The following is a 144,179-nucleotide window of genomic DNA, read 5'->3' as shown; positions in this document are numbered from 1 at the left end:
CCAGAATCTTTTTCTGTCTCCCAGGCCCAAAGTCCCCTCAGGCTAAACTTTACCCCTTCCCCAAGTCCCTACTTGAAGGAAGCGTCAGAACCAAATTACGGAGGTTTTGCCAAGTAGTGAAGAAGTAAGAACAAAGGAGAATGACTTAGGGGAGGAAGGGTAGGTAAAGGGGAAAGGGTTACCATCCCGCTTTTAGGGTCCTCCTCTCTAAATTGTTGGGATCGGAGGGATGGGGATCGCGATATGACTCTGGCTGGGATCTCAAGAGTGGCGAATGAGGTTATTCATTTCGCTGAAGCCATATAAAGATCTGATGCCCTCCTCTTCAAGCTATTTTATTTCCTCAAAATACAAATGTGTTTTAGACACCTCTCACATGTGACGAGAACTTCAGGTTAGACTTCAGGAAGGACTTTACCGACCTGAGGGAAAGGGACAAAGCACGAAGTCCTGGGGTGAGGGTGGGGTGGGGGTGACTCCTGCAAGGCCGTGATACCAGGGGTGGAGAATAACCAACGCTATCCATTTGTGAGTGGTGGTAGAGAGAAGGTGCTGGATAGGGCAGTCGAGTTACCTGGGTCTGGGTCAGAGTCCTGGATAGGAATGCTTTATGTATGAATATGAATTTAGATCTACTTATGTTACCCTACCTAGACTTGGAGTGAGAAGGGGTTAGGGAAGAGAGCAGAGGAAAAAAGCAGTGCACCCCTACACAATCCTCCCCCGCCTGGAAAAGTAAGAAGGGGAGGCGATTGTCACAGAAGACTGAAGAGTGGGTGGGAATGAGAGGGAATTCAGATGGATAAGTGACAAGAGGATACCCCCGAACAAGACTCCTAGGAGAGAGAAAAGGAGACTCACGACAGGGGACAGCCCAGGCTCCCCCCACCCATCCACCTCTTTTCCTGAAGCCGGGACTCCAGCCCTCTTCCCCCCTCCTCCCCTGCGCTGATTGGTCCGGGTCCCTATATCTGGCCCCTCCAGCTCGGCCGCAGCCCAAAGTCTGCCTTGCCGGCTGCCCCCTCGGATCCCTACGGGCTGTATAGTTCAGTCTCTCCACCCGCTGCCGTACGTGGCCTCGAGTTCTCCCCGTGGCTCAGTTCTGCCTCCAGGTCCCGTCCAGCTGGAATGCATAGATCGCCACCCGTCTACGGGGCAGAGGACGTTCCGCAGGCCCGGCGCGACTGTTCATGGGCCCCGGGGCCCGAGCCCGCAGCTGAGCCCTCCGGGCGCGCAGCCGCCGCAGCAACAACCTTCCGCGGTTCGAGTCCAGGGCTGACCGCAGCAGCAGCCGCGCCCGCCCGGACGCCCAGCCCGGCCCCCGGCCCCGGCTTCGCCTTCCGCCAGGGAGCTCCGGGGGCGCCCGCCTCCCCGCCAAGCCCCGAATCCAGTCCGGAGCCCCGCTATGGCTACAGCCCACCACCCGGCCGTGCTGAGAGCAAACAGGGTGACGATTCTCGCATCCGCCGGCCCATGAACGCCTTCATGGTCTGGGCCAAAGACGAGCGCAAGCGACTGGCGCAACAGAACCCCGATCTGCACAACGCAGTCCTCAGCAAAATGCTGGGTAAGCCGAAGCTGGGTGAAGGGGACAGAGACTGGGTAGAGTTTGGGGAAAGTGGACTGCTCCAGAGGGGAGCCAGGACAGAGGAAGAGGACCAGAAATTAGAGTAGTATCGGGGGGGGGTGGAAGAGAATGGGGAGGGGAGAAGAAAACAGGGTATCAGAAGAGGGAGGTTGGAATGGGGAAACGGAGTAGGGACCAAGGAAGAGAGAGGGAAGAGATCAGGAAAGTGGTAGATAGAATCCAAAGGCACTAAACCAAGCCAGACAAATAGGACTAGGAAAAAGACAGGACAAGAAAGGGTTGGGGGACGCGGGGGGGGGGCGGGGAATGAGGAAGGGGACAGAGAGGGAAGGCGGACAGAAAAGGGGTCTTGTAAACTGGGGACGGAGAGAGAAGACGTTAACTGAGAGGAAAGAGGTCTGAGCAAGGAGAGATTTCTACATTCTGGCCACCTATATACTTTGATCCAAGTCTTGGGCACCTCAGCCAGGAGCTCCCTGGTTCATGTTCCTTTACACTCGTTGAGTTCTAAGAAGGGCAGTGTACTACTCCTCAGTACAATCTCAGTGTACTGCCCCCACTCCTGGCCCCTGAGCTATCTCTGTGGGGGGTGTGGGGAGGAGGGTAGACTGGCGCCTCTCTCCCCCACGAGCCAGGACCCACCTCAGCCCTCTGCGTGTAGGAGTTCACCTACAGGAGCTAAGCTCCATCCCCTGACACAGGTCGTGTTACCCGGGAATCCTGGAGGGCCACGAAAACTGGATCGTGGAGATCTATCTAGTCCTCGGGAGCTGCTCCTTGCCCCTTATTGTCCCCTCTCCTCACTTTCCAACGCCCAGCCTTGGGCGCTAACCATCTTTCCCCCGGCCCCTAGGGCAGGCATGGAAAGCCCTGACCACGGCCGAGAAGCGACCCTTCGTGGAGGAGGCGGAGCGGCTGCGTATCCAGCACCTGCAGGATCACCCCAACTACAAATACCGCCCCCGGAGGAAGAAGCAGGCCAAGAAAAGTCGGCGGCTGGAGCCAAGTCTCCTGCTGCATGGCCTCTCACCGCCGCCTAACGGCTCCAGCTGCGGCGCTGGTGCTGGCGCGGAGGGCTTTGCCGCAACACACTCGGGGGTGCCGGGCCACCAGCAGCCACCCCCGCTCAATCATTTCAGGGAACTGCACCCGCTGGGCGCCGAGCTGGACAACTTCGGGCTGCCCACGCCCGAGATGTCCCCGCTAGACGTGCTGGAGCCCAGTGAGCCAGCATTCTTTCCGCCGCACATGCAGGACGACTGCGGTCTCCTAGGCTTCCGCTCGCCTTACCCGCCACAGCTGGACTACGCCCCTGACAAGGCGCTGGCTCGGGACCTGGGGGGCCCCTACGGGCAACCCCCGGCTCCAGCACACCTGGCCGAGGCCCTAAGGACCGCCCCCCCGCCCCCGCCGGGCCTCTACTATAGCCAGCTGTGCGGCCCCTCGGGTCCCACCGGCCCCCGGGCCAGTGGCCTGTCCCCGCACTTGGGCCAGCTCTCTCCCCCACCTGAGGTACACCACCTGGATGGAGTAGAACAGCTGAGTTCGGCTGAGCTGTGGACCGACGTGGACCGCAATGAGTTTGACCAATATCTAAACACGAGCCGGACTCGGCCAGAAGTGCCCGGGCTCGCGTACCATGTGTCTCTGGCGAAGCTAACCCCTAGGACTCTGTCCTGCGAGGAGAGCAGTTTGATATCTGCTCTATCTGACGCCAGTAGTGCGGTCTACTACAGCCCCTGCATTAGCGGCTAACTCCAAATTGGCAGCTGCGTCGGGCCTCTGCTGTCCTGAAGCCCCTCCTGCCTTCCTCTTGGAGACAGTGCCCCAATATAGTCAGGAGCCATCAATACTATTTAGAGTAATTCATTAAAACACATAACGCTTCTTCTTTTTTATATGTGCTCCAGTCACTGTTATACTACATACCTATATAGCACAAATGTATGTCTTCTTTCCAAAGCCAGGGATATAGACAACCCCTGTACACATAAATATTCATACTGTGTAACGGGCACCCACCTTGTAAAGAGCCAAGATACCCAGCCCAGATGTTTCAACTCTGTCTCCCAGCATCTTCTAGCCGAGGGAGAACAAGCCAGATAGGGACTCATGACAGCTGCCTTTCATTCACCGTTACTCACCTGCCCAGGTGGATAATCAGCTCTTTGCAAGGCCTGTTTTACATACAGGTTAGGCCTGTGGTTTTGGAAAATATTGGGTCGCTTTGTTTACAGAAGTTGTTTGATGCCTCATTCCAGGGTCACAGTTTTCTACCACATTTCTGAAACATTGTCTACTCCACCAGCGCTGTTTTCGTTGGATAAGACTATTTTTACTAAACTTTTTTATATATAATATGATATTTAATTTTTTATTATCAAACTTCTTAAAACTGTTTTTTTTTTCTTTCTGGAGACGTTCCCCCAGATCAGAAGCATTGATGTAGCAAGGTCAGTTTTATATTAAGAAAAACAAAGTTGTTTAAAAAAAAAAAGGAAAAGGAACCTAGGGCAAAAATCTGTTAGCACACTGAGAATGGAATAACCTCCAACTGTCCAGCCTTTATCCAGACCACCTTAGAGTATCTGTATTGCAAAATTAGGCAGGTTATGTTCCAGCACCCCCAAAGCATTGGAGGCAATTTCTCTAGAGCATCTGGAGGATCTTTCCTCCCTTACTCTCAACAACATTCACTAGGGGCCTGGGCTCCTAAGTTATTAGGGTCAAAGTCATGACAGTGTCCTGAATAAACCACCTCAGCCTTTTCTGTATGGTTTATGTGTCTGTGTGTTTATTGCAAGCTTGTGGGGCTCCCACTAATTGAGACTACAAAAATCCCTAGCAAAGTGTCACCTATAGGAGCAACCCCAGCCAACAATACCCCTTCTGCCCACTCATAGCCTGTCCATCTTGAGCTGTCAGGGCTAGGACAATGGGGTTGGGGTTGGCCACCTGAGGTAAGAGGTAATTTTTCCTAGTATCACAGATCCAACACTGAGACAGCAAAGTCCACTGGGGACCCGAGGATGGCAGCTTCCTCCCTGTCTTTCATGTTAATCTTATATCCTGATCTTAACTCCTCTCTACCCCTGTGTCCTTATCTTTCTATTGCTTGGGTGATGAGTGACACACAGTAATTTTGTGTTTCTGCCTCTAAAACATAGTATGTCTTTCTCTTGTCCACAGTATGTTTCCCAGGCTCTGTGTCTGTTTTTCACAGATTCACAAAGTTGGAAGGGTGGGGGGACCTCAGAGGACGTCTAACCCTTTAACGGATACGTGAAACTGATCCATACAAGGTTGTCTGGCCTGGGGATTCACATCACACAATATGCCAAGGATCACCTTGGGAGCAATTGGAGGCTCAATGGCAAAGCCAACACAAGCCAGCCACTGTCTGATTCACTCCCATGTAAACTGAACCCTAGACCTTTCCAGTTCCTATCTCCTGCCCTTTGAAACCCTACTCTTAACAAACCCTCTCTCTCTCTCTCTCTCTCTCTCTCTCTCTCTCTCTCTTTCTCTCTCTCTCTCTCTCTCTCTCTCTCTCTCTCTCTCTCTCTCTCTCTCTCTTTCTCTCTCTCTCTCTCTCTCTCTCTCTCTCTCTCTCTCTCTATATATATATATATATATATATATGTGCGTACACATGTGTGTATACATATATATTTAAAATACTTATCTTCCTCTCACATTCCTTCCAACCTTGGTTGCTAACTCAAACCTTTCTTTTGAAGACACCACTTCTTCTGAAACCTTCTCCAAGACTAACTTGTTCCTTCTCTCATACCCCAAAACGCACAAAGCCAAAAGAAGGATTTGGTGGATCCCCTGGTCTCCAGTACCAGGTACTTCCCTTGAAGCTCTCAGTAACCATCTTCCCACTTTTGAAATTTACTTGATCCTGACCACATTCTTGTTGCTGTCATCTATAGACCTCCAGGTTCCTCTCCCTCTTCCCCAGTAAGCTCAGTATATGACATGGTATTCTTCTGTTCCCTTCAAAGTGCCTGACCTACAAGTTCTTCATCCTCCTCAATGCCTATGACCTTTGTCTCTAGACTATCTCAACCATGCCTAGGAATGGTCATACCATTGGTTTCTTCTCCTACTGTCCTGCTCACTCAACTTGGCCCCAGATGCTATAATTCCTCATATTATGGCTCTGCCTTTACAAAACCTTCCATGAGTGCTCATCTAGCTTCCTGTTGGCAGGAAGTTCACTATCTCTTGAGGCAGCATATTTCCAGTTGTTAGGAAATTTTCCCTTACAATCAACTGAAATTTGCTTCCATGAAATTTCTTCCCATCACTCCTGGTTCTATATTTTGAGGCCAAGCAAAATAAGTCCAATCCCTTTCTACACAGCAGCTGTTAAAACGCTTAAAGGGATCAATTATGTCCCCACTAAGTTTTCTCCATACTAAACACCTTTATGGTTCCTTTTCCATATTTATTGCTCTCTTCTTATGTACTTCCTAAAATGTGGCTCCAATAACAGGGCAAAATACTTTAGATAAGTGGTGTCAAACTCAAATAGAAATGGATCTCTGCAGGATACATGTTGATTTAGGAAACCATGAATTAACATTATCTGTATTATAGCACATGCTTATTTGTTTTGTTAAACATTTCCCAATTTCATTTTAATCTGGCTCAGGACACTAAGGAGTTTTGCTGCACCATGCACCCAAGGGCCCTGAATTTGATCCCCTCTGTCCTAGATATTGTCCAACTAGGCAGAGAATGGCTGGACTATCACCTCCTTTGGTATGGTCACTATGACTAGAAATGCTGCCTAAGATCACCTTGGTTACTTTGGCTATTACTTGGTGCTGCTGACTAATACTGAGCTTTCAGTTCACCCAAGACTCCACATGTTTTCCAACCTGACCATCATACCCCCAATCTGTATATGTACAATTGATTTTTTGAACCCAAGTATGGGACTTTACATTTGTCCCTATTAAATTTCATTTTGTTAGATTTGGTCCCTTATTCCAACCCATCAAGATCTGTCTCAGTTAGCCAACATATTAGCTGTGCCCTCTAAAAACAGTTTCATATAACAATCTAATAAATCTAATCTTCATCTAAATCATTGATAAAAAAAAATTGATGAGAACAGAGCTAAAGAGATCCTGGGGTACATGAGTAGAAACCTTTCTCTAAGATGATGAATCCATTAATCAACATTCTTTGGATCTCTCCAGCCTACCAGTTCCAATCCTCATCTACCTGTACTATCATCTAAACCATATTTAGTGTGTGTGTTTATGTGAATGTATGCATATATGTATATGTATACACACTTTTATATGTGTATAATATCTACAACATTCACCTGATCTAATAGCCTAACAGTTTGTTCTAAAAAAGGAAATGTAGTTAGTTTGGCATGATTTGTCTGGGTGTCTTTTTATTTAATTTAATTTTATTTTTAGTTCCAAATTGTCTTTCTCCCACTTCCCCTCCCCCATTCATTGAGAAAGCAAGGAAAAAAAAACTGGTTACAAATATGTATAGTCAAGCAGAGCAAATCCCCACATTAGCCATATATGCATACATATATGCACATACATATATATACATATATATGCATGTGTTTGTATATGTATATATATATATATATATATATATGTATATATATATAAAATAGGACAAATCTGCACAACTTGGCAGTAAGGTAGGGGCCAAAATTAAAATAGGCTAAACTTCTTTGGGCTGCAGATAGGTTTTTAACGTCTCACTTTCCAATTAAAGGTATAATTAATGATTAAACTATTTTGCATTCATTTTGTCCCTGTTCAACACCAGTAATAACTGAAAACACAGCAAAAAGACATGGCTCTCACTCCTCTCAGACCAGAAACAGACTGACAATGGTTAGTTGCTGCAGGTCTTGTGATAAACAGGAGAGAGTGGACAGTGGCAACCCATCAACTAGTCAATAGTGACTAATGGAGGGGCAGCTAGGTGGTGCAGTGGATAGAGCACCGGCCCTGGATTCAGGAGGACCTGAGTTTAAATCTGGCCTCAGACATATAACATTTACTAGCTGTGTGACCCTGGGCAAGTCACTTAACCCTATTGTCTAGCCAAAAATAAGAAAAAGTAAAGATGTAATGAGGGCTTTGTCCATGCCCTGATTAACCTATCTTCCACTAGTTACTATTTTTTAATTTATTTTTTCTAAATTTTTATAATAATTATTATTATTTTTGGCTAGGCAATGGGGTTAAGTGACTTGCCCAGGGTCACACAGCTAGTAAATGTTATGTGTCTGAGGTCAAATTTAAACTCAGGTCTTCCTGAATCCAGGGCCGGTGCTCTATCCACTGCACCACCTGGCCGCCCCTCCACTAGTCCCTATTGACTAGTTGATGAGTTGCCACTGTCCATTCTCTCCTGTTTATCACATGACCTGCGGCAACTAACCATTGTCAATCTGTTTCTGGTCTGAGAGGAGTGAGAGCCACGTCTTTTTGCTGTGTTTTCAGTCATTACACCATGAAAAGAGCTGTTATAAATAATTTAGTACATACGGGTCCTTTTCCTCTTTCTTTGATCTCCCTAGGGTATAGAACTACTACTGCTAGGTCAAAGTATGTATACATGGTTTAATAGCTTTTTGAATATAGTTCCAAATAGTTTTCCAGAATGACTGGACCAGTTCAAAGCCCCATAACAGTGGATTAATATACCTGTTTTCACATAGTTCATCCAGCAATTTGTCATTTTCCCTTTTTGTCAACTTTGCCAACCTGATGGGTATGAGTTTGTGGCTCTGAATTATTTTCATTTGCATTTCTCTAATTATTAGCAACTTTTAACCTTTTTTTTAAAGAAAATATGACTATCAATAGCTTGGATTTGCCTGCTTACATCCTTTAACCATTTGTCAATTAGGAAAATGAGTATTATTCTCATAAATTTGAATCAGTTCTTTATGTATCTTAGAAATGAGATCTTTATCAGAGAAACTTGTGGCAAAGATTTTCCCCCAAAATTTCTCACTTCTTTTCTAACTTTACCTGCATTGGTTTTGTTTGTACAAAAACATTTTAATTTTATATAATCAAAATTGTCCATTTTACCTACCACAAACCTCTGTTTCCTTTTTGGTTACAGTATAGTTTCTGTTAATTAAATCATATTGGTTCATAGTGACAATATTTTATTTTTGAATGTTTTATAAACTATCCTTTTAATAATATATTCTAGAATTTTATAAGGAGTTAAAGTTCAAAGGCTCAATGCAACCAAGATTAGAAGGGAAGCAGAAAGCTGGGAGACAATTTTTACAGCTAGTGTCTCTGATAAAGGCCTCATTTCTAAAACATATAGAGAACTGAGTCAAATTCATAAGAATACAAGTCATTCCCCAATTGATAGATGGTCAAAGAATATGAACAGGCAGTTTTCAGAGGAAGGAATTAAAGCTATTTGTAGTCATATGAAAGTGTTCTAAATCACTGTTGATTAGAGAAATGCAAATTAAAACAACTCTGAAGTACCATATCACACCTATCAGACTGGCTTACATGACAAAACAGGAAAATGATAAATGTTAGAGAAGATGTGGGAAAATTGGAACACTAATGCACTATTGGTGGAGTTGTGAACTGATCTAACCATTCTGGAGAGCAATTTGGAACTCTGCCCTAAGGGCTATAAAACTGTGCCTATCATTTGATCCAGCAATACCACTTCTAGGTCTGTTTGCCAAAGAGATCATAAAAAATAAAAAAAGACACATATGTACAAAAATATTTATAGCAGCTCTTTTTGTGGTGACAAAGAATTAGACATTAAGGGGATGCCCATCAGTCAGGGAATGGCTGAACAAGTTGTGGTATATGAATGTAATGGAATATTATTGTTCCATAAGAAATGATGAGCAGGCAGATTTCAGAAAAACCTGCAAAGACTTACATGAGCTGATGCTGAGTGAAGCGAGCAGAACCAAGAGAACATTGTACACAGTAACAGCAATATTGTACAATGACCAACTCTGGTAGGCTTAGCTCTTCTCAACAATGCAATGATCTAAGACATCTCCAAAAGTGTTGTGACAGAAAATGCTATCCACATCCGGAGAAAGAACTATTGAGTCTGAATGCAGATCAAAGCATACTATTTGCTCTCTCTCTCTCTCTCGCTCTCTCTCTTTTTTGTTTTGTTTCTTCTTCCTCATGTTTCCTCCCATTTGTTCTAATTTTTCTTTACAACATGACTAATCTGAAAATATGTTTAATAAGAATGTATATGTAGAGCCTATGTCAGATTGCATGCCATCTTGGGGAGGGGAGAGGGGAGGAAAGTGGAGAAAATTTAAAATTCAAAGCTGGGGCAGCTAGGTTGCACAGTGGATAGAGCATCAACCTTGGATTCAAAAGAACTTGAGTTCAAATCCGGCCTCAGACACATAACACTTGCTAACTGTGTGACCCTGGGCAAGTCACTTAACCTCATTGCCTACCCCCTCAAAAAAAACCCTCAAAAGCTGATGGAAGTGAATGTTGAAAACTAAAAATAAATTAATTAATTTAAAAATTAAAAAAGCAAAAGAAAAACCTGGAAAGATTTACATGCACTGATGCTGAGTAAAGCAAACAGAACCAGGAGAATAGTGTACACAGTAACAGCAACACTGTGCAATGACCGACTCTGGTAGACTTAGCTCTTCTCAACAATGCAATGATCTAAGACAATTGTAAAAGACTCATAATGGAAAATGCTATCCACATCCAGAGAAAGAACTATGGAGTCTGAATGCAGATCGAAGCATGCTATTTTCTTTCTTTTTTCTTTCTTGTGGTTTTCCCCTTTTGTTCTGTTTCTTCTTTCACAACATGACTAATGTGGAAATATGTGTAATATGATTGTACATGTATAACCTAATCAGATTGCATTCTGTCTTGGGGAGGGGAAAATTTAGAACTCAAATTCTTATAAAAGTGAATGTTGAAGACTAAAAATAAATAAAATTTGTTAAAAAAATTTTTAAAGCAGAGAAAATTTAAAACTCAAAAGCTTATTGAAGTGATTGTTGATAAATCAAAATAAATTAATAAAAAAACAAAATTTAAAATAAGAATTGGCTTATGAAAAAAAATTTACTCTTACTCAGCCTGTTGTCACTTCCCCATTCTCCATGATTTTTCAAAAATCATGATTTTGTGGTTTTGTAATAGTTTCCTGTAAAAGAGCCAGCCTTGGAACTCACTGATACTTGTTAGCTTCACCATGGATTTCAGCTTCTTGGAGCTAGTCCAGAGGACCTTGCTATCAGCTTCTGAGGTTTTTTCTTTTACTATTTCGCTATTTGCTAAACCATAGATGGAAGACTCAAGCTTCCTACCACCAGCCTCTCAATCTACACAGTTCTGGGCTCAGAGATCTGCTACACTACTACCTTGTTACTTTCCTTGATGTTCCTACCACTGCCACAATCACTTAAACCTTCTGGCAGTCCTTCCCACTTTCCCTCATCACATTTTGCACAGACTAAACACCATGACAGTGAAGTTTTTACCATTTATTTACAAGGGGAAAAAATAGTATACTTTTGGCAATATTATAATAGGCCGGGACATTTAAATAATATGTATATGTATTATTGTATCACTGTTGTTATATAGCATTTTAAAGTTTAGAAAGCACTTTACATAAATTATCTCATCCAGGACATTTACAACCCTGTGAAATAGATGCTGGCTTTATCCTCTATTTTGTGGATGAGGAGACTTAGACTGGGAAAGGTTAAGGGACTTGCCCAGAGTCACACAGCTAGTAGGTGTTTGAAACGGGATGAGAGAACAGGTCTTTCTGACTCCCTATCCAATGCTGTATGCCCTATACCACCAAGTAAATCAAAAACCTGGTCCAATTCTGGTCTCTGATATATACCAACTATGTGATCATGGGAAAGTCACTTAAATTCTCAGTGGCCTGGATAGCCCTCTAACACTCTAAGTTGCAGAGTAGTTATATATTGCCAACAAAACCCAGCAGGAAGAGATTGAAAGAGAAATTCCATTTTAAATAACTGCAGACAATATAAAATATTTGGGAGTCTACCTGCCAAGACACATATCATAAGCGAATTAGGGAAGTAAGGAAAAACTATTTGTCAGATCTATGGAAAAGGGAAGAGTTCACGACCAAATAAGAGATAGAGAAGATCACAGGAGGTAAAATATATAATTGCAATTACATTAAATTAAAAAGGTTTTACACAAACAAAACCAATGCAACCAAAATTAGAAGGAAAGCAGGAGATGGGGGGGGGAGATTTTTATAGTAAGTTTCTCAGATAAAGGGTTCATTTCTCAGATACATGGGGAACTGAGCCAAATTTATAAAAATAAGGGCCATTCCCCAATTGATAAATGGGGAAAGGATATAAACAGGCAGTTTTCAAAAGAAGAAGTCAAAGCTATCAATGGTCAAATGAAAAAAATCTAAATCACTAATAATTAAAGAAATGCAAATTAAAACAACTCTGAGGTACCACCCTATACCCATCAGATTGTTTAACATGACAGAGAAGGAAAATTACAAATTGCTAGACAGGCTGTGGGAAAGCAGGTATATTAATGCTCTATTCATAAGAGCAGTGAACTGGTCAAGCTATTTTGGAAAGCTATTTGGAACTATGTCCAAAAAGCTATTAAACTGTGTATATGCTTTGACCTAGCAATACCAGGACTAGGTCTATACTCCAAAAGAGATCAAAGAAAGATGAAAAGGATCCATATGTACAAAAATATTTATAGTAGCTCTTTTCATGGTGGCAAAGAATTGGAAACTGAGGGGATGCCCATCAATTAGGTAATAGCTGAATAAGTTGTGGGATATGATTGTGATGAAATATTATGGTGTTCTAAGAAATGAAGAAGTGGGTAGTTTCAGAAAAACCTGGGAAGACATATATGAGCTGATGCAAAGTGAATTGAGCAGAACTAGGAGAACACCATACACAATCACAGCAGTATTGTAATGACAATCAGCTATGAAAGACATACTCACTCTGATCAATGCAATGATCCATGACAGTTTCAAAAGACTTACGATGAAAAAGCTACCCACCTCCAGAGAGAGAACTGATGAACTCTGAGTTCAGATTGAAACATATTTTCTTTCATTTTCTTGCATTTTTTTTCTCTTGTGACATGGCTAATGTGGAAATACGTTTTGCATGACTTCTTATGTATAATGGGTATCATATTTCTTGTATTCTCAATGGGTGGGAGAGGGGGTAGGAGGGAGAGAGAGAATTCAGAACTGAAAATAAAAACAAATTACAGAGTGACGGATCAGTATCTGTGGAAGGAACTTCTACATTGAGAATTCCCTACACTGATGAAATCATAAGTCTGGACCAAATATCACACCCAATCACAAACATATAATATGTGTGCATATAATTTTTTCTTTACAAATTATATATAATGTACACATTTCTATATGAACTAAATATTTGCATACATGTAATCATTTGAGTTTAAGACTGTCTCTATATACATATGTATATATGTACTTGTGTGCATACCGTATTCTGGTATCTCACGCATATAATGTATGTATATATATATATATATATATATATATAAAATTAGAGATAATTATATATATATATATATATATATATATATATATATATATATATATATATATATATATATATATAAAATTAGAGATAATTATATACAGGGGAAAGGAGTCTGGATCTAGAATCAGAGGACCTGAGTTTAAATCTGCCATTACTTAGGTACTACTTGTATAGCCTTGGTTGTCATATACTTTTTCTTGACCTCAATTTCCCATATGTAAAATAAAAGCAGAATATATTACACTAAAGTTCTCTTCCAGCTCTAACTAAATATATTATCCCAGTACCCATACTGTTCAATCCAATGCCTCCTTAAATTTCAGTCACCCAGGTCCTCTAAATCAAGCTAATTTATCTTTTTACAGTCCCAATTCCCTTTCAGCCAATCAATGAATCTCCAAAAGGTTTGTTGCGCCCTACCCATAATTCTGAGTAATGGCTTGTAACTTAACTGGACATCCTCAGTTTCTCCACTCAGATGTGGGAGGCTATATTAAAAAAAAAAAAAACCACCAAACCCCATAACACCTAGTTAACATTTCTTTCATCACCTCAAAAGTAGAGTAAACCATGACCCAAAAGGCATACATTTCCATTTAGCTCATGTGGGCCTAGTTTGGGGGTTTTTTGGTTTGTTTTAATTAAAGACATTGTGGTGCTCTCTTATTATCTCCCCAGCTGTCACAGATTTCAATTGTCTTGTAAACTTTCTTTGTTCTATCCTTTACAGTCTGAAATTGTGCTTGGGAGGGAAAAGAAAAATAACCGAGTAGTTCTTAGTTATCTTCGAATCCAAACTCAACCAATTCCACAAACAATTATTGAATACTAACTACATGCAAGGCACCATGGTAGATACCAGGGATTTAGAGACCAAAACCAAAAAATATAGTTTCTGCCCTCAAGGAGCTTATATTCTGTTGAAGAAGCTTACTTTTTACTTACATCCCCATCTCACATACATTCCTCTGAACCTAACAGTCACAGTATTCCTGTCCCTGACATAAATAATGTCTCTGTCACATATAGACACATACACATACATCCACACACCACAGAATTGTCACACACCCAGAGTATCTCTGTTATAGACACAATGTGTCTTTATCCTAATCACATATACAAGCACACACACACACACACACACACATACACACAATTTCTGGTCCTAACACAGATACAATATCTGTTACCTTTATTCACAGTAGCTCTATCCCTGGCATATACACACAGAATCTCTCTTATACACAGAGTGTCTCTCTCCCTGATACACACATAAAATTTTTGTCCCTTATTCATATGCAATACCTGTCCCTGATACATAAACATTATCTTTGTAACACATATAAGCCCAAAGGATCTGTGTTCCCAACATATACATGTAGTACCTTTGTTGCTGGCACAGACACAGAGTGTCTGCCACAAACACACATACATTTGGTATCTTTGTCTCACACACAAATTATCTGTATCATGTGCACTAAATACTATATTTGCACATTGAATAGAGACTATCTCCCAGATTTTGCAAACAATAGAAAGCTTCATGTCTCTGTTATATGAATATTTCAGGCGAAAGTGTATGTGTGTGTCTGTGTGTCTGTGTCTGTGGGGAGGGGGTCGTTTGGGGCAGAGATCTAGGCATATTTTCTTTTTTTTTCTTTTTTCGGATGGGCAATGGGGTTAAGTGACTTGCCCAAGGTCACACAGCTAGTAAGTATTATGTGTCTGAGGACTGATTTGAACTCAGGTCCTCCTGAATCCAGGGCCAGTGCTCTATCCACTGCGCCACCTGGCTGCCCCCATATTTTCTTTAAAGGAGAAGCCAACAGCACGTTTTTCTTACTCCAAGCTGGCCTCACCTGCCCACCAATAAAAGTTCTCTCCCCTCAGTGTTTAGGTTTCATCTAATTTACACAATTCCCCTGGAGTCCTCTGACTATAGCTTCCCCCTCCCCACCCCCAGCCCCACTCCTGACATCCTGATTTCAGTGTAATAGATAGTAGGGGCCAAAGAACTGAGGCCTCCTTTGCCATTCCTGACTATAAAATCTATTGTCCTCCTCCAATGTCTCACCATGTAGTGATGATCTTGATTCCTTTTTTAAAATTAATTTATTTTGATTTATCAACAATCACTTCCATACGCTTTTGAGTTTAAAATTTTTCTCTCCCCCCCTCCCCACCACCCTCCCCAAGACGGTGCACAATCTGATATAGGCTATACATTTACATTCCTATTAAACATATTTTCACATTAGTGATGTTGTAAAGGAGAATTTGAACCAATAGGAGGAACCATCAGAAAGAAGAAACTAAACTCAACAGAAGAAAAAAAAATAGCAAATAGTATGCTTCGATCTGCATTCAAATTCCATAGTTCTTTCTTTGGATGTAGATAGCATTTTCCATCACAAGGCCTTTGGAGATGTCTTAGATCCTTGCATTGCTGGGAATGGTTAAGTTTATCAATATTAGTCATCACACAACATGGCTGTTATTGTGTACAACATTCTCTTGGTTCTGCTCACTTCACTCAGCATCAGATCATACAAGTCTTTCCAGGTTTTTCTGAAGTCAGCCTGTTCCTCATTTCTTATAGCACAATAGTATTCCATTACATTCATATACCACAACTTGTTCAGCCATTCCCCAATTGATGGCCATCCTCTCAATTTCCAATTCTTTGCCACCACAAAAAGAGCTGTTATAAATATTTTTGTACATGTGGGTCCTTTTCCCATTTGCATGATCTCTTTGGGATATAGCCCTAGAAGTGCTATTACTGGGTGAAAGGTATGCACATTTTTATAGCCCTTTGGGCATAGTTCCAAGTTGCTGTCCAAAATGGTTGGATCATTTCACAGCTCCACCAACAATGCATTAGTGTTCCAATTTTCCCACATCTTCTCCAACATTTATCATTTTCTTGTTTTGTCATCTTGGCCAATCTGATAGGTGTGATGTGGTACTTCAGAGTTGTTTTGATTTTCATTTTTCTAATCAATAGCGATTTAGAGCATTTTTTCATATGACTATAGATTGCTTTAATTTCTTCATCTGAGAATTGCCTGTTCATATCCTTTGACCATTTATCAATTGGGGAATGATTTGTATTCTTATAAATTTGACTTATTTTTCTGTATGTTTTAGAAATGAGGCCCTTATCAGAGAGACTGGCTGTAAAAAATCTTTCCCAATTTTCTACCTTCCTTTCTAATCTTGGTTACATTGGCTTTGTTTGTGCAAAAACTTTTCAATTTAATGTAATCAAAGTTATCCATTTTGCTTTTTGTAATGTTCTGTATCTCCTGTTTGAATTCTTCTGTTCTCCATAAATCTATAGGTAAACTATTCTTTGCTCTCCCAGTTTGCTTACAGTATCAGCCTTTATTTCTAAATCATTAACCCATTTTGACTTTATTTTTTGGTATATGGTGTGAGATTTTGATCTATGCCTAGTTTCTGCCATACTCTTTTCCAGTTTTCCCAGCAGTTTTTGTCAAAGAGTGTATTCTTATCCCAGAAGCTGGGGTCTTTAGGTTTATCAAATAATAGATTACTATAGTCATTGACTTCTGTGTCTTGCATACTTAACCTTTTCCACTGATCCACCACTCTATTTCTTAGCCAGTACCAAGCAGTTTCGATGATTGCTGCTTTATAATACAATTTAAGATCTGGAATGGCTAGGCTGCCTTCCCCTGCATTTCTTTTCATTAGTTCCCTTGATATTCTGGACCTTTTGTTCTTCCAAATGAATCTTGTTATTATCTTTTCTAACTCTATAAAATAATTTTTGGTAGTTTGATTTGTATGGCACTGAATAAGTAAGTTGGCTTAGGAAGAATTGTCATTTTAATTATATTTGCTCAGACTACCCATGAGCAACTGATGTTTTTCAATTACTTAGATCTGATTTTATTTATGTGAAAAGTGTTTTGTAATTGTGTTCATATAGTTCCTGAGTTTGTTTCAAAAGGTACACTCCTAAATATTTTATAATGTCTGCAGTAACTTTAAATGGAATTTCTGTTTCTATCTCTTGCTGTTGGGATTTGTTGGTAATATATAGAAATGCCAATGATTTATGTGGGTCTATTTTATAGCCTGAAACTTTGCTAATGTTGTTTATTATTTCAAGTAGTTTTTTACTTGATTCTCTAGGATTCTGTAAGTATATCACCAAGTCATCTGCAAAGAGTGATAGCTTTGTTTCTTCTTTGCCTATTCTTTTTTTTTTTTTTTGGCAACTGGGGTTAAGTGACTTGCCCCGGGTCACATAGCTAGTAAGTGTCAACTGTTTGAACTGAGGCCAGATTTGAACTCAGGTACTCCTGACTTCAGGGCCAGTGCTCTATCCACTGTGCCACCTAGCTGCCCCTTCTTTGCCTATTCTAATACCTTCAATTTCTTTTTCTTCTCTTATTGCTAAAACTACATTTCCAGTACCATATTGAACAACCGTGGAGATAATGGACATCGTTGTTTCATCTCCGATCTTATTGGAGATGCTTCTAGCTTGTCCCCATTACATATAATGCTTGCTGAAGGTTTTAGGTAGATGCTATTTATTATTTTAAGGAAGACTCCATTTATACCTATGCTTTCTAGTGTTTTTAATAGGAATGGGTGTTGTATTTTGTCAAAAGCTTTTTCTGCATCTATTGAGATGATCATGTGGTTTCTGTTGGTTTTGGTGTTGATATGTTCAATTATGCTGATAGTTTTCCTAATATTGAACCAACCCTGCATTCCTGGTATAAATCCTACCGGTCGTAGTATATTATTCTTGTGATAAGCTGCTATAATCTATTTGCTAATATTTTATTTAAGATTTTTGCATCTATATTCATCAAAGAAATTGGTCTATAATTTTTTTTTCTCTGTTTTGACTCTTCCTGGTTTAGGTATCAGCACCATATTTGTATCATAAAAAGAATTTGGTAAGACTCCTTCTTCACCTGTTTTCCCAAATAGTCTATTTAGTATTGGAATTAATTGTTCTTTAAATGTTTGATAGAATTCACCTGTAAATCCATCTGGCCCTGGAGATTTTTTCCTAGGGAGTTCATCAATGGCTTGTTCAATTTCTTTTTCTGAGATGGGGTTATTTAGGTATTTTACTTCCTCTTCTGTTAATCTGGGAAATTTTATTTTTGTAAATATGTATCCATTTCACTAAGATTGTCAAATTTGTTGGCATATAGTTGGGCAAAATAATTCCTAATTATTGTTTAATTTCCTCTTCCTTGGTGGTAGCTTCACCCTTTTCATTCTTGATACTAGTAATTTGGTTTTCTTCTTTCTTTTTTTAATTAAATTAACCAAAGGTTATCTATTTTATTGGTTTTTTCATAAAACCAGCTCTTAGTTTTATTTATTAGATCAATAGTTTTCTTCATTTCAACTTTATTAATCTTTCCTTTGGTTTTCAATATTTCTAATTTGGTGTTTAGAGGATTTTTAATTTGTTCTTTTTCTAGTTTTTTAGTTGTATGCCCAATTCATTGATCTCCTCTTTTCTATTTTATTTATGTAAGCATTTAGAGATATAAAACTTCCCCTAAGAACTGCTTTGCTGCATCCCATAAGTTTTGGTATGTTGTCTCATTATTGTCATTCTCTTGAATGAAATTATTGATTGTTTCTATGTTGTTGTTTGACCCAATCATTTTTTAGGATTAGATTATTTAGTTTCCAATTATTTTTTAGTCTATCTTTCCATGGCCCTTTATTACATATAATTTTTATTGCATCATGATCTGAAAAGGATGCATTTAATATTTCTGCCTTTCTGCATTGGATTGTGAGGTTTTTATGCCCTAGTACATGGTCAATTTTTGTGTATGTGCCATGTACCACCGAGAAAAAAGTATATTCCTTTCTATCCCCATTCAGTTTTCTCCAGAGGTCTATCATACCTAACTTTTCTAATATTTTATTCGCCTCCTTAACTTCTTTTTATTTTAGATTTATCTAGTCAGAGAGGGGAGGTTGAGGTCCCCCACTAGTATAGTTTTGCTGTGTACTTCTTCCTGTAACTCCCTGAACTTCTCTAAGAATTTGGATGCTATACCATTTGGTGCATATATGTTTAGTAATGATATTACTTCATTGTCTATGGTGCCTTTTAGCAGGATGTAGTTTCCTTCCTTATCTCTTTTGATAAGATCTATTTTTGCTTTTGCTTTGTCTGAGATCAGGATTGCTACCCCTGCTTTTTTTACTTCAGCTGAAGCATAATATATTCTGCTCCAGCCTTTTACCTTTACCCTGTGTGTGTCACTCTTTTTCAAATGTGTTTCCTGTAAACAACATATTGTAGGATTATGGTTTTTAATCCATTCTGCAATCTCCTTCCTTTTATGGGAGAGTTCATCCCATTCACATTCACAGTTATGATTACTATCTTGTCTTTTTCTCCATCCTTTTCCCCCTATTTATGCTTTCTCCTTTCTCCTTTCCCCTCCTCACTAGTGTTTTGCTTTTGACCACTTCAGCCTTTATTTCATCCCTCCTCCCTTCTATTACCCTTTCTTCCCTTTTCTTCCCTTTACCCTTATGCTCTTCCTCCCTTCTTCCCCCTCCCTTTTCTTTCCCCTTTTCCCTCCTACTGCCTATAGGGCAAGTTAGATTTCTATACCTAACTGATTATGTTATCCCTTCTTGAGCCAAATCTGATGAGAGTAAGGTTCAAACAATGCATCCCCTCCCTTCTTTCCCTCTGCTGTAATAGGATTTTGTGTCTTTTCCTGTAATTAATTTACCCTTGTCTGCCTCCTCCTTTCTCAGTACATTTTCTAAGATCAGATTAATCCACTTATTTGGATCCATTTAACCCACTTGATTAGATTTTTTTTATTTACATCAAAGTCAACTAATATCCACCCCTTTATGTATACTCCTTTAACATGGTGTAATAACAATACAGTTCTCAAGTTGCAAGTGTCATCTTCCCTTGTAGGGATTAAACAGGCCCTTATTAACAACATATTGTATCTTTCTGTCCCATTTACCTTTTTATGTCTCTTCTTGAGTCTGTACTTGAAGATCAAATTTTTGTTGAGCTCTGGTCTTTTTATCAGGAAAGTTTGGAAGTCCCTATTTCATTGAATCCATCTCCTCCCTTGAAAAATGATGCTCATTTTTGCTGGGTAGTTGATCCTTGGCTGCATCCAAGCTCCTTTGCCTTATGGAATATCATGTTCCATGCCCTGGTCTTTTAATGTAGAAGCTGCAAGGTCCTGTGTAATCCTGACTGTGGTTCCATGATATTTAAATTGTTTCTTTCTGGCTGCTTGCAGCATTTCTCTTTCATCTGGTAATTTTGGAATTTTGCTTATATTCCTTGGCGTTTCAATTTGGGATCTCTTTCAGGAGGTGATGGTGGATTCTTTCTATGGTTTTTTCCCTTCTGGTTCTAGGACTTCAGGCAGTTTTCCTTTATGATTTCCTGAAAGATACTGTCCAGGCTCTTTTTTTCATCATGATTTTCAGGTAGTCCAATAATTTTTAAATTGTCTCTCCTGATCGATTTTCCAGGTCAGTTGTTTTACAATGAGGTATTTTACATTTTCATCTATTTTTTCATTTTTTTGTTTCTGTTTGACTGATTCTTGCTCTCTCATAGAGTCATTAGTTTCCATTTGTCCAATTCTAGTTTTTAACAGATTGTTTTCTTCTGTTAGTTTTTGTACTTCCTTCTTTGGCCAATTGTTTTTTTAGGGACTTGTTTTCTTCAGTGTACTTTTTTTCCAATTGGCCAATTGTATTTTTAAGGACTCTTCTACCTCTCTCATTTGACTTTAAAATCCTTCTTGAGCTCTTCTAAGAAGGCTTTTTGGGCTTCAGACCAGTTCATATTCCCTTTTGAGGTTCCAAATGTGGGTTTGTTGACAATGTTGTCCTCTTCAGAATTTCTGCCTTGATCTTCACTGTTCTCATAATATGAATCTGTGGTACATTTCTTTTTACTCATGGTGTTTGATTATTTCCTGGCCTTTAAAGAGACTGAGCTCTGCTGCTGGGGAACAGAGGGCACTGACCCAAGCTTCTTGTGTTGGGAGCTTTGGGCCTGGTCACTGTCTTTGTGTGCTGGGGCCCCTGATGTTGGCAGTTGGAGGCTGTAGGATTCTGGCAGCTTACCTGGTGTTGGGCTGGAATCAGCAACACTGGAACTCTAGGGGTAGGATTGAGTAGTCTGGCTCCTGGATGTTGTTGCCTCCTTTTCCTTTCCTTTTGCTTTCTTCAGCTCCTTTCAGATGGATGTTGCAGGATGTTTATTTGCCTGGGGCCCCTTGGAGTGCTTCACAGATTTTTGCTGAGGTACTGGGAGACTGATCTGGAATGCTGTAGAGGCACTCGTGGTTGTCTGAGATGGTTTGCACTGGTTCCCTCACCCTCACTGAGGCACTCAGAGGTCCAGGCCACCTGGGTTTTGGGATCTCCCCCTGGTATGCTAAAGTGGGGCTTTCCACTAGCTTGCTGCAATGTCTCCCATTCAGTACTGTTCCCCATTCCCCCTGGGCAAGGGGGACCTTTCCCATTAATCCCTCATGCTACCTGGGCTACTGGACTGCTGCTCCCCATCTTCCTTCTGGTTCAGTTGTTCCAGGGTTTTTCCTGGAGCAATATTTTCTGGACTTTCAGAGGTTGATACAGGAGGGTGAGAGCAACTACCTTTTTACTCCACCATCTTGGCTCCCAGAAGCATGATCTTGATTTCTTAAAGACTATGTAAGTAAGACACAAGCTCCTTCCAGTATTGGAAAGACTTGGATTAGAAGTTGGCAACAAGGCTCTCAAGGACCAATCCAGCAAGCATAGAGAGGCATCACCATGAGGCTTGACCAACATATTGTGCATGAGTTTGTTCAAACACAGCAGCTGACAAAACCATCAACAGTGCCATAGAGGCTAAGTCACCTGGTTGGCAGGATCTCAAGTATGAATGAAATCATGGCCCCTTGAAGTATTGAGGAAGGAAAATGATGTCTATATCCTTGGATTTTACAAGACTTATGCCCATCTCCCACTCACCCACAGACTAAGCTTCACAGGACATGGCAGGACAGGACAAGGCCCTTCTCTAATTGAAAGAATCTACCCATAAATATAACCAGGAACTTATACTACCTGCTAAGCCCCCTTACCCTAAAACTAAGCTGATTCCTTCTCCATAGGTCAGAAACCAATGTATCTAATGCCATCACTATGAGATGCCTATAGACTCCAGCACTCTACTTCTTTCCTGTAACCCAGCTGGGCCACTTTGGGTTCAAACAGTGTTTCTAAAGAAAAATAGAGTAATAATCCAGAAATCAGCCCTAGAGTCTGTACAGAAAATATTTCTACCCAGGTCAGGCTGGGTTCTGAATTTACTAATCTATCCTAAGTTAGAATTGCCTTTTATAAATCTAGAAGATATTTTTTTTAATCTCTTCTGGTTAGATGCACCAAAACTTAAAAGTGTTGCCCTGGGTCTTATACCTCAATAAAACCTAGTCAACTCCCTAGGGATCTCAGATCCTCTTTGAAACTAGTCCAAGGGATATGTGCCCTGGAGCAAGAGTTCTCATCTTTTACTACTCTCTAAATTTCCCTGATTAATGAACCCCAAATCAAGGAATGAACTCTCAGGACCTTCCTTGATCCCATAAGCCAGATTTGCTCCTTGGTCTCAGAGAGCTACCCCAATCCCTCCCTACTTTGTCCTGCTGATACCTCCTGTATCATGGCACCACTTTCCAGCTCCCATTTCAATCTCTACCCCACATTAATCTTGTTTCAATACATTCCAGAACACAAAAGTATGTTTTCTAAGGTTTATTTCCAAGAGAAAATCAAATATCCAAATTCAGAAATGATGCACCAAGGGCAGGCTATGAGAAGTGCATATAATAGAAAGCCCACCCAGTCCCACACTGGAAGTCACTTAAGATTTGTAACCTAATGCTTGATTTAAAGCACAATTGATTAAATTTTGATTGATTAATGATACATTAAAGTTTCTGGAACATAATATAGTCCATATTCATTGATTATTCGCTTTAGATACGGGTCTCTCTCAGATCCCAAGCAAGGACATCATCTTCCCCATCAGAACACCACTTTGATAATTTGGGATTCACCAATCTCTGGATTAAACTCATACAACCATTCTACAATCTCAAGATCACTGTCAGCCAATCATAAAACCTCTTGATGACATGAATGAGTCTCAGATACATCATTCATATTGCTAAAGAATCACTCAACTAAGTAAACATAATTTCTCCACCACCTACCCTCAAGTCAAGGGAAGGAAGGAATGAAACAAGCATTTATTAAGCACCTACTATGCACCAGCATTTTACAAATGTTATCTCATTTTACTCTCATAACAACTCTGGGAGGCAGCTAGGTGGCACAGTAGATAGAGCACCAGCCTTGGAGTCAGGAGGACCTGAGTTTGAATGTGGCCTCTAACACTTAACACTTACTAGCTGTGTGACTCTGAGCAAGTCACTTAACCCCACTGCCTAGCCAAAAAACAAAACAAACAAAACAAAACAAAAAAAAAACCAACACTGGGAGGTAAGTACAATTATTATCTCATTTTACAGATAAAAAAACTGAGGTAAACAGAAGTTAAGTGACTAGCCAAGGGTCACACAGCTAATGTTTGTGACTAGATTTGAACTTGGGACTTCCTGAATACACCTATTTACTGAATCTGAATACTCTATTTACTGTGCCACCTAACTGCCTTTAGCAAGATGCCAGAGCATTTACTCATGCTTAAGGGATGAAAGAAGATATGAGTAGTTAAGCTTGACCCTGAATCCTGAGAGTTAAAGAACCCCAACTTTCACACCCTATACCAGAGATGATGGGACACCAACTCTAGCAAGCCCAGATGCTTCTTTTTATTTCTTCATTTTTTGCCATTACCCTGAAGTACTATCACCAGATGCCCCAGCCCCTTTTCTCCCATATCAAAGCAGACAGTAGGTTGGGGATACTCTGTAATGACCACAGAGCTCTGGATCCAATCCTACCAACAATATGGGGAGGGATGGAGAAAGCACTACATCCCTCAAGCCCTACCTGGGCACCAGAATACCAGGGGCTCATGTGTACCTGCAAGTCTTCACTCCCTCTCTTTGGCTAGTTACAAGTGTAGGAGTGGATAGGGTAGGGGGAGGAAAGTGAAGGGGGGCATATATATTACTTTGATGCTTTAAGCTTGTGTGTATGTGGGGGAGGGGTGGAGCACAGAGAGAGAGAGAGGCAGAAAGAGGTTATGATGGTCTGAGGCAGTGTGTGCATGAGTCTGTATGTGTGAGTATAAAGGACAATAGGGAGGTAAAGCAGGGTCTATAACACTGATGATGTGAATCTGTTTGTATGTGTGTGTGTGTGTGTGTGTGTGTGTGTGTGTGTGAGAGAGAGAGAGAGAGAGAGACAGAGACAGAGAGAGACAGAGACAAAGAGACAGAGAGAGACAGAGACAGAGAGAGACAGAGAGAGACAGAGAATCTGTACATGTGAATTTGGGTCTGTGTGCTTGTAGTGGTATGTTTATGATTGTGGCTTTATGATCCAGATGGGGGGTGTGTGTGTGTGTGTGTGTGTGGAGTCTCTGTGTGAGTGTGGCTCTGATAGTTAAGTCCAAATATGCAAATGTGAATATGTGTGCGTGTATTCATTTGTATATGACTGTGATACTTGTGTGATGGTGTTCACCTATGTATGATTGTGACTTATTACCATGATGGAATGAGCCTGAACATAAGCATGACTCCTTGTGATTGTGATGGTATGAATGTATATGTGTGTGACTATGATGATGGGGGTCTGTGTATTTGTGTGTGTCTGATTATTTTTAAATGTATGTCAGACTATGTTTTTATAGATGTTCTGTTTTTTTATGGCATTATGGAGAACATGATGACATCACCCCATATTAAAACAGTATGTCTCACACAAACCCCAGCTGGATTGGGGCGGGGTATGGCATTGATGGGTTGGGGAAGAGCAGTCCTACAACATGACTGCACCTGAAGCCCTCTCCTGTCTCCTGAAAACCCAAAGAGAAACAGGGACAGAGACAGAAAGAAGCAGAGAGAGACACACAGATTATAGAGAGAAGAAGAATTAGAAAGTGAAAGAAATAGAGTGAAATCAAGGTAGAAAGAGGGAAAAGGAAAGACAGGCAGACAGGCAGACAGGCAGGTGGAGAGACAGATGGACACATTCCTAAGTCTAGGAAATGGACTGATATCCCTTGTTACCACTGATAGATGGTACAGCTGTCCTAGGTTTTTCTCAGCCATCACTCACAAGCTAGGTCCAGGAGTGAGTTAGCCTGAGGGGCTGGGGTGGAAGTAGGGTGGGGAATCTGGACTTAGGAAAGTGGGATTGGAGAACATGTAAACCCCATTCATATTTGGAGGCTCAGGAAAGCTGAACAACTCCTTCATTTTGCTGAGAATAACCTAAGAACTGGGGGGACAGCTAATTAGAGAGACTGCTGAATTTCTTTCACAAGTAGACAAAATTCAACCAGGGGAGTCCCAAGGATCTCTAGGGACTGTGGCTCTAATTCCCATAGACTGTGGGTTTGACCAGAGGAACCATGGAAGGAGTAAAAGAATCTGGGAGGGAAAAGGGGCATCGGCCATATAGTTGGATGATTCCCCAGTTGTTGGGAGGCAAGGGGGAGGCTGGAGCACATTAAGTTATGATCCTCCACCCAAAGCCCTCCTCCCAATGATAGACCAAGACAAACATCAAAATCCCTCCAGAAAGTGTCTGTCTGAGACCTCCCCTTAGGACTCAGGGAAGATGTATGAAAGATGTGGGCTGAATAATTGAAATTCACAGAAAACCTCCAAACTTCCCTTTAGAGAAACAGACAAGGACAGAGAAATGATACTATAATGGAGCAGGGTGAGTCCAGTGTTCTGTCCCTGGCATTGGCAGCTCTCAGACTAAGAGAACAAGGAACATTGTATATAGTAACAGCAATATTGTTTTAAGAACAATTTTGAGTAATTTTGACTAGTATAAATACCCAAATTAACTACAAAGAACTTATGAAGGAAGACTCTATCTGCATCCAGAGAAAGAAGTGACAAATAGAAGTATGTATAGAATGATTTTATACACACACACACACACACACACACACACACATTTGTGTCTAGCAGTAGCCATCTCTAAGGAGGGGGGAAGAGAGAAGAAAAAAAAAAGAAATTTACATGATAACATTATTAAATATTTAAAAGGAATAGCAAGTCATACCTAATATATTTGCAGTTTCATGTACAATCACCTTTTAAAAAATTCTACTATGCTAAGGAAATGCTTGTTTTATTTAATAAATTAAAAACAAAATAAATAAAATTTTAAAAGAAAAGGGAAGAGACCTTGGAAGGGGGAGGGGAAGTTAAAAGGCTCCTCCCCAGCAACAGTAGCCAGATGTGGACAGATGTTTAGTAGCATCAATCCAGCTTCCTTTCTGGCCCACAGCAGACTGTGTCCCTCCCTCATGTGGGGCTGGGAAAGGAGATTTACATACTCCCAAAATAAAATCCAATCCTGCCTCTAATTGAGCAAGGTCTATTTTATCACCTTTCACCACAACTACTACACACCTATACGGGGAACAGATATGTTAAAACACATACTTGAAGTCACACACACACACACACACACACACACACACACACACACGCACGATGTCATATATTCTCTTGGTATCCATGTCACACAATCCATTACTCTTACAGTCATACAGTATCAGACTATCACATTCTTATAGCCAAATATAATCATTTCAAATATTCATACACTCACAAGCAAACATATAGACATCAAGAAATACAATCACACACTCTCACAGTAAATCACACATGCATGTCAGAAAAAGTCACATACTCTCACAGTCAGACACACATAGTCACTTGCTCCTACCCAGCTGGAGCTGGCTTGGGTCCTTTGTCTGGGCATTGAGCCATGCTGCTGGGGCCAGGGCTAGGAAAAAGGCAGTTTCACCATGCCAGAGCAGACAGTTCAGACCCTGCCTGGCCCCTAGACCATCCCATTTCCCTCCTCCTCCATTGCCTTCAGACCTCCCCTCACAGTGTTTCAGGCTGCCCTCCCCACCCCCAGACAGCAAAATCATCCCATTTGGAGATTCTGTGATTCTGTGGCTAAAGAACTCTTCTGTGCATGTTTCACTTACTTCTATTTTGGGAGGTGATGGGAAGCTTTCTTTACCTGTTTATGTTTCCTCTGGGGAGCTAAATAGTTAGAAATTAGAAAGGAATGCAAAGGAGCATCTAAAAAAAAAATGAGCCATGCCATCCAGAAAATTCCCTGATTGGCTGAGATTGAGAGACAAGGATTATAGAATGAACCAATAAGTTCTATCTAGAGCATCTAACTGGACCAATCCCAGATTGGCAAAGAATGCTCTGGGGTGGAAGTTGTCATTCTCTTGGGGGCCAAGAGACACCAGGACTCCATGGTATGGGACCAAATTAGGTTTAGGGCATGGAAGAAAGAATAATTTTGAAAGTTTAAGGGGCACCTAGTCTACAATTGCGTACTTTTGTTTTAGTTATATACTTAATTACTTTCCCTTGGTGTGATATTTCTGAATTTATATATTCTCTTTGTTCAAGAGATGCCCTTTTCTGGTACAGAATGGGGAGAGATGGGGGCGGGGGGGAGAGAGTGGGTGACAGCATTGGGCACCCAATGACACTGGCAATAGCAGAAGAGGAAAATGGAATGTGGCATCAGGAAAGGAAAATCTTAGAATTCAGGGAACCAAGCAGGCTGTGGGGTACAGGGTGGCAGCTGTTTTGTGCCTCAGACTGGGGGTTATAGGAATCTGGGAAGATTTAGAAAGCAGAGGAAGGTAAAAAACTTGAGGGTAAAAGGTGAATTCCCTGGGCCAGGCTCTCAGGAGTGGCTGGAATCCCCCATGGAAGCTGATTTGGATCTGTAGAACCCAAGGCTCTGGATTGGATTGTTCACTGATTCCCTGCTAATATAACAGAGCAAGGAGAGAACAATTCTCACTCCATTCCCTCAGGGGTCACCCGTGCCCCGCCCCCAACTTGGCCCAAAAAAAGTGTCTTTGTTCCTGAAGAAATTAAGCTCCCCATCCCCAGATTTGTTGGGGCTAGAGGGAAAACAGAGAGCAAGAAGTTGGGGGTTGGGAGTGGAGCTGAAGAACTATGGGTCAGAATCCTCCATGGAGTTAAGCCCATCAGAAAGGTCTTTAGCATCCTGTAATTTGGTGTCTGTCACCTGGCAGGGTCTGAGAGCCCAGAAGCACTCCCTAGACAAACTAGAATGGATGTAGCTACACCATGCCAGAGAAGACAATTCAGTGAAAAGAGCCATCTTGAGGATACATTTGGGTCCGGGAAGAAAGACCATACCAGGCCCCCTCCCACTTTTCTCCCAGCCTGTCTGTGTAACCTTTTGCATCACTTCAGAATTCCTTAAAGCTGAAGTGCGATCAGAGAAGGGACATGAAAGCAGTCCTGGCTTTCTCCTAGCTTACTCGCTGGCTCCCATTGAGAAACTATTAACGAATGGAGGGGGTGGGGAGAGCGAAGGGGAGGCAGATGGTTTTAATATCAGTCTCTTCCAATTGCCTCTCCTTCCCCCTCTAAGTGACATAGTTACATGTATTTGATTAATTCTGTAAGAATGTTTTGCTGTAAAGAACTGCTTAAAGGGACAGTGGTGATTTGGTGATAGAAGGGAGTCTCCTAGGGCTTAACTCTTAGAAGAGTGAGCTAGGGATAGGGGGAGTGAGGGGCTAGACATGGGGGACAGATATCCCCAAAACTTATCCCTAGAAATTTTTTGAATCTCAGCAAAGATCATCTCCTCCCTCCCTTTGTCTCCTGAGCCTTTTCTTGACAGCTCCCTTTATTGCTACACCCTCCAATCTAACCAGTATCCAATGCACTGCCCGCCACCCTAAAGGATCAGGGCTCTGCATTCCACCAGGAATTAGAGAGCAGCACAACTCTTAGGCCAGGGACAGGAAAGGCCAGAGGCTCCTACCCCCTTTCCTGGCTGTGTCCAGCCTCCAGGCCTGCCTCCACTCTGGCTCCAGCCCCAGCTCCCCCGAAGGTTGGCTGTTTCTCTCCTATCTCTGAAGCAAGGCCAGGAGGCCCAGGGAAGGGAAGTCATGGCCTTAACATTAGCTATGAGTCAGGGCCTAGTCAGGAATACAATCCAGGTGTTCTGGCTCCCTATATAAAACATTTATCTCCTTCTCCTGAAACCTAGTCACTCCTTCCAAGTACTGATTCCATTTTGCCCACACTGACCTCTTCCTGCTGGAATCACCCCACACAATTGGTGGGCCACAAGAATGAGTCCAAGTCACTGACCTTTCCTAGGCAAACAACCTAGTCCCCCAGCAGTGAGAGGACAGAATTTAAAGGGAAAAAAGCACCAAGGACTCCCTCCTGCCCCTTAAGAACATCATGGCACCTTAAGAACCAAACCCAACCAATCTCTCAACCCCCACTTTATGGGTAAAGCAATAGCCTTATACCCTTGGGGTGGAATTCCCCTGGCTAGGGATCAGGTCATAATGGGATCTGTCCAAAGTGGGAAATCTGCTGAGGTTTTTCCCATAACTCTAATTATATTCAGGATCTTTTTTAAAATTGAAGTTTATTCCCAGTTCCAAATACTCTCTCTCCCACATCCCCCTGCTCCCAATCACTCAATATGTTTTAAACCCAACTCACTTCACCCCTGAGCAATATAACAATTACCATTTCACCTGCACTTTGATTACTGGCCCCCAGTTGTGATCTCCAGAGGGGATAGCTATAGCCTCTCCTCCTATCTTTTCTTCCTCCCTCTGCTGCATGCTTCCAAAAGCCCAGCCTTTCTGTAACTTATTTATAAAGAAAAACAGGAGTTAACAACAACAACCAACTCATTTTAAGTACTTTCCCTATAATAATCTTGTGGGCAAAGTAATTCCACATTTTTACAGATGAGGAAATTGAGATTCAAAGAGGTGAATCAACTTGGCCAGAGCAAGATAATCAATCAAAAAGCACTTATTAAGCACCTACTGTGTTCCAGGCACTGTGCTAAGTGCTGGGAATAAAAATATGAGCAGAAAGAAAGCCAATCCATGGGGCAGCCAGGTGGCACAGTGAGTAGAGTTCCAGCCCTGAAGTCAGAAGGACCTGAGTTCAAATCCAGTCTCAGACACTTGACACGTATTAGCTGTATGACCCTGGGCAAGTCACTTAACCCTGATTACTTCACCAAAAAGCAAAAAAAAAAAGTCAATCCTTGCCCTCCAAGGAACTTACATTCTGACATAGGAAGATGCATTGTAAAGGGAAGTAGGGAGAGATGAAAGTACCCAGAGCCAATCATTGTAGAGAAAGTCCAGGAGAGTCAGAATTGCAGATGAAAGGAGAATGAAAACATGGATTGACTAAGTATGCTCTTTAAAATGGAGGTTCTAGGAGGAACCAGCCAATCATAGAGGGAGGCTGCAAAGAAAGGTAAAAAAAATTCCTGCTCCTTAAGGAGCTCATAGTCTGAAAGGGGAAACAATATGCAAGCAACTTTGTACAAACAAGATACAGATAGAATACAATTGGAGATAGTCTCAGAAGAAAGGCACAAAGATTGAGTAAAACTAGGAAAGGCTTCTAGTAGAATGTGAGACAATTGTTGAGACTTGAAGGAACTAGCAGTAGGGGATCAGAAAAGCCTTGATGTAGCAAAGGATGCTTGAGTTGCATCTTGAAGAAAGAGAGGGATTCTATGAGACAAAGATGAGGAAAGCATACATTCAAGGTATGGGGGAGAGCCAGTACAAAGTCACGGATACTGGAGATGAAGTATCATCTATAAGGAACACAGAGAAGGCTGCTGAGTCATTTTTCAGTGGTGTCCAACTCTTCATAACCCCATTTGGGGTTTTCTTGGCAAAGACACTAAAGTGGTTTGCCATTTCCTTCTCTAGCTCATTTTACAGATGAGGAAACTGAGGCAAACAGGGTTAAGTGACTTGACCAGGGTCACATAGCTAGAAAGTATCTGAGGCAAGATTTGATCTCAGGAAGATGAATCTTCCTGACTCGAGGCCTGACACCCTATTCATCACACCATCTAGCTGTCCAGAGCGTGATAGGGGAGTAATATCCAGTGAGGCTAGAAAGATTTGATGAAGCCAGGGGAAGGGCTTTAAAAGCAGAGTAGTTTATATTTTATCCTAGGAGCAATAGGCAACCCATGGAACTTAATAGGGGAGTGACATTGTCAGGTGGACACTTAAAGAAAAATCCTTTGGCAGCATTGAGAAGGATGGGACACTATTATATTGAAGAGAATTGAGGCTGGGACACTAATTAGGAGGCTATTGCAATACATCCAGACATGATGTGATGGGGCTTGGACTAAAGTAGTAGCCATGTGAATAGAAAGAAGGGGTAGAATTCAAGAGGCATCACAGAGGTAAAAACAGCAATATTTGACAATTGATTGCATATGTGGAATGAAGGAGACTGAGAAATAAACAATAATACCAAGCTTACAAATATGGTAGGCTAGAAAACTGGTGTCACCTTTAACAAAAATAGGGAAGTTGAGAAGTGAGGTTTTGGGAGCAAAAAAAAAATGAGTTTCGTTTTGGACATATTGTATTTGAGATGTTTCTGGGATATCGAGTTTGAAATGTTCAGGAGACAACACGTCATGCAGGATTGAAGCTAAGAGAGAAACTGGGACTAGATATATGGATTTGTGAGTCATCTGCAGAGAAATGGAGGCTGGTGAAGTTATAAAGTTAATAATTGTAAGATCCAGGATTTAAACCTAGAAACCCTAGTGTCTAGCCCAGTGCTCTCTATCTGCTAGAATATACCACATCTCCAGAAATACTGCTATATGGTATTGCAAAAGATCAATGTTAAAGAAATTAATGCAAAAGCTAGGAGTGGCTCCCAGTATATTAATGCTATCAGCTTATTCCCAAACACAAACCTTGCAATGTGGGCTTCATATGATGAGAGACTCTCCAGATGTCTGCCACATTCCCTCAAGTTCTACCTTCTACACGAATTCTTTCCTGGTCCCCCCAGCTTCTGGTTCTCGCCTTGCAAAAACTTATTTTTTATTTATTTTGTATATTTATGTAGCACCCCATTTTAAAGCTACATACCCAATTCAAAGTCTGTGTTCCCAAAGGGCTTGCATGCAGCCTGCATGACTGCAACTCTTCTCTAGGAACTAAAGGTAACTTTGAAGGGCTGGGCTTCCGGTACTGTCTCATTCATTAGCTCCTACCAGTGCATTCTCCACTGACAATTGCTAGACAGACTTAATTAGCTTTCAGGAAAGGCATTTACTCTGAAGGGTATAGCAAAAAGTCATTACAAAACCATTCCCCCCACCCCCAAACAAGGGGTGCACTCTCCTCTTGCACAAACAAGGTCCATGGAGAGAGTGTGCTCAAACGTAAAATATTATGACACATACATGTAGAAAACATGGGTCCAAAGGGAAAACACACACAACTGTGCTAGTTAATGGAAATCAGTTGCTAAGCATTCTTCTTTGGTGTAAGAGGTCATACTCCTTGATGCTGCTTTCTCCCTCCAGTAAGTGGCTAGCCTGATATATTCATGTTTGTCCTAGATGTCTGTCACGGCTCCAGGACATAGTCTCCCCTGTTTCAGATGACTGTCCTCATAATATCTCTTGGCTTTCAACTAGATGCCTTCTCTCTAACAACATGATCAATGGACGGAAGGAGAAGAAATAAAAACTCTTTTTTTCCTCTTCTCCCCCCCATACAAAGAGTAATTCCCTCAGAACTTGGAGTCCACTACCACTGAGATGGTTGATCCTTTCTCTTAGCTCATGTTTGAACTTTTTTCTTATGTAACCCGAGAGGAAACTAGATCTTCTTAACCATTCACAAGATGGTGCCATCTACATTTAATCCAATGGCCATAATCCTTTCAAATTGATTCACACATTGTCCACACATTGTACTAAGGATATGAAAATTCCTTATTACCTCACTTACTCTGTTAATTGAATAATTGCGGAGGTGGTAGAACTCCAGCCTCACAGTCATATATGCACTAGGTACATGTTTCCCCCTAATATACTGCAAGCTCCTTAAGGGCAAGGACTGTCCCATTTTTATCTCTGTATTCTCAGATCCTAGTACCATGCCTGGCACACAATAAATACTTGATAAATGTTTGGTGATTGATTGGTTCCTACAAGGCTTTCAGACCATAGAGACTTTCTATGTCCTAGGAAAGCATGAGTTGATCACACATATTTACAACACTTCTAAGTGAGAGGGCTGGTTTTTGGTTGCTGTTGTTTTTGTTTTTGTATTAAGGTGAGAGTTTTAAAAAAGAGTGCTGGGAAACCCTGGAATAGCAGGAAACAAAAGGGAGAAGGGCTTCCAAGTTCATGGATTCCCTCTATACAGAAATTTTCAGGCACCAAAGTCCTTCTCTCCTGTTCTAAGATAACAGACTTCTGATCACTGAGATACCACCACTGCTATAGTCATTAACGTTTTGGGTTTTTTTGTTTTTTCCATTCCCATCAATGGCAAACTTCAGAACTTGATTCAATTGCATCCTGCTAATCCTAGATACTTTCATCCATGCTTGCTGACTATGTAGTCAGTACTAGACTGGAATCAAAACCCTTCATCCCCAGGAGACTGGGGGGAGGGGAAATAGTTTGGTTTGGGTCATGGGAATTTGGGGAGGGAGGGTATGGGTGTTGAGTGTTTACAATTAATGCATTTTCCTGGTTTTACCTTTTGTTTCTATTGTAATGGGGGCTTTGTTTTGTGCATGCCCAGATCACCTAACATGGAGGCATCTATGTGAGAGATGCCTGGGATCTGCTTGTGAGAGAAGATATTCTTCATATTACTCTACCACTTGGGTGGTAACATGCTCTTTTCCATTGATTATATGGCCAGAACAGGCTACATCTTTAAAAAGAGACCAGGACAGTCTCTTTTCTTTTCTGGTGGTATCAAGGGTCTTGTTTATCCACAACACAGGCACTATGAAATGAGATGCAAAGGGGAAGAATTACACCCCATCTCCTCCTCTTGTAGGCCCTATTACCCCAAGAAACGGGCTTAGGGTTTTGTTCTGTTTTATTTGTTCTTTTCAGTTCTAGGCACAAGAGGTGGTATCCCCAGTGTAGACTCAAGACATGGCAACCTTGGAGGCAGTATTCCAGGCCAGATATTGCTGTTCACCCATCACAGAAGCTCTGATAAGCCAGGGTGCCCAGAACTCAGCCCCAAAGTGATCTTTGGACTTGGAACTCAACAGGACTAAGCTATATCGGAACTGAGTTAAGCTATGAATCTTATTCTTCTTTCCTCCTCAAAGACTGAGGTGGGGGTCAGGGGAAGACTATGCCCCTAAATGTTGGGAGGGAATATTTGCATGTTAGTTTTTGCTGTGCCTTTGAGGTAAATATTCCTTTGTAAAAGCTAATCTGACTAGTAAGTGGTCAAATAGAACTGGGATTTAGGGGACCCCAAAGTTTTGGAGGAAAAGAATCAGTAGGGTCTTGAGCCAAAGGCAAAGAGACTGCCAACCTCTCTAGGCAGTAGGGGCCAGGGTAGTAACTGTAAAATAAAATTTTAAGTAAATTGTCCTTTTTCACCATTGCAATGTGATATCAATGATTAACACAGCAGTTGGTCATGGGGAAGGCATTTAGAGGGAATAGAGACTCAAAGCATTAATTCAAGTCAATATGAACCCCAAACCACATATTAGGGACTTGAATGAGTATTGAGATAATACATTTACACCACATGGTTTGGTTGCTGTTTGCTTTCAGAGACAACCCAAGCATGGATCTTCTCATGTCCCACTAAACTCCATCTTATTTTCATCCTGAAGACTTGGCTCTGCCCAACTGCTTAAGCTTTCCATGATTCTCTTATTGGCAAGTTTTACAATCTACACCAAGGCCTCAGGCAGTCAGAAGTAGTCCCACCTCTGCTTGGCTGACCTTTTTTCCAACTACATAGTACCATGTGTCCTGGTTAATAGTGCTACCTCCCTCCCAAAGCTAAGGGGGAGGAACTAGAAAGTATCAAAAGTAGTATTGAAGGAGCCACGGCTACCAATGCCAGTGGGAAGTTCAAATCTCCTGACCTTTTGAAATTCAAGGCCATCCTCTAGTCAAGGGGTGGAAGAATAGAAATTCCTCTGGAAAAAATGTTTCCTTCTCAGGGTTTGGGGTAGAGTTGCTCCACTATGAGGCTGGACTACTATTAGAATGCAGGATTCTGAACTGGCTTGAAGTTTGATCCATGCCCCAAGGAGTGTAACTGATTCTCTTCAACCAACCCCATGATATTGCCTATGTGCTATAACCTATTTTAATTTACTTGTACCTTTGGTGCCTGGCTTTAATAGCAGCATGGCAGCCCTTGACAAGAAAACTGCAGAATAGGGGAAAAGGGCAGGACATGTGTGTGTTTATGTTAGAGAGGGAAGAGTACTGTGTGGTATTTCACCAAGCCTAAGAGAAAGTGCCTAGTATTCAGCTAGGGTCAGTTCTGTCACCCTCAAAGTCACTTGGGGCAGAGACCAAGGCTGGAGATTCAGCCTCCAGGGAAACCACCATCAAAGGGGAGGGAGTCAGAAAATGAGTAATAAGGGGAAAAAAAGACTAAAATGACCAAAGATTTCAAGAGGAAGAAAACTTAATTAAATGCCTTAAGTATAAGCAAATAAATGAACAGGGAATCTATTACTAGCAGAAGGAAATTTGCCCTCCCCAGTCAGGTAAAAGAATTCAGTTATCTATAAATAAGCAAAGGAAAATGAAATGTTACCTGATTTGGAAGTAGACCCTATAGATTCCCAAGACAGCATAGAACCATAACAGGATGCTCCTGGATTCTTTAAAAGAGAAATAAGTTGGGAAAGCAGAACGTGTGATCTGTACAGCAAAAATAATTGGAAGAATAGAAAAAAAATTTTTTTTTTGCTTTTTGGTGAGGCAATTGGGGTGAAGTGACTTGCCCAGGGCCACACAGCCAGTGCGTATCAAATGTCTGAGGCCAGATTTGAACTCAGGTCCTCCTGACTCCAAGGCCGGAGCTCTACCCACTGTGCCACCTAGCTGCCCCCAAGAATAGAAAAATTTTAACCCATAGTAGCAAATCTCACCAAAGAAACAAAAGAGAGGATGACAGATTGAGAAAGCAAATACATGGAAATGAAGGAAAATATGGAAGAAAAGAAGCAAAAAACAATACTATTAGAAGAAAGTGTGATCTCCATAGAAGCAAAATAGGATACAGAGACAACTTAAGGAAGAACACAAGTCAAAAAACCTGAACACCACAATATAAGAAATAATACAATAAACTTCCCAGCACTTCTGAATACAGAAAACAAAGTACCAACTGAATAGCTCACTTCCAGAAACAAAACAAAACCCTATTCTGTGAACTGCAAAATACATAATGGTTAAATTTAACTATTGCATTGACAAACAATAAATTCTGTAAGTGATCAGAAGAAAGACAGTCAAATATAAAAGAAAGCAAATTTGAATGCCACGAGACTATTCTTCACCCACCAGAAACCACAGGAGGAAATGGAACAATGTGTTCTAATGGGCAAAGAAGCATAAGATGCAGCCTAAGATGACATAGCCTGCAAATCTAAGCCTAACTGGTAATGGTGGGAAAAAGACATTCGAAGCATTTCTAGAAATAAAACCAGACCTGAACAAATTCTTTGCTTTGCAAACACCCTAGACAACATAAATCCAAGAAAGGTAAATGCATATATCAACCATGATAACAACAGAGAAAATATTAAGACATTTCTTTTTAAATGTACAGCAAGAACAAAGGTGAAAGCAGAAGTCAGATAAAAATGATGGTGCAGAAAGAGGCTTGATGCATCATGGACCAAACATCACACCCACTTACAGGTGAGTCAATGTTTGTTTGTTTTTATGGGACTAAATTACAGAATGGGAAGGTGAATAAAAGGGATGAGGGGAAGAAGTTAGAAGGCAATATGTAATGTACCCTAATCAAGCCAAAGGCTAAGAATGAAAGAAAAATACTTCCTCTAGCCCTTCAGGGAAAAGAAAGCTTATGGGGAATGGGCAAGAAAGCAAAGGGAGGGATTTAAAGAGGCAAAAGAAATGGGGAAATCTTGTTTCAGTAGTGAAAAGGGGTGCCACCAAATAACATTCCTATGACAGAAGAGAAATATTTTATAAAGAGAGATATGGACCTTACAATGGGTATAATCTACAGGTATTTGATGCTTATTAATAGATACCACTCATCCTGACTCAGGAGAGGGGAATCAGAGTTCCTAGAGGCAACTGACAACCTGAAGACTGGAAGGGCATGAACCCAAGGAAGAGATTTCAAGACTTATGGGGAAAATATGACCAAATGGGAGGGCAATGGTCAATAATGAACTGAATGATCAGGGACATAGGAAGATTCCTGCCATGAAATAATATCTTCTCTATCACCTGCAGGAACTGGTATTTCTAAGAGTGAGACACAACAGAAAAAAGAGGCCAAGGGGCAAGATCTACAATGCAATAACTGGAAGAAAGAACCCAAAATAGTCCCTCAAAAGTTTTAATTCCATGACGAATACAGAAAATAAAAAAGGGCTAAATATGTGTAAGGAATCAAAGAACAAAGTATAGATTACACAGAAAGGGAAGATAAATAATGAAGAAAATGAAGGAAAGAAATTCTAGTCTTCTAGTCTTCTATGAAATACAAAGAATGGGGGAAATACCATTTGGATTCTATTTGACTACTTAACTGAGAGGAGAAAAAAAGAGGGAAAATATTAAATAATTAGATAATATCAATTTTAAAAAGGAACTAATAAGCAAAATTGCAAAATTAGGGAAAGGGGTTTACAAAAGGGGGAGAGACTTGTGAGTGAGGGGAAACAAGCTGGTAAGCATAGGATTACCTTAAAGTAGCTAAGCTCAAATACCTGAAGAGAGATAGTACTATGTTTGCAGAGGAAGAAATCCCAAATTAGAAAAAAAAAATCAATATTAAAGACAAATGTAGAAAAATATAAACCTAACTCTCATAATTTCAAATATAAATGGATTAAATAATCCAATAAAATGGAAAAGGATGGCAGATTGGATAAGAAAACAAAAGCCCGGAATCTATTGCTTACACATTTTAAAAAACACTTACACAGAACAAAAATGGGGAGGCTAGAAAAAGTTTACTATGTTTCAAGTAAATCCAAAAAAGCAGATATTGCAATCATGCTATTAGACAAAGCAAAACAAACAAACAAACAAACAAACAAAAAGGAACCTTTGAAGCATAAAAAAAGATAAACAAGGAAACTACCTTGTGCTAGGTGGGCAGCTAGGTGGCTCAGTGGATAAAGTGCCAGGCCTGGAGTCAGAAACTTGTATCTTCCTGAATTCAAATCTGGTTTTAGTTACTAACTATGTGACTCTGGGCAAATCACTTAGCCCTGTTTGCCTCAGTTTCTCATCTGTAAAAAATGACCTGAAGAAGGAAATGGTAAACCACTCCAGTATCTTTGCCAAAAAAAAAAAAAACCCTAAATGGTCAAGAAGAGTCAGACATGACTGAACAACAACACCTTGTACTGAAAGGAACCACTGATTACAAATCTATATCAATTTCAAATAAATATGATCCAAATACCTTAGAATCTAAATTCATAAAGTAAGCATTAGCAAAATTAATTGAAAGGTACTAGTCATGTTAAACACCAAACAAAATGAGAAGTTAATCAAAATAACTATTTTAACAGACAGGAAACAAACGTTTACTGCTGTGGTAGTCATTTTCAGAATCTACATTTTCAGTCTGGTCACCAACTGGTTAAAGTAAATCAACACTAAATTAGAAGACAAAATAAAGATGAAAAGATTTACATGCAAACACAATTGCCTCACTGCTACATATCTAAATAAGATAGGTTCTGAAAAATTAAAAATGGATAAAAATAGAGACATTGACTCTGATCATCACTACTTCTAAGATAAATTGGAAAAATTACTAAACAATTGCCACAACACAGAGGCCAAAAGATCCCAGAAACCACTTCATTCAGAAAACGTGACTTCTTACCAAGCAGAGAGACATGGCAGCCAAGGGCAACAGTAATTTAGAGGACAAGTAAATTGACAAAACACTACAAATACTAACGATGACAGAAGATTATGAGGAACATCACTTCACAAAACACTGAAAAGTGAAAAAGGAGAAAATAAACCTATTGAAAGCATAAGACTCAACTAAGCCTATTTATTCCAAGAGCATTTACAGATAAAACTGGGAGGGTAACGTATAGATGCAAAATAGAGCAGATTGGCGTTGATCTATTCTTATTATTTATGGCAGGGCAACCACCACATTTATTGACGAACATCTCAGCATACAGTGTATTATAATGAGGAAGTAGGAATGACACTCAATAAAAGAAATTCAGGAAAAGCAGATGGACCTTGTCAAATACATAAGCAGAAGAAATCCATGGGAGAAGTGACACAATTCTAAATTAACTCAGATATCTCAAAAAAGTAGAAAATTCCAAAAGAATGGAAAGGATCATACATCATATTATCCTCCCCAAAAAAGGCAACAGTGAAAAAGTATTGGACTATAAGTCAGAGGACCTGGGTTAAAATCCGTGCTCTGCCATTGACCTTGAACAAGTGGCTTTTTCATTCTGGGCCTCAGATTCCTCATTTGTCAAAGGAAGGAGTAGATCTAGATGATGTCTAAGATTCCTTCTAGCTCTAAAACCTATGAACTATGAGTTTATCAATGGAGAAGATTTAGGATACCTCTCTCACCATATCTTCCTACTTCCTTCCCCTGGTCCTACAAGCATCAGTTTTCCATTTTCTAGGGTGATTATTCACTATGGTCTACATTTCATCTAGGTTCCTTCCCCTCCCCCCATACATAGGCAATGCTACCTCCTTTCAACATAAATCTAAGCCAAACAGAACTCAGAAAGAAAGATCTGGAGGAAAAATAAATGACTTTATTCTGCATTCCAATGGCAAAGAGAATGGAATTGATATAATAAAATCTATTGCTTTTGGATTACCCACCATTTTGGATTACCTGAGTGAATGCCCCTTAGCAGCACCAATAACTGAAAGTAGACCCTATAGGAGGGAGGTGTCCCAGGGGTCTCTGATTTACGAGCCCAGTTTCCTTCTCATTGTTGTTTCAGTTGCTGCTTTGACTTCCTCTCCCCCTGACCACTCTCCCCTCAACCCCAGCAGGGAGGCTCTGGACAAACAGTGGGCTCCATTATGGAATCTTGGCCCCAGAGTATAGTACAAAACACCGGGATTTTGCACCTCCTCCTTTACATCCCCTCCCCCATGCTCCTCTTGCTCTCTCTCCCACCCCCCCCTTCCTCCTTCCCTCAAGCTTATGCAAAAGTCTCTTCTACACCTGTTTCCCTTTGGCCAGTTCTATGCTATCCCAACCTTGAAAAACACCTGGTTGGACTCCCTATGAGGGCTTTAGCCCTCTTGACCTAATAACACCTTATTCACTTCCGTTGGCCAGAAGGCTCGGTGCTGGGATGAGGCCTGGGGGCCTGAGAGAGGCTGGGCTCAGCACAGCATTAAATCTCAGTCGCTAGGATCTCAGTACCATTACTTGCTTAGTCATTAAGCCTGAGGTCCCAGACAGAACAGGAGGGGCATGTTGCAGGGTGGGTCAGACACGATCCATTTCTGGGACCCAGACCACTGTGTAACCCTCATTCCCAACTTCAGCTGCTCTACAATCAGCAGGGTAGGGCAGGTGCTCTGTTCCCAATGGCTCCCACTCCCTCCAATTCCCATCCGCCCCACCAGCCAGCCAGGCCAGCCAGCCCAACCCCCATCAAGAAAACAGGAAGCGGCCTAGGCTGCAGAGGGAGGAAATTAGACGACCAGGAGCAGGCGCCCGAGGAGGGGGCGGAAGCAGCAGGAAGCCGGCCTAAGCGCCGGGCATTCTTGGGCTTATCTCAGCCACGCACTCCGCTCTGAGTTCCTTGACAAACACCCCACAGCTGGCTCCCACCCACTCTAACTCCCCTCCCCTCCCACAGCCACCCCCAGCGCCAGCCTCCCTCCTCCTCCCCCCACACAACCAGGCCCAGCCCTGCCCAGCCTGGCACAACCCAGACTGACCCAGAGCAGGAGGGAATCTCGGACAGCGGTGAAGCAGAAAGCTCAGGCTCATAGCTCACAGCCACAGCACTCAGAGATTATGAACATATATGGCTGGAGCCTAGAAGAGGCATCAGGCTGAGCTGACCTTTTCCTGGACTGCCTGAATGACTCAACGACACAGCCTCAGGTCTAACATGCACGCCTCCTGCCCTAAACCTGACTTTGAATCTCACCCTGGTCCATCTATCTCCATTTATCCAGGGCTCTTGATGGATCGAGTGGGGTCAACAGGGAAACTGATGCACAAAAAGCCAAGAAAGTGAGTGAGTTCACAAAACCCTGATTAGAAATGGACATGACAGAGGCAGCTAGGTGGTACAGTGGATAGACCTCAGGCCTCGGAATCAGGAGGACCTGAGTTTAAACCTAGCCTCAGACACATAGTACTCACTAGCAGTGTGACTCTGGGCAAGAGAAAGAAAGAAAGAAAGAAAGAAAGAAAGAAAGAAAGAAAGAAAGAAAGAAAGAAAGAAAGAAAGAAAGAAAGAAAGAAAGAAAGAAAGAAAGAAAGAAAGAAAGAAAGAAAAAAAGAAAGAAAGAAAGAAAGAAGGAAAGAAGAAGAAGGAAGAAAGAAAGAAAGAAAGAAAGAAAGAAAGAAAGAAAGAAAGAAAGAAAGAAAGAAAGAAAGAAAGAACCAGCTACAGTCACCTAGGGAGAGTATACAAAGAGCTCTCAAATTTCTGGGGATAATAACCAGAAACAATGAAAGAAATAATCCCCAATATCAGATAATCTAGTCACCAGGCCTACACTTTAATGGGGACATATTTATACTTTTTCTCTCTTATTTCAGACCCTGATGTTGAGTATGATACAGTCAACCTTTGCTCAGAAGACCCACAAACAGATCACTAAGAGCTGAGGGTGCTAGTAAGTTAGCTAGGGAGGTAGACCTACTGTGGTCTGATCAGCACTGGTGTAATTGGTGATGTCTCTGCAAACCAAGGGGCTGACATGTTGGCACCTGGGCCTGGGAATTCTCTCGGAGTGTGCAAGCAAGGGGACAAAGCAAGGAAGGACCTGGGTAGCAGGGCTGGGCCTCCAGACTGGTGCGGAAACTCACTGAACCTGCCGCTGGCAAGAGGCCCAGCAGCTACAAAGGGGAATATAAGAGCTTGAGTGAAGGCAGTCCTAGGAGGGGAGAGGGAGAGGCCTACAACAACATGGGCCCATAGAAGGAGGGGACAGGAGGAGCTGGCCTGCCTTCTGCTCCTCAGATATGGAAACTGATGGGCCTAAAGTAATTGCAAAGGGACCAGGTCTCCATCAATCAGGGTCAAAACAAAAGAAAGGGACTAGGCCTAAAGCAGAAAGAACATAGGTTAGCCACAAGACAGAACTCATCAAAGGTTGCAGTGGTTGTATAAGGGAAAGCCAAAGAAATGTCTTTCAATCCATTTGGATAATTAAGATCAGACTGTGGGTTTCCTTAGACACAAAAGACTGGGTCCTATAAGCAGTGGGGAAGCTAGGTTGCTCAATGTCTTATTTGTCACCCTTGGAATCAGGAAAAGCTGAATCCAAATCTTATCTTACTAGCTGTGTGACCCTGGACAAGTCATTTTACTTCTATTTCTTAGTATCCTCATTTGTAAAAATGGGGATAATAACACCTACCTCCCAAGATTATTGTGAGGATTAGATGAGATAATATTTGTAAAATATTTTGCAACCCTTAAAGGACTATATAAATACAAACCATTGTTATTATTATTGTTCCTACTGTCCCCTACCCCTAGAAGCCTGTCCAATGAAAGGGGGTTGGGGGGAAGGGACATGTCTGACTTTAGTCCATTGTCTTTATGGATGCACCTGGGGATACAAATATCCCTGCCCCCAACCCCTGAAACAAAGCCCATCTCCTCCCCCACCAGTGGAAGACATGGCAAATATTCCCTTAGGACCTTCTCCTAGGGTTCCACAGGCTTAGGGAGCTAAGCATCTCCAAACACTCTCCTCAGCCTTGACCTCAGAGGGCAGAGCAGCTGCTTCCTCTCTACATGAGAGATAAGAGACAGACTGACTGCTTCCCTGAGCAGGTGGCCCTGGTGGCAGGTTTTTCCAAGGACCCAGGGACCCAGGTCCCTGTTGTTTGTTTCTATACTTACAAAGTTCAACTTTTTCCTGCAGGAGGGAGGAAGGAGGGACTTAGCTGAGGCAGGATGCAGGACTGTCCTCTGGAGGACAGAATCTGCCTAGCTACCTCTCTCTCACATACACACTTAGACAATGTCACCTAGTTCTATTGAGCGGCACCTGCCTCCCTGTCAGGATATTTACTGCCTCCCTTATCAAGAGTGTGGAGGATGGGGGGAAGTATGTCTCCATTTGGTCCTGGAACAGCAACACCCTTGCTTCAATCTGGGACTTCTGACTTACTGTATTTACTGTAACATGGCTTTCCACAAGGACAACTCCAAGCCTGAACATATATGTCACGTTAGCTGAATCATCCTCCATTCCAACCCATTCTCTGGCCTGCAGCCAGGACTCTTAGAAAAGGAGACACCTAGCCGATCACCTCCACCACAGTCTAGTGGAAAGGCAGGAGTAGGAGTACCTGTTCCTAAGCCATGCCACAGATGATAAGGCCTCTAGAGGAGAGAGCAAACCTTAAGTATATATCTGTCAGTAATGATGGCTGGACATGAGCATCCCATACCATTTAGGCAGAGCACAGAGAGGTCACCCTGAGCCCACCTCGTGGCTCAGGCAGTCTGGCCTAAGCACTGTTCAGCTCTGATGACCAGCAATAAGATCCTATCCCCAGTGACCCAGAGCCTGGTGACCAAAAATCCAGATGCCTCTGACAACACCAGACAGATGAGGGTAGGTGCCCGTCCAGACTGTTTCCTCCTGCATCCATTCACCTTGGCCAACTGGGAAGACCCTAGAGCCCAGGTTCAACGTAAGGCCAGAAAACATCTGGGTCTAGGGGCAAGCCTGGACCAAGAATTAGAACAGAGAAGCAGGACATAGCATATGGTCCAAAGGTCACGATAATCAGGTCAGAATCAGCATAGCTAAAAAGAGAAATAGGAGTAGTATGACTACAGAAGGTGAAAAAAAAAAGTATCAGGCTGATTTCAAAGTAAGCAGGCAAACTTCAGCCACTGTCTAAAAGTCCAGATGGAGGCAAAGGGCACAGATAAAAAGGGCACAGTTTGAGGTCCATGGTGCAAACTGCACAAGGGACAGGAGAAGAACAGAACCAGGACAGGGAGACTGGGAATAGCATCTCAAGATTCAGAACAGACAAATCCCCATATAATGGCCAAGGAGGGCAAGACTATTTTTTCCAAAATATCCCCAGACACGTTATGCCCAAGTTTATAGCATCTCTGGTTATGAGTAGAAAAAAGTTTCCAGGTTTGGAAAGATGCCAGAAGAAAAGCATGGTTCTATGGGGTGCTGGTGATTACTGATCTAGCAGAATGCCCTAAGGGTTCTTATAGATCCAGTAGCTTGGCCTTACAGATCTGTTGTTGTTTAGTTTTTTTTTCAGTCATATCCAACTCTCCGTGACCCCACCTGGGGTTTTCTTGGCAAAGATACTGCAGTGGTTTACCATTTCCTCCTCCAGCTCATTTTACAGATGAGGAAACTGAGGCAAAGAGGGGCCAGATGTGAACTCAGAAAGAGGAGTCTTCCTGACTCCAGGCCCAGCACTATATCTACTGAGCCACCTAGCTGCCTGCCTTGCAGATCTAACCCTGACTAATCCTTGCCTGACCCTTATTTCTCCACAGTTGACCCTGGACAAATCTTGACTTAACCCTGACCAACCATAGCCACAGTACTAACAGACCTTGACCTGACTTTCGCCCCACAGCAAACAGACCCTGACCTTGGTATTTTCAGACTGATCAGTTAATGTCCTATTAATCAATCAATCAATAAGCATTTATTAAATGCTTACTATATGCCAGGTACTGTGCTAAGTTCTAGTTTATGCAGTGATACTCAGAGTCAACCAGTTAGCCCCAATGCAAGATTCATGTGTTATATTTTTCCAGAGTCAGCCACAGAGATACCGTTGTCACCATCCATTGCACTAACAACCTATTGTTTGCCACCTTAATCTCTACATTGTCTCCTCATCACTGACCGCCTTCTTCTCATCTCTTCCCTAACTTAATCATATCTTCATCCTGCCCCTATATAAACTACAACCACATCATCACTCCCTATAAGCCCACAAGACTTCCCACCATTTCCCCTCTATTCTTCTCCCCTCCATCACCTCTATTATCTCCCTCCCCATTGCCTTAGGCACCCTTCAACTGACATTGGCAATAAACATTCCTGTTAAACCAAAAAGAGTCATGTAAAGTGTGGAAGGTGAATAGAAACCCAGAGCCAGAAGGATAAGGTAAGAGAAGCCCTGGAGAAAAGGAAGTCACAGAAGACCCACACCAATGCTATCAAGCCAACTGCATAGGGGCAGCTGGTCTCCAAGTCGAGAGGGAATGGCCCTCCTCTGAGCCCCTCATTATGGGCACCCCTCCCTTCTCTGCCACCCTGGGAACTCGGCTGAGGCAGGAAGGAATGGGACCCCAGGGGGTGGGTGAGGGATGAAGATGAAACCCTAGTCAGGGAGGCAGCTGGTTGGGGAGCAGCAGGGTGGGGGAACACACAAGTGGCAAAATCAGGATTAACTTTTTTGTTTCTTGAGCCCAGGGAATTGTGTTTGCCTAAGTCCTCCTCTTTCCAGATGTTCCTGCCTCATCCCATCAAAGGCTCAGTGGCTACAAAGCTAGAGGCCATGAGAATGGGAGTGGGGAAGAACAGCCTTCAAAGCCTCCGGCTTCCCTCTCCCTCGGCTCAGCACATGGGGGGTCCCAGAGCCTCAACATGCGGAAAGTTGCACAACTGGGCCCAACCAAGAACCCCTCCAGGCTTGCCCTCCCTCTCCCCCATGTCTCCGTTGCTGTCTGTCATACTGCCTGTCTCCATCTCTCCACTAGATTGCTTTTGTCTCTGGCTTAGTATCTCTCTATCTATCCATTTCTCTATTTCTCTGTATATCTAGTTCTCTATCTCTCCATGTTTCTGCCTTTGGTATTTTTGTAGGTTGCAAACAAAGGGTTTCGTTTCCTTTGGCTCTCTGCTGTGCCTAGTCCAGGCAAACACTCTGAGTGGGCCCATTAAAATCCCAAAACCACTTTTTAAATGGGGCTCTGGGATCTCCTCCCATCCCCCCTTCCACTGCCATATTTGTTGAACCTTTACTCAGCAGCTCCCTATGGATACGGATGGCATAAGGATGAGGATGTTCAGGGAGGGGTTGGGAGTTAATTCTGTTGTGTGTTTCTCTCTTGAGTTATCAAGGAAGTGTAATTCAGAGTTGCCTAAAATTATGAGGTTCTTACTCAAATTTCCAAATTTTCAGGTCTGCATCTGCTCCTTGGAATTTGGGAACTGACACAGTTCTGACCAGCTTCAATTTCAGAGCCAGACAAGGGCTCCCTGAGGCCTCCAGATATCCAGGGACAGGCAGAAAGGACCCTGTACCAGAGGTTAGGCCATTGCTGCTTCCTCCTCACTGGGGAAAACCTCAAGTAAGGGTCTCCATTACCAAATACAGCACTCTATAGCTAATTTGCTGTGTCACAGGCTGGGATATGGGGCCTTGGTTCTGCCTGGGGAGGGAGAGGGATGGAATTCCAGAAACAAGAGCATATGGGACACTGGATCTCATTATGGCCTTGGGGACTCCTCAGATAAGCCCTAGCTAGGCCTGTAGCCTTAGAGGAAAGAATCAGCCACTTTTAGGTAAATTAGTCAACCCTTCATAGAACCCATCCCTAGGCTTAAGTTTAAACATTAGTTCAAGTTGTAGCAAGGAGGTAGCAGGCATCATTGACCCTATAGAGCTTATCTCAATGCCCCCATGGCTCTGGGTCTCCCCTTTCCATGCTCAGCCTGGAGAGACACTCTTTTTTTAAAAATGTTATTATTATTATTATTATTATTTTGGTGAACCAGGGTCACACAGCCAATAAGTGTTATGTGTCTGAGGTCAAATTTGAACTCAGGTCCTCCTGACTTCAGGGCCAGTGCTCTATCCACTGCACCATCTAGCTGCCTATAGAAAGACACTCTTAATATTCATGTGCTTTGCCCCATGGAGAGCCCAAATCTCTGGACATTTATCCTGGACCTAGCATACCTCTGAGTGGGTGCTATCCCATAGGCACCAGGCCCAGGACTCAGGATTGCTAGTTCCTTTGCATGGACTCCTCCCGGAAATGGTTAGTGGGCCAGAGATACTCTCGGTCTTCCCCCATAATCCTTAACAGGCATGTGGTCTTAGGAGTTATTAGAAGCAGGAGTCCCCTTGAATCATTTCATCTGCTGCAGCTCTAACCTCTCCTACAGGAATCTTCAGCCACGTACCTGACATGTGTGCCCATCTAAAATAAAGGGGTCAGGAATGGGTCATTTGGGGAATGGCTTGCTTCCTGAGCTTAGGGGTTTCCCCAAAAACCAGTCTGGGAAAAGAGAAAGTCCACAGACATTCTAGAATGTAATGAAATGTTTTTTGTGAACTTTGAGAGGGACTTGTGTCCTGAATTTTCCTAGGGGTTGAAGAGGAATCTAGATAGCAAGTGATTAAATGGGAATTTATAAGGAACGTCCCCAAATCCATCAAGCAATGAGGAAACTTCCTGAATGGCTAAAGAGTTAAATGGAATTGTGCAATAGACCAATGGATGTAAGCTATCTTTGGGGTGGGAGACACCGCTATCTGTAGTGGATAGTGAAACCTAGAGACAGGCTAAACCAATCTAGAGAATTATATCTAGTTTAGAATGTTTAAGTACCAACTAACCTGGGACTGGGTATTTTTCTGGCACATGGTAGGTTCTTAATAAATATTTCATTGAGTAATTGATTCAAACATTTAAATGGCATTTCCCCAGACTATTTCTGAATTCACATGTTCTGTTTGCCCTTGTGAATAAACTCTAAAAATACACTCTTTTGTGAAGAGTATAGAGACAGAAGTAGCAGCAAAAAGTATTTAGAGTGGCAGAGTTGGGGGGGGGGGGGCAGGTAATCAGGCTTAGTGTGTAGCAGATCTCTCAACCCAGGAAGTCAAATAGACTTGGGAGCCAAGAAAGTCAGGGGTCTCCACTGCCTAGATTGGGTGGAGAGTGTGGGGTTCAATGATCAGATGTTTAGAAAGGAGTGTAGGTGAAAGGCCTGGACTGAAGTAAAAAGTTCCCTGGGTAGGCTCCAAGGAGAAGCTGGAATCCCTGGAAAGTTGTCCATGAGATCTAATTTTTCACAAGGTCCTCTCTCCATCCACATGAGGTCAAGACAGAAGGAAGGAGCTGAAATTGCAGCTAGAGAAAGGACATTGCTGTAACATGGTAGTAAAGACTTCCCAACCAGGAGGAGCTTAATTGAGCTAAGAGATCCAGAAAGGCTTCCCTTAGGCCCTTGTCTTTAATACATACCTAGAAGCATTAAATATACATACACCTGAAGTAGAATATAAACATACCTAGAAGCAAGTTTTGGGAAAATAACCTCTGGGGGACCTGTCCTGAGATAACTGAGGGTTTGAGGATCAGTATCAGGGATCTGTTGAAGTTAGTATATATGTGTATGCTAATAGATAAAAATTAAGCATCCCTAGATTAAAAAGGACGTGAGAATCTGGTAACAAAGAACAATGCTAGAGTCCCCAGCTCAAGGAACCACCCCCACTACATCGCCCCCCCCCCCACACAACTATTGGGTCAAAAAAAGCAGGAAAAGGCTAGGTAGAAAACCCTATTCCCTCATACCAGGAGTTTGGGGACTCATGCTCATATATTCCTCTTTCCCCTCAAAGGATCCATAGGACATGCCTTCTTATACCACTATTACCCCCTCACTAGTCAGAGGCCCTGTTCCACCCCTACCAAGGATAGGAACAAAGTGGAGTAAGGAATCACTTGAGCTACTACAAGAAGTAACTCAAGAGATTCGGGGAAGGAGAATATGAAAGGGGACATCTCAATAGCCAGTTCGTCCCCCTAATTTCCCCCTTCACTCCAGTTACCACCACCTCATCTCCAGGATCATAAGGGTTCAGGGGCTCAATCACATGTGGTACATGGTTTCATCTCTGTGCCTCCCCCCAAAGTGCCCTAGCCCCCATTCCTACCAACATCTGTCCAATACAACACAAAGACTCTGATCTTGAGGCCTCCTCAGGGCTCCCCTGAGACCCTGTGGTTTCTGTTTGAACCTTTTAGAAGTGTGGGGAGGGGTGGTAACCCCCACTCAGCCTTTGATCTCAGCCAGGAGCTGGGAGGGAAGTGAGGGTCCCTGGCAGAACAGGGTCTGGCCAGATGTGAGGGCAGTCTTGGGGGGAGGGTTGCAGCTGCCGACAGCTGTTAAGCAGCTTCAGGCCAAGTTCAGGGGCACAAACCTGAGGTCTAAAAGAAATCCAGCAGTGGTTCCTGAAGGAGACATGCTGAGATTGACCTATTCTCTCCCCATCACTGCATTCACCTCATGGGATTGGGAGGGGATAACATTCTCTTAATCTGTATAAAGTAGGAATATATCCTCCCAACCCATACACACAATTATTTGAGCTCTGTCACACACATACGAACAAACACACATCTGAATGACAGGGGAAATATTCAAGGCTCTTCTTTGACTTCATCCCAAGTAGAATCTGCTCCATGGGAGAAACTGAGGCATGAGGACTGTAGGGGAGGGAAGACACTCATGGGATGAGCCAATGTTGAGATCATTTCCCATCCTCCCCTAACCCCTGATCCAACAGAGTAACAGGAGGGGGTACCGTAAGAGAATCCCCAGCCTTCGGCTCACTGAAGCACTCCATCTTCTGAAGGGAAGAGCTTGTCCTTTCCTAAAGAAAACTATTCCTGGGCCAAGCCTTTCATCTGTATAATCACTACTTTTTAGAACTGGGTACCAGCTCCTGAGTACCAGTTTTTCTTCCTAGCCAGCCACTTGGCCCCTTGAGCTCTCTGGGCTTAGAGATCTGCCATTCCTCATCCTTGGCTGCCTTGTAATGAGTTTGTGCTACTGCCATCATCCTAGGACACACTCTCTCCAAAAGCACTTCACTTTTCTCTTTCAGCAGCCCCTTCTTCACACAATTCAGGCTACATGTATTTTACAGTGGATTTAACCACAAGGGAAAGCGTAGTGTACAAAAGTATCAGTCAGTGTTTCTGATCTTCAAGTATATATGATAATAACCATAAAATAACTCATTTAGGCTTTTCTGGGGGGAAGGGGGGAAGGATGAGACTGAGTCTATCTCTCCCAAGCTGGAAATACTGCAGCTAACCCCACTGCTGTTTGGCATGAAAGCTTGGACTTGTTCCATTATGACCTGGCCTGGTTGACCCCACCTGAGGCAGCCTGGTGCCCTAACCCATTCTTGCTCCCAGGACTCACTGTATTGGTGTCAGACTTAGCAAGGATACCCAGTCAGCTTTAATTCTACCATAAATCAGATTGCTTGGTTCAAGCAATCTACCAGTCTCAGCCTCAGCCTCAGCAGTATTAGAGACTATAGGCATGTACCACCACGTCCAATTTCTTTAAGGTTTATAAAGCATCTCTCTCACCTCAACCCTGTAAGGTAGGCCTTAAAGAATGGATCAGCAACCTCACTGATATGGGCATTCGCTTTATCAATGCAGATGGCAACTCATTTCCTTTCCACTGCTCTGAACCATGCTGCTTCTCCTCCAGCCTTCATCTCTAACACTTCTTCACCATAAATTTGGACTATGATCAGTGAACCCTACGGGGCTCTGACAGATAAGCTATTGCTTTATCTTGCCCAGGACCCTCTACCTCACTGCTCCAACACTAGCTGCAAATCATGCAGACTCAAGAATAGCACCATGCCCCCTGCTCTCTATCTCTCCTTTATAGGCTGTCTTCTCCCACTAAAATATAAACCCCCTGAAGTCAGGGGCTGTATTGTTTGCTTGTATTTGTATGAATATAACAGCACAGTGCCTGGCACATAGTAAGAACTTAATAAATACTTTGTCTGTCTATTCATTCTTCTCATCCTGCACAATCCTCACTCATGTCTTCCTAGAAATCCTCCATAGAGGATTCACCTAATGAATGGAGATCTTCCTCTGGGCTTTTTAATATTTTCTAGATACCTAATATACGCCTGTGAATCATTCATTTATTAAACCAAGCTCTTGACACATGACCAGCTTGCCTCCTTTTCTCATCACATACAGATGCCTTTGATGACATCTTTCGTGCCACTTCTTATTAATAAGTCATTGTTGGTAGTATGCTTTGTCCTATTAGCACTCTTCAGGTCACCCATGGTTGTGGTCCTTCAGACATTGTAGCCCCCATATGGTGCTCCCCAGCCATCTAACATCACTCGGAGAGTATTAGTGCTTCTTAAAAAGCACATTGGAATCAGTGAGCAGTTTAAAGTCACTGAGAGCTGTATAACCTAATCCATTCTCTGCCTCCAACTCAGTTCAAGGTTCAAATGTTGTTGTTCAGTCATTTTTCAGTTGTGTCCAACTCTTTGTGACCCCTTTTTGGGGTTTTCTTAGCAGAGATACTGTTTGCCATTTCCTTCTCCAGCTCAGATGAGGAAACAAAGGCAAACAGGGTTAAGTGACTTGCCCAGGATTATATTGCTAGTGTCTGAGGCTGGATTTGAACTCAGGAATATGACTCCAGGCCCAGTGCTCTATCCACTGCACCACTGAGCTCATTAACCATCTTCAATACCTGTCCCACACGTTATACTAATGGACTAACTCTGTGGGTTATCCATCCAACCGTAGGTTATACTCCGGGCAAAACAAGCATTCCTTTTCTACTTGGTTCTTCCTGTATGGATGATAATACAAATAATAATAGCTAATATTTTTATAGCACTCTAAGGTTTGCAAGGCACTTTTACAAACATTATCTCATCTGATCCTCACGATAACCTTGGGAGGTAGGTGCTATGATGGTTCCCCATCTTGCAGTTGTGGAAATCAAGACAGAGTGAGGCTAAGTGATTTGCCCAGGATCACATGGCTAGAAGTGTCTGAGGCTGCATTTGAACTTGGGTCTTCAGGGCTCCAGGTGAGTGCACTATGGCACCACCTAGCTGCTTCCTGGGGCAACCAATCTCTTGAGTGGGTCCTGGACTTCATAAAAGAGGCTCTATGGTTCTTTGAGGGTTTACTGAGATCAGCACGATGGTACCTGCACCCAGGAATATCTGGAAAAAGTTGCTCTCCATCGGGATTTTCTCTTACATTTGGACTTTGTGCAGGACAATGCCAAATATCTGTAGTAAGGATATATTTCCCTGTGTTATGCCTCACTTGATTCATGATATACTTATCATTAGTCCCATTTTACAGACGAGGAAACAGAGGTGTCATTCGACTTGCCCTACAGCATAAAGTTAATGAGTAGCAGAACTAGGACTCAAATCTAGGTCCTCTGACTCCAAATCTAGTATTCTTTCCACCCAAGGCTACACACAAAGATTAGGAAAAAATGTAGGTTGGAGAACTCAGTGGCTCACCTCAATCTCACTGATCCATTGTGGAGTTCTAACCAATCATGATTTTAAAAACTCCCCCACTACCAACATACACACACACACACACACACACACACACACACACACACACATCATCATCATCATCATCATCATCATCATCATCATCATCATCCTAGCAAAGGCCCTAGATAGCACTCATTTGTCTGTTGTAGAAAATTACATCAAATATTAGCCAATGGGGAAGGCTCTAGGTATCCCTCTCTCATTCTCCACCCATATATTCCCTACTGACTCACTAATTAAACTTTGTCTCTACCTCTCCCACCAAGAGAGGAAGGAAATATCATCACACAATGTCACAGATAGCTGTTCCCATCATCCAGGGGAAAAAAAAGAAAAAGAAAACAATTAGTCATCCAATTCATCCCCCAAAGTCACCAAAGACACCTCTTTCTTTACAGGGACCTAAGTCAAAGGGCCCTTATCCTCACCCTGAGCCCTCTAAAGGTGGATACTATAGAGTTAGTCTGTACTCAGAAAGCAAACACACTTGATTACGCCTGAGCACAGTCAGAGGATTAACCTGCAGTAGAGTTGCCAACGATGTCCTCACCCAAAAATAAACTTGAGATTATTCTTTGCTTGACGTTATCTGTGCCATGGCCCTCACTCTGTCCTCCCATTAACTTAGAGGTGAAGAGCTTTCAAAAGGGCCTGAGACTCTGGTTGTGACTCCAAGCCTTGGAGGAAGGAGAAAAGGAGGAAGGGAGGGAGGGAGAGAGGGAAGCTGAATTTTTGCCCCCCCCACCTCAGGGACTCACCCATTCTGGATAGCATTTGTAGATGGATGCCATTCCAGTAAAGACCCCACTCATCCCTAAGCATGACAAAGATACAAATGTGGGAGAGAGGAGGAAGATTGCCCCAGGAGAACCTTCTTTTGCGAGGTATCACTTCAGAAGAAGAAGCAAGAGTTACTGGAGCCTTTGACACTGTCCTTTGCATCTGGCACTTGACAAATGACACTTGGCAGAGATACACAGTGGCCTCATGCTGGCTGGAGGTGGGATGGGGAGGTGACAATCAGTCTTGACAACTGTTCTCCCCTAGAACCAAGGTAATAGGGTAACAGGGGGCCACATTCTGCCCTATGCCCATGAGCGAGATCCTTGAGACTAAACCATAAAAGGGGGGGGGGAAGGACAGATCTTGTGAATGGGAGGAGGACTAAACACTAAGTAGAGGGTAGGGTGGAGAACCAGATCCTGTGGGGGAAGGGTAGCCAAAGTATGTGATTTGGAGGGGGTGGACAATATCCTTTAGGAATAGTGGAACAAGACTCTATGAATAGAGGGAGGACATAAGACCCTGTATGGGGGGCATGGAGAAGAGATGTTAAGTATTCTAGATGGAGTGGGACTTGGAGGGTAGCAATCAACCCTTGTCAAACCACCTTCCTTTCATTATAGAAGTGGGAGATAAAGTGTATCCTATCAGACACATCAGCTGTGTTAGTTAACTTTGATCAATTGTTTTTTCCCCTTTTTTCAAGCTCTTTGAGGAAGCTGTCTTCAGATCTGATTATTCCTCTCACTATGGCCATGACACAGCTCAGACCAACCCCAGTCCCTTCCCAGCCAACCCTGGAGGCACCAGAAACTGTGAGTGAAAAGTAACTTGGTTAAGAGAGGAGGATAGGGAACTAGACCCTCCCAGAGATGGAGGAAGCAGCTTTCTATCCCTGAGATGGCCCAGGGCAGCTCTGAGTTACTTCTGTTTCCTCTTTTTGCCAGTTTCCTTTTTCCGGTTGTTTTTACTCTGAATCCACCTAAAGCCCTAGAGGTTCCCCCTGGATCTCATTCCATCTTTGGCTTTGTCCTTCCAAGGCCCCTCCCCTTCCCTCTTTTTTTCCCATGATCAACCCATGAGAATGCACACATACACACAGGGACAGAGAGATGAACGTACAGTCACACCCATGGAAAACGCACACATTCTCCCCAAAATATGGCCGCCATGTCCCAACTTTCCAACTTCTGTTAAGGGCATCACCATTCTTCTAGTCATACAGGTTCAAAAACTTAGGGTCATCTTTGATAATTTCCTCTCCTTAATCCCCCCACACCTGATTAGTTACTAAATCCTGTATGGATAGGGTGACTCAGAGCCTAAGAATAGTGACAGGGATGGAGGATCAGGCCTTGTGAGACAGAGAAGAGGCACCAAAACCTGTGCATAGGGTTTAACAATACCTCCCATTCTACTCCTTCCTCTCTATTCCTATTGCCAGGACCTTGGCTAAGAACTATTTCTTTCTTCACCCACATTATAGCTGCCTCCTGATCTTCCTGCCTCCTGCCTCTCCCCTTTCCATTCCATCCTTCACACAGCTGCCAATATAATCTTCCTAATGTATAGATACCACTAATAAACTGAGTTTCCTGTGAGCAGGTATCCTATCTTATCCATCTTTGCATCTCCTCCAGTGTTGAACATATGAGCCTTTATATTTTAGCCTATAGTTGGCTATTAATAAATATTTAAAGAACAATGACTGACTGGATGGCATTCCTCTGTTCACAAGTGTTCAGCGACTCCCTGCTGCCAAACAAGAGCCAAACTTCTCAGCTTAGCATTCCAGGTCCTCGATGACCTTCCCCCATCCTCCTATTCTAGCCTTATATTAGGCTGTTCTTCCTTCAGTGTCTTATTCTACAGACAAACCATCCCCCAAAGGTCCTGGTGTTTTTCCAGCCTTGCCTTTACTTACACTCTAGGCTGGAATGGATTCCCTCCTTCTCCTCACCCTTCCCCCATCCCTGGTTCTCTAAGGTCTAACTTATATTCCAACTCCTCCATGAAGCTTTTCCCACACACCTCCAAACTGGCAGTGCCCTCTTCCTCCTCTGGACTCCTACAACATTCTGTCCCTCTGTTATAGTCTTTATCACATATTTCCTTATATTACAAATATTTATGTCCATACCTAATTGCTCCTATTGGCCTGTGAGCTCAGTGAGAGCAGGATTACTGTGAAATACCACCTTCCCCTAGGTCTCAGGTTTTGTTGATCTAGCTCAACTTCCTGTGGATTCCAATATATCCTTGGAGACAGTCCAAAGGATCCTTGCTCTGGTCCCAGGACTTTCACCACTTACTACACATTTTCAGATCTTGAACTTCAATTTGAGACACCACATCTTCTGACCTCTATGCCCTTTGAACCTCCTTGGCTGTCTGGATTCAGAGATCTGCCTCAGCCAATCCCTAATTATCCTGCTCCCTTTCTTCTGACATTGCACTATAATAAGATGTCCAGTTCTAACATCTGCTCCCTCTCTTCTTCTCCTCTCTTTCTACAAGAGGAGGATTTTCTAAGGAATATATAACTTCATAAATATCAAACCAAAGGAAGGTCATTAGAAGAAAACTACCCATTTCTATAACCTGGATATTACTTAGGACTTTTGGCCTAACCTTTAAGTAAAGTTCCCAAAATGTAGCTTGGGTTTCACGATCCTCACTAGGCTGGAAGTTGTCAGCTTCTTTATGTTCCCAGAAGAGAATGATGTCTTCCAACTCCAAATATCCTCCATTCTTCTAATTTGGGGAATGATTCACTCTGGCTCTCTAGAGCCTTTGGTCCTTTCTATAGTCTCAAGTTTACTTTTATCAGAACTTGTCCTAGTTTCATGGAAGATTTGGGGTGGGGGAGGTTCCACCCATTTTTTAAACTTCTTTAGGAAAATCTAGAACACTGTGTTCTATGAAGCTATGTCAGTACAAGCTCTGGCAATACCTATTAAGCTGGAAAAGCTTTATATATAGTCTCAGGGACATTAGGTAAATGCCAAAGTCAGTTAACAAACATTAATAAGCTCCTACTATGTTCCAGGCACAGTGCTTAGCACTTGGGATACAACAAAAGGCAAAAAAAATATATTTTTTAAAATTTTAAACAGGTAGCTTAAAAATCTAATGGGAGAGATAAAATATGCATATTCTTCCAAAGGAACAGCCTAGAAGGATTCATCCCTCAGAAGTTAACTGCTCTAGATGGTGAATTACTTGGACACAGCACTCCACAAAACAGTCAAAAATATAACACAATCTTTAGTCCTTTTTAGTTCCTTTCTATTTCTATAATTTCTCCGAGGTTTTGGCAGAAAAGGAGACAGGATGCTAAGAATCACATAATTTTTAACCACCTACAAACATTGATTTAACTGTAGATCATCTAAATGTGAGATCTTTACCAAGTGGATGAATTACTGATCACAACTACTAATCACATCCATGTTGATATTTTTCCTATAAATGTCTAGAAGGCAAATAAGTTATAGCCCGTGGAAGGCTGGCTCACAGATTCTCCTGAGTAGACCCTATAAAAGAGTTGTGAAAGTCAGTTTCAACATGTCCCCGACATGCTCCCAAGACAACAACAAACATCACTTCACAGGGCACTTCATCATGTCACCATGCAGGCCTCATCTTGAGCTTAAGCAAAAAAGCCACCTCAAGGACAACTGCAGCTTATGGGCCAACATCTGCTGCAGAGGATGAAGAAGTAGAGGAATTCTACAAATAACTTGACAATATCCTCTAAATCAAAACAATGTACACCTTGATATTTAGAACTTGGTGATTTTCAATGGACAGGGAAGAACAGCAAAAAACATGTGGGAAAATATGGTTAAGGCTTAAGAAATAAGAGTGGCCAAAGACTTGTTGATTACTCATAAGCCTTATGTCTATATATCATGGATATTTCTTTGAGAAGATAATCTGGAAGCAATGGATATGATAAGGACAAGGCAACATCACCAAATGAAATTATTGATAACAATGGACAGGAAACAATCAGTTACTGATGTGGGAGTTGTTTACAAATTAGCTGCCTGTGTACACTCAAATCATTGAATAGTTACTGTGAAGGGCACGGTAAATACCAAATTAGAAAAAACAACACAAGATAAAAAACAAGACAATACAGCATGAGATTACAGAAATTCTAATTTGTATAAGCTGTTGACTCCCCAAAATAGGAAACAGACCAAAGTAAAGATATTGACTGTGCTATGCCTATCACCATTTCTTAGAGAAATTTTATCTGACGAAAAATTGCCACAACAAGGATGCTAAAAGAGCCGAGAAACTGCCTTAGATAACAAATAGTAGGATCTCCTTGCCAAGGAAAGGGCAACAAATACCTAAAGAATAAGTTCACTTGCAAAACATTACACACAACATTAGACTATATTCAGTATCACCTCACAAAGAAAGCAAAAAGCAGGAAAGAAAATGCTGTTACAGAAAGCTTGGTGTGGTACTCAACTAAGCCATATACTGCCAAGTGAATTTATATATGAAGAAGGAGAACAAATAGATGTGAAATGGAACATATCTGTTATTGATGGCAATGAAACCACTTATGGAGTCCTCCGCTTCAGTAGTCACTGTGCTATCTGAGGAAGTATAAATGATGCGAAGAAGATGCAATCAGAAAGAGGAGCTAGACCTGACCAAATCCACAGGGGAAAACTGTGCTAGACAAAACACATTTTTAATAGCCAATCAAGGATCAACTTTCAAGATATTGCCAAAAGAAGGGAAGATATTTTGTTTTAATCAATAAGTCCATCGTACCCAAAAAAAGGCAATTAAGAAGATATTGGCACCTACCAATCAATATGCTTATTGTTTCATCTCTAGAAAATCATTATGGTAATCATCTTTGAAGCTATTCTTTATGAAAACATGAGAAGGGAACACACAGGCTTGTGCATGTCTATAATAGCCCACATCTTCACAATCATACAACTGATTGAGAGGTCAAGAATGCAAAGTCTTTCTGTATTTGTTATTTGTTGATTCCAAAAAAAGCATTTGACTAGGTAGGATGAAGTGTTGCCCTAAAGGTTCCCCAAATGTTAAGATCACGCAAAAGTCCATGACAAACATTTACAAAGACAACTTTGCTTAACGATCCTCCGAAAATTAACATAAAGCAAGGCACAAAACAGGAAGTCATTTGTTCTCTAGGGTTATGGAAAATGATCTGTGGAAAGTGCAAATAGAACAGGGATTCCCTATGTGAGGTAAGAGTCTACGGATATTCCTGTTTGAAGATGATATCATAATGATTGCATTGAGTCCCAGAACACTACAGGGTCTCCTCAGTGAAGTTCATGGTCACTTAAAAGACATCAGTCTAGACCTTCACAATGGAAAACCCCAGTGGATGAAAAAATTCACATTACCCAGATTATGGCATGCAGTTGGATGAGCAGACCAAAGAGTTAGCCCATCAGTCAATAATCAATAAACGTTTATTAAGCATATACCATGTGCCCTTGCACTGTACTAAGCACTAGGAATACAAATATGAAAAAAGAAAGTTGCTGCCTTCAAGGAGCTTACAATCTAGTGGGGGAAGACAACACACAAAAGGCTAAAAAGGAGGGGAGGCTGGTGGGGTGCATGGTGGAGAAGCCAGAGAAGTCCCAAAGTAGTGTAGCTAGATGAGAAATGAAAAGAGGCCTGAGCTGAGCTCCACCCTTTAATCAAAGGGCCATACAGTAATGATGAGGCAGAAGACCAAGGTTGATGGGATCTTGCAGGATGATGAGGTTTTCCCAATAATGGGACAGTCAGTTCATATAGAGGATGATGGCCTCATAAAGAAAAGGAAGATCAATTCAGTCACATTTGGGAAGTTGCTCTGGGCTTTTCATGATCACAAGCTGCCCCATTTTTTTTCAACATCAATACTGGCAGCAGGTGGCACAGTGGCCAGGGCATTGGGCCTGGAGTCAGGAAGACTCAAGTTCAAATCTGGCTTCAGACACTTACGAGCTGTGTGATCCTGGCCAAATCATTTAACCTCTTTCTGACTCAGTTTATTCATCTGAAAAATGTGGAAAATAATAGAACCTAACTCAAAGGATTATTATGAGGATCAAAGGAGATATTATTTGTACAGCACTTAGCATAGTGCCTAGCACACAACAGGTGCTAATTAAATGATTTTTCCCTTCCTTTCATCATCCAACTGTGAATTATGGAACAACATACTCAGAAGAATAAAAAGTGCCAACCATCTAAAAGACCAATGGAGACATATAAAGGAACTGTACTACCAACAATTATTTGTTTGAGAAGTGACATGGAAGGCATCATCAAAGAGATATAGGACCTGAAAATGAGTTAGGACAGTCAGGGTGGTAAAGAGTAATAGGAGTAGAACCTGAACATTGTACTGCTATCTGTTAAAAGAACCAAAGGAAATCCTCCATCCACTTGGATAGAATTCATGGAGTATGTATGGACAGGAATTGTCCAGGATGAAAATGTGTAGATAACTTGTGGCCCTCACCAGTGAGGGGCGGGAGCACTCAGACCCAGGGGATGATGGATCCACTTGTGTGCTTGCCTAATTTCCTCTCCACCCAATCAAGAAGTAGACAAGGAACTATAGACACAGCACAACAAATCACCTCAAAAAATACATTATCTCTTACTCTTCTGTCCCTTCCACAGTGCTCAGAACTGTGCCCTGCAGGGCTGAGCACACAGATAATCATCAGTAAATGTCTGTTGAGTCGAACACAGAAATGGCTATGCACAGACAGGCACATATGAACATACTTGCAAACATACTCCCCCTTGGGAAATGGGCCTGGAAACCCCTTTGGTTTGGAGGAGGAGAGGAAACAGAATCCTGTGAGTCATAACCCCTTCCATGTTAAGCCTGGCTGCCTGTAAATTTCCCCTGACCTTGTACTGAGTTTACAAGGGAGACTTAGTGAATGCAAAAATCATCACCAAATCTTAACTGGGAAAGGTTGAAGGGTTATTACATAGTAGATAGGTCAGACTTGTTCTGCTTGGCCCAGGAGGACACAAATGAGTGAAAGGTGGAAGCTGCAAAGAGTATAATGTAAGGTTGGTGTCAGGAAAAACCTAACAATTAGATCTATTCAAAAGTGGCGTGGGTTGCCTCAAGAGGGGGTGGGTTGCCCTTCAAGCAAGAGGCTAGATGCCCACTTATTGGGTATGTTATAGGGAGGTTTCCTTCCAGGTATGAGTTGGACTAGATGGCCAATGAGAAGTCCCTTCCAACTATCAAATTCTGTGGTTCCATAATTGCTTGGAAGTCAGACCAGCCCCCGTGCATCTTCCTTTCTCTAACTGGTGTATTACTCACATAAGGTCAGGAGTTTTTAATTTGGAGCAGCACCTCACTACATCATAGTTTAACTGTGGCAATCTCTCAACTCTATCCTCAGAAGATATCCCTAACCTCCATCCCCATCAGAATGTCCCTCATTGGGAGGCCAGGTCCCAACTTTCTCCATCTATCCAACCCTTTTCCCATAAATATAGCTGGGAGGCAAAGGAAACCTGGAAGGAATGGGGAAAGGGGGGAAGATAAAGACCAATGTCAGGAAGGAGCCTGAAGTCTGCAAAGAGGCAGATGATAGCCATAGGATCTGGAAGCAAGGAGTCCTGGGATCCTCTGAGTCAAGCATCTTCCAGAGCCTCCTAAAGGAGAAAGTGCCCAATGTGACCCAAGTCTGCCCCCTGCTGGTCACTAACATAGCCAAGACTTGAGAAAGGAGAAGAGTGAGTGGGAGGAGAGGAGGCTTTGTGGGGGAGGAATTGGACCTTGGGGTCAGCTTGCCCACCCCCAGGCCATACTGACCCCTGGTGGCCTCAGCACACATAGATATGGACCAGAAAATACACTGTATTGTATGTCAGAACCAGCACTAAATCAAAATATCCCTCCCACTTCCTCAGACCTCTGGGACCACTAGAAACAGCTGGGAGACTGTTCTGGTCTAGGTCCAAGGGAGTAGGAATGGAATGAAGTAGGTCTAAGAAGGGTTATGCACACCTTCTCTCTCAGAAATTGCTGGGGAACCCAGATGAGCCTGATGCAAGAAAGCATCACTCACATGAGCTGGTCCAGGACAGTCTATCCAGGTAAGCCTGGCCCAAGATAGTTTGGCTTAGGGGACACCTCCTATTAGTGCGGAGGATATTTTCCTGGTTTGCTAAGGGACCTCATTAAACCAAATTGTCTGGAATAGGGAGAGAGGCTCAGAAGGATAACTAATACCTATTGCACTGTGGGAAAGCCTTACCTATTTCTGGGAATTGGGAGGGTCTATGCCCAGAAAACCTCACTGAATATCACTAGTATCAGGCCTCAGAAGTGGCTTTCTGGGAGAAAGGGTTTGGGGTTCAGCTGTCCCCTGCTGCAAAAGTCACTGTATCCCCTTACCAGAAAAACAAGACAAGCACAGAAAGGAAAGAGAGAAAGACATGGAACAAGACTGAAGTGAGAAGGGGATGATAGAGGCAGGAATTAAATGGAGTCTCCATAGGACATCTGCAGTTCTCCAATCTCCTCATGGAACTCAGGAGAGGTACTGAGGTATGTATTTGAAGAAGAGGAGCCTCTTTCCCTTAGGATTCTAATAACCCAACAGGGAAGTCAGAGATACTAGGGCAGTCCACACCCTGTGACTAAGCTTAACACAGAAAGCTGGGATGGAGGGAATAAAAAGGGGGAGAGGCAGAGCATGGCAGGAGTCACAAGGAAGTTGAGGTCAATCCAGACATGGTGTGAGCAAAACAGATCAGACTAGTGTAAATGCCTAAGCTGCAGCATGGTTCAAACCTAGAATCTGATTCCAGGACAGAGCTACTGTGCAGACGTTGTTCCCCTAGCTGTTCAACCCCAGTTTTGGTTCTTGATCACCACCCCAGACAGCCTCTAAGGACAGCAGGGTCTCTGGATCCATCTGGTTGAAAATTATCATCTTCATACCAGTAACTATGGAGAACTAGAGAAGACAATCGATCAGGTTTGGAGTGGCCTCTTTCTCCTTGGTGAGCAGACCCGGGACTGAGGCCCCCTAACTCTTCTATTTCCTTTCAACAGAATCATAAGGGCCCTACTGCCTTCTCTACGGGATAGAATAGTCTGGACTGCAGAATCGAGTAGGGTCAGTCATTCCCTCTCCATGAGATTGACCTATGTATACTTCTTCTCCCGCTCAGGGGCTCCCACTAGATACATTAATGTCTGGAAGGGTCATTCTGGGCAGATGAAAACCTGAGGCAAATTAGTGCCCAGGAAAGTGAGTCCTGGGACAGGTTAGTACAGGAATAGGTCAATTCCAGCCTGAGGTAAGTATTGCCCCGGTGACATCCGGGTGTTACAGCCAAATACCATTTATTTCCCAGAGGTGTTGAGGATGGGGATGAGGAGGAAGGATTTTCATAGTAGTCGCTGGAAATTCGAGCCTGACAGACACACACTCAGGCTAACAGTGAGGCATTCCCCCAACTATAGACCTATTTTCTCTTGGGACTCCAAGCATCAGGTGGAACAGGGAAAGGACTCTTGCAGTGGAGGAAAAAGGTTCATAAAACATTTATCAAGTTAACAAGATGAAGGGCCCGAGTGAGATTTTTCTTCATTTTCTTCAAATTGTCCCAGAAGCCCCAGCTCTTGCCTTGTGTCTCTAAATCCGACACCTGGTCGCTATCCAATGACCTTTATCCCTTCCGCAACCCTCCTTGGTCCTAGCATCCACCCACCTCTGAGGTCTCAGATAGGGGTATATGTACCTTGCCGAGGGCCAGGTCTTTGGAGAAAATAGCTGGCTGGGCTGCCAGCGCCAGACAGTAAAGAGGTTCAGCTTTAGCGTGGGCTCTGAAGGGTGTGGGTCCAGAAAGCCTCCAGTGTGGGATTGGGGAAGTGCATTAAAACAGGTCAACCCCACAAATATCACTTTTAGCACCATAATCGCACCGCCTCCCCTTCCCCGCACCACCATCACACACACCCCCGACCCCTCCCCCTCGCACCTCTGCCTGTATTCGGGTAATATACAAAAGTGTAAATTGCTAATAAAGTTCCAGGGACACTAAACTGCTGCTCCGAGTCTCCATCTCTCCACCTTCACCCCAATTCAAGGGGTGAACTCAGCCGAGGGAGCATAGATGTGGATAGTGACGCGTAAAAAAGGCCTGTTTAGCCTTAAAGCCCCGCCCCCCCCGCCCCAACCCCAGGACTTCTTGGAGCCGAAGTGCAGAAAGAGGGAATTTTCCTTTCCACTCTCCCCGCCCACACATCCAGCCACTTATGGAGAACATTGGTGAAAGGAGAGAGGACTTGGTAGGGGGAAGACATAGGGCAGACCCTTCCCTTTCTCCAGCCCAGAAAGCCTCAGAGACTGAGGCCCGGGGCACGGAGGAGGACACACCACGAACCTCCCCACCCCCCACCCCCATTCCTTCTCCCTAATAGCTCCCGGCGGCCGAAGCCAGGGAGCGCAGAAAAAACAATTTCTCCCAACAGGCAGCCAAGTGTTCCACGGCTCCCAACAGACGCCGTCTCTGACCCCGACCCCGACTCCGACCCGGGGCAAGGGCCGGCTCCAGGTTCAGCTCTGGCTCCATCTCCGGACCCCGCTTCCGCTCCTGCCACTCCTGGCTCAGCCGCTTCTGGCTTCGCTGACAGTGGGGACAGTGACAAGGAGAGGGTCAGTGGGAGCCTCTGGTGCCCCCTCTTCTCCCAACCCTCATCCCTGTCCTACATGCAGCCCCACACTGCTGTTCTCCGGAAAAATCGCGGGCAAAGCCGTGAGGGATCCCTGTCCAGGTGACCCTTTGAGGGACAAGAAGGCTCCTCACAAGTTAACTGCGACCTCTGCTCTGAGTAGAGAAGGTCCCTCCTGGGTTGGGAGTGAGGGGCGGGGACGGACCTGATGCAGAGTCCCGCAGTACTCTCGGGTCACTGCCTCAGTGTGCATGGCCACTGTCCACACGGCCTTCTCCAGGGCTCCGCGGCGGCGTCCGGGTCCAGCCCCGGCCCCTGCCACTGCCTTGCGCAGAGCCCGTCCCATGGATGAGATAGACATCAAGATGCGGTGCTCCTGGGGGGCAAGGAGAAAGAGACTGCAGCAGCAATGGGTCTAGTTTCGCTCTCGTCAACCCTGCTCCGCCCCTGCTCCCGCATTCCAGCCCCCAGTCCTGGAAGAGTTCCAACTCCTTTCAAACTGACGGGGTGGGGCAAGAACCCTTCTATGAGAAGGGGCGCATCCAGTTACCTTTTCTGCCCGGCAGGAGGCGCCTCGTCCCCGGCGCCTGAGAGCCCCGGTGCCCGTCAAGTTTTTCTGGATAAAATCAAAGAAGGGACTTGTGGAGTGACCCTTGCCCCTCCCCAACAAGCCTGAATACGGCGTTCTTGCGACCCCCCTATCCCATTCCCAGGAGCAGCTCCCCGGCTGCAGGTACTGATCCCACATCCCATATCCCTCCCCAAGAAAAGCCAATCCTGGCGGGGTTTTCGCTCACCACCGCCTGCAACTCTTCGAAGATGACCGCGCGGTAATGCCGAAGCACGTCGGGCACGTTGCAGTCCCTGCGCCTGCCGCCGCGCCCCAGAGCCGAGCCCAGTATAGACAGGAGCAGCACACAGAAAGCAGGCTTGGCAAGCACCTGAGTGGAAGCCGGGTCTCGGGGTTCATAGAGGCCGTGATCCAGCCCCCAGCACCAGCCACCTGGATGAACTCGCCCCTTCTCTGACCTCACCCTCTCCCACCACCACCCTCCATCTCTCCAGGTGGGGCCCAGCATCGCCGGTGGATCATCTCACCAAGTCCGTGTGACAGTCAATTCACCACTCCACTCAGTCATACCTCCCCAGTCATAGCATCCTGCATCCTCCCATCCATTCCCTGAAAATTCACAGTGATAGACCCTGTCACATCCACCCTGCAGCTCTGGGAGAATTTGGAGGGTGGTAGTGATGAAGTCTCTTGTGTGTACTTCTCCTCTTACTGCCTGGTAAGTGCAAGGGTCACTAGAACAACCAAGGATGTGAGTATGTGAGTATACATCCACGGATGTGTTCTTCAGCTGCCATTCCCCTCTCTCCCCAAATCATTATTCTCTGTTACCAAATGTGGGATCCAACTGAGGTCTCTGCTAAGATGCTGTTCAGTTGCATCTCCATGATCTACTTATTATCATTATTACTTCCAGATCAACATTAAGATACCGGCCCTCCTGGACCACAGAATAAAAACTGGAAACATGCCGGGAAACTCATAAGGGATACTCCAGAGGCAAATTGGAATCTGGATACATTGTACCCTGTGAATTACCCATGCTACACCAGACTGCCACAGCTTGAAAAATGGAGATGCGGTGCACTTCAGGGCCAAATAGAATAATCAGCTCCCCAGGATCCCCTCCCAACACTCCACCTCCAAAGCCAAAACATCTGAGAAGCATCTTTCTCCTGAGTCCCCTCTAAACTGGTCTCCCAACCTACCAGTGCCTCAACTTTTCAATAATTACAGGCATCGGAGGTCACAAAGCACAGTTGGGAGTCCTCCTCTTACCTCTAACACTGGAGAAATTAGGAATCAGGAAGGTTACTATTAGGATCTAAACAGGTCTCCTCAGGCTTCCTCAGGACACATGACTTTGTGCCAAGACCAAGAGCAGAGGCAGCAAGTGGGTGAGTAGGTGAGTAGTTTGGATGAAAGGGAAGGAACATTTCTGAGTGAATGAACATTTTGGTGAATGAGAGAGCAGGTAGGTTGGAAAATTTGGTCAGTGGGAATGAGTTAGTGGGTGAAAGGATGAATGTTTCTGGTCCTCTGTAGAGAAATTAAACCCTGTTCAACCACACAAGTGCATTCAGATCCTCTGGAGAAGCCATGTTAGGATAATCGGACAAGGTTTCCCACAAGAAAATGGGGAAGAACAGGACATCTGCCTACAGAGGGGACAATGCAAGCTTCCTGAAAGCAAAGTGCTGGATAAGGTGACCTTGGATGTGCAATCTCTGTTCTCAGTGAGATCTTGCTGAGGCTGTAGCCTGTTAGGTAGAACAGGTTTATTTCATGAGAGACACTATACCTTGAGAGCCTGTTACATATAGGAGAGAAGAAAGAAACACAGCTACGTCCTGGTTCTTTGTTCAACCTACTCAGAGGGAGGCAGTTGGCAGTTAGGGGCAGCTCCAGTGGATTCCAAGGGTATATAGTCTGGTGCTGTGCTTCTTCTCTTGTGCACCCAAATTATGTACTCCCCACACACCTCAACACAGACTTATATACACATGCATCCCTATAGTCTGGAGGCACTTTAGATCCCCCCCCTCCCAGCCCACCAGGCTTCACTATACACTGTTTGCACTGTACCCTGGAGGCCAGAGAATCCATTCCCAGAGAAGGTCTGAGTCTGTACCCAACCCCCTCTCCTCCCCACAAGACCTTCCACAAGCCAATTTGTTAGCCAGGAAAGGGGCCCTGGGGCTCCTGCTGGGTTACAGGAACCATTGTAGGGAGTTTCCCAAAGGGTAACAGGAAAGGAAACGAAAAACTGAACACTTTAAAAAAGTCTATTTCTCCCAACCTCAAGTTCCTCAAACCTGTTTTCTGGGATTAGTCCACCAAGGAGTATACTCAGGCCTCAAACACACAAAACCTGGGGTGCTTATAAGGGCTCTCAACTCTCAAACCTCAGCCAGAGTCCATCTTTTCTCCAGGCTGCATCTCAGTGTTCCAAAGTTCCAGCTAGGGGTCCTTTTTTCCAGACCCCTAAACAGTCAAGGTTTCCTGCTTCTTACCCGAACCTAACAGCCTGATTCCCCAACCTCAACCCAGCCCCCTTCTTTCAAGACTCATTCCAGGGCTCTCACCACCCCCCCAAACCTCAGATGGGGTCCCCGCTCACCATTGGGGCTCTCTAGGAGCCAGGTCCCCCTCAGGACCCCCTACTCAGGCAGAGCAGGCTCGAAGCATGGTCCCCGAAAGACCGTGCTCCGCAGAGGGTCCCCGCCTCAGCCTCCCCTTCAAGCTGAGGTCCTGCAGCTCAGTCGCTCCCCCTTGGGCTGATGACTGCCAGACTCCCTAAAAGTGCCCAAGGCTCTGCATTTGAAGTTGGCTCCACCAGGCGATAGGGGAGCGAGAGCGAGGGAGTGAAAGGGGGAGGGAAGGGGAGGGAAGGAGAGGGGAGCACTTCGGAACTGCCAGTCCTCCCCTCTCCGCCTCTTCATATCCTGTCTCATTAAGTCTTTCAGGCAGATGATCAATTAACCAGCTGCTTTCTGCGCCTCCTCCCTCAGCCAAGATCCCCTCCGGAGGGCCTTCCGTCCTTGATTAAACTGTTATCGGCCAAAAGGAAAAAAGACACATACGGGAGCAACGTGTCGGTCTGACGGGTCGGGGTGAGTTCAGCGAAGGTAGGGAAGAGCCCAAGCTGTCTTTAGCCTGTTCTGGCTGGAAGCAGAAAGAACTCAATCGCACGAGCCTACGCTCATTGCAGCAAAGGCCAACTCCGTGAGGCTCTCGCTGTCTCTGCAGTGCCCCGCATTATCAAGAACAAATAGCCTTACGGGTCAGGAAGGTCAGAGCCTGAAGCACTTTTGAGGCCAAAACCCAAAGTTAAATTTCCGAGGGCCAGTTGCCGCATACCTGTTGTCACCACCAACCAGAGAAAACTCAAATTTAGGCAGCGCTAGTAACAAGCATTCCAAGAACCCAGCTGCATGGGGCGCTTGGGAAATGAATGAGGCCAGGGCTCTGTGGGGCGAGACCGGCACCAAACTCCCCGCCTGGCCCTAATTAGAAGCCCAAAGCCAAGTTCTGTTTTCTTCCTTTTCTGATGAGACATACGACTTGACTTGCCAAGGACTTCCAGGACAGTGAAATTAGAGGCCTGTATCCTGTGGCTCTCTGTCTGACTGAGGTGCTACCCAGTACAAATGTTCCCGGAAAAGCCCTAAGGGTCATATTCCTGCTATCCTGGCTGCTGCTGCTGCTTTGGGGCTCTGTAAAATGGCTGTTTCTTATCTATTAAGAAAGATTGGGCCTTCATGCATTTCGTCTCCTGTAACTCAATGGAAAGCTTTCTCCCAAAACTCATTTTCTGCTGATTACAAGTAAGCAAAGCAAAGCCAGAATTTGTCAGCTTCCCTAAGCAACCAATGCCAGACAATGTGAATGTGACCTGACACCATCCAGTCCTGTCATATTCTAGCAGCTCTGACCCAGCTCCCCGACGCGGGGACTTCCAGAGACCACTGTGGGAGAAGTTTGTTGCCAATCAGGGAGCACTTTCCTACTCCACCGAATCCAGGATTCCAAGCCAGAGGCTGGCCTGCACCTAATTCCTGGCAGCCGCCCACTCCTCCAAACTCAAAGCCCCAGTTTGAATAAGTGGGGGTGGGGAAGAGGTCTCTTGGCTTGCTCATCATGGTGACTTCATTTCTCCAGGTTATATTAAAAACGTCATGATGAAAGAAAGAGCTGTCCTGAACTGCACAGACACAGCTAACACCACACAGTAGCTATTTTGTTTTTTCTCATTTCTGAAACAGATTAAGTCTTCCATACTTCCTAGAATGGTTCTTCAGAGCACAGGGAAAAGGTTCATTCCACCTCAAGCAATTTTTCTTCTCCAAATATTCAACAAAAGCAGTGTCCAATCCCCTCTCCCTTTTTTTTTCTCACGCACATAATCAAGTGGGTGGTAAACCAAGGACAACCTGGTTGGCCTAGAGCTGAAACTGGCTCCAGAGCACAAATAGTAATTTCCTTCATGGAACCAGGGTTTCTAGGCTATTCTCAGGGGCTCAGTTCTCACCTCTGTAAAATGAGTGGACTAAGAGAATATCTTAAAAGTCCTTTTCTTGATCTAATTTTCTAGGAATCTCTGAATTTATAAAGGATAATTCAGCAGAAACAAATGACTTTACCTCATCAGACAATACCTCAGGGCTCCAAATTCAAAGCAGCACCTGATTCTGCTTCCTTCCACATCTACGGATTATCCACTTTCAGAGAATTATGGGGGAGTTAGAAATGGAATCCCACTAGCTATAAATTCTACGAGCAATTGCAAACACCAGGTTTCAGATTCGAAAACGTATACTCCTCAGGAAGCTATGTACTTTTCAGCAAGAGTATAGTCTGCCAGAGAAGGAAACATCTCAGCTGTTATCCATCTTTTTTTTTTCTTTACCTTGGGTCACCTAATGGTATTCATCCTTTCCTTCAGGGTTACCACTTCAGGCTAGGGTAAACTATGAGGTTATTCACCATTGAACCGAGCCTAGAGCAGGCTAGATAAGAGTATAAGCAGAGAGATGACTGAACAGTCTAAACCGAGAGTACAGCAGAAAAGAATCTGTAGAACTGAACTCACTTTCATTTTTGGAGCTAACGTTTGAAGCTAAAAGTTCAGTTTTCCCACTGGTAATTTCAGAACAGTGTATGTAGTTTAACTGTCTCAATTTTTTTTTTTTTATGAAAACAGCACTAAACACTAAAGAGGAAATTCAAATGTGACTTAGGGGGTGGAGGACACATCTCAAATGAACCATGTGCAGTGGGGAACAGATCTGAATAATTTTCTCACCAAGTATCCTGCTGTGGGTCACCACCTGAGGAAACAGGAGGCTTTCCCCTCAACTATGGATTTGTTTCTGTAAATTTATCTCTCTAATAATCACTTAATGTACACTTGGTGGTGTGTGTGCACAGGGCCTCCAGAGAGGAAGGGATATTTCTAAATGAAACGAAAACATACATACTACCACTCCCTACATATTAATATTAAATCATCATGGATTAAATCATCTCAACACTGGGAGGAAGGAAAGAGTTAAAAAGCACTTACGAGTTAGACTATCCAAGAGGTGTAACTCTTACTCCTACGCTCTCCATATAAGCAACTAAAATGAAAAACATCAACCTACTTATTCATGGAATTATATCTACATAATCTACATAATCAACAAGGACTAACTATGGCCTTTAATTACATAAATTATTTTCTCTAACAATGTATTTTTCTTACCCAGCTCCCCAAAGGGAACACAATGTAGCCTGGCAAAAAGCTGGTGATTAAACTGGCTTTTGGATTTCCATATATAAAATGGTGCATATAGATTAGGATAATGGGCCTCAATGTCTACTGCAGTGCTTCACATACTAAAAGTTTAATAAATGTTTGTTGAAAAACAATCATCACTCACATTCAACTCGTCCTTGAAGAAATAGGTAGAATATTTTTCCATGGAAAATAGTGCAAATGGGGATTTTGTTTTTGTAGAGTTAAGAAGGTTGGGGGACTAGTCAGCCATCACTTGTAACCACAAGAACAAGTTTTCCCAGAAAGGAATCTTCATTTCTCAGGACAATATGTGATTGGCAATTCTCCCTATGAACTCGCCCCTGGTGTGCAAAATCGATTTCACATCTCTTAGTCTTTCCTTTCTTTATCCTGACCATCAAAAAATTCTCTGGCAAATTAAAGATACTTCAAGCAAGTTAACATGACTTTTCCACCAGCTTTAGTATCCTGGCAAAATGAGATATGTAAAATTAAGATGACATTCTCAATCCTAAATTAGATTCTCTCTTTACATCGCCCTAAAATGGAAAGTCTGTACTTTTTAATGTCAGAGAGCAAAGTTTCATACGGAAACGCAGAATAGTTACAAAACTGATCAGTTTCAAAGCTATGTACTTTCTGTATAGCTCATAAGACAAAGAAGTGGCTGTCCCCAAAAGTTCAAAAACACTACTCCTTTCCTCTACTCCAGACAGAATTATCGTTTATCATCACAACACACATAATGAAAAGATTCAGTCTTCTTAGGTAACCTATTTTATGTGTTCAGCAATGAGGGCAAGGCATTTCAGCTGCATAAATGCTTATTACTAGTAAAAAAAAAATCACTTGTAAAAATGAAAAAAGTCTGTTGCTGATGGGTAAAGAACATAAGGCCATGGCAGGCCATGTCTGACAGCACCAGATAAGACTTTCCAAGAAAGGCAGACATAGGGCTTGGCTTCCCTTTTCTTCTGTTCAGCCTTGCATCAGCTCATGATCCAAGTCTAGAGGGGCCCAGGGAACTGTCACCTTGAACGGTAATTAGAAACTTGTATCCTCATATAATTCCTGGGGGGAAACCATGCACACAATTCACTAAACACCTAACTGCTGTTTATTACAGCTCTTTGAAGAAACATATTTTAAGACTTCAAATTTTTCATTATATTTGCTGAATGAATGAAATAACTGTATGTTCTCTCTTATGCGCGCTCTCTCTCTCTCTCTCTCTCACACACACACACACACACACACACACACACACTTTTCTCATGCAGGCTGTACTTACTTTGTATTAAAGCAAATGACAGTGAATTTAATTCTGAGTAAGGAATACAAGAAGGCTAAGAAAGCCAAACCTATTTTCTCCCAAACATAACATTGATTGAAAGATTCAAATGGCACAGCAACATTGTTTGCTTGTTTTTTCCCCACTGAGTTCTCCACAGTCTTGGTCAGTGACAGGTTCTCAGTCCATATCTACCTATGGTGAACCTGAGTTGTCTATGACAAATTTCTCTGGAGAAAATTCAAGGCTGGACAAACCCAAAAAATGAAAATGGAAGCAGAAAAGAACAGTGAAGAACAATCCAATAACAAATGATAGGTTACTAAACTTGACACATAGATTAAAAAAAAAAGATTTAATAAATTTAAAGAGCAAGCAAACCTTCTTAAAAGAGACTGCTTGCCCAGCACACCAGCATTCAAAATCCTAGTGTCTCAAAGAACACTCCTCATGGTATGCACAGTTCATGTGAAAAGCATCTGCGGCACAGCAACTGGGAGGCCCTCCTCGACCTCCCTCCTTCTGCACCCTGGACAGCAAGACAACACTACTTCTCCAGGACAGTGACAGGAATGGACAGAGCAATAGCTAGAAGGTGTTTTTAATCTTGGCTGCTACAAGCACAAGGATCTCCCCAATCTTTTTCTGCCAATTCTCAATGTCCTTGGACACTTCACACCACAGCTCCCCATGGCGGGGCTCCGCATTCTCGCAGCGCTTCTTGACCTCTTCCTGCTGCTCCTAGAGGAGGAACCAAAACAGCACTTTAAGCAAGCATATTTCTATCCACTTTCACCTGGAGGGTAAGTATAGCTCTAAGTCCCCCATATATTTACTCTATCCCAAACCCTGCCACAAGCAGCCATGGCAAATGACAACATTTCAGTTCATAAAGGGCGTGTTGTATAATTAAGGGACAATGAATTTCCAGCAACAAGATCAAACGTTAATCAGTGACAGACTAAAGAGATGTATTTAAGTTTAGCCCTATTTATTTTCACTCTGACAATTAACATATGGCCAATTCTCCATCATCCACTCACTATGATGAAGGGCAACTAAAGCAAGAATAATATAAAAAAGCAAATAATCCTAAAGTCCTTTACAGTCAGCTTTGGGATACATGCTTCATTTCATTTTGTTATTTAGGGGAGTGGGTGTGGGGTTGGAGGAGTATATTTGGAAGTCTAGCCAATTATTCATCGATGTTTAACTCAAGCTGAATCAAAAGTCTACCTTCCCTAAATTCAAATCACCGGAGCATATGTATAAACAGCCCAGGCAAGCGTTAGGTAGAAAGAAGTCATTCCAGCTTAAAAATTCACCACAGATAATGGGATAATCAATGTGTGGATGACAGGGTTGACTCTACTGTTTATTCTAGAAATCGAACATTTTCTTCACCAGCACACAGTCCAATGCGTAAGTGGCAGGTGGAAGAGAGGCAAATATATGTCTACTCTCCCAGGCATTTCTTAAAACTCATGATTCTTAGCACAACCTGGACAACCTTGCACTGACTGGCTCTTCTATCCCAAACACAAGAATGTGTCTGAGATGATTTCTTTTAGGGAGAGATCACACTAACCCCTCCCCAAAGGTGACACAGTAGAATATGGTTCAGGGCCTGTAGTCAGGAAGATTTGAGTTTAAATTCAGCCTCAGACCCTGTAGCTGTGTGACTCTGGACAAGTCACTTAAACTGTCTGCCTCAGTTTTCTCAACTGTAAAATGGGAATAATAACAGCACCTACAGATAATATCCATAAAAAGCATAGTACATAGTCCTTGGCACATTGTAGGTGCTTAATAAATGCTTGTTTCTTCTTCCCACACTATCCCCTCCCTAGGGGTTCATCTCTAGAAAGAGCCTAGCTCAGCATTTTGGATCCCCCCCCACCCCAAGCCAGATTTTATAAGGGTACTTAACAAGAAGAGAAAAAGTGAGCTCAAATTTTCACACCATTAGCTAAAGGAGTTTATAGTCAACTACTTGAAGTTCATGTCAGACAACAAGTTTTTTCCTAATACTCTTGTAATGATGGTAGTGTACAATTTGCTGCCCTGGAAAAATACCTAGGGCAGCTTTTCTTTCCCAAGGTAGAAAGAGGCTCAGCAGAGAGCAATTAAAAATGACTAGAAATAACATAGGCCAGTAACTCTACCACATTCTGTAATGTGTCCCAACTGCACCAACTCCTTTGGGTGACCAAGCCAATGCTAAGCAGCCACACTCTTTCTTCTAAAAAGCACCCCTGGAGCTGAGGTCAAAGAAAACTTAAACCTGGTTAGGACCTAATATACTTCCACATTAGGATGCTATACTATTTACCATCATTGCCCATAGATCCAGGTCACAAATTAATACCCTCAGAATTTCCAACTTTTGTTGTTGTTGTTGTTATTATTTTTTTTGGTAGGCAATGGAGTTAAGTGACTTGTCCAGGGTCACACAGCTAGTAAGCGTCAAGGGTCTAAGGCTGGATTTGAACTCAGGTCTTCCTAAAGAATTTCCAACTTTTGGACTAAAGTGTCCAGGACCTCTTCAGAAGTTTATTGAAGCCCATGGACCCTTTCACAGAATAATGTTTTTAAATGCATAAAATAAAATATATAGGATTACAAAGTAAATCAGTTACACTGAAGTAGTTATTTTAAAATATTTTAATGCAAAATGAAAAAATTTAAATAAATGTAATTTTAAAAAATTTTTTATAAAAGTTCATAGGCCCAAGGTTAAGAATCCCTGGCTTACAATATAGTCCTCAGATTTTTTTTCACAGATTCCTTAACCATTATTTAACAGTTTATGATCAGTCCAAAACTGTTTATAACTTATTTTTAAATTATTTACAATGATTTATTTGTCTAGTTTTGGGGTCAATTGCTGAAAAACAGACATAGATTCAAAACAGACTGTTAGATATGATATTTGACCTACTTATGGTACTATAAATATTTTACATTTCAATCCTTACTATAGAAAGCCACTCCTTTTCTAAGAAAGAAAGAAAGAAAGAAAGAAAGAAAGAAAGAAAGAAAGAAAGAAAGAAAGAAAGAAAGAAAGAAAGAAAATCATGATCTAATTAGCAGCCTTTAAGCTGGTACTTAGAAAGCAAGAGCTCATATATATTATTGAAGGGAAGGTTGCTCAGAAGCCCAGCTTTGGGTAAATTCAAGTAGTAGTCATAACACACCTCAAATCACATAATACTAAAGAGACAGATGGGATGAACCTCACAGAGCCTCTAGATTCCCTCATTTTATAGAAGAGAAAACTAAGGCTGAGAGATGAAATGATTTATTCAAGAACACAAAGCAGAACCAGGACCTGAACCCGGGTCTCCCAACTTTTAAGTATTCAGTGCCCTCCTATTACACAATCTCAAATCACCTCATCCTTTCACCTCAGGCTAGAGAAGAGAAATGGAAAGATAAGGGAGAAACTGCAGAACACAGCAGCAATCTAGAAACTATTACTGGAAAAAGCTTTCTTACCTCTGTACCATGCTGTAATTCAAATTTGTAGAAGAAAGCCCATGCATCCCCCAGATCTGAATCAATCTTCACTGTTCGGTGGAACCACTCCCTGGCCTTCGTGATCTTCCGTTCACTCCAGAACAGTCTTTGGCAGAGAACAGAAAGAAGTAAGAGTAAGATGGACATCATTTCCAGCACACCCTCATTTGGTGACCACAAAGTTGTATAGGATCAACAGGGTTATGTGCTCCAAGCAGCAGAGTACTATAAGCTCTTGACACAGAAAAAAAGCTAGCTTTATTTTTAAATACAGGGGAATCTGCAATCTCTCTGGATTAACAAACATAATTTTCAGAAAGTTTTTCACTGTGTCTAGACAAATAAAATGTTTCTCAAAACACAAGAGCCAGATTTTCAAATCCTAATGAATGGTCATTTTTCCATGGATCAGACAATGAAAATACAAAAATGAATACTCATAACTGCATTAAATTCATGATATTACCAAAGAAGGGACAAAAAGAAATCTTTGTGGAAATTAACCTCAATTAAGGGACTTCCTGGATGTTCCTGCCTTGTCCAGTCTAAAACAGCTATGTGCACTCACTCCATTAAAGACAGAAATTTCCTTGGAAGAAAGCTGATGTTGTCCATTAATGCAAACAAATACATCACATTTATGAAATCTTTGAGACTAAAGTTCCTAAAGGGTCTTTATCTCCTATTCTGTACCTGCAAAAGCCTGTCACCCAAGTATAAAACTACAAATGTTGTAAAGAAAAACAAAGGAGAAAAAAATTAAAAGGAACTGGTAAAAACTGGGGTGCTAAGACAACAACAAGGGGTTTCAATTATGTTTGCTAAAATTCAAAAATTCTCTCTCCAGATTAAGCCATAACCAGCTAAAAATCAGAATCAGACTGCACTAAAGCCTTCTTAGACACAGGTTCAAAGGGACAGCACATCAAAGAAAATTCAGTAGGAACCCTAAAGCCACTACCCCAAGTCAGAGGGGGGACCACTACAGTTATATCCATGCCCAGGGCAGGTCTAATTTAATTTTCCCTCTCTGGCTATAGCTACCACTGTGCAAATATTTTGTGGGCTTGGTTTCTGCACATCAAACAGGGCTCAATTATGCCAGTCAATTTCTTATGAATAAGGTGACTGTTTTGGCTGGTACAAGTTACTAAATGGTATAATTTCATGGCCTGATAACATGATTGTTTTTTAAGCCTTATGGTTCTGTTAATTGCTTAGTGTTAGATAAACTGTGATTTAAAGAGCACGAACCCTGATAATAAAGATACAAAATACCAGCATGGGAACAGCTAGGAGTAACTTATTTACTTTAACCAAAGCCTTTTACAAGGCTGTTATAGTTATCCCTATCAGATTGTCATATATGAAAGTCATTAGAGGCGGTAGAAGCACATGAGCTGGATTTAGTTGTGTAACTAAAGAGGTACAAGTTGGACCGAGAGGGGGTCTGGAAAAAGTCTTTTTCTTTGCTGACTAAACTGAACTTGTCACATCTGTCAGTCCCTCTGGCAGCCCATAGTGCTGAAGCCACTAGAGTCTGTGAGGCCTCATTTGCTTTGGCTTGGAAGAGATTGTGAAAGAGCTGGACACTAATTTCCAGTCCTCATCTATTAAATGCTTTTGGCACTAAAGACAAAAATGAGCAAGAGGGTAGCTGGCTTTATTCACTGCAAACCAAAGCCAGTCATGCTCTGGAATAGAAGCCATCAGAAAGTCATTGTGGGGGCCAGGAAAAAGCAGGGGGCAAACTTTACCAAAGGAAACTTAAGTTCAAATAAATAAGACCTGACCAGTTTTTAAATACACTAAGAGGAAGAAATAGGGAAAGGGGAATTTTCATCAAGCCTAATTTCAACATCAGTATATGCTACTTCAGTCTTTCAAGTAAATTATATCAAGCAAATGACAGGCCAGGGTCAAATTAATGACCAATGAACATCTCCCTGGAAGAGTTAGGCCACCAACCTAATGGAAACAAGTGTATCTTTGCTGAAGAGTTACTCACCACTCAAAAGCTTTCTAGACAACGATTTGTAAGAAGCTTTGTGTATATTGTAACTAAGTCCATATCTTAGAAAATAAAATGGGCAAAGTAACAGGAGCTGTAAATGGAGTAGGACAAGGTAACCATCTGACTCCCTAAAGAAAGAGAAACTTTAAAGGGAATCAGAGATCCTGCAAGAGGAAGATTTCATTCACAGACTACTGGACAACCAGAGTCGTGCTTCCAGGATACCTAATGAGCTTTAGTCAGGGAAAAACCAACCAAACCTCCAAAGAGAAAGTACAGCCTTCCTACAACATAAGAGAAGACCTACTCAGAAAAACATATTCCATGTACATTTGGGGGAGGAGGTAGGGGAAAAACACTTATAAGAAAGGTCTTTCCACATACCCTGCTTAACTTAATAAAAACAAAAGGCCTAAGTCATGAAGATTAGAGCAGCTCTGAATCTTCTTTATCATGGCCTAATCACAAAGCGTATGAAGACTAAGGATAAAAGAGAAAAATAACCTCACTCAGAGGGTAACTTTAGGAGAAAGTGAAGAATTTTCTTCCCTAGGGAACTTGCGCAACTAAAATGCCTGCAACTGTCTAGGGATGATTAACAAAAATCATTATCTGATTAGATGAAGGGGCCTGGAAAAGATTACCAAAACTACATATTAAAAATAAAGCCCACAACAAAGCACACATCTCTCTAAATGAGCAAGCAGATTCTAATCTATAATTCTGAGTTGGAAGGGACCGCATCAATCATCTAATCCCAATTCACATCATCACCACTACCACCCCAACCCCAAATCACTAATACAAACACACCTGACAAGTAGTCATCCAGTACAAGGGTGCTTGAAGACTTCCAATGAGGGGATACCCACTATCCCCTAAAGCAGGTCATTTCACTTTGGGATAGTTCTTACTGTTATAGGCAGTTTTCCCTTGACATTAAGCCTAAATTTGCCTCATTCCAACTTCCACCTAGTTTTGCACACTAAAGCCAAGCAAAACAAATCTAATCCCTCTTCCACATGATAGCCCTGACATAATTAAAGACAGGTATCATGTCCCTCTCTTAGCCTTCCCTTCTTCAGGCTAAATAACCTCAGGCCCTCCTAGCTACCCTGTAATGGCATAAACCTGAAACCTATGCTACATTAAAGACAGGAATTTCTTGGAAGAGAACCAATGTTGTCCATTAATGTCAACAAACCCATCATGTATATGAAATCTCTGGGGCTAAAGTTCCCAAAAGGTCTTTATTTCCTGTTCTGCATCTGAAAAACCTTATCAGTCACCCAATTACATAACTGCAAGAACTGTAAAGAAAAAAATAAAAAGGAATTGGTAAACTGGGGTGCTAAGACAACCACAGTTATATTGTTTAGCCCTTTCTTCTTAAGGCTAAATAATCCCAGTTCCTCCTACCTATCTTCCAAAGGCATAAGCTTGAAGCCCTTCAACAATCTAGTTGTCACCTTTGGGATGTTCTACAGAGTTCTATCAATGTTCTTTCCGAAGTATGATGCAAAGAACTGAACACAATATTTCAGATATGGTCTCACCATAATGAGACTATTGCCTCCTGATTCCTGAAACCTATGCCTCTCTTAATACAGCCACATAGTACTCTAAACATATAAAAAGAAGAGTTACTCACTTAGCCACAGCTAGCAGGACATGGGGGTCATGTTCGCACTTCTTCAGGGCATCTACACTCTTGGTCTTCCTCTGGGGTCTTGCCTCAAGGAAAATCGCTTCTGACCACAGGATGCCTAGGATTCAAACAAAAAGAATCCAACCATTGGTTATCTCAGGGATCCAATTCCTAATTTTAAAAGTTTCATAACAAAAAGTTCATTTAAAATACATGTAGTATTTCCCAACTAGAAATCCATAAGCAAATGTACTTGATCTTTTTTTTTTTTAATTTACTTTTTGGTTAGGCAATGGGGTTAAGTGACTTGCCCAGGGTCACACAGCTAGTAAGTGTTATGCGTCTGAGGCCGGATTTGAACTCGGGTGCGCCTGAGTTCAGGGCCGGTCCTCCATACACTGCGCCACCTAGCTGCCCCAAATGTACTTGATCTTAAGTTCTGAATCTTCTGAACCTCGGATATATGTAACAATTTGGCATGCTTACGTAAATAACATCAATCAATAAATATTTACTAAGTGCCTACTATGAACCAAGCAATCTGCTAAACTATAAAAAGAAGCAAAAAACAGTCTGTGCCGGGGCAGCTAGGTGGCACAGTAGATGGAGCACCGGCCCTGAACTCAGGAGGACCTGATTTCAAATCTAGCCTCAGACCAGATACTTGACACTTACTTACTAGCTGTGCGACCTGGGCAAGTCACTTAACCCTGTCCTCAAAAAAAAAAGTCTGTGCCCTCAAGCTTACCAATCTACCAGGGCAAACAACATGCAAAAACTATATATACAAAAAAAAGCTATATGCAAAACAAATAGGAAATAATTAACAGAAGGCAGGAATTAGAATTAAGAGGGGCAGGTGAAAGCCTCCAGTAAAGATGCGGATTTTAGTTGGGACTTAAAGGAATCAAGGAAGATTAGTAGTCAGAGCAGAAGAGGAAGAGCATTCTAGGCACAGGAGACAACAGGTAAAATGCCTAGAACTGAGAGATAGAGTGTTTCGTTCTTTGAACAGCCAGGTGGCTAGAGTCACTAGATCAGAAGAGTACATGTCCAGATGTAAGAAGACATTCTCCTACCATTCTATGACAGAAGTGGGCTAGAAGGGTTTTGAATGCTAAACAGAGCATTTTGTATTTGACCCTGGAAGGGTTAAGAAAGCCACTGGAGTTTATTGATGGGGGTGGGAGAGGGGCCTGTGAAGGTGACCTGCACTTTAGGAAAATCACTTTAGTGGCTGAATGCATTGGAGTGGGGAGACAGGCCTGACGCAGGCAGAGCCAACAGGCTACTGAAATAATCCAAGTGTGAGGTGATCCCCAAAGGCCTGGTAGTGTCAGAGGAAAGAGCTTATTCAAGAAAAATTCAAAGGTGAAATTGATGGACTTTGGCACCATCTGGATATGGGGGGAGGGAGGGGTTAAGAGAGTGAGGAATCCAGGATGACTCCTAGGTTGTGAGCCCAAAGGACTAGGAGGATGGTTTTCCCCTAGGCAGAGGGAATTTAGGGACAAAGATAACAAGTTCCATCTACTGCATATTCAGTTAAGAGATGTCTTAAAGGCAGTTGGAGATGTAAGATTAGAAGTCAGCAGAGAGTCTGGGGCAGCATAGGTAGAACTGAGAATCATTAGCAGAGAGATGATAATTAAATCTATGGGACATGAGATCACACCCAGATGGACTCCTACAGTTACAGAGTATGATCTGGAAAAGGATACAACAAAGACAGAGCAGATGTCCAATAGGTAAAATTTAGAAGCTTAAAGTTTATTTAAAAGAAAAAGACCTTTCTGCTGATCAGAAATTATATAAATTCAAGAAGACATGAAATCACCCTACTTCCCCGTCCTGAGGCTAAGAATTTATTTCAAAGAAAAAGTATCACCTTACAGAGTGACAAAGACAATCTCTGTCATCTAAAAATATACAGTATGAAAATAAAAGCTTCAGTTGTACTATAATACAACATGGTAGAGAGCACTGACTAAAGAATCTGAGGGTTTAAATCTCAGCTCTTATGCTAGCTGTATGACCTAGAGCAAATAAATCACTTAACAGTTCTAAGTGTCAATTTTCCTCATTTTAGGATCGTAAGGTTCAGAGCTGGTAAGGAATTCAAGGAAACAGGGGCAAAGTGAGGTTAAGCAACTTGTGTAAAACCACAGAATTAGTAAGTAGCAAAGCCAGGATACAAACCCAGGTTCTCTGAATCCAAAAACAGCAATCTTTTTACTACATTGTATGCCAATGTACAATATGTAAAAGGACACTTTTTAAAGTTTAAAGTGCTATATGAACAAAAATTATTTCAACCCAAGACACTTGATAGAACATGAGACTACTCCGGGTAGTTGTGCAACCAAAGAATCCTACTTTGACACTGATGGATCTGAGACTTCTTTGGTATGGCCACTCCTCTCCATACCTTCACATTACCTAAGTTTTAGGGTGTTTTTTAAAAATCATTCACTATCTGCCTTCTTAATCTCCCAAACCCCAACCTCCAAATGAGAATATAAGAAAAACAAAAGGAGCTCTTTCAGTGGCAGTGGCAAAGAATTGGAAATTGAGGGGATTCCCATCAATTGGGGAATGGATGAACAAGTTGTGGTACATGAATGTAATGGAATACTATTGTCCTATAAGAAATGATGAGCCAGCAGACTTCAGAAAAACCTGGAAAGACTTGTATGGACTGATGCTGAGTGAAGTGAGCAGAACCAGGAGAGCACTGTACACATTAACAGCCACACTGTACAAGGACTAACTTTGATAGAATAATCTCTTCTCAGCAATGCAAGGATCTGAGACATCTCCAAAACTCTCATGATGGAAAATGCTAACCACATCTAGAGAAAGAACTATGGAGTCTGAATGCAGATGGAAGCATACTATTTACATTTTTTTCCTTCCTGTTTTGTTTCTTCTTTCTTGTGGTTCCTCCTATTGGTTCTAATTCTTCTTTACAACATGACTAATGTGAAAATGTTTAATAGGAATGTAGATGTAGAGCCTATATCAGACTGCATGCTGTCATGGGGAGGGAGGCAGGAAGAGGGGAGGGGGAGAAAATTTAAAACTCAAAAGCTTATGGAAGTGAATGTTGAAAACTACAAATAAATATATTAATTTTTAAAAACATTTTGGCTCTGATTTTTATAATCTAGCCAATAGCTCACGGGTGCTCAGATTCCTTAAGAGTCTGGCTAATATGACGGATCTTCAATAAACCTTGTCTTTGGCCGAAAGAAGGCTTGGGTTGAATTCTTTTGGGCAGGACCCACGTGATGTGATTTTGGGGCCTCAGCACCCCTAAGCCCCAAAACTTCAACGTTTTGGTGGCCCGTACAGGGAAACTGCCTAACCCCAAGTTTTCCTCCGGCCAAGACTGGAAGGTATGTAAGCCTCCTCTACCTCTCCTTTCTTGCTCTGCAGTTGGGGTCACTCTCCAAGCACCAAGGCTTGGAGGTGCTTTTCAGGCAGACAGTTATGAGGCTGTCTCACACTCGGCCTGATGCTCTCAGGATCTCAGTCCACTGGGTCAGTTTGAGGCCATGGACCAGGGTACAACCTTTCACAGCATAGAGGACAAGGATGGACACTCTATGTGGAAGTGTATGCCTAATTCTATCAATTCTCTCAGTGCTAGGGAACTGGGAAAAAATGCAGTTGCTTTTTGGTACCCTGAGGTTTACTTACTCTCTTCTCTTTACACCCCTGAATCCGAGGTTACAGGGAAAAGTTAGAACAGCTAATATCTTGGCAGATTCTGGAGGTTTTGTAATCAATCATTAAGGAGTTTTGAAACTCCTCCTTATGACCCTGGTCATTTCCTTCCCTTGAGTCAAGAGGGTATCGTTAACCCCTCTCATAGGAGAAGAGTTTCATCCTTTCCCCCTCACCTTGGATTTCACCCACCCACCCAACCTGGGGAAAAGGCAGCAGCTACAGCATGGGCCCCAAGGGCAATGGCCTTGGGTCCTGGGGCAACCTTTGCCTGGAAGCATCACCCAGGTTCAGCACATCCTGTTCAAGGTAAAGAAGTTAGCCCCCGAACTTGGGTAAGCATTCTCTTTTTAAAGTTGTAGTCTTAACTGTAAATGATGAGATGTTGATTCTCTATGTAAAGTAATTTGAAAATGCATTTAATAAAACTGAAGTCACCTGAATGGTAAAAGGTTTGTTTCAAGTTTCAAACTGGTGAACTTTTTCTATCAGTTATGTCAATCAATTTTTCATAATTTGGTTACTGCTAAAATAAATTGGCTATTGTTGGTTATTTTAATGTGCAAACTTCCCAAAAAGCTTGTTTGGGTTTTATCTTGCTAAGAATTTGCAATTACATAGGAATAATTTCTAACAATTGGCTTTTTACACCAGGACAAATTTAAATTTGAGATGTAAATCCTGGAAAAGTTCTTCCTAAATTACGTTCAGTGAAACTTGCTGTTTAAGGTAAAAAAGCTCATGATTTTATTCTGATTTGTCTAATGGGTCATAATAAACCATCGATAAATCAATAATCCACCATCTGAAACATGCCACAAGCTACTCAGAGAGCATGTGATACTGGTAGGAAGTCAGCAATGGGAAAAGCTGAGAGGACAATTTTAGCCTCAGTCTAAGATGGGAGCCTCCTGGCTCAGTTTCCCCATTATGTTCCTTTGAAAAGGAATGCTACTCACAAGGCTATTCCTGAGTCGGGCTATGAGGTGGATTTCATACTGCATGGTTGGAAAACTGAATTATCTGAATCCAAACAGAGCTAAGGATGTTTTATCCTGTCATTTCTGGGCCCTGCAGTCTTTTCTGTCAGATTTGTGCCTTCCAGACTACAGGTCACTGTACCAACCAATGTCCCCCCATCATTCCCTGGATGCAACCTGTGTTTAGTTCCAGTCAACCACCTCTTTGGGACCCCCTCAAGGCAGGGACAGCTCTTACACCCCTTGCCAGCAGGAAGCAGTATCAGAAGCCAAGCCCTTCACCCTTTACCCCACAAGAATTTGGTTCCCACTTGTTTGAGGGGTAAATGATGAGGATGGGAGCTAGACCCCAAAAAGGAAAAACCCTGGACTTTCCCACAGGGGCAAATCTCTGGTGTTTGCCTGATGGGCTATAATCTCATCAACTGGCCTTTTGTTATTGCCTACACCCAATCTCCCAATTCCTTACCCTTAACCTAGCCTAGCCTTCCATTATCTTACCTCCCTATGGCCCTAGGCCACTTCCCACCCTTAATCCTATCTAGGCTCCATTCTCCCTTGGCGATGTGGCCAAAGTCCCTAGAGTTCTGTTACCTCATAGACTACTCCTAGATCCCTCCGCATTAAGAGGCTCTGACTCTTATAATCTAGCTACTGCTCAGATTTTTATAATCTAGTCAATAGCTCATGGATCTTTAATAAAGCTTGTCTCTGGCTGAAACAAAAAACAACCCTATTACAAACACTGTATAGTCAATCAATGCAAATTTCCACACTGGCCATGTCCAAAAAATATTTGTCTCATTCTGCATTCTGAATTCTTCATCTCTCTTATCAGGAAACTGGTAGCATGTTTCATCATTAGTACTCTGGAATCCTGATTGGTCATTATACTGATAAGAGTTCAGTACAATAATATTCATCACATTTATATACCATCACTTGTTCATCTAGTCCCCAATTTATGGATATCCCCTCAGGTTCCTATTCTTTGCCACCTGAAGAAGAATGATACATATTTTTGTACATCCTGAGAATTTGTTTTGCTTAGGACTAATCCTTCCCTTAGCCTCCCTGTCCATCTAATTTCCCTTCCCTCCTTCTGCCCTTTTCCTCTTATTTCCCTGTAGAGTAAAACGTAATTTTGTACCTATGTGTATGTGTTGTAGGTTGTGTACACTTCCTTTTGACCAGTTCAGACAAGTGAGGTTCAAGTGTCAGCCACTTGCTCCCCACTCCCTTATTTGTCTATGTCTGCTTGTGCATATCCATTATGTAAAATAACTTTGCCAAACACTCCTTTTCCCTTCCCTCCTCACTTTCTGCTTTTCTCTTAAGATCATCAAGACACTCCCAGACCTTGTCTAATTGGACTCCCTCTATGAATCTGATGATGACAGGGTTCAGAAAAGACCCAAGTATCATCACCCCATACCTGAATGTAAATAGTTTATTTCTGCTTAATCCTTTATCACTGCTCATTCATGTTTACCTTCTTATATTTCTCTTCATTCCAGTGTTTAAATCAAATTTTCTCCATCACTCTGGCCTTTTGTATCAGGAATGCTTAGAAGTCCTTTAAAGACTTTAAAAGTCCATTTTTTCCCCCTGTAGCATTATACTCAGTTTTGCTGGGTAACTTTTTTTTAGCTAAAGCCTGTATCTTTTGCTTTCTGTAATATCATATTTCAAGTTTCTAAATCATGTGTGATCCTGATTGTGGCTCCTTTATATTTGAATTCTTTCTTCTTTATTAATTTATTTTTTTGTTACATTTTAAGTTCTGAACTGTCTCCCTCCCTCCCCACCCTTCAATAAAGACTACCATTTAACACAGATATATATAGACAGACAGATAGATAATATAGATAGATATAGAGATATATGTTAAATCACACTATGAATACCTCTATCAGTTCTTTCTCTGGAGGTGGATAGCATCTTCTTTGTAGTTGATTTGAATATTAGTCGTTATATTAGTCAAACATTAGTCAAACTTAAGTCATTCACAGTCGTTCTTCCAACAATATTGCTGTTGCTACATACAAAGTTCTCTTGGTTCTGCTCATTTCAGTCTTCATTATTCCATGAAAGTCTTGTCATGTTTTTCTAAGATCAACCTGCTCATCATTTCTTACAGTACAATAGTATTTCATCACAATCATATACCACAACTTGTTTATCCATTCCCCAATTTATGGGCATCCCCTCAATTTCCAGTTCTTTACCACCACAAAGAAAGCTGCTATAAATATTTTAGAACACTTAGGTTCTCTTCCTTTTTCCCTAGTCACTTTGGGAAACAAACCTAATACAGTGGTATTGCTGAGTGAAAGGGTATATTCAGTTTTATACCTCTTTGGGTATAATTCCAGACTGCTCTCCAAAAAGGTTGGATCAGTTCACAGTTTGACCACCAGTGTATTAGTGTCTCAATTTTTCCATATCTCCTCCAACATGTCATTTTCCCCTTCTATCATTTTAGTCAATCTGATAGGTTTAAGATGATATCTCAAAATAATTTGTTTTTTTAAGCTTTTATTTAGTATTTTATTTTCCCCCAGTTATATATAAAAACAATTTTTAACATTGGTTTTTAAAACTGAGTCCCAGGGGCAGCTAGGTCACACAGTGGATAGAGTACCGGCCCTAAAATCAGGAGGACCTGAGTTCAAATCCAGCCTCAGACCAAATACTTGACACTTACTAGCTGTGTGACCCTGGGTAAGTCACTTAACTCCAATTGCCTAAAAAATAAAAAAAATACAACCTGAGTTCCAAATTCTCTCCGTTCCTCCCTTCCCAACCCCCCCCATTGAGAAGGCAAGCAATTTGTTACAGGTTATACATGTGTACTCATACAAAACATTTCCGTAACAGTCATGTTGTGAAAGAAAACAGACCAAAAAAACCTCAAGAAAAATAAAGTAAAAAAATATGCTTCAAACTGTATTCAGACACTATCAATTCTTTCACTGGGGATGGATAGCATTTTTCATCACAAGACTTCAGAGTTGTCTTGAGGATTGTTGTATTGCTAAGAACAGCTAAGTCATTCACAATTCATCTTCCTACAATATTGTTGTTACTATGTATACAGTACATTTCACTTTGTATCAGCCCATGTAAGTTTTTCCAGGTTTCACTGAAAGCATCCTGCTCATCAATCCTTATAGTACTCCATCTTATAGTATTCCATCATAATCACATACCACAACTTGTTCAGCCATCCCCCAGTTGATGGGCTTCCCCTCAACTTCTAATTCTTCACCCCCAGAAAAAAAAGCTGAGATATATATATATATATATATATATATATATATATATATATATATATATATATATATTTTTGTACATATAGATTCTTTTCCTTTTTGTTTTTGTTTTTGTTTTGCTTTTTATCTCTTTTGAGATTCAGACCAAATAGTGGCACTGCTTGGTCAAAGGTTATGCATGGTTTTATAGACCTTTGGGCATAGTTCCAAACTCTTCTACAGAACGGTTGAATCAGTTCACAACTCTACCAACAATGCATTAAAGTTTCATTTTTCCCACATACCCTTCAACATTTGCCATTTACCTTTTCTGTTCTATTAGCCAATCTAACAGGTATGAGGTTGTACCTCAGAACTGTTTTAATTTGCATTTCTCCAATCAACAGTTGAGTTAGAGTATTTTTTTCATGTGGATACAGATAACTGATTATTTCATCTGAAAAATCACATCTTTTGATCATTTATAAATTGGGGAATGGATCTTATTTTTAAGTTTGACTCAGTTTTCTGTATGTCTGAGAAACAAGACCTTTATCAGAGAAACCTGCTTCAAAATTTTTTTCACAGTTACTACTGATAACTGTATTTCCCTCCATCCTATTCTTTCACCTTGTCCCTCCTCAAAAGTGTTTTGCCTCTAACTAACCCCTCCCCAATCTGCCCTTCCTTCTACACACACACTTCATTCTCTTATCTCCTTCCCCTCCTACTTCCTTCTAGGGCAAGATAGATATCTATACCTAATTTAGTGTGTATGGTTATTCCCTCTCTCAGCCAATTCTGATGAGAGTTAAGGTTCATTCACCCCCTCCACACACACCTCCTTCCTCTTCCCCTCCACCGTAAAAGCATCTTCTTGCCTCTTTTATGAGAAATAATTCACCCCATTCTACCTCTCCCTCTCTTTCTCCCAGTACATTCCTCTCTCACCACTTAATTTTAATTTTTAGATATCATCCCTTCATATTCAACTTACACCTGTGCCCCCTGCCTATATATACTCCTTCTAACTACTGTAATAATGAGACAAGTCTTATGAGTTACAAATATCTTCCCATGTAGGAATGTAAACTGTTTAAAAGTATTAAGTCTTTTATATGATTTCGCTTTCCTGTTTACCTTTTTAAGCTTCTCTTGAGTCTTATATCTGAAAGTCAAATTTTCTATTCAGCTCTGGTCTTTTTTCATCAAGAATGCTTCAAAGTCCTCTATCTCACTGAAGGTCCATTTTTCTCCCAAAGGATTATGCTTAGTTTTATTGGGTAGATGATTCCTGGTTGTAATCCTAGCTCCTTTGCCCTCTGGAATATCATATTCCAAACCCTCCAATCCTTTAATGTAGAAGCTGCTAAATCTTGTGGCTCCATGATATTGAATTATTTCTTTCTGGCTGCTTCCAATATTTTCTCCTTGACCTGGGAACTCTGGAATTTGGCTATAATATTCCTGGCAGTTTTCATTTTGGGATCTCTTTCAGGAGGTGACTGGTGGATTCTTTCCATTTCCATTTTACCCTGTGGTTCTGGAATATCAAAGCTATTTTCCTTGATAATTTCTTGTAAGATGATGTCTAGACTTTTTTTTTTGATCCATGGCTTTCAGGAAGTCTAATAATTTTTAAATTACCTCTCCTGGATCTATTTTCCAGGTCAGTTGTTTTTCCAATGAGATATTTCACGTTTTCTTCTAAAACTTGTTCATTCTTTTGGTTTTGTTTTATTGTTCCTTGATTTCTCATAAAGTCATTAGCTTCCATTTGCTCCATTCTGATTTTTAAGGAATTATTTTCTTCAGTGAGCTTTTGGACCTCCTTTTCTATTTGGCCAATTCTGCTTTTTAAGGCATTCTTTTCCTTATCGGCTCTTTGGACCTCTTTTACTATTTGGACTAGTCTGCTTTTTAAGGTGTTATTTCCTTCAATATTTTTTTGTGTCTCCTTTACCAAGCTGTTGACTTGCTTTTCATGATTTTCTTGCACCACTCTCATTTATCTTCCCAATTTTTCCTCTATCTCTCTTACTTGACTTTCAAAATCCTTTTTGAGCCCTTCCATGGCCTAAGACCAATTCCTATTTTTCTTAGAGGCTTTGGATGTATGAGCTTTGACTTGGTTTTCTTCTGAATGTGTGTTTTGATCTTCCTTGTCACCACAGTAACTTTCAATAGTCAGAGATTTATTTTTTTTTCCATTGTTTGTTCATTTCCCCAGCCTATTAGTTGACTTTTAACTCTTTGTTAAAGTAGGGCTCTGCTTCCTGGATGGAAAGTGCACTGTCCCAACCTTTAGGGGTTTTATGCGGCTGTTTTCAGAGACACTTGTAGAGACTTAAAATTTTCAGTTCTTCCAAAGTGGTATGATATAAGGAGAGGTGTAGTCACAGCTCTTCTGGCCTGTGAGTGACCACTAGCACTCTTTTCTGCCCTAGAACTGTGACAAGGGTCCCCCCCTCCACTGTGGTTACAAGCTTTGCTATGCTAGTGCTCCTCCTTGCCGTGGAACTGCCACACAGGACTGTGACCCAGATCCAAGTATGGGCAAAACAACAGAGTCCTCCTTCAGTGCTAGCAAAAAGATCCTAGAATCTCCTTCTGACTACTTGTTCGTCTTACCATCTGTGGGAGGAGAGCTCTGGAAACAATTGCAGCTACTGTCACTTCAGTCACTCCCAAGGCCTGCTCTTGGTTTGCTGTTGCTGGGGCTGTTCCACTCATTCAGGTGTGATAGATGTTTCCTGCTGACCTTCTAAGTTGTGTTTAGCATCTGAGGGCTGAGGTCTGGAAACTGCCACTGCTGCTAGTGACTCAGTTGCCCCAAGGCCTGCTTTGGGTTTGCCGGGATCCCGTCTGCACTGGCTGTGCTCCTCATTCACCCTGGTGCAACAGACCTTTCCTGCCGACCTTCCAAGTTGTCTTGGGCTGAGAATTTGTTTCACTCTGTCTTTTTGTGGGTTCTGCTGCTCTATAATTTGTTTAGAGTCATTTTTTAAAGGTTATCTAGAGGCGTCTGGAAGAGAACTCAGGTGAGTCCCCTGCCTTTACTCTACCATCTTGGCTCCGCCCTCAAAGTTGTTTTCATTTGCATTCTCTAATAAATAATGACTTAGAGCATTTTTTTCATATGAATACATAACTTTGATTTCTCCATCCAAAAATGCTTGTCCATATCTTTTGACCATTTATCAATTGGAAAATAATTCATGTTCTTACAAATTTGATACAGTTCTCTAAAAATGAGACCTGGTCCAAGAAACTGTCTACAAAAATTATCCCCCAATTTTGTACTTTCCTTCTAATCTTGGCTATATTAGTTTTATTTACCTAAAACCTTTTTAATTTAAGGTAATCAAAATCATCCATTTTACATCTCCCAATACCCTTTCTTGTTTATTCACAAATTCTTCTCCTATCCATAAGTCTGATTGGTAATATGTTCCATGTTCTTCTAATTTACTAATATCTCCCTTTATCATATGTCCATTTTAACCTTATTTTGGTAAATGGTGTAAGGTATTGGTCTATACTAGCTTTTGCCAGAATGCCTTCCAGTCTTCCAGACTTTTTTTTTTTTTACCAAAGAATGAATTCTTGTCCCCAAAGCTTAAATCTTTACATCTGTCAAACACAAGATTACTGTAATCATTCACAACTGTGTATTACATGTCTACTTTGTTCTACCATTCTGGATCTTGGTTATGCTGTTTCTGGGATTTATCATTTGGAGTTTTCTTTCAAGAGGTGGCAATCAGCAAATTCTTTCTGTTCCTACTAACTTCTGGTTCTAAGGGATCCGGGAAGTTTTCTTTGAAGATTTCTTGAAATATAATATCTACTCTTTTTTTTTTTTGGTCATGGCAGTGAGATTGTCTGATTATTTTTAAATTTTTTTCCCACAGTCATTTCCAAGTCATTTGTTTTTACGCTACAATTATCTTACATGTTTTACTACTTTTTTTCAGCCTTTCAACTTTGTTTTAATATTTCTTGTTGTCTCATAAAGTCACTGGTTTCTATTTGGTCCATTTGAATTTTCAGGGAGTTTGTTGCTTGGACAAGGCTTTTTATCTCTTGTGCTAAGCTGTTAATTCCCTTCCCAATTCTTTCTTCTGTAGCTCTCATTTCTTTTCTAATTTTTTCCTCAAGCACTCCTATTACATTTATAAAAACATTTTGCATTTTTTAAAAAATAACTCCTGTTTTATCTCTCCCAAGAACTCTAAGTTGAATTTGAACCCAAGTTGTGCTTTTCTCTGTAGATGTTTTGGAATCATTCTCTTCTGCATCTGAGTCCTAAGCATCCCTGCCACCTTAACAGCTTATTATGGTTGAGTTATTTTTCTGTTTGTCCATTCTTCTAGTCCACTTTCTAACTTCAGACTTGATGTTAGGGCTTGGCTTTACCACACTTCTAGAAAGAAGGTGTGAGCTAGTCCTGTTGCTTCTTTCTTGGGGTATGGAATGCTATGTTATTCCAAGGTACCAGTGACAGTCTAGGGACCACCAAACTTTCAGCATTCCCAAAGTGGTTTGATTTAGGGCAAAATCTGATAGCTGTGACCCTGTTCTGAGTTCTCTAAGTTCCTGACACGGGTTTGGGTCTGAGCAATAGTATGTCTGCTGCCAGACTCAACCCCTATCAGCCAGCTGGATAGCTCTACTGACCACAGTGCAGGCTCCCCTTTTGTATAGGCTTCCTGTTCTGGTTATTCCTTTGCAAGCTAGGCTAAATGCTAGAAATGAGAACTCTGTTCTAAGCCTGGGGACTCAGCCACACCACTGTTGCTGTCTCCTGAATTTCCTCTTTTCTCCATACACAGCCCAAGGTGTTCTTATTTATATCCCCACAGAGGTTCCCTTCTCAGTCTGCCCTGTATATCTGTGACATGGAACTAGGTAGTGAGCAACAAAGCTGCCAGTTTGAATCTGTCCCCATAGCAGTGCCCAGCTACAAGTATCCATTATGGGTAGGAACTTCTTCTCGTCCTGGACCATGGAGTGCTCAGAGCATGGCCTGATTCATCTCTGGTGTCCACAGACCTCTCTATTTCCCTATGCCGACCTGCAATCTGTGTTGAACAAATGATTCACTGTTTACCTTCTGGATTTCTCCATCAGGATTCGGTCTGGTACATTTCTAGAATTGTTTGGAGAAGTTTGTGGAGAATTCACCACACTGCTTCTTAACACTCTGCCATCTTGGCTCTGCCTCCTACATGTGTTTTCTCTACGTCTTTCCATAAACCCATCACAGAGGAGCCACACTTTGTGTTGAGGTCTTCCTCTGGTTCTTTTAATATCTTTGGGGTATCACTTAGGTTCCTTATGTGTTCTCTCATTCTCACTGTATCACCATCCTACCTTTATTTTCCAGTCATGTGTCCTCGATAATATTTTTTATACCACTCTTGTGCACAAATCAACATTTATTACATAGTATAGTCACTCATGTCCTCCATGCATCTTTCTATTGCCATCTGGGTTACTTGTAATTCCAAGCTCATTATATTCCATGATTTGCGGAAACTTAGCCCTTTGGGAAAATATAGGTATTAGAAAAATGGTCTCTTATAGCAGTCATCACTTTATAATAATCAAAACTACCATGGAATTTCCCAATCATTTGTTTCTATTCAATTCTGGATCCTGATAACCAACCACTTGGAGTCACACATCCATGAAATTATATAATGATTATATAACTAAACAGGATGGCTATTCAGCAGTAAGTATAATCCTGTGGGCAATATTTTTCATCCACTTTGCTTTTCTAGTACATATGGTTAAATCTATTTCTTGCACATGGCTCTTTATCAGAGGTTTTGTGGTATTTCAGAGCTCAATTCAATTAGTATATCATTTTCACATATGAACATTTGGAGAATCTTGCCATCAACAGGGAGGCCCTTTTTTTGGATTCTGCAAAGACATCTTCTAAAACACTAATGAACACCCTGTATGAGTGTAGGTCTCACTTTGATGCCAATATCCAGCAGTTCACAGAACAAATTTATCTTTGTGGGCTTAACTGTCATTGATTCTTGTATTTCATGTTTAATGTTTCACACTTCGTGCAAAAAAAGCAATCAAGGTTCTATTTTACTCTACCAAAACAAAAACCATTTTAAAAGTCAATTAAAAATCAACCCAGTGAGATCTTGAAGTATGGCAGAGTGCTGAATGTGGGTACTTCCTCAGATACTTACTAGCTATGTGACCCTAGTAACTTACTTAACTGTTCTGTGCTTTAGTTTACTCATCTGTAAAATGCAGATATTGGACTTGATGGTCTCCAGCTCCAAATGTGTCACCTTATACTTTCTATGCCAGTCATTTGTAGGACTCTAAAGACATCTGCTTTAGAAAATCATAAACAGGTACAGAAAGTGCGTCTGTTTATTTCTCATGTTTTCATAAAGGATGTTATTCATGTATTTGTTGTTGAGTCATTTCAGTTGTGTCCAATATTCGCGATCCTATTCGGGTTTTCTTGGCAAAGCTACTGGAGTGATTTGCCATTTCCTTCTCCTGCTCATTTTACAGATGAGGAAACTGATGTAAACATGGTTAAGTGATTGCTCAGAGTCACACTGCTAGTAAGTGTCTGAGGCCAGATCTGAACTCATGAAGACGAGTCTTCCTGATTCCAAGCTCAACGCTCTATCCAATGTGCCACATACATAGACTATTATCATAAATAATAAATTGGATCATTAGTAATCTTGATTATAAATCAGAACTATCTTTTTCATTCTTTTGGAAATGGAAATTTTTTCCCTTTTTAAAATATTTTTCCCCCTCTTTTAAATATCTTTAAAGAAGATCTGTTACTACCTTTAAAAATGTAATGCCTCCAGCATTGATGCTTTTCTGCATTTGATCAAATCCAAACACTTTACTAGCGTAGATCTTTTTTCAATGCTATTACTACTCCTCTACTGAAGTAAATCTAAATATAATTGTTGCATTAGCATCATTTATGAAAACAAATCTATAATAATCCCTATCTCTAAAATGACAGAAAAGGAAAATGATAAATGTTGGAGAGGGTGTGGGAAAATTGGTACACTGACGTACTGTTGGTGGAGTTGTGAACTGATCCAACCATTTTAAAGAGTAATCTGAATTCCTCAAAGGGCAATCAAACTGCACACACCCCCATTTGATCCAGCAATAGCACTAACTAGGTCTGTATCCCAAAGAGATCAAAAAAAAGGGAAAAGGACCCACATGTACAAAAATACTCATAGCAGCTCTTTGTGGTGACAAAGAATTGGAAATTGAGGAGATGCCCATCAATCAGGGAATGACTAAACAAGTTGTGGTATATGAATTTCATAAAGGAATACCATTGTGCTATAAGACACAGATTTCAGAAAACCCTAGAAAGATTTACATGAACTGATGCAAAGTGAAATGAGCAGGAGAATATCGTACAAAGTATCAGCAACACTGTGCAATGATCAACTATGAACGACTCAGCTTGTCCCGGCAATACAATGATCCAAGACAACCCCAAAGGACTCAATGATGGAAAATGCAATCCACATCCAAAGAACTATGGTGTCTGAATGTAGATCAAAGCACGCTATTTTCACTTTATTTTTTTCATGGTTCTTTTTTTTTTGGCCTGTTTCTTCTTTCACAACATGACTAACATGGAAATGTTTTATGTGACTGCATATATACAACCTATATCAAATTGCTTGCCATCTTAGGTAGGGGTGGTGAATGAGGGAGGAAAATAATTTGGAATTCAAAACATTTTTAAAAAGCAAAATGTTAAAAACTGTCTTCATACATAATTGGGAAAAAAAATACTATTAAAAATAACATTGCCAATCTGTTCCTTTTTATATGTATGTACTGTTCTACTTCCAACTTCATGTATAAATGTTCTCAGTATAATCTAAGTTCTCTGCAGACTAGTTTTCTGAATTGCCTTTCATTGTTTTGTGAGAGGATACAATACAAAGTCTTCCAACATGTTCCCCTCAAATATTTTGCACATGGACTTATCTCTTAAAAGAATGCTGCCTTTGGCTGCCATGTCTCTCTGCTTCGCAAGCAGACTGTTTGCAAGCTGAGGAAATTTCTTGGCTCTTTCCAACTCCATACTCTAGTAACTGTTTTCTATCAGTTAAACTTCTCTAACAAATGGTAACAATGTCTTTACTGTTGTTTATTTTAAATTTCTTATAATTTGTAACATGTTTAAAATGGTCAGGTTAGAGCTATTTGTAATCTAAATGCCTCAATTTACAGATGAAGAAACTGAGCCCCAGAAAAGTTAAGTGATTTGCCAAACGTTACACATGCAGTATCTCCTAATTTTATCCTTTCTTCTAATTTATTTATTTTAGCCTCTGCCATAATCAGCTAACAATCTGACCACATACAGACAGCTGATTCTAAAATACTGCTACATCTATAAACAGTTGCTTCATGTCTGTTAAGATACAGTCAATTGCATTTTTATGTTGTTATTTAATGCTCATCATGTCCAAAACCTTCCAATTCTTACTGAAGTGTACAGAATGTTCAGGTACGAAACTTCTTAAACTACAAGCCTTTTGACCTCTCTTTCATTTCTTGATCCTAGGACACATTTTCCAACAATTTGTGCTGTCCTCCCTCTGCCGCTATGTTCATTCTAAAGTCTATACAAGGCATATGCTGACTCTTGTTAAGTTCACAGAATTTCTGTTTTCATTTTCCACAACAGATGTTAGTGTATAAGCTCCAATTAACTTCATGGTGGTCTATTACTTACTGTAGATGACCAAGTTGAAATGTATGTTGTTCCCTTTGGGCACAAGATGAAACCAATTTCACCACCCTTTTAATTTACCTCTCTGAGGTGAATCTGTAAGCATCCTTCCATTCCACTGCAGCTTTGTGTCTTCTAGCTTCAGTCATAGCAAGAAGGTTGTAGCTGATATCTACAGCAGTAGGTCAACTCACTTATTACCAGATAAAGGCTGAACAGTAAGAGAACCAACACCTGTATGTGTCTGTAAATACTTTTAAGACTTAGGTGATTCCACCTTTTCTACCATTTCATCCCTGGCAACTACGGAAATAGTACACCAAAAATCATACTCCCTGGGAAAATTATATTAATGCAAACATTCAGCTTTCTCTTCCTTTGTCCACACATTATAAGGTTCATGAACTGATATTGGTGAGTAAAACAGTGTGGTGTAGTGAAGCCTCTCCTTCATTTCCCCAGTGTTTGAAACTAAGGTAGCCCTTCTTTCTCCTTGCCAAGTCCAACATTTCTGCTTTCACCCTTGATCCTATCCTTTCCTAATCTCCAGCAAACTGCTCCCATTATCATCCCTATATTCTAATCTTCCAACTCTCCCTACCTACTGGTTCCTTCCCCATTGTCTACAAACATACTCAAGTCTTCCTCATTCTGAAAACCCTCAGTAGTCTCCTACCATCTCCCACAAGCTATCATCCTATATCTCTTTCCCAAACTCCTATGATAAAGTTGTCTACACTTGGTGACTCCACTTTCTCTCTCTCCTAACTTAGTCATGAGCTTTTTGCAATGTGGCTTAGAACAATATTGCTCAACCAAAACAGTTCTCTCCAAAATTACCAATAATCTCTTAAATTACCCAATTTAATGGCTTTTTCTCAACCCTCCTCCATCCTGACCTTTCTGCAGCACTTGACATTGTTGACTATCTTTTTCTCCTAGTTACTTTCTCCTCTCTAGGTTTCACGACACTGCTCTCTCTTGGTTCTCTTCCTATTTATTAGAATACTCCTTCTTAGCCTCCTTTTCATCATCCATATCACGACCTGAGATTCTCTCCAAAGCTTTTTGTCCTGGACCCTCTTCTCTTCTTTCTTTATTTCTCTCACTTGGTAACCTCATCAGCTGCTATGGATTTAATTATCTCTATGCAGACGACTCCCAGACCCTAGTCCCTCTCCTGAGTAAGGCATCACCAACTGCCTTCATTGGACACTTCAAACTGGATTTTCCACATACATTCCAAACTCAACTTGTACAGAACAGAGGTCTTTATCTTTCTCCCCACAACCCACCACTCCTTCAATCTTCCCTATTTCTGCTAAAGGCACCACCATCCTTCCAATAACCCAAGTTCACAATCTCAGTGTCATTCTCAACTCCTCACTCTCATTCACTCCACATATTCTATCAATTGCCAAATCTTAGCGTTTCTATTCTTTTTTCCTAATCACCACCCCTAGGTTCAGGCTTCTCAACTAAATTATCACAAAAATCTCCCAATTTGCCTCCCCACTGAAGTTTCTCCTCAAGCCAGTCCACATCCTAGAGAGCTGTCATCAATTTTTCCTAAAGCACAAGTCTGACTATGGTACTCTCCTACTCCATAAACTCCAATGAACTACTGCCTTTAGGATCAAATATAAATTCCTCTGTTTGTCATTTAAAGTTCTTTACAACCTGGCCCCACCTACCTTTGTATCCTTGGTCTTTTCTGATGTTCCTTACACTATACTCCATCCTTGCCACCATACTTTGCCCTAGCTGTCTTTCATGCACATTCCCTCTTCACCACCTTTTAGAATTCCCCTTGTTACATCAAAACTCAGTTCAAATGCCATATCTTCATAAGAATTTCTTGATCTCTTCATCTAGTAGTGCCATCTTCTTCAAAATTATGTACTATGCTGTGTATGTGTATGCGTGTGTGTGTGTGTGTCCCCTCTCTTGAGAGAAATTAAACCCAATGGCATCAGAGAAATAATCCTTTTTTCTTTATGTCTTTAGCTCTTTTTTGCCAGGCACACAGAAGGTAATATTAAATAAATAAATAAAGAAGTGGCTGGTGGATAAATGACTTACATACCACCTCTAACATTTACTGGCTGTGTAGCCATGGACAAATTATTTAACCTGAGTGACTGTTTCCTCATCTATTAAACAGAGACAATACCATATTACCTATATTCCAGGACAGTTGTGAGGACCAAATAAGAATGTACACAAAGTACTATGTAAACCTTAATGTATTAAATGTCAGCTATTACAAATGGCAAATATTTGTTTCAGAAAATCTTTTGTAACCTATACAGATAAGAATACTTGCTCTCTGAAACAGTAAATAGCATATGATTCTTAGTACTACTAATCAGACTTATCTATGTCTCCCCATCTAACTTTTTGAATTTGGAACTTAAGTCAAGTAGGTTCAAGTGATCCAAACTCCAAGCCAGTTCAAATATAACAGCTTTTAATTAAATATGAATTTGAATCTTGGATTCTTCAGGATCTATTGCTGTCTACCAATACAGGATAGCTATACTAAAGAAACTTGTTCCTTACCTGAGTTGGGACATTCCTGCAGCGCCTTTGCCATGAGTGTATTAGCAATGTTCTTCAGTCCAGCTCGGTATTCTAATCTCACAGATTCTAACCTGAAGTTACAGATATCAAATAGCCAATCAAAATTAAGCAACTAACCCAATTACTACCACAGCAGCTTCAAAAGAGCTCTATCTGAAAGACCAAGGTTTGAGACTTACTAAACAATAGTAGTAGTAGCCATAAGGTACCTAGATCACTAATAGTTCCAGTATACCTTGAATAACGCATTTGTAAAGAGTAATGGAAAAGATTCGGATGTGCCTATGCCATTACCATTCTTTGACATAAAATAGATAATTTTAATAGCGGCCAACAGAAGGTTGAAAATCTGATATTCCTTAACATTATTAAAATCAAAAAGGGAAGATACACTGAAAAATGATAGGCCTGGTCACTGAAAATTACTTTTCATCTAGGATACTGAGCACAGCCAGAATAAACACAAAGTAATTAGCATTCACAGCCACTCAAAGCATAAATATACATATAAATTAACCACTCCAAAGAAAGTCAGGCTATCAAAAAGGAACTGACCATGAAGGAAAAAACTCCTCAATCTCCTTTTTACCAAGGGATAGTTAAGAAGCCCTCATTTTGCAGAGCCCATCTACAAGTAGAAGTTCAAAGGAACATGTTAAACAAGAATATGACTCACCACAAATCAGGGTTCTTTGGATTCTTCAAACGAGATTTCTCCAAAATGGCTCTTGCTCTGGTTAGCTGTCCAACTTTCTCCTCCAGTCTTGAAAGTAAAAGCCATAGGGGTGTAGAGTGGGGACACTTCTTCAACTATTTATCAAAATAAAAAGTGTGGAGAGAGTAGAAACCAGGAAATTAATACCACCTCCTATAGAAACCTGGGAAACAGAACTAAATAAGCCTCAAAATAAAATAAATCTGTCTCTGCTACATGGCTACCTCACTTTTTTTTTTCTGGGGGTGGGGGGAGGGGGAAGCAGATTTTTCATACGTCACCTAAGAATGTCCTACCTTTTCAATGTTTAGTCTCAGACAGAAAGGCCGAAAAAGGAAATCTCTAATGTGCATCCCCCATAGGCACCAACAAGGCATGTTAACAGGTAGTATATAAAACCAAAGATGTTATATAAATCTGGACTTATTTTCAAACCTAAACTCTTAAAAAAGTTTCATTTGAGCTACTGTAAAGATAACATTACAATTTATATTCACAGCTCTCAAAAGAACTTACAAGGTTTACATATATGTAATGAAGTTAAGAAGGAAACATTCAATAATCTTGGCCAAGTCACTTTACTTAATAAGTAGCTCCTCACTGCTAAACCCTGGGGCCTTATCATTCTGCCTACTAATAAAGATCAACAGCTGATTCACTAATAAAGACCACCACTTTGACAGTGAAAGCCAGGACAGTCATTCGATGAATGAAAAACAGCTCCCTTACCCCCTGGTTATAGGCTTCCCGGGCTTTTTCAGTCAGCTCCTCCTGCTCCTCAATCTGCCCTTTCATCATCCACAGTTTGGGAAAATCTTCATAGTGCTTCAAGGCTTCTTCACAGAGATCCTGAGCAGCTGCAATGTTTCCCAGCACCCACTCAAGCTTCACAGATTTCATGAACACCTGGGCAAGAATAGAATGGCTTTTACCACTTACTAACCACAAACCAATTTATTAGTGTTTTTTTTGTCATGCAAAGAAAGAAGCTTCACATAAGTCAAAACCACTAAATGGTAAAAAATTAGAATAAAAGGCATCACTGCTTCAGTGTTACCAGCACTGCCATATTTTCTACAAGGAATGATATAAAAACTTCTGTACACCAGCTTTTGGTCATAACATGTACATGCATAAAAGATGGTGCTGTCTTCTTCCAAACATAAAAAAAATCACAGAATACTCAAGTAACAAAGAGACTGCAGAGATCATTTGTTCCAATCCATGTATGAAGCATGAATCTCCTCCTCAACATCTTTGATAGTCAATTTAAAATGAAGACCAAAGAGCATGGGGGAATTCACTACTTCTGAAGACAGCTCTTTGCACTTGAAACAACTCTAGTCATTAGGAACTCTTTCATCACAATCAGGCAAAATTTACCTTCCTGCTACTTTCACATATTGGTCCTACTTCTGCCCTCTGAGACCAAGTCAAAAGGTCTAAATATCTCCTTTTTTAAAATTTTATTTTTAGGCAATTGGAGTTAAGTGACTTGCCCAGGGTCACACAGCTAGTAAATGTCAAGTGTTTGGTCTGAGGCTAGATTTGAACTCAGGTCCTCCTGACTTCAGGGCTGGTGCTCTATCCACTGTGCCACCTAGCTGCCCCTAAATATCTCCTTTTTAACATGCCTTTCCTTCAAATATTTGAAGGCAAGTATAATGTCATTCTAAGTTCTCTCTTCTCCAGGCTCAATATCCCTATTTCATCAAAAAGCTCCTACTATGGTATATTTTGAATTCCCTTACCATGCTGTTTACATTCCTCTGGATGGACCCCAGAATAAATGCAGGAAAGGTCTGACCAGGATGGAACACAAGTGAACCTATCACCTTCCCTCCTTCTGGGCACTATGTTTCTATAAATGCACTCAAAGATACCATCAGCTTTACTTACAGCCTTGTCATAATGTTAACTCATACTGAGCTTGAAGTTCCTTAAAACCTCCAAATCTTTTTTCACATGAACTGCTTTCCAGCTACAGTCTGTTCAACCTATACTTATCCAATTTATTTTTAAAATCTCAGGGTAGGACACTATATTTGTCTCTATTTAATTTTACCTTATTAGATTTTGTCCATAATTCTAGCCTATGGAATTATTTTCCAATTCTGATTCTGCCATTTAAACACAATTAGCTTTCCTTTCCACTTTTGTGTCACTGTAAATATGATGAAGATGTGTTGTCATGTCATATCTTCATAATAATAATTTACATCTATTTAGTGGGGGTTTTTTGTCTGTGTGGTTTGGTTTTGTTTTTAATGAGAGGCACAGTGGAGTTGGCCTTGCAGCCAGGAAGCCCTGGATTTAGATCTCACCTCTGACACATACAGGCTATGTGACTCTGGGCCAGTCACAACCTCTAAGTACTCCTCTTAAACTGTGGGTCAAGACACCATACAGGGCAGCGAAAAATTTGGCAACAGTAAAAAGTTTCTGAATGCCCAAACACCAAAACTTAATTCAAAATCAAATGTGTAATGAATCCGAGGTGTTTCTGCAGCCCTCATCTGTACTGCATCATGCAACTGTTTCCTCATTGCAGCCTTGATTCTGAAAACAAAGCTTCAGGCCAAGCAATGCCAAAAGAAGTTGTAAGTGGAAAAAGTTTAAGAAGCCCTGCCCTAAGTAACTCTCTAAGACTATAAGTTTCAGAGAAGGTAATGACTTTGACTGGCAGAGGGAGCTCCCTGCACCAATGAACTCACAGATCCAGGCCCTCTTGTTATACAAGGAGTCCCAAAAGTCTTAGTGCAATTTTAAAAGGTTAAAGCTTAAAACTGCCCTAAACTCTAGGGACAACCTATAGTATTTTAAGGTTTACAAAGTGCTTTCCACACTATCACAATGTGAAATAATTAGGATAAATAGCATTCCCATTTTATACACAGGGAAATCAAGTGAAGTAAAAGTGACTTACTCAAGGTAACAAAGCTGCTAAGTATAAGAATGACAACTAAGACCCCTCCCCCAAGTTATCTGACTTCAGAGACACCTGCCCTTTGCTACCACATCAACTACTTCTCATCAAAATTAGAACAATGTTGAACAGAACAAAACCAAGGACAGAACCCACTGGATCTACACAAGTTCTGTATTATAACAACACTAGATCCTAAAGACAAAAACCTAACCCACCTGTGTGCTAGGCAAACTAGAACAGCTTTGTTCAAAAAATGACATTGTTCCTCCACAAGAAAACCATAATCATTAGCAATAAGAAGATATTTTCCAATATATGTAACAGAACCCCAGATGCCTCAACCCCTGACCTGATCTGCCTGAACAGAATTGTCCAGTGCCTCCTCACAATACTCCATCACAGAGGGCACCTACAAAGCATGGGCAGGCCCATGGCTCCTCCCCTTCCCTTGCTCACCCTTGCAGTGGGAGCACTGCTCCGAGCCTTGGCCAGCAGCCTCCTTGCTCGCTCATATTCATTGTTCTCTGACTCAAGTTTCACAGCAGCCAACCAGATCTCTTCACTGTTGGGGTTGGCCTGTAAGAAAAACAAGCAAAGCACATACAGTTTATGAACAGCATATTTATTTCTAGCCTGGTTAAAACTTCTGAGCTACCTCAATAGTGTAAGAGAAAATTGCAAAATTATGCCCACTGGGTATGCTGTAAGTGTATACTATGTAACCCCCACATTCTCCTCTTTCCCTCCCTCTCTACCTCCCCCTCTCCCCTTCTCTCTCCTCCACACAACTATTATTAATATTATTTAGAGACAATAAATATGTATGGCCAGTCCTTGATAACTCAAGTATGGATTACTGATGACAAAATTAAAAAACCAAGGCCAATATCCTTCTGCAAATGGATAAAAATCTATGTTTAATCAAGGGAATGGTCTCAGGTCGAGAAATATATATATAAATGTAAATCAGTTATTTAAAAAAAGAATAATGCACTGTCTCAAGTCAAATATAAATACTTCTGGATTATCTTATTTGGGATTATAAAAGCACTATTATACTCTTTCCCTCCTCTTTCCTACCTTCACCTTATCCACCTGATTAATACAGAGCACTAAAGTATTTTACATGTCTTTGTTTAGAACAACTGTAAGAGGTTAAGGGATATTCAATTAAGGGCAGTTACCTAAGAAACTAAGGAAGCATTAATTTTTTTAAAAATGTATTTGGTTAATGCCAAAGTTGTCAGGATGTATTAAAAATGAGCAACAAAAAAGTAAAGTGAACAAATACTTGATTGCAACCAAAGCCAGCTAATGTTAACTATATGTAGGATAATTTCTTATGATTTTGTATTCTAAACTCACAGCAATGAATGGGTTTCTTGCTATCTTAGATCCCAAAGTCAGAGCCTCTTACACAAAGAATCATTCACTATATTTTCATGGCCACTTTCTCAAGTTCATCTGCACTGTCTTCAATTTACATGGAGAAAGTGTAGTTCTAGAAGTTGCTACATATTCCAGAAGTGGAACTGGAATTTCTTTGACACTTCTTCTCTCATAAAAATGTCTGTCCATAAAGTTGCAGAATATTTACACTGAGGTACACATTAAATAGAGTAAGCTTGAGGTATGATGACTTGAAGTCTAAGGTGCCACCAGTTGCAACAAATTTCCCATTTTTGAAAGCAAATTTTGAACCAAGCAGCAGAAACCAAATAAGACTCAGATTAACTAAGAGATCTGAAAGACTCAGAAGGCACCAGTCCAGATAAATCAATACATAGCAGACCTTCTTTTGCCCTTTCTGCTAAGTTAGCACCCAAAACTACGAAATCCTTTCAAATTATCTGTGTAACATCTCATATCCTAATTTTTAGCCTATTCCTAATTTCTTGATTATTTTCATTAATGGAGGGGAGATAAGATATTGAGAACAAAGCATCCAAAAATCATTTCTATTTGGTTTAAGAATGCAGCCAGATACATTCAAGCCTTCACTCCCTCCTGCTTCAGACCTATTGTCAATGCAGGGACTAATCCATTCCTGAGCAATCAAATGGTCCTTGGGAAAACAGTAGGTGGCACATCCTCTAAGAAACGTTGTTATTCTCACGTTCAAATTCCCTCAGGCCTTGACATTTCCCCTGCTTGTGTTAGTGACAGTTATACACACCTGGAAAGCCAAGGCCAAGATGCTTCTCGCAGCAGGCACATCTCCCGCCAGCCACTTGGACTTAGCACCCATGAGCCAGAGCACCTCAGCCTTCGGGCAGTGGGCCACTGCTCTCTGCAGGAGTGCTTCAAGGGATTCCCTACAAGACAACAGGGAGTTGTAGTTACTCAGACTTGCGGCCATAAACTTGTGGAAGCGAGTGTACTAACTTCCACTATCGTCTGATGTTGTAAATATAGTTATTGTTTCAAAGTCCAAAACTATAAACGATTCATCAAGTTTTACAATGGGGAGGATTCGGGAAACTCTTTTTGCCCATAAAAATCCTAAAACCAACTTCACAGTAAGGTTCTACAAAGCACCTCATTGTTTTAACTACCACTCTGATAAAAGCAACTTCAGGAGAGACCCCTTTTACAGCTTGTGTGTCTTGAAAAGGGCCTACTCACTGAAGCAGTAATTCTCATAGGATATGGTGCTAAGTCAGGCATTTTCACCTTGAATCACTGAAAACAGTCTGGATACAGTGATAAAAAAAAATTATAGTGGAGTTTATTCTTCTGATAGGAAAAGAAGAAAATGACAAACAGCATATTATTTTAAGATGGTTGATCTTATAGTGACATTTGAAGGCTCCCTGATCTTTAAAAAAATATTTCATTGGGGCATTTAAAAAAAAATCACTGTCATTTCTAAATGATTCTCCCTTCCCCACAAACAGAACCCTTACCATGTAACAAAGCTCCTTGACCCTCTGACATTCTCAGTAAAAATGATAATAGCTAACATTATTTAGTGCTTTGAAGCACTAAGCACTTTATATATTTTGTTACATTTTATCCAATTATCTCCACCTCCCATATGGGGAAACTGAAACAGAGAGAGGTTAAGTGCTTTGCACAGGTAGGATCACACAGAAACTTGAGTCTTGGTGACTAGTGGTCCAGTGCTCAATCAACTGTGCCACCTATGCCTCAAGACTACAAATTGAAGAATAGGTGGTTAGGGAGGTGAGAAGGGGTATCATCACCAGACGCTCCCTTTACTAAGGAAATCACAGGTCTAGAGGAAAAAAAAAAGTGGGCTCCCCATCCCTGGAAGCAGCAGCTGGGGGATGTTTTAGAGGAGCTTCCTATTCAGGTACGAATTATACTAGATGACCTTTTAGTTAACTTTTAGCTCTTGAGATTCTACAGTTCTAGGCTCATATACCAAACTATATGGACTGAAGGCAAACAGACTGCACACAAAGTCCAGTGATCACTGTGAAACCTTCTAAGGCTATAAGGACTAGGGCTACAGTTGTGTGGTCCTATGCACACACCACCCAAACCCAAAACGGTTTGAGATTTCTCATTCCTTTACTTCCTTAGCTTCTGGATTGTAGTAAAATGGAAATTAAAGAGCTACAAACATAAATATAGCCTTGTAGAGGCTGGTAGCTGATCACACTAAAGTTATCATTTTAGGGATTTACACGGAGAAATGCCCTAAAAGGAAAGAATTAACAACCTTACAAAAAGAGAGAAAGAAAATCCAGTATTTTAAAACAACTTGGCACTAAATAGAAATTCAGTAGGGTCAACCCAGATTCAAGCAATGTCAGATGTATATCATATAGAATAAATATTAAGAAACACCAGCAAGAGTATGTGTTTGTGTGCTAATACCCTCAAGAGTTAAATATTTAAGAAATTGCAACACTTAATTTAATCAGAGCTTATATCCAATAAACAAAACCTCTAATATTTTTTCAATTAAAGAGACAATTAAAAATTATCCAGGACCTCCTCAGAGCACTAGCATTAGCCAAAAATCAGAACTAACCAAATTTAAATGAAAAGCATATGATCCTAATCCCAAATGACTCACCCTCCCACACTGTTACAAGCCCAATTCAATTGTCTGAAGATCTCTCAGCACCTTTACTCTCATATCCATTCTAATAAGCAACTTATCATAACCCCCTGCTGCATCAAGTATTCTAAATACTTGACAGATTTAAAAAAAAAACCTCAGTCGGCTCAGTGGTTAGTGCATTCTAACTCTGAACCTGCCACCAAATAAGTAGGTGGTATTTCTCCCTTAGTGTTTCAATTTCTCCACCTGAAAAATTATAATGTTGCACACTATGATTGTAAAGATTAACAAGCAAGACTACAAAGTAGCTGGCCCACAAAGTGTTATAAAAGACTTTTATCCTCATCATGACCTGCCTTCTGAGTACTTCTTCCACCCATAAATCACTCCAAACAAAGGATCAGTTTAACCATACAGAAGAGAGCTAATGTATTCTTAAAGAGAATTTAATGCAGCTGCTACTCAAATCAGAAGTTAAAACTGTTCTTATGGATTTACTCCCAAATGAAAGGTACCAACCATCCCACAACATACCTGGTCCCATGGTTCTTCTCAAAGTAAGCAGCTCGCAACCACACACTCTTCTTGCTAGGGAAAACTTGCAAGGCATAGGCATAAATGGCTCGGGCACACTCCAATGCATTGTGGGCAACACACTACACAGAAGGGAAAAATAGATAAAAACAGACATCAGAGTATTCTCCAACAGCAACAGATGGAATGATTCATCCCTGTACAGTTGTGATTCCCTGGTAATGATATTTACTAGCAATTGCATAATAATATTAATTGATCAAAAATTAAATGTTATAATCCACGATAGAGGAAATGCGATATAAGAAATTGAAAAACAAACAAGAAACATATGGAGTTTTCTGTTTCTGGTTGGTGCTGCTGCTTGCTAACAATTTTAAGTAGAATACAAAAGATTGTCTGCTACAGGGTTTTTTTTTCTCTCTCTCTCTCTCTCAATGACTTAATTATCATCTCTACATAAATGACTTCCAGATCTATATATCCAACTCTAGTCTCTCTCCTGAGTTCCACTTGTGTATTACCAATGTCTACTGGACATTCAAATTGGATGTCCCATATATATTTAAAACAAATTCATCATAATTTTCTCAAAATCCACCCTTCTCCCAAACTTCTGTGTTTCTATTTAGGACACCATCATTCTTCCAGTTACTCTTGACTCCTCACCCTCACTCACCACACATAACCAAATCCAATCAGTTGCCAAATCTTGTTTCTATCTATAACACACCTCTTAAATCTGTCCTCCATTCACACAACCATTACCCTAGTTCAGACACTCATTACCTCTCCCCTGGACTACTACAATAGTTCCCTAATTCATCTCCCTGGCAAAAGTTTCTCTCCACTCCAATTCACCCTCCACAAGGTTGCCAAAGTGATTTTCTTAAAGCATAAATCTGACCATGTCACTCTCCTACTCAATAAACTCCAGTGATTCCCTATTGCCTTTGAGATCAAATTTTTTGGGGTGAGGCAATCGGGGTAAGTGACTTGCCCATGGTCACATAGCTAGTAAGTGTCAAGTGTCTGCAGTCACATTTGAACTCAGGTCCTCCTGACTTCAAGGCCAGAGCTCTAACTTTAACTCCTCTGATTACAGGTATCTAAAGTTCTTCAAAACCTGATCCCATTCTACCTCTCTAGCTTTTTAACACAGTACTCCCCCTTCACATACACTATGGTCCAGTAAAAGTGGCTTTCTTACTGTTCCTCATACACAACACTCTATCTCCCAACTCCATTCCTTTGCATCAGCTATCCATGCCTGCAATTCATTCATTCCTCATTTCCACCTCTTTAGAATTCCTAGATTTCTTCAACGTGGCTCAAATATCACCTTCTATATGAAGCCTTTCCTGATCCTCCCAGCTGCTAATGCCATCCTACCAAAAAGACCTCATATCTATTATTTTACACACACACGCACGCACACGTACATGTATCCCCCAGCTAGGTTATAAGCACCTTAAGAGTAGGGTTTTTTTTTTAAGTAAGTTTTTATTGATTTCTTTTGTTTTTAAATCATCTGTATTTTTCAGTGTATCCCTTCCCCTCACAGAAGGGATATATTGTTGTTCATAATATAATAATGTTGTAATTATTATGCATATAATAATATCTTATAATACTGTTTCACTTTTCTCTAGCGCCTAGCACAGTAACTGACACATTGTAGGTACTTAATAACTGATTTTAATCAAAAAAAATTATTAAGCAATCAACTGATAAATATTTATTAAGTGCCTACTATGTGCCAAACACTGTAACAAGTGCTGGAGATACAAATACAAAGAATTGAACAAAAACTCAAAAAGAAGTGACAGTCTACTGGGAAAGATCATACAAATTTTAAAAATTATACAGAGTATCCCAAAAAGTTTTAGTGTAATTTTAAGCTTTAATAGCATTAATCTATTAAGGTAGCTAAGTGCCACAGTGGATAGACTTCTGGACCTGGAGTCAAGAAGATCTGAGTTCAATTCAAGCCATAGACATTTATTACCTGTATGACATTTAACTCATCTGTCCCAGTTTCCACAACTATAAAATGGGGATGATAATAGTATTTACCTCCCAGGGTTGCTGTGAGGATCAAAGGAGACAGTATTTCTGAAGTATTAACTGCAGTGCCTGACACATAATAAACCTTACGAAATGTTTGATTCCTCCCTTCTTAGTAAATCTTACACCTGTACTAATACTTTTGGGGCACCCTGTTTAGGGCAAATATAAAGTGAAAAAATACAAAGCAGTTTGGGAGGGGTAGCACAAAAGGTTGGGAAATGAGGAAGGCATTACGTAGAAGATGATGCTTAAAGTGAGAGACACTATGAAGTGGCAATAAGGAAGGAGTACATATATTCCAGGTATGTGAGATGGCCAATGCAAATGCATAGATTTGGATGATGGAACACTATGAGAATCAGAGAGATAGCTAGTTTGGCTAGACCACAAAAGGTGGGAGTGGGGGTAGTATTCAATGAAAGGTTAAGCCTAGCTTGTATAAGGATTTAAAAGTTAAACAGAAGAGTTTATATTTTATCCTATGAATAACAGGAAGCCATTAGAGTTGATTGAGTAGTGAAGTCACAAAATCAGATCTGTGTTTACAAGAAAATTACTTGGCAACAATGTGTAGGAAAAACAGTAGCCTGTAGGGAAAGACCTGAGGCAGAAAGACTAATTAGGAGGCTATTTCAACTAATCATGAGGGTCTGTTGGTGGTAACTGTATGAGTGGAAAGATAATCTGGCAACAGAAAAATTTAATATCTGGCAATAGAAAATCTGGAAAAGGAAAGAAGTTAGGGGGAAAGCTGATGAAATAAATTTTGGATATATTGCACTAAAGAGGCCTCTAGGACATTCATTTTGAAATGTCCAATAAGCAACTGATGATGTAGAACTGAAACTCAGGAGAGATTGGTGCTGGATATATCAATCTTGAAGTCATCTGCACAGAAATAGTTAAATGCCTTGAGAAGGCATTTACTAAGAGAAATTACCCAAAGAAAGAATACAGAGGGAGAAAAGAAAAGGGTCTAATATAAGAAACTTAGAAAACAACCAAAGTTAGGAGTGGTCATAATATGAATGATAAGCCAGCAAAACAGACTAAGAAAAAGCACACAGACAGGTAGGAGGTGAGCCAGAATAGGAAAGTGTCCAAAAAAACCCAGAACAGAGAGAGTATTCAGGAGGAGAGGGTGGTTAACAGTTGTAAAATGGAATAGACAGGTAGAGAATAACAATAACAGGTAGCATGTATTTAGCACTTTGCACTTTAAGTTTTACAATGTGCTTTACAAATTTTATCTCATTTGATTCTCACAACAATCCTATTAGATGAGCACTAGAATTTCTTCATTTTACAGTGAGGAAACTGAGGCTTAGAGAGATAAGTGATTTGCCTAGTAAGTATCTAAGGCAAAAATGGAACCCAGGTCTCCCTGACTCCAAATCCAGTGCTCAATCCACTGCACCACTTACTGGTCTTAGGACTTAAAAAAAAAAAAGATCATTAGATCTGGCAATTAAGAGACCAATGGTAATTTTGAGGAGAACAATCTCAGATAAGTGACAGGGTCTGAAACTAGACTGAGCAGGGTTCAGAGCAAAATAAGAGAAAATGAAGTGGAAACAGCAAGTATAGATAGCTTTTTCATGATCTCAGCTGAGAAAAGGAGGAGAAATATATAGATAATATATGAGAGATGAGGGAATGGTAGTGTCTGGTGAAGGTTTTTTAAGGATGGGAGGTCTTGGGTATTTCTGAGGCAGCAGGGAAGGAACCAGTTAATAGGGATAAACTGAAGATGGGGGGGTCCCCCCCAACAGGGAGAAGGGTGAAGGAAGATGACCAAGGATGCATGGTGCTGGAGAAGACAGGAAGGAATAGGATCCAGTACACATGGGAGGAGAAGGGGTACTTCTTGGTCAGAGACTGAGAAAGGAGGGTAGTACAGAGATGATATGCTACTAAGGGGCTTTGAGATGAAAAGAATGGGACAAGAGAAAGCTATCAAATGGTCTCAATTTTCTCAGCAAAATAAGAGGCAATATTCTCAGCTGAGAGAGATCAGGGAGGCAGAGGTTTGGGAAGTTCTCTCCCTAAGGAGGGAAGAGAAAGTTTGGAATAGCTTCTGCAGATAGGAAATCCATTAGGGAGAAATAAAAGGACTGCCTTACTGCAGTGAGGGCCCAGTTGAGGTTAGATAACATAAATTTGTAATGAACCCATTCAGTAGTTGTGAAACTTCCTCCAACTATGTTCAGTGGCTCATGAATAGGAGCAGAAGTGAAAGCTGGGCATAATCCAGGGCTGAGGTTTGGCAAGAGAAAAGTAGCACTAGGTTAAGGGGGTCAGGGATTCAAGAGCCAAGGACAAGATAGAGATGAAATGGCTAACTATTAAGTTAAGGTCAAAGAGAGAAGAAAGTGAAGTCAGAGCAGACTGGGAAAGTACTGAGGCACAGAGGAACTCAGAAGTCTTAATGAAGACAAGGAACAGATTTAGAAGAAGTAAAGAAAAGGGAGAAGTAGAATGATAGGAGACTATAGTGATAGAAATGACCACCGTTGAAGCTAAATGCCAGGTTCTAAAAGGCATAAACTGACCTTGTCACAAAAAGCTAACACAACTGCATACCAAGGGAAAGAGTCATGCACAAGACAGGCAAAAGAAATATTATTTGTGAAGTACAATTCAGATAAAATGACGAAGGAGTGACTAAACTTGAAGTCTATAGAAACCAGTGCAAAAGCCACTGCCCAAGTTTCCAATCATCTTCCTGGAGAGTATGAATTATCACCAATCCTCAAAATAATAAGTACATCACCAATTACAGAAAAAATTTTAGAATAGCAATGGAAATGACAGAGCGATTCTTACTGCAGATTGGTTCCTCTGTAAGATAACCAGACTATGTACCTTTGACCAGCCTAGAAAGCAGCAACGTCACACCTACCACAAAACTTCTAGTACCCAGTTAGGTAGAGATATCAGGATGAAAAAAGACAATACTAAACAAACTAGACAATCCACTGTTCCTAAATCCTGAACTCTCTGCTCCCACCTTCACACAAGCTTTTCTCCTATACTTGGAAGTGACTATGTATCCCAAACTCCCAATTCAAATCTGCCTATTGAAATCTTTCTCTTTCAAGGCCAAATCCAGTGCCATGTGTTGCATAAAATTTTCCCTAACAGTTTCAGCTATAAGCGATCCTTCTCTCTTTGAACCATTCATGCTACTCCATCTGACATCTCCTATACACTAAGTTTGCACTGTAATCTCTATCATAGTTGTACAGCCTCTTTCTTCCTATTGAGTTATAAATTTCTTGAGGAGGACATCATCTTTTATGCCGCTATCACCAGAGTCTCTCGTCTGGGGCCTTACACAGAGGAGACACTTAATGAAAGTACGATAAACTGAAGAGAATGCAGAGAAATAATATGTAATCATTTCCATGCAGAGAAATTAACAGTGAAAACTTAAGTTTCTCAATCATTGCCTAGTATGATTTTGCCCAAGAGATGAACAGAGCCGGTCCTTGGTACCGTGGAAAGCAGCACAAAGAACATTCTACCCTTCAGCACAGAAAAGGCTTTAGGTTTTATTCTTTCTGATAAGAGTTACTTAGAAGATAGGTATATTAATGAGCGATGTGTGAAAGACAAAGTTATCTAGAGGAAAATCTAAAATAGCATAAACATTCCCGTCGTATGTTCGTCACATCTAAACAGATTAGTATTAAATAAGTAAAAATAAGGAGAATAGCTAAACAGAGAGGATTGGCTCTAAGTTCAGAGAAAAAAAATATGGCTCTGAACAGTTAGGGAAGAAAATACAAATTTGGTGAAAGTCTTTAAGGATATGATTACTTGCTCTCTATTTCAGTGAGTAGACAATTACTGCTCATTTGATATGTTCTACTTGTGATTCAATTACAAAGTTGCTTCTAAATAGTATGTCTTCTTATTCTCTATGGATAGTTAATTTATTAAATATTGTCATTTGTTAATTCAAAACATTTACTAAGCATCTATATTCAACAGACAAGGAAAATACAAAGATAAATAAGACTTAAATCATCTCAAGGAACGTACATTGTGGGGGATATATATGTATACCAACAAATTTCATGTATGTTATCAAATGACAAGGTGTCTTACTATAAAATGGGACTATAATTTATCTTTCCTTCCTCAGCTATAGCCATTGTAGCCATGTCAGCAGTCCAACACCCACAAAGTCAACTTACCCCACGAATTCACAGCAATGTAGATTTACATTTGCTTAATATGCCTTCAGAAATAATGGGGAAGGGGCAGCTATGTGGTGCAGTAGGACAGAGTACCAGCTCTGGAGTCAGGAGGACGTGAGTTCAAATCTGGCCTCAAACACATAACACTCACTAGCTGTGTGACTCTGCGCAAGTCACTTAACCCCCACTGCCTCACACACACCAAAAAAAAAACAAAAAAAGGGAAAGAAAAAAGAATGAAGAACAGGGGTGAAAACTGGTCAGATATTATGTGACTAGCCTATCTACCTTCCTGCAAGGCTATGTTCAAGTGTTACCTCCTAGCCAAGGCCTTTTCTGATCACCTCCAATTTTTAGCAGTCCCTTGCTCTGTATACACTTTGCACTTAGTTATTTGTATTCATATCGTTTTCCCCAGTTAGAATGTAAGATGGCTGGAACAGCCAGAGGGCTGGGACTGTTTCATTTTTTGTTTTTGTATTCTAATACTTAGCACATAGTGAGTATTTAATAAATAAAATTTATGAAGTGAACAGTCACACACACACACACACACACACGGAATTATAAATATACCAGACTCACACTATCTGCATCCTCCATCCAGGTGTGTTTTCTATCTTCTTCCTCAATCCCAATTCCAATGACTGCACGCATAACAGCCTGGCAGGTGGCCACACTCCCAGCTTTATCACACTCTTCAGCATCCTAAAAACAGACATATAATGTTAAGTGTAAATACTGCAGACCCTAACTTTAAGCAAAGTGTTCTCTCCAGGGCAAAGATTCTCCTAAGGATGACAGAAATTTTTCCAATACAGGAGCTTCTGCATTATGACACATTTTTTTCTAGAATCATCCACCTCTTAATCACAGATGCCATTTTTCAACCCCATTGGCAAATTATAACCAGCCTCATAAAAATATACAATATAAATTCTTCAGAAATCTGTACTCAAAAAGTTTGAGTAAAGTGGTTACTGTGAAAGAATGAAAAGCTAGGTATTACAGCATATGGCAAATATATAATTATATCTGGTATATTTATGCCTATGCAACTGTGCTTCACTGCTGCTACAAGTATACAAATGCTAATTACTCATCTCATGTAAGATTCCTCTCATTTAAATGTGCTGGTTATTTTCCCCCAATACTGATGTTCTCAATATTTATTATAGTTTTTAAAACATTTAAAAATATTTGATTCTATATTATAGTCATTTAAGACAAGGCAGACATGGGTCACTACCTGGATCCATTGTTCTCTGTTGATTTCTACACCATTTGCTCTAAGTGATGTGATGGCTCTGTCAATGATTTTCTCCACCATCTGAGTATTTCCATTGGCTTCTTCTAGTTTTGCTGCAGTAATCCAGATGTGCCGATCTGTGGGAATGTTCTCACGTGCTTTGTTTAAGACCTTTCGGGCATTCTCATAGGTCTCCAGCCTTGCCAAAGCAAGCCAAAGCTGCATAGGAAGACACTCCAGATGATGAAACAGATTACCATACCACAGGAGAAAGTGCTCGAGGCAGCAGTGTTAACCTAGATGGTGAATAAATCTGAATGTGCACCACCAAAAAGGACTTGGGAAATGCTACTACCACTTAGGCAAATTTCTCTTTAAACACAACTAGTTGTATATGAAAACTCAACCAACCTCTTGATTTTAAAAATGAATTGAGTGATTTTTCTTACAGCAATAATTCTCACTAAATTAAACTTTTTCTTAAGTAACTACTAACTTATTCATGAGTTTTTCAGTTAGCATTTTTAAAACTCAAATAGAATTCCAGGCCAATTTTTCCAATAACTAGACTAAATCAAGTCAATGATTCTGTGATGTTATTATTAAATCCATTCCTTAAAAATAAAAAAAAAAAGCCAGGGTCTCTACATCTCACCAAGGCTAAAAATGCAGTGCCTACTCATGGACCTGATTCCACTACAGACTGGCACTACAGCTTAAACCTCCTCCATTTCTGACTTAGGCTGGTTCACCCTTCCTTAGACAACCTAGTTCCTCCCCTTTTCCTCTCCTCCCCAGATTACCCCCGTTCTCCTGCTCTAATCATATTAATGCTAAACTTAGTGACACTTCATCAGCAATACCCCAATATAGTTCAAAATGATCAAGCTCAAAGATATGCCACCCTCAACCTCCACAAGATTAAGAATCACTGCATTAAACAATGAAAGGGGAAAAAGCTTTCAAAACCTAGAGACTTGATGGCTATTGAAACACAAATGACTTTGTGCTAGACTGGGCAGACATATCCTATTATTTCTATCTTTCCACTTTTCTCCTCCCAACTATTAGCCCTAGAGGCACGAACAAAATACTGAACATAAACAGAAGTGCAATTTAAAGGGAGTGCCCACTTGGGTCAGAAAATACAAAGTGACCATTTTTGCTCATTAGGTAAGCAAAAAACTTCACACTACCCAGATACAATGAATACAATAAACCTAATAAAGGTTCAGTGCAGAACTTATTTCCAAGACGCCAAATTTCCAACCTACGTCTGATGCACAGTCCAAACCTGAAGTAGTTACCTAAAAATAACTTCAATGACTTACCTCCACACTAGTGGGGCAGCATTCCACAGCTCGGCTCAGCATTATTCTAGCATCTTCTGGCTCTTCCAACTCCACAGCTGCCTTCCACAAGCGAACAGAGTTTGGAACGTGCTCAAGAGCTAGGAGAGATAAAATGAGAAACTGAATCATGGAAAAAAGGGGTACAGAGAGAGTTATGTGAACTATAAATACCACTGCCAATATGATAAAGTAGCACCTCCTCCAGGACCACAGTCAAATAACAAGGTTGCCCATTTACCCATTTAAAATATCAGAAACTAGCCATCCACAAAGGAAGAGAAGAGGCCCCTTTCTCTTTTGGGTTTGTTTTGGTGGAAGATTTTTTTTAAGTGAAACCAAATGTTACACCAGGAAAAAAAATCAGAAATTCTATACCTGTCAAAGCTGTGTGGATGTATATAATCTGTGCATTAACTCATTCTTATTCAAGTAGTTTCAACTGAAATTACTTTGGAGCACAAATAACCAAATTCACCATCTGAATTTGCTGAAGATACCATAGGCATTCTCATAAGTTTTCAACCTTGCTCAAATCAATCAAGGATATACAAAGTCTATTTTAATTTTAATATATATATTTTAAATAACAAAGTTAGAGACCATTTGGCATAAATCAAACACCACTGCCTGCTCACTACTGAAGACGTCATTTACATATTTGTTATAGCAAAGTATATCATTCCATTGAACACATTTGTTCTGAACAAGGTGTGTGACAGATTTTTCAATAGTGAAACATCACCACTGCTATTTAAGGAATATTTAAGGAACTTATGACCCCAGTAAATGATGAAGTAACTTACTGGTAGACTCAAAGCTAGGAAGGAGCTTAGAGACCATATAGCCCCAATCCTTCATTTTACAGAGGAGGAAAAAAAGAGGTCTGGAGAAAGGAAGTAATGTTCCTGGAGCTAGTTAGTGGCACAACCCAAATTTAGCGAAAAATAATACTAGTCAGGAGACTAGAACCCAAATTCAGCCTAACAATTCAATAAGCTTTCATTAAGTGCACAAAGCTTTTTATCTTTCCTATTCAATTAGAGGCAGCACAGCTCAGTGGACAAAGTGCTGGCCTTAGAGTCAGAAAGACCTGGGTTCAAATCCCACCTCAAACACTAGCTATATGAATCTAGGCAAATCAATTAACCTCTCAACTTCAGTTTCCTCATAGGCATTAGGATAGGATCAAATGAAATAATATATACAAATCACTCTGCAAATTTTAAAATATTATATAAATGTAAGCTGTTACTAATATTAACATATCCATACCTATAATCTAAGTCCCAAAATAACATGGCAACCAAGATCAAGGTAGTAAGGCAAAACATAATACCATAATGGTCTGGAAAATATGATTCAGGTAAGGCCCAGGGATAAAGTTCTGTGCCTTTCCTACTTCTATGCATATGACACAAAACACACATTTATTGAAAGAACTCTAAGCCAGCTTGGGCACTAGCCTCTAGTCTCCTAAGACAGCAGAAGGCCTGTTCTGGAAGAGACCATAAGCCATCATGGATCTTGAGCCTTCGAGTCATCCTTAACTCTTCTCTCTTCCCTCCACACATCCAATCAAGAGACAAATCTTTTTAACTCTACTTCCACAACATCCCTCCCATCTGCCTTCTCTTCTCTCTTCTCTCAAAGCCCCAGCCCTTGCTCAGGTCCTCATCACCTCCTACTGAAACTACTTCAATAGGCTCCTAACTGGTCTCACTCTCTCAAGTCTCTCCCCTTTCCAATCTACCCTCCATAAAAAGGCCAAACTGAAATGCCTAAAATACAGCTTACATCATCTTACTTCCCTCAAAAATCTTCAACAGCTCCCTACTGCCTCTACGATAAAATACAAAATCCTATGCTTGGCTTTTAAATCCCTCCATGACCTGACTCCCATCTATCTTTCTAGCTATATTTTGTAGTATTCCCCTTTGCTAACTTTCCACGTCAAAGTGGCCTCCCAGCTGTCATCCTGTACACAATGTTCCACTTCCCACCCTTGTGTCACCTCAAAAGTGGTCCTTCAAGCCTAGAATGTCCTCCCTCCTCACCTCCACTCAGTATATAACCTAACTTCCTTCAAAGCAAGGCTCAGATGCTACCTCATACATAAGGCCTTTCCTGATCCTACCCATTGTTAGTGCTCTCTCCCTCCTGAAAAGTTCATTGCATGAGACGTGATAAGACTAAAGGTCTTCATCACATATTTAAATGTTCATGTTTGTTAAGTTCATCTTAAAAGTGAAAATCTTTTATGTACATGTTGTATCTACCCAAGAGAATGTAAGCACCTTAAAGACTAAGGACACATTTTCATACATGAACATGTTAATATGTTTTGCATGACGTACCTTTATTTGTTACAGAAAAGGATGTCTATTTAGGGTTGGGGCAGTGGATAGATAGCAATAGTGATACCAAAAAAGAATAAGAGTATCAATGAAACAGTTAAAAAAACAAAAGAGCAGAAATTCAGAAAGGGACACAGACAAGCAAAAGTTTTATTATTACCTTGTAAAAACTTAAAATACACCTCCAAAAAAACATAAGCTCACAATTTCTCTTTTCAGTTCTTCGTCGTATATTTAAATGTTCATGTTTGTTAAGTTCACCTTGAAAAAGAAAATCTTTTATGTACATGTTGCATCCACCCAAGAGAATGTAAGTGCCTTAAAGACAGGGAATATTTCATTTTTGTCATCATCTCAAAGTACTTAGAACAGTATCGTGCATGTGGAAGGTGCTTAAATGTTTGTTGAACTGAATCAGCATCACAAAGTCATGTCACATATACAACAGATATCTTGACTGATACAGTTTAACATTTGCATGCATCCACAGATTCTTATGAATAGTAGCCACTACTTCAATTCTCTAAGTCAGATCCCCAAAATCCAACTTTATTTTAAGCATTCACTGACAGCTTAATGGATAATAACCTAGCTTTCTTTTTTTTTTTTCTTTTGGCTAGGCAATGGGATTAAGTGACTTGCCCAGGGTCACACAGCTAGTATGTGTTATATGCCTGAGGCGGTATTTGAACTCAGGTCCTCCTGAATCCAGGGCTGGTGTGCTCTATCCACTGTGCCATCTAGCTGCCCCAACCTAGCTTTCTCAAAAGCAATTCATCACTGAGTCACCCCAAAAAAAGTCAGAAGAATGCTAGTTTCAGAAATGCTAAAAAGAAAAAAAAAGTATGTGTTAAGCCAATACTAACATTAAGATCCAAGCAGTTGAAATCTAAGTGTCATTTCGGTAACTCAATATTCTTTCAATTTCACCAAAGGGTTTTCAACTTAATGTTGTCCAAGCATTCTCTCTTCCTTAGAGAAAACATGCTGTCAACAGATTTGTTTTTGTTGCACAGTTCAGAGCATCCCAAGCTAACAAACAACTATTCAAGACATGCCTTCTGATGACCTTGAAATATAATTATGCTAACAATGCCCCAAATAGACTCTGCCACCCTACATATGCAAAATCAATCAAAAATGTATTCAGGAAATTTGCTGCTTTAGTTCTCCAGTGAATAGTACAGTATCCACACACACATTAATTGCCCTTCATCACATTCAACACAGCAGGAGAATCAGTAGAGCTTTTCTAAGTGAATAATGCTAATTGCTAATAGTATGATGTGTTATTCATCAGAAAACTGTTTTCCTGGTTGCAAAGATAAGCAGTCATTTCTATAACCCAAGACAGATGCTAATCTTCTGATTGTGGCCTCACTATAAAGAGATGCTGGCTCAGAATCCTTTGATGAATAAGTGAGATTACAGTAATGAAACCAGACTTCAGCAAAGGAAGACATACAAAAACAAGCACAATGCCAATAAGAACTTAGGAGACCAGAGATCACATGAGATACAGATTTCTTCTGGCAATCAGAATGGGTCATAAAATTATCAGAAACCACAATGAGGTGATTTTAAATAGCCATAGATGAACATCCCTGGATATCAGTTTTTCATTGTATTTGGCATGAAACAGATAAGTATCGGTATATGATGCTGACAGCCAGGTGGTGAAAAATAAGAAATAGATGAAAACTTTTATGAAAACTCTAGTACTCCAACAGACCTTATCAAGAGAGACTTTCCTCAAATTCTCTTGACATAACAAAGATACTAATGGAGGATACAGATTATCCATGACCAGCTACCCTTCTTTTTCACTCATATTTAATGACATCCTTTAAACCATTTCTCTGTCACAACTGCCAATTTGTAATATACTGCAACACCCGACACATACCTCTCTGGAGTAATCTTGTATACCTCTGATGTAAGTATGTGAGATACCTTGTTGCAAGAAAGATCTTAAGATGCATTTTGCTCTACTGAATCAAATGCTTTTTTATGATCAACAAACAACAAGCACAGTGGTTTCTTGTATTCTCCACATCTTTGGTCAGTCTTATGATAGTAAGGTGTGATATACTATGGAATATTTCTGTGTATAAGTCAGCCTGTTCCCTTCTAATATCCTCATCAAGAATGTTCTCAATGTGTAGGCATACAAGGTTATTTTTGTAAAATTTTCATACAGCTGGGAAAATGGGAATGGGGTCAACAGTTATTGTTCTCTCAGTAATCTTTTTATGATACTGACAACCTCTGATATTTTTTCCATCTTTGGTTATCAAGTTCTTCAAAGAATTTCTCTACTTCATAAGTCTTCCAAAGCAGCTACTGCACATAAGCAATATTATTTTTCTGATAATATCTCTGCGAATACTTAACATAGTCATTACTAAACAGAAGACGGCCAAATGTCTCATGACATTTGTCTTTGGATACACAATAAGATAAACTCTGTCAATTTCTTTGTTCCTCCAAAAAGGACCCTGTTTATCCCCTTTCCATTTAGCTACAACTTCCTTTTGTCTTGTGGCATCATGTCAAGATTGATGTGATTCAATTATTCCACTTGTTACAGGTTCACCCATTAGCCACTGGACAAAAATCTCACATTCACAGTAGCAACACCTTCCACCCCCTTTTCATCTGTGACACTTGTTATTGCAGGAGAAGGGGGCAGTACAAGACTAGGACAAATAGTTCCTCACTAAATGGAAAATCTAGCAGTGATGAGCTATTTACTAAGAGTAAGGACTGAACTCCGGCAGGAAAATGGTATCCATATCCAGAGAATGAACTATAGCATTTGAAGGCAGATCAAAGCATACTATTTGCTTTTTTTTCCTTCTGTTTTGTTTTGTTTCTTCTTTCTGGTGGTTCCTCCTACTGATTCCAATTCTTCTTTACAACACGACTAATGTGAAAATATGTTTAATAGGAATGTATACGTAGAGCCTATATCAGATTGCACACCCTCTGGGGAGGGAGGGGGAGACAATTTAAAACTCAAAAGCTTATGGAAGTAAATGTTGAAAACTAAAAATAAATTAATAAAAAAAAAGAGTAAGGACTAAAATAATCAGAAAGAAGAAAAATGCCAAGATCCAAATAATACAATTACCCTTAAAGACTCCAAAGTTTACTCTTTAAAGGACAGTAACTGTCCTTGAACAATAGACTAACTGTTCAAAGAAGGTCTCACCTTTCCTAAGAACACGCTTCTTTGCTCGGATGTCTGTTTCTAGCTCTGCTGCTCTGATATAAATCCGGACAGACTGTGGAAGATGACGAACAGCCTGTGCAACCACGGCCTTGGCCGTATCACCAGGCTGTAGACGGGCTGCTTCCAACCACACATCTTCACTCTGTGTAGCAAAGACAACAGGAGTAAATAGTATCTGTGGTACCTCAAAATAGCAAGAAAGTCCAAGTGGCTTCTCAGCAGTAATGACTGTTAAAACAGGAAGGTTCTGAGTTTTATCTTCTCTTAAGATCACAATCTTCTAAGAGAAATTCAACTGTGCAAATTTCATAATGTTTATGTAGAAAAGATCTTTGCTAGTATTTTGGAATATGGCTAGTCATCATGTTGCCTTTTTGTGTTACAGTGATGAAGGTACCCTCTAATAATGGTCTCCAAAATAAGGGCCAGGATTCCCTAAGAGGCCATGGCCTGATGCTCAGGGTGTGCAAGCAACCAATCATGAGTTGAAAAGACAGGTCAAATTCCACCCTTGCTGCAAACAAGGTTTGTGGGGTTTGTCTCCAACACAACCATACCTCTCACTGTTCTCCAACACACATACCCCCCCCCAGTTCAGTGCGAGTTTGCAACCTCTCCCACTTCTGAGCCTGGTGTTGAACCTTAAAGGCAGTTAAAGCCTAAACTAATGGCAACCCAGTGCAGCTGCACAGGTGCCATTGGGAAAACTCCACCCCTACTCCTGCCCCCCAGATCATCCTGTGGCCGTAGCAGGTGCCCTCAGAGAACGAGCTCTGTACTTGGGAGTAATGTCTGGTAAGAGCTTGGCCTTCCCCCTTTTCATTTTGGAATGGAAAGTGTGAGTCACACTGTTGAGCAAGCATAGGTAGATTTGTGATATGATTCACAGATCTCATTATGTTATCTTTACCCTCCAATCTACTCCTCTTCCAAACTTCTCCACCAAGGGCTATACCATTCTTCCAATCACCCAGGTTTTTACCACCTTATCGTGATCTGTGACTTCACTCTCACTCCACATCCATGTAGCCAATCAATCAGATGCCGAATCTTATTGGTTCTACCTCCACATCTTTCCCATATCCCTTTTTCACCACTCACAAAGACAGCTTCCTAGTTCAGGCCCTCATCACCTCTTATGTAGACTCCTGTAACAGTCTTCTATTTGGCCTCCCTGCCTCAAATCTCTACCCATTCCAATCCATCCTCCACACAGCTGCCAAAGTGATTTTCCTAAAGCACTGGTCTGTCTATGTCTCTCCCCTACTTACTTAATAAAGTCTTGTGATGTTTCATAACCTCTAGAATCAAATATAATTTCATCATAGTTTGCAATGGCCCAAGCCTCCAGGCCATTTCTTAGCAATCTCCTCACTATGCTGTGAGTACCCTCCTCTCTTCCTATCCCTTCTATAACATTCCCCATCCACCTGAGCCCAACCCAGCCAGCTTTCCAGCACCATTTTATGTGTTTTCTTTCCCCATTAAAATATAAGCTCCTTCAAGGCAGAGACTATCTTACTTGCTTACAATTGTATTCCCAGCTGTTAGCACAATGCCTGGCACATAGTAATCACTTAAATGCTTACCTATCTGTATCTCATCCTTCTTAAATTTCTATTTGTGTATAAATCTTATGATGGACATAATTGCTAGCATATTAGCACACATATACAATTTCCAAATCTATAGACACATATGGATGGTGAATGCCAACAAAAAACTTTAAAAATCATTGGTTTATATAATGCTCTGAACCTGGGGACACAATTTGACCTTTACTGAATCCACTGAATTAGAAGACACCATCATAGTGGGGTTTTAGTGTTTTAAAAAAAAATCACAATAAAGGTTTTCAGTGTTCTATTTCTGCCTCTTAATCCCTTCCAGAAAATATGCAGGCAACATTTTCTTAAGATGCTGGACTATTGCATATAGTTATTTTTATATAAGGCAATAGGGGAGAGCTGGGCAGTGAGATTACTTTTTCCCTAATTACTAGTGTTAAATTATTTTTTTAAGTTCACTAGATCCAACAGTAAATCTTTTACTATCTACTAAGACGAAAAGGAAATAAAAGCCACGATGGCAATTCAATCTTCAGTCCATATGGACAAGATGGAAAAACCTTTTCTGCTCTTGCCTATTTGAGATGGCTTTTGATATCTAAAGGTCATTGTCCTAATTTGAGTATCTCTCTCCCCTCAGATGCTAAACATAACATAGATTCTTAGACCACAAATTCCACTGAAGATAAGTCACTATTTTCAAGCTGAAAAACTCCATCAATGCTGTGGCCAATCTGGTGAGACAATTTAGCTAGTCTGCAACAGATAACAGATGATCCATTACAGGTCTATACTTGCCCTCTTGGCAAGACTTCCCCAGTCTGTGCTTCACTGGCATAGCATCTAGAAACCAATGTAATAGCCACACAATGATGGAGGAATTTAGTGGATTAATTAACTTAATTATAAAAGTCCACATTCGTAACTAAAATCTAGAGCGTACAAATTTATTCCCTTAATTGAAAAAGACTTACAATTATTAAATAAGAGGGGGGAAAAGGTACCCCCAAATGTCTTACCTTGGGACACATTTCTGTCCCTTTCATAATGAGGTTTCTAGCTACTTGCAGTTTTCCAGTGACTTCTTCCAAACGCGCTGAAGCAATCCATGCTGGAGGATGATGGGGATTTGTCTCCCTCACAGATTTTAGAAGTAAACGGGCCTTTTTAATGTCACTAGGAAGACAGGAAAATTCACACTGCTAAACTTTTCATGCTGTCATAATCAATATCATAAATGCACAAAGTAGCAACCCAAGTCCATACAATTACAAAGAATCCTTGCACCTCAATAAAAAGCATTAAGATACATACAGCCTAGCATATCAAAAAATCTAAATTATTTGCTGGCTCTTCAAAAAAAGGCTGTGAATGCAGTAATAGAACACAACCAAATAAGTTTCAGATATACATGTGGATGCAAATATTTAGAGAAATACATCTATGATTTCAGTGGTCACAGGAAAATTCTCAAGTAACGAAACTCCCCCTTATCAATACAGTTTGGCATCTTCTCAACACTCATAGTCTTGAGAGGGTTGCCTAAAGCAGAAGTGGTAAACTCAAGCCCAAATCACATTAAAATGTAATTGGAAAATGTTTTTAAAAATAAAAATATAATACAACAGAGATGTCAATTTGTGGTTTTTAAGTTAATATGTGCATCCTTCCCACCCAAGGATCTGTTCCTATTTGATTTTTATACCACCAGCCTAGAGCTTTGAGAAGTTAAATGACTTGCCAAGATCACACAGCCAGTATGTGTCAAAGGCAGAACTTGAACCCAGGTTTTCCTGGCTTTGAGGTCAGTTCCCTTTTGTGTTGCCTCTATGCAAATACTTAAAAGAAAACAAAAAACTAGACAGCATCAGAGTGTTCCACATGGCGATTTGCTATTATCACAAAATGAGTAAAACATTTACAATTAAAGTAATTTAACATATCATCCCAAACACAGTATTACCCTAAAATACCTACTTAATATCTCCTCCATGTGTAGGAATCATAGAATTCAAATCTGTGAGATAACCCTTAGGATCCACCACAGTCTGCCCACTCACAGAATCAGACACCTGCAAAGGCAAATTTGAGACAAATAAAACTGAAAGTCATTTTGGTCACAACCAAAAACTCTACCTGATGGATTCTTGGGGGGTAAAAATCCCAAATCCTGGTGATTTGTTGTGAAAATCTGAAGAGAGTATACAACTTCAGCTCAAAGAACAATTAATAATAAAAACTGTCATCAACACCAGGGCAGGGAGAGGGGAGGACAGCACTGATGTAAAAGCCCATGTTCCCTGGAATGCACTATATTCTAATATTATACCTGGCTCAATCGCATATCCATCAAGGTGTTCCTGGCTTGGCCAATCTTCCTCATGTCCAATTCACCTGTTCCAGGTGTCATTAGCCCAGGTGTCATTCCACCTGGATATGGAGTATTTAATCCTCCTGGGTAGGGTGTATTAAGACCTCCAAATTGCTAAAAGAAAAAGAATGAAAAGCAGATTTATGAGCTGAAGAAGTACCTTACTTTGTGAAGTCTTTCAGGTTAAGTCACAAGCAGTCATCTACTTTATATAACCACTGTATTTGCTTAACCCCAGGATTAACTTTCCCAAGACTTCATCATAAACACCCCACACTGCTCTGTTAGATCTGAAAAAATAAGTTTTTTATTGATGTGGAATCTTACTGTTTGTCGAGGATCCACTGAAGTGTGGTTCTCTCCAGTCTGTAAATGTTTAGCAAAGAAACTGTCAGGAACAGGGGTAAGTTTCTCATATCGTGGATTCCGCTGGCGTTTGTTTCTAGCATCACCAACTTCAGGAATACTTAGCCACTCTTCTTCTGTAACTTCTGCCAACTTTCTCTGGGGAAAAAAAGAATCAGACACCTCAGTTAATACATCAATTTTTCAAGCATTTCTGGTTTTATCAGGGCAAGTGCTCTCTCTCTACCAATGCAGATCACAATTTCTCCTACACAATCTTCAAAAGTTGAAAAACTCCATCAATCCTGTAGTCAACCTGGTGATATAATTCAGCTAGTCTGCAACAGATATAGATAATCCATTACAGGTCTATACTAGAAGCTTTTCCCTCTTGGCAAGACTTCCCTAGAAACCAATGTAATAGCCATACAATGATGGAGGAATTTAGTGGATTAATTAACTTAATTATAAAAGTCCATATTCATAGCTAAAATCTAGAGCATACAAATTTATTCCCTTAATTGAAAAAGACCTAAACATTAGAATAATTTTGTGAAGGTACATTTTCTACTTCACTAACGATTCATCATTCAACAAGACTGAAAAAAACCTCCTCTAAGAGCCCAAACAGCATATGTTAGAAAGCAAACTGATTTGTGTTAAACTGAAAAAACTTACTGAAAGAGTTTAGGTGAGGGTTTGAAATTATTTTTTTAGCTGTATTTGGCTACAGATTTTTTTGTTCCACTTATCTACCAGCAAGCATTCACTTATTTATTTTTGTGGTTTTGCTTTAACATTATTTTTTTATAATTTTTATAATTTTTGAGTTCCAAATTTTCTCCCTCCCTCCAGGCCCTCCCCATTGAGAAGGCAAAAAATACATCAACTATAGATATGAAGTTATGCAAAACATATTTCCATATTAGCCATGTTGCAAAAAAAAGAAAAAGAAAGTGAAAAAAGTATGCCTTAATCTGCAGAGTTCACACAGATTTCTTTTTTTAAAGCAGGAAATCCCCACCTACTCATTATTCTGAATAAATTAAACAATAACTGACAGTCACACTAGTTCTGTGCCAAAATTAATAAAAACAGAATGGTTCTCTTGAATGCTGTCTTAAAAGCACCAGAACTGGCTTGCTAAATAGTTTGCTTACAACTAAGATTAGAAGTAAGATAGAAAATTGGGAAAGAATTTTTACAACCAGTCTCTGATAAAGGCTTCATTTCTAAAATATATAGAGAATTAGGACAAATTTATAAGAACACAAGCCATTCCCCAATTGATAAATGGTCAAAGATATGAACAGGCAGTTCTCAGATGAAGAAATTAAAGCCATCTATAGTCCTATGAAAAAATGCTCTAAATCGTTATTGATTAGAGAAATGCAAATCAAAACAACTCTAAGATACCACATCACACCTATCAGATTGGCCAACATGACAAAACAAGAAAATGATAAATGTTGGAGAAGATGTGGGAAAACTGGAACACTAATACATTGTTGGTGGAGTTGTGAAATGATTCAACCATTTTGGAGAACAATTTGGAACTATGCCCAAAGAGCTACAAAAATGTCATACCCCTTGACCCAGCAAGAGCACTTCTAGGGCTATATCCCAAAGAGATCAAACAAATGGGAAAAGGACCCACATGTACAAAAATATTCATAGCAGCTCTTTTTGAATTGGAAATTGAGAGGATGCCCATCAATTGCGGAATGGCTGAGCAAGTTGTGGTACATGAATGTAACGGAATACTATTGTGCTATAAGAAATGATGAACATGCTGACTTCAGAAAAACCTGGAAAGACTTATATGGTCTGATGCTGAGTGAAGTGAGCAGAACCAAGAGGACTTTGTATACAATAACAGCCACGTTATGCGATGACTAATATTGTTAAACTGAACCCTTCTCAGCATTACAAGGATCTAAGACATCTCCAGAGGCCTCGGGATGGAAAATGCTGTCCACATCCAAAGAAAGAACTATGGAAGTCGAATCGCCATCACTTATTTTTACCTTCTGCTGAGTTTTGTTTCATTTTTCTGATGGTTCGTCCCACTGGTTTTAATTTTTACTTACAACTTCACTAACGTGAAAATATGTTTAATAGGAATGTAAATGTAAAGCCTACATCAGATTGTGCGCTGTCTTAGGGAGGGTGGGGGGAGGAAGGGGAAGAAAAATTTTAAACTCAAAAGCATATGGAAGTGATTGCTGATATAAATCAAAATAAATTAATAAAATTTTTTTAAAGTAAAGGGAAAAATAAACAAACAAATAAATAAATAGTTTGCTTACTTTCAGATCTGAGAACTGCTGCTGAATTTTAGGACGTTCCATACGGTATTTTTCAATTTCTTCTTTCTCCCTCTGTTCCCTAGAAAAAGAAACATACAAAAATATCAAGTCTCTATTCTGCAAGGATACCTGAGCTTTATAACACTTTTCAAACATCTGTCCACACAGGAACAATTTCTTAAGTTCTGCATTTAACCCAAATGATGAAAGTTTTATGGTAACAAACATTATTCATTCACAGATTTATCTTTGCTAATGGAGTGATGCAGTCTTACAAATAATGCAAAAATTAACATACTAGAATCTTAGCAACCTGCCTACTAGAATCCTAGGATGTTAGTACATTAATTTTTACATTATTTGTACTTCTGCATTTTTCCATTACCAAAGAAAATCAAAAGTTTATTGTATTCATAAATGATGTTTGTTATATTTGTTTACATTATTTTTAGCAAAGAAACTATCAAGAACAAGGATAAACTTTTGGAACATGTTTTCATATTGACAACTGAAGACAGATGTAACTGATGTTCTAGGAATTCGTAATACTTCAAACAATTAAATGATACTACGAAGACGTAGTTCAGGAGGAACTAAATGCTGTTCACCTTCTCCAACCTTTTCTACTCAACACCTTCCCCTCTCCAGGTGGTAAACTGCACTGCTTCTCAAATCATGCTAAATATGCATCATAGTTGCACTGGACCATTTCTCAAAATTTGTGATCTATCTAGTTTTTCACTCTTCCTAAGTAATTAAGTGTTCTTGTGTAATAAGCTTTTCCCAGCAGCAGAACCTTATTCAGTACACAATGGAAACTTACACACTGCCTTTAAAAATAAGAGAAAACAAAAAAGATGACATTAACCAAGAAGTGAAACAGGAGACCCTAATATGAACAAAGTTTTTAAAAAGCTTAAAGACAGCTAAATAACCTTAGACAAGTCACTTAACTTCTCAGTATACTAAGGCCACTAAAATCATGATTAGTGGAATTTCTTCACTTACTAAATTAAATACTAGTGAAATCACAGTGGGGGAGGGGAGGAAGGGGGTTTGACTAAGCTAAGAAGCAGCTGCAAGAGGATAGAGTTAATTTTCATTCTGCAAAACCGTGCAATGAAAATTTCTTACTTTATATTCCCAAGTCAATTTTTTTCCCTCAATAACTTTGCCTTCTTTCTCCAAGATGGTGTCCAAAGCCTTGTCCTGTTCAACATTTTAATCAATGTCTTCAATGAAGCAATAGATAGCATGTTTTTCAAATCTTCAGATCACTGAGATAGGAGGAATAGCTGACACACTGAATAACAGAATTATCTTGACAAAATGTCAGAAGTATGGGCAATTTCTGATGAGATTAAATTTAATGACAAATACAAAAACCAACATTTGAGCTAAAAGAAGTCAACTGTATAAAATACAGGACGGAATACTCAAAAGTAGTTCATGACTAAAAAGATGTTCACGTGAAAAAGACCTGACAGTTTTAAAGGATGGCAGGCTCAGTGTGTGACACAGCAGCCAAAAAAAAAAACCCTTATTCTTATAGAAATATATCACTAAGAATGAGGGAGGTGACAGTATCATACTGTACTCTCTTCATTTCAGATGATACCTAGAATATTATGTCCAATTAGGGACACTACATTTTCAAAAAGGAAACTGATGAGCTAAAAAGAATCCAGGGAACAAACAACCAAAGACAGTGCTGCACTCTCTCCTTACCGTTATTTCACAAAGTCCCTCTCTTCAAGACACAAATGAAACACAATCTTATACATGAAACATTTCCTGATTCTCCCAACTGCTAATGCCTTCATTCCCAAACTATTTTGTATGCAAATACTGTGTCTCTGTATGTGTGTGTGTGTGTCTCTGTGTACACTTCACATTTTGGCTATATATGTTTTTACATGTGCTTGATTCCCCCATTAGACTACAAGCTCTTTGTGAATAGGGATTGCTTCATTCTTTGTACTTATATCCTCGGAATCTGGCACAGTATATAGCACAGAGGAGACATTTAATAAATACCTGTTGTCTGAGAGGTATCAAAATGCCTGATGAAAGGACCAGTTGACGGAAATGTGAACTTAGAGAAAACAAACATCTAGTAGAAAAAGATGACAAGGTAAAAAGCCTAACTCCCCCCAAAAAAAATTCTCAGCAAAATTTTAAAGGAGAATCAGATGAAGCGGTGATCAATAAAACAAAAGACAAACACCAGTAAGCTCCTCCATCCAACCTAGGACTGCACAAAAAAGGAGCCAGCAGCCTCTGAGTACTCTTTGCAGGCATAGGCCAAAGTCCTATATCCAAGCTAACCTCCAGTGAAGAGGGTCTAAAGTTGTCAAAATCTCAGCCCTAGCCCGCTGGAATCAATACCTAAGAAAAAGCCAGCTCTGGGTAAGTGATTGTATAATGAGACTGAGACAAGTTAAGAGTCATCCAAATGATCTAAAGCCAGCCACCTCCCAAGAAGGGACCATGCAGGGAAACAAGAAAAGTAGCAATTATCTAGGGAAAGAGAGAAGTGGCAGCAAATGGATTCAGTGGACTGAATCTGATTAGAAGGGGGGATGAACTAGGGAAGAGAACAGAACTTCCAGGCAACCAGCACTATCCCCCTTATTTGGTGGTTGTGCTGGGGGGAATTAAGGAGATAGAACTGAAGCAAAGGCACCTTGCAGGCATCTGGTAGGCGCTTATCCGGTCCTCAGCAGAACATAGAACCAACTCCTAGAAAGAATGTGCAAGGATATGGAAGTGAGAGCCAAGACTACTACCCAAGCTGAGCCATGAAAAGAATAAAGCAGAGGGCAAGACACTATCTCAGCCCCAAACCAACCAGAACTATCCCAGACCAAAGCTGAAGAAGACAGTGAAGGGGAGCTGAAGAAGACAGTGAAGGGGAGCTGGAAATAGTCAAACTGCATCCAGAACTGCAGGCAGGTCAGCAGCAGCATCTAAATCAAAGTGGCCAGGACCTAACAAAAAGTCCCAATCTAGAAACTAAGGTTAAAAATATGAGTAAACAGAAGAAAATTATGAATCCATTGAAGAATCACTATGGATTAAGAGTAACCCAAGAGGTAAATGCAGAAGAAAACAACTTCACAATAAAAACAAGTAGAGTTTCCAAAAAAATATTATTTAGCCAGAACTCTAAGAGTTGACAGATGAACCAAGAGAAAAAAAATTTAATACTTACCGGGGCAAGGGGGAGAGTAAAATAGTGAATAACTGTAATCTTCAAATATTTGAAGGGTTTTATGTGGAAGAGGAATTAGACTTATTCTGATTGGCTTCAGAGGGCAAAACTAAGACAAATAGTTAAAATTATAGTGAAACAGATTTTCAATCTCTATTAGGGCAGTCCAAAAATTGAAATGGGTTCATGAGTGCTTAAGTTTCCTACCACTACAGATCTTCAAGCAAAGGCTGAACACCATTTGTTGTGGAGATCGTAGAGAGAATTTAAGGTTTAGGTTGGGTTTAGGATATCTGAGACCCTTGCAATTCTAGGATTCTATGTGTTATATACATAAACATATACACACATATGCATACATATAATGTTTATTTTAAAGAAATCAAAAAGGACTAGAATTATAAACTTGGGCAAGAAACTTGAAGATGACAAGGGCTTCAGAAAAGAATGGCAGTTCTGGATTTGAAAATGAGATTTTTTCAGGACAACAGCGTACAATGTAAGAATGACAGGCTCTTGGCCACAGAGGACATTAAATAAGAGTTGGTAAGAATGCATCTGCCCAAAGTCCTACAAATAAAAATTTTTAAAGAGACTTTTAAAAAGGGAGAGAGAAATATGCCAATTTATATCCACCAAAGCAGATGCCATAGAGAAGCTACAACACAGCAGGAGGCACATCCAGAAACTGAGAAAAAAAAAATCCAAGCAAGGAGTCAATAATAAAACCCATGGCCCTCAGATGTCTATATAACTAAAGGCCTCTAGACAGGCATCATGGTATAGTGGACAGAGCACTGAACTTCAATCAAAAATTCTACAGCACAAGTAAGACCACAAGGAATGAAAAATGCTCAAGAATAAAATCCTGAAAACATAAAGATAAGTCCATTAAGAAGACAAGAGTGTCTAAAAGGATCAATAGAGATACATGGGAAATTCTTTGACTTAGTTTTTTTTTTAAAGACATACAGAAGATGGGCTAATAATAAAAAAAAGCATGGGGCAGTCCTGTAAAAAAGGCAGGGCAGTCAAAATTCAGAATGTGCTAAGGCTGGTGAGAAAAGGTAAAAACAAAAATGAAGGAGTTTTTTAAGTACTGGGGAAAAGATGAAGATAAAAGGACCATTGTTCAGGGAAGGTGGGAAAACAAAAAATTATTCTGCTCAACTTTTACTTTGCTTATTTTCTCTACCAATAAGAATGATCTTGGGACTAAAAGGACAGAAGAAAAATGGCTAACAGGAAGTTCAAACCCAGAAGTAGAGAGATAGAAAGAGAGCTAATTAGATGCTTTAGAGGAGTTCATGTCACCAGAACCAGATGAACTACATCAAAGAGTACTAAAAAAAACTGAGAGTCAAGATTACTGAGCCAATGTAATTGATCTCTCAAAACATTGGGCTACTGAATCAGAGGAAGACAAATAACATTCCAATTTTCAAAAAATGGAAGAGTAGGCCAATGAGCTTGACTTTCATTCCTGGAAAAGTTCTAAATTATTATAGATATGGCTAATAAATATCTAGAAAAGGAAGAAGTGATCACAAAGAGGCAGCATGGCATCATGAAAAATAAGTCATAGAACAGAATAATGAACTGATCACTGTACAATTATAATGACTATACCTGCCCCTTGAAAAGAGCTGAAAAAGTGTACCTTCCTCCCTTCAATGAAGGAGTAGGAAATTTATTTTTTATCCTACAAATTTGCTAAAGTCATTGTTTAATTTTTAGTGACTCCTTAGGGTTAAGTATATCATCTGCAAGAAGTGATAATTTTGTTACTTCTTTACCTATGATTATCCCTTCAATCTCTTTTTCTTCTTTTATTGTGACAGCCAACATTTCTAGTACCATGTCAAAACGAAGTGGTGACAATGGACATTCTTTCTTCACCCTTGAATTTATTGGGAAGGATTCCAGTTTATCTCTGTTGCAAATAATGGCAGCTCTTGGTTTTAGATATATGCTATTTATCATTTGAAGGAAAAATCCATTTATTCTTGTGTTTTCTAATGTTTTTAACAAAAATGGATGTTGTATGGTCAAAAGCTCTTTCTACATTCAGATTCTTATAATCTAGCCACTGCTCAGATTCTTACAATCTAGCCAATAGCTCACTAACATTCAGACTCCTTAAGAGTCCGCTCAATATGACGGATGTTCTAATAAACCTTGTTTTTGGCTGGGGAAAAAAAGCTCTGTCCACACCTATTGATATACTGATACAAAAAAAGTATGATTTTTGTTGATTTTGTTCTAAGTATGGTGAAGTTTATAACCCAACCCTAGTTAGAGTACATAATCTTTGTATTAAGTTGTTTTAGCTTCTTTGTTAATGTTTTATATTAAACTTTTTACATCTACATTCATTAGGAATATTAGTCTATAATTTTCTTTCTTTTTTAATTCTCCCTGGTTTTTTTTATCAAGACCATATCTATGTCATATAAGGAATTTGGTGGGATCCTTTCTTTTGCTATTTTTACCCAAAAATTATGCAATACTGGAATTAATTGTTCTTTGAATATTTAACAGAATTCATTTGTGAATCCATCTGGTCCTAGAGATTTTTTTTCTTTGGAAGTTCAACAGAATTAAATACTCTATTTCTTCTTCTATTAATTTGAGTATGTTTTACTTTTGTAAATATTCTTTTTTTTTCATTTTAAATTGTTGCTTTTGTCGGCATGTACTTGGATAAAATAGTTTCTAATAACGTCCTTTATTTCTTCGATATTTGCTGTGAATTCTCATTTTTCATTTTTGATATTGATAATCTGGTTCTCTTTTTTTCTTTTTAATCGAAATGGCTAATGATTTGTCTAATTTATTGTGTTTAAAAAAAAAACAACTCCTACTTTTATTTATTTGGCTAGGCAATGTAGTTAAGCGACTTACCCAGGGTCACACAGCTAGTAAGTGTTATGTGTCTGAGGCCATATTTGAACCCAGGTCCTCCTGACTCCAGGGCCGGTGCTCTATCCACTGCGCCACCTAGCTGCCCCCCCACTTTTATTTATTAATAAAAAGGTTGTTGGTTTAATTTTCAATGTTGTTAATTTCTTCTCTAATTTTCAAGGTTTCTAGTTGGAATTTAACTGGAGCTTTTTAATTTGTTGGCTTTCTAGTATTTTTAGTTGCATTCTCAATTCATTGATCTGTTCTTTCTGGTTTTTTGTTAATAAAAATATTTAGAAACATAAATTTTCCCCCAAGGACTTCTTTTTCTGCATTCCAAAAAATATGGAATGTTATCTCATTGTTATCATTATTTTTAATGAAGTTACCTATCATTTCTGTGATTTGTTCTTTGACCCAACAATTCTTTAAGTTATTTAGTATCCAGTTGAGTTTTAATATTTTTTCTGACCCTTTAATATAATTTTTATTTTATTGTGATCAGTAAAGGATATACATAATTTGTCTGCATCTCTTGTGAAATTTTTATCCTCATGTTCTAAGACATAACCAATTTTTGCAAAGGTACTGTTAACAGCTAAGCTATAAAAATACAAAACAGTCAGTTAAGAATACTTGCAGGACATAAAATAAACTTACACAAATCATCAGCATTTCTTTAAAATACCAATAAAACCCAGTAGGAAGGAATAGAAAGAAAAATTTCATAAAACTACCACAGAATGTATAAAATACTTGAGAGTCTATCTTTCAGGACACACACAAAAAGAACTATATAAATACAACTACAAACAAATGCTAACAGAAATAAAGACAGCTCTAAATAACTGGAAAAATATTAATTGCTCATAGGTAAAGCGAACAAATATAATAAAAACACAATACTACCTAAATTAATTTACTTATTCAATGTCATACCAGTCAAAGTACCAATAGCTTACTTTATAGAACATAATACTGAAATTCTTTTTAAAAATCAAGAAATTTCAAGAGAAATAATGAGAAGAAATGGGAACAAAAGGAGCCCAGCCATGGAAGATCTTCATCTATATTACAAAGCAGTAGTTATTCAAACAATTTGATACTGGTTAAAAAATAGAGATCTATCAATGGAACAGATGAGTTATATGACATACAGAAGCAAATGTATCTAATACCCTAATATTTGACAAACATAATGGAAGGAAGGAAGGAACGAAGGAAGGAATGAAGGAAGGAAGGAAGGATTTATTAAGTACCTACCATGTGCCGGGGTCAGTTTAAATCTGGCCTCAGACACTAGCTCTGTGAACTGAACAAGTCACTTAGCCCTGTTTGCCTCAGTTTCTTATCTGTAAAATAGGCTGGAGGAAGAAATGGAAAACCACTCTAGTGTCTTTGCCAAGAAAACCCTAAATGGGATCAAAAAGAGTTGGACACAAGTGAACAACATGTGCCACGCACTGAAATAAGCAATCTACAAATATTATCTAATTTGATCCTAAGTAAGTTGCCCAAAGTCACACAGCTAGTAAGTATCTGAAGCTGGATTTGAACTCAAGTCTTCCTGACTCTAGGTCCAGGACAGCCACTTGGCTGTCTCTAAAAGCCACAGTTACTGGGATAAGGAATAGCTAACAAAAACTGCTGAAAAAATTGGACAAAGACATGGAAGAAATTAGATTTAGACCAGTACCTATACCTTACACAAAGATAAGCTCCAAATGAGAATGTGACCTAAATGCTAAAGGTCACACCAAAAACAAATTAGAGAAACATGACAAAAATACTTATCACATCTCTGGATAGGAGAAAAGATAATAAGCAAACAGGAATAAAGAGGATTAAAGAAGACAAAATGGATACTTTCGGTTACATAAACGTAAAAAGGTTTTGCCCAGACAAATCTAATAAAGCTAAGATTAAAAGTGAAAGAAATAACTGGAAAAAATATTTGCAACACACTTCTCTGATAAACATTTCATTTCAACGTTATATAAGGAAATGATTCACATTTATAAAAAAAAGAGCAATTCCCCAATTAATAAATGGTTTAAGTAAATGAACAGATAGTTCTCAAGGGAAGAAATCCATGTGGCTATCTATAGCCACAAGAAAAACATGCTCCATATCATACTAATTACATTTCACACACATCAGAGTAACAAAAAAGACAAAAAAAGGAAAATTATAAACGTTGGAGGGGTTATGGTAAAGAAACAGACATACTGATGCACTGGTAGTGAAACTGTGAATACGGACAATATAAAAACAAAAGTTATTAATTAATATGTGCCCTCTGATCCAGGTAGACCACTGTTTGTACAGAAAACATAATAGCTCTTTCTGTGGTGGCAAAAAATTGGAAACTTAAGGGATGTTAATTAAGGAATGGCTTGATTAAGTCATGACATGAATATGATGGAGTATTACTGTGCTTTAAGAAAAGAACAGCTGATTTCAAAAAGACATACAAAGACTTACATAAATGTATTCATATACTGAGAATGAAGCAGAACCAGTAAAACAATTTATAAGATCAATATTATATAAATGAACAATTTTGAGGACTTTTATACAACTGATGACGAATGAAATGATCAGAACCAGACTATAACAACACTGTAAAAATATGCAACTCTGAAAGTTGCAAGAACTATAATACAATAACCATTCATGATTTTAGAGGGCTGATGATGAAATATACTATTCACTAAAAGAAATGACGGATTTACAGTATAGAATGAGGCTTATATATATTTTTACATAGCCACTGAAGGAATTTGTTTTGTTTGATTATACAGATTTGTTACAATAAATTTGTTTTTCTTTTCTTTTTCCAATGGGTTAAGGGGTGGAAGAGACAGAAAAGATCACTTTTAATTTTTTTTAAATATAGACTGAAGGATGCTACAGATATGAAATGTTGCATGAACTTTCAGATGAGATCACTGCATTACTAGTTTTACTTAACTGTTGTTTTGTTATAAGAGACCTCTCACTAAGTGGAAATAATCTTTTAATGTTTGTAATATAAAAACAAAACACATCAATAACACTTAAGAAAAGGAATGGGGGACTATGAATGTGGAAAATGGCATATCCTGTCAGACACAGATTTTGTGTTGGTTTTGCTGAACTATTTTTTTTCTTTCTTATTCTTTGTCACAAAGGATGTCTCACTAGGTAAGAGAGATGTAGCAGATACATTCAGAAATGAATTTTGAAGCAAAAACAAAAAAAAAATCAATAAAAATATAACATTTTTTTTAAAAAACAAGTCAAAAAGTCATAAATGTAGAGTTGGAAGGAACCTCAGAGGCCATTTTCAGCCATTTTTAGACTCCTACAGTCTCTTCCTCCAATTGGTGAAATTCTTCTATAAACCTGCATCTGAGAAAGTACCCATGCCAGCCACCATGTTCTCTTCAAAGCTGGATCAGCTAATGGCTCACCAGACCAACTCTAAATCTTGTCCCTCCCCTCCCCCACTGGTTCTTCTCTCCTCCCTGCTCACTCTATCTCTAGTTTTTGAGCTCCCTTTTACATGTCCTCCTTCACTAGAATGAAAGCTCCTTGAGGGCAGGGGCTGTTTTTCTTTTTCACTGATTTGTATTCCCTGCACTTAGCACAGTGCCTAGGACACAATAAACACTTAATAAAAGCTCACCTATCTATTCCAAACCGCTTATTTTACAGATGAGAAAACTGAGGGCCAGAGAGCTTGTCCCATTCATCCTAAGTCACACAGGTAGTAAGCAGTAGTGCCAAGATTCAAATCCAGGTCAAGGGTTGGAAAGGATCTCTGAGCCATCTGGTCCAACCTCCTCATAAATGAGTTGAACAAGGTCATACATACTGTAAACTTCAGAGATGGCATTTAAATTCAGGGCCTCTGACTCCAAACCCAGTGGTCTTTCCATTCTGCTTTGCTGCCTCTCAACTGCCACGTCATACTAGATTAATTTTCTTATTTGACTGGCATTTCTAGACTCATAAAAGAGGAGACTGTTGTAGATATAACTTACCTATATTTCAGCAAACAATTTGAAAGTTTCTCATGCTGTTGTTTTCCACATAAAGATATGGGCTAGATCAGGGCTTCTTAAACTTTTTCCACTCGACCTCCTTCTCAGTTTTGGCAGCTTTCCTTCACGTTCGTGCCCTGAGAGCATGCGAAATACAAAGTGCCCAAGCTTTGTGCTCAGAACCAAGGCTGCAGTGAAGTTGTGTCATACAACACAGGCAAGCACTGCCAGAAACACCTCGGATTCATTATGTGTTTGATTTTTAATTAATTTTTAGTCACTGTGCCTTCAGAAACCTTTTACAAACTTGCCAAATTTTTCTCGGCCCCATATGGAGTCACAACCCATAGTTTAAGAGGTGCTGGACTAGATCGTAATAGTTAGATGCATTCAGAAATGAATGAACAGTCAGACACAAAAGAATAATCATTAACCATTCACTGCCAATGTGGAAGGAAGTCCCTTGTCTTTAACCCTGGCTTTAACATTTTTATCAATAACATATAAAAGCAAAGATGGCAAGCTTATCAAATTTGTAAAGGAATCAAAGCTGGGAAGTAGAGCTAAGAGTGGATGACAAAATCAGAATCCAAAATGATCTTAAAAAGGAATGCTGGCCTGAATTTAATAAAATAGAAGTTTAATCAACTTCAAAGAACTTTAAAAAACAAAAACAAAAATCCTTCACCAGTGTAAGACATAAATGGTTTGGCTATAAAGAAGTTGGTCTGAAAAAAAAACTGGAAGTTTTACTAGACCACAACTCCAATAAGTCAACACTGTGGGAGGGCAGTCAAAACAACTAATGCCATCTTACAAGAGAGGTCACCGTGTTAAGATTAGAAAGGTGACAGTCTCATCATACCTCATCCTAGTCAGATCACATCTCAAATACTGTGTTTACTTCTGTGATGTGAAATTTGAGGCACAGTAACTTGTTCAAAATATCAATTCAAATTTTTGGCATAGCCAAGTACAGAACTCAAGGCTTTCTGACTCCTCAGGGGCAGTTAGGTGACCCAGTGGATAGAGCACCAGCCTTAGAGTCAGGAGGACCTGAGTTCAAATTTGGCCTTGGACACATAACACTTACTAGCTGCATGACCCTGGGCCAGTCACTTAACCCCGAATGCCTCACCAAAAAAAAAAAAAAGACCTTCTGACTCCTCTACTCAAGCTCCCAGATCATAATGGTTTTTGATGAGTCCCCTGCAAGGATTCATACAACAATGAAAGGAACAGTGGATTCAGAAGAGCTAGGTTCATATACCACCCTGATCCTTCTGTGTGACCCTAGGCATGTCACTTAAATTTCCCTCAGCCTCAACTTCTTCATCTGTCAAAAGTAGAGATGTAGGACTAGATGGGCCCTAAGGTCCCTTCCAGCTCTAGATTTGTGATTCAAGCAGATACTATCACAGTCTAAAGATCTAGTTGTTCTCAGAAATTAAATAAACTAAAAAGTATGGAGCAAAAGTTGTCCTTACCTCCTTTCTTTTCTTCTTTCATCCATCCTCTTGTCCAATGCTGCATAAATAGCATCTGCTTCCTCATCATCTTTTTCATAAGGACCACTTGAGAAAAGACTTCCAGCATAACCATTAAACTAAGATCCAAAGAAATAATTTCTAAATTAATTTATTCCTTTAATATAAATAACATCAACAAAAAAAGGATAACCACCTCTGTCAACATAACCCTGGGTAAAAATGTCTCTTCTATACTTTCAGAAAAGACACGTACTACAGAATATTTTAAAGAATAAAACCTTAATTTAGAAAGTGTTGTTACATAGTTATGAACCACAGAATACCACAATTTCAAAGTCAAAAATGCAGGGAACCCAAAGAGCAATAAAAAACACATGGAGGGGGCAGCTAGGTGGAACAATGGATAGAGCACCGGCCCTGGAGTCAGGAGGACCTGAGTTCAAATATGGCCTCAGACACTTGACTAGCTGTGTGACCCTGGGCAAGTCACTTAACCCCATTGCCTAGCCAAAAAACAACAACAACAACAAAAAACCACGTGGAGAGTGCAATTAGGTCAGAGACATCTTATTAATGATGACTTATGTTCAAATACTGGTGTGAAAGATGTTGTCAAGGACACACAACTAGAAAAAAAGGTAGAATGTTCAAATTTTAAGAACAAAGAATACCAGATGGATCCCTTAAGTAGTGAACTGCTACCCAAGATACACTCAACAAAAAAGAGGAAGGTCTCCAGGGCACTGCAGAGATACTCCAGAGAGAAGTTTAGCATAAGATGACAAGATACAGATAGAACACAGTCTAATCAGACGAAGGAAAGGTCTACCTAGAGGAGATCATGGATCTAAATTATTTCTCTTCACTAATCAGAAGGAATATCAGTGGAGAAGTATAACCAAAAAAAAAATACCAGCAATCAAACTTGTGAGTGTTCATTATCACTCACACTGAAGACCCTTTGCCTTTTGCAGGCCTTTTGGCCTCAAGGAACAGATACAGATATGAAAATTCCTCTCCCTTTTTTGCAGATGAGACTACCAAAACAGTGATATGTTCATGAGTTTTACTCAACTTTCTCCTCCTCTTCTTTATTATTTATTATAAGGGACAGCTCTGGGCAGGGTGGAGGAATACTTTGGCAAACAGATAATATAAAAAATATCAATAATTTTTTAAAAGTCAAGATGCTACATTAATGTAAACAATTTCCTGGCTTTTTACTTGTTGTTCTGGTATAGGTCAACCTAAATGATCTCTTCTGTAGAGATACAAAAATTATACAAACATTTCATTTTATTCTTACCCTTTCTCACTTTGTTAATGGAGTCATAAATAGCTAAAACATAACAAATAAATCAGCCACCCAGATTATTCTCTAGCACAGATGCAGTTGCATACAGTAGGGGGAATTTAAAGAGTCTCTCTTCCTAGGTAGGGGTTATCAAAATAGTCCATGAAAGGCCCAAATATATATTATCACCTCATCATAGTTAGTGTCATTCAGATCTTCATCATCATCATCTGCAGCCTGGTTTTTCTTCATCTGGTCCCCTACAGTCCTCTTGCCTGGTGGAGCATGTCGATCATCCACTGGGTCATTGGCATCACGAGCAGGACCAATATCTGACCGGGTGGTGAAACCAGTGGCTCTGTAGGAAATGGCATGGATTCAGCTACTGATGTATGATAACTCTTAACAAATGCTTGAGATGTTTAATGTCAATATGCAAGCTTTAAGGTTTGCAAAGTGATTTACATGTCTCATTTCAGACTCAAAATCATCCTCTTGAGGTATGTACACCCATTATTCTTTCCATTTTATGTGTGAAGAAGCTACGGTTCAGAAAGGTTAAATGATATGCACGGTCACACACCTAATAAGTATAAGAGGCAGGATTTTAATCCAACTGCAGTATCTATCCATAAAGCCACACTGCTTCTTAAGAGATTTCAATCAAGTCAAAAAAGTACTTATTAAGCATCTACTATGTTGCACGATGCTGAACACTGGGATACAAAGAGAGGCAAAAAAAGTCTCTGTCCTTAAAGGGCAAGGACTCCTAATGAGGGGAAATAACATGCAAACAACAATACACACATAGAACAAAAGGGAGAAAATCTGAGAGGGAAAGCACTAGTATTCAGGAGTAATGGGAAAGAAAGGTATCTTGCAGAAGGTGGTATTAACAGATATGAAGTCAGGTAAGGTGAGGAGAGAGAGAAATTCCATTTTGTCTACCTTACCTTTATACCTATTTCTCTCTTTTTTTCTAGCATTCACCCACTTGTTTTTTCTCTAAGTAAATGGAAATTCAAGGGGTGAAAGGGTAATTTCAAGATGCCACAGAGCTATTTCAATAGAGATTAACTAATCATTGCTGTATTCTCAAAACTTAAATACTATAAACTGTATAGGAAGATGAAATCTCTGGTCTACTGTTGAAAGGACATAGTGTTCAGTTTTTTCCCCCCAACTGGATAAATTTATGTTAAGACAGAGGAAAGAATGGGGATCAAAAAGTAAAGATGAGCTACTGGTAGGAAAGATGAAAATGAGAGTAAGGTGGGGGAAACAGACAAAATGAGATATTACAATCCCCCAAGAAACTGAGCTTGAAGGCGAGGCACTGGGGTTTCCTAGAAAGAACCCTGGGCTGAATCCCCTGAAGTTCAAAATCCCTGCAGTTTCCTAAACTCCAGTTTATCCCACTTATACAATATAGGTGTTGTACTCTTGCATCAGTCACAACAGAGTTGCAAGAACAGCCTTTGCAAACACTGAAGCAACATGGCTTAGTTATTATTTAACTATGATTATTATTATGAGGCAGTACTTATTTCGGGAAAGATGGGTAAGAAGAACGAACAGAAACTTAAGTCCTGCTGGGAAATAGGAGGAAACGAAGAGAGAGGGGAGGAGAGAGAGACAGCGAGAAAAGAGAAAGAAGAGGAAGAAGTGGAGAGAGGAGAAAGAACGAGAACGATGGGGAAGGGGGGAAAGAGGGGGGGGAGAGAGGGGGGGAGAGAGAGAGAGAGAGAGAGAGAGAGAGAGAGAGAGAAGAGAGAGAGAGAGAGAGAAAGAGAGAGAAAGAGTGTGATAGAGTGTGCATGTGCGCTCCTCCCCAGAGCAGCCGCCACAGCTCCCCACCCCTCCCCCGAGGACATGGGCACACGACAGGCGGGCGGAGGAGGGATGAGGGATGCAGCTTCCACCGGCCCAGGGCCGCCTGGCTCCCGTTCTGACCCCGGCCTCGGCTCCGCTACAGCCCCTGCTCACCCGCGGCCCAGCCCCGGCACGTAGCCAAGGGGCGCGGGCATTCCCAGGAACGGCTTCTTTTTCTTGTTCATGGTGGCGGCGGGAAGGCCGGGGGTAGCTGGGGAAGCAGAGGGGAACCCTCCCCCTCACCCAGGTTATTCCTCCGAGACTGAGATACCGCAGAAACGCGGACCCAAGGAGGCGGAAGTGCGTCACCCGAAACCCGGAAGTATAGGAAGTCTCCGTTGCGACGCCCCACCCCGCCTCTTCCTCTCCGGAGGTTGATAGGAAGCGCTTTTCCCCTAGCCTTGTGGCCCGACGGTGTCAAAAGGGCGAGGTCCCTAAGTGGTGGGTGTCTACGCATGCGTAGGAGTTCTGCGCTCCGGATCTCGCCGTGGGCGTGGGAATGCGGAGCACCTTTTTTGCACATGCGCACAGATACACAACTTCATCCACTAACTGCGTGAAGCTGCCCACGCCATTCTTACCTCGCTGAATCCATAGGTGCAATACTCCAGCAAAAGCACACAAAGCTCCCAGTTCATGAGCACAGACACACGCAAACACAATTCAGTTCATTCAACAAGTATTTATTTAGCATCTGCTAAATATGCCAGGTACTTGCTAGGACCTGAACCAAAATGAAACTATGCCCGCAGTCAAGTAACTTACATTCTACCCTGGGGGAAAAAACGGGCGCACAGACGAATAAATGCAAAATAATTTAGGGGGTAGCCCTAGGGAACCAGAAAAATCCGTGGTTAGGTGAATACTCTAGAGCTGAGGTATGAAAGTAGCTAAGGATTCCAAAAAGCAAAGGTGACGAAAAAACTCTAAAGTGTATGAACAGCCTGCGTAAAGGCAAGAAGATAGGATATGGATTTCAGAGGAATAGCAAGTAGATCAGTTTGGCTGAAAAATAGAATCTGTAAGTGGGACCAATGTTTGGAAAGAGTTTGAAGCCAGATTCTGAAGGGCTTTACAGACTAAAGAGGAGTTTATATTTACCTAAGATGTGCTTATGAGTGGAGGGGACAGATGTGAGAGATGTGAAGGTTAGATCAATATAATTTAATAATTGACTGGATGTAGGGGATTAGGAAGAACCAAGGGTCAAGGATGACTGGCAACGTAGTTTGATTGAAAGGACTATGGTGCCTTCGTGGAAGTTAAGAAGAAGGTGGGCTTAAGAAGGAGGATTATGAAATTCTGTTGTG

At 40.6% G+C, this 144,179-nt stretch overlaps 3 protein-coding genes across 3 annotated transcripts; 1 reads left to right on the top strand and 2 right to left on the bottom strand.

The window, feature by feature from the left end:
* The first annotated feature begins 981 nt into the window (after positions 1 to 981).
* SOX18 (SRY-box transcription factor 18) lies at positions 982 to 4,362 on the top strand. The gene is made up of 2 exons (XM_020981667.2): positions 982 to 1,567; positions 2,442 to 4,362. The coding sequence occupies exons 1-2, from the start codon at positions 1,129 to 1,131 to the stop codon at positions 3,341 to 3,343; spliced, it is 1,341 nt and encodes a 446-aa protein (XP_020837326.1). The 5' UTR covers positions 982 to 1,128; the 3' UTR covers positions 3,344 to 4,362.
* A 58,900-nt stretch (positions 4,363 to 63,262) lies between these two features.
* On the bottom strand, positions 63,263 to 65,718 carry CUNH20orf204 (chromosome unknown C20orf204 homolog). Its single transcript, XM_020981664.2, has 4 exons — positions 65,437 to 65,718; positions 65,190 to 65,255; positions 64,845 to 65,015; positions 63,263 to 64,593 (listed from the first exon to the last, which is right to left on the bottom strand). The coding sequence occupies exons 1-4, from the start codon at positions 65,716 to 65,718 to the stop codon at positions 64,381 to 64,383; spliced, it is 732 nt and encodes a 243-aa protein (XP_020837323.1). The 3' UTR covers positions 63,263 to 64,380.
* Positions 65,719 to 72,623: 6,905 nt separating this feature from the next.
* PRPF6 (pre-mRNA processing factor 6) lies at positions 72,624 to 143,195 on the bottom strand. The gene is made up of 21 exons (XM_020981663.2): positions 142,984 to 143,195; positions 141,187 to 141,355; positions 139,701 to 139,819; positions 128,068 to 128,146; positions 125,741 to 125,917; positions 125,372 to 125,527; positions 125,020 to 125,114; positions 124,062 to 124,218; positions 121,454 to 121,616; positions 115,865 to 115,983; positions 114,534 to 114,752; positions 113,870 to 113,992; positions 107,010 to 107,131; positions 104,616 to 104,754; positions 102,896 to 103,015; positions 100,240 to 100,416; positions 99,472 to 99,605; positions 98,775 to 98,866; positions 79,468 to 79,582; positions 75,782 to 75,908; positions 72,624 to 73,024 (listed from the first exon to the last, which is right to left on the bottom strand). Exons 1-21 carry the CDS (start codon positions 143,052 to 143,054, stop codon positions 72,872 to 72,874), a joined length of 2,826 nt encoding a protein of 941 aa, XP_020837322.1. The 5' UTR covers positions 143,055 to 143,195; the 3' UTR covers positions 72,624 to 72,871.
* Between the last annotated feature and the right edge of the window lie 984 nt (positions 143,196 to 144,179).

Source organism: Phascolarctos cinereus, unplaced genomic scaffold, assembly GCF_003287225.1.
Source record: "Phascolarctos cinereus isolate Bilbo 61053 unplaced genomic scaffold, phaCin_HiC Scaffold_2;HRSCAF=192, whole genome shotgun sequence".
Taxonomy (NCBI): domain Eukaryota; kingdom Metazoa; phylum Chordata; class Mammalia; order Diprotodontia; family Phascolarctidae; genus Phascolarctos; species Phascolarctos cinereus.
The sequence above is the reverse complement of the archived record's forward strand: the minus strand, read 5'-3'. Positions and strand labels throughout refer to the sequence as shown.

What these genes read in the sequence shown, in the direction of transcription:
- PRPF6 (XM_020981663.2), bottom strand. Translation starts at nt 143,054, where the DNA reads ATGAACAAGAAAAAGAAGCCGTTCCTGGGAATGCCCGCGCCCCTTGGC. An exon ending in GTGCCGGGGCTGGGCCGCGG is followed by an intron (nt 141,356 to 142,983) that starts GTGAGCAGGGGC and finishes CATTTCCTACAG; the next exon opens with AGCCACTGGTTTCACCACCC. An exon ending in GAAGCGTGTTCTTAGGAAAG is followed by an intron (nt 115,984 to 121,453) that starts GTGAGACCTTCT and finishes TATCTCTCCTAG; the next exon opens with CTCTTGAGCACGTTCCAAAC.
- CUNH20orf204 (XM_020981664.2), bottom strand. Translation starts at nt 65,718, where the DNA reads ATGCTGGGCCCCACCTGGAGAGATGGAGGGTGGTGGTGGGAGAGGGTG. An exon ending in CCTCCTGCCGGGCAGAAAAG is followed by an intron (nt 65,016 to 65,189) that starts GTAACTGGATGC and finishes CTTGCCCCCCAG; the next exon opens with GAGCACCGCATCTTGATGTC. An exon ending in ACTGCGGGACTCTGCATCAG is followed by an intron (nt 64,594 to 64,844) that starts GTCCGTCCCCGC and finishes CCCCACTGTCAG; the next exon opens with CGAAGCCAGAAGCGGCTGAG.
- SOX18 (XM_020981667.2), top strand. Translation starts at nt 1,129, where the DNA reads ATGCATAGATCGCCACCCGTCTACGGGGCAGAGGACGTTCCGCAGGCC. An exon ending in AGTCCTCAGCAAAATGCTGG is followed by an intron (nt 1,568 to 2,441) that starts GTAAGCCGAAGC and finishes CCCGGCCCCTAG; the next exon opens with GGCAGGCATGGAAAGCCCTG.